Source organism: Cyrtonyx montezumae, unplaced genomic scaffold, assembly GCF_038088225.1.
Source record: "Cyrtonyx montezumae isolate F1298 unplaced genomic scaffold, pur_monq_1.0 scaffold_18, whole genome shotgun sequence".
NCBI classification, from domain to species: Eukaryota; Metazoa; Chordata; class Aves; order Galliformes; family Odontophoridae; genus Cyrtonyx; species Cyrtonyx montezumae.
The window spans coordinates 15,304,070-15,445,209 of NW_027071914.1; the positions used below are offsets into that span (position 1 = coordinate 15,304,070).

General features: G+C 48.9%; 4 protein-coding genes across 11 annotated transcripts in view; 3 read left to right on the top strand and 1 right to left on the bottom strand.

Annotated features, from left to right (window-relative positions):
- Positions 1-4,733: 4,733 nt before the first annotated feature.
- Positions 4,734-12,345, top strand: SKP1 (S-phase kinase associated protein 1). Its single transcript, XM_065734890.1, has 6 exons — positions 4,734-4,773; positions 7,017-7,113; positions 9,094-9,167; positions 10,235-10,378; positions 11,021-11,161; positions 11,948-12,345. The coding sequence occupies exons 2-6, from the start codon at positions 7,017-7,019 to the stop codon at positions 11,981-11,983; spliced, it is 492 nt and encodes a 163-aa protein (XP_065590962.1). The 5' UTR covers positions 4,734-4,773; the 3' UTR covers positions 11,984-12,345.
- A 5,153-nt stretch (positions 12,346-17,498) lies between these two features.
- On the bottom strand, positions 17,499-68,297 carry TCF7 (transcription factor 7). Of its 6 annotated transcripts, XM_065734881.1 has the most exons (12): positions 68,103-68,297; positions 67,937-68,003; positions 67,551-67,657; positions 29,418-29,550; positions 28,118-28,208; positions 26,087-26,173; positions 24,372-24,482; positions 24,098-24,260; positions 23,640-23,747; positions 21,255-21,303; positions 19,951-20,023; positions 17,499-17,799 (listed from the first exon to the last, which is right to left on the bottom strand). In XM_065734881.1, exons 1-12 carry the CDS (start codon positions 68,295-68,297, stop codon positions 17,499-17,501), a joined length of 1,485 nt encoding a protein of 494 aa, XP_065590953.1. The 6 variants fall into 6 exon arrangements, with proteins under 6 accessions (XP_065590953.1, XP_065590950.1, XP_065590949.1 ...); XM_065734878.1 differs by lacking the exon at positions 19,951-20,023 and having other exon boundaries at positions 17,623-17,799; XM_065734877.1 differs by lacking the exon at positions 19,951-20,023 and having other exon boundaries at positions 17,623-17,799; positions 28,118-28,205; positions 67,551-67,660.
- A 58,084-nt stretch (positions 68,298-126,381) lies between these two features.
- On the top strand, positions 126,382-135,347 carry VDAC1 (voltage dependent anion channel 1). Of its 2 annotated transcripts, XM_065734885.1 has the most exons (8): positions 126,382-126,451; positions 127,010-127,059; positions 127,663-127,815; positions 127,905-127,957; positions 129,745-129,972; positions 132,926-133,076; positions 133,547-133,604; positions 134,380-135,347. In XM_065734885.1, the coding sequence occupies exons 1-8, from the start codon at positions 126,385-126,387 to the stop codon at positions 134,469-134,471; spliced, it is 852 nt and encodes a 283-aa protein (XP_065590957.1). In that variant the 5' UTR covers positions 126,382-126,384; the 3' UTR covers positions 134,472-135,347. The 2 variants fall into 2 exon arrangements, with proteins under 2 accessions (XP_065590957.1, XP_065590958.1); XM_065734886.1 differs by lacking the exons at positions 126,382-126,451; positions 127,010-127,059; positions 127,905-127,957 and having other exon boundaries at positions 127,742-127,815.
- Positions 135,348-135,933: 586 nt separating this feature from the next.
- The window catches only part of CUNH5orf15 (chromosome unknown C5orf15 homolog), a 5,758-nt gene continuing 551 nt past the window's right edge, over positions 135,934-141,140 (top strand). Inside the window, exons 1-3 of one of the 2 annotated variants that reach the window (XM_065734842.1) lie at positions 135,934-136,054; positions 138,937-139,535; positions 140,110-141,140. The exon at positions 140,110-141,140 is cut by the window's right edge and continues 551 nt beyond it. In XM_065734842.1, coding sequence (XP_065590914.1) covers positions 135,955-136,054; positions 138,937-139,535; positions 140,110-140,241 — 831 coding nt within the window. In that variant the 5' untranslated portion in view covers positions 135,934-135,954 and the 3' untranslated portion in view covers positions 140,242-141,140. Of the gene's footprint in view, positions 136,055-138,751; positions 139,536-140,109 lie in introns of those variants that run through there. The other variant, XR_010622104.1, reaches the window with a different exon arrangement.

Genomic DNA, 141,140 nt, shown 5'->3' on the forward strand with positions numbered 1-141,140 from the left:
CGATGGGTGTTCATCCTGTTAGCTCGCCATCCAACTGTGAAGATGTCAGGACTTTGCTTTGCAGTGTCAGTGGTTTCACATCGGCACCAGCTCATTTCTGCATTGCCACCTTTGCTGTGTGAGTGATGGAAGAGGTTGGAGGGTGACCTGAGGTGAGCATCTCTGCTGCAAACCGAAGGGTGGGTGCTGCTGCTGAGAACCAGCAATGCTGCAAACGCATGCCTCATTCTGTAAGGTGGTATAAACTGAACAAAGCATTTGTTACTTGGTCCTCTTACTGACTTCTGTATCTGTATTTCTCACCAGATTGCCCCTAAGTGTGACATTTCCCTTAAAAAAAAAAACACCACACATAGAAACTGTCTGAGTTGGGATGATACATTTAAATATGAAGAGCTGAGCTGTCAAATAGGACTCTATTTTTTAAGCCAGTAATCTCATGCTTGATGGAAAGGTTTTAGCCTGTCTTCCTGCTGCCTACGGCTCTCACGTGGTTTGAGACCACCAGCACCACTGCTTTATTGTTAAGACCTTGTCAAAGCCCTTCTTCATTGTAGCTGCCAGTGTAAGTTCTCCTGGGGAAAGGGGGAGGCTCTGCTGCTCATTCTGTGCCTGACCCACTTTGCAGTTGGCTTTGCTTGTGCTGTGCCACTGCCTTTGTCCTGGGGAAGCGGGATGCTGCCTGGCACTGCCTGGGATGTGGGTGAGGAGGTTCATTGGCTCTGGAGGCTGCTCTGGCTTCTCTCTTTCAAACATAAAATTCTGTGTTCTTGAGCTTTGCTCAGTGTTAGCTCAGCCATCGGTGCTTCGTGGGACTGTCACTTTTCCACCACATTCTCTTTCTAAAATGTTTCGAATTAGCCTGGCTTGTGAAATGCAGTATGTTTATTCCCATGGACTTTGAAACCTTAAAGCCTCTGCTTTTTATTGCCCGTGGCATCAGTATCTGCCTAGAATCTGCCTTTTGGACTTTGGACAGCTGCAAGGCTTTGTAACAGCATCGTGTAGCCACAGAACTGGGGCTGGGGGCACTTCTGGCACCAGCTGTTCCAGCAGGGCCACCAGAGCTGCTGCCTGGCACTGTGTCCCACTGAGTTTGGAGGCTCAGCACCTCTCTGGGTACCTGTGCCCATGCTTCATCACCCACACAGTAAAGAAAAATCCTGTAAAGCCAATTTAGTTTACTTCAATATCACAGTATGTGCTCAAAGATCTTCACCGTTTCACAAGCAGCTGCTTGAAGTCACTCTCATTCTGTTCTTGCTCTGACAGCCCCGTGTTCCTTACACGCCAGCAGGTGCAGCGTGGCAGTGTGGTCCCACTTCTGTGCCACGGGGTGGAATCAGGCAGCTTTCTGCTAACCATGCCACAGATGGAGAGCTGCCACCCAGCAGCATCCCTATGCAGAAACAGGGACTCCAGGATTGGAGTGGTCCCAATTATTTCTGTGGATGCCAGCACAAAAGCTGTACAAAAGCTGGTATTTGTAAGTAGGTGGACTGCAGATGAGGTTAGGAAGAGGATGCAACAAATATGCTTGAGGTAGGTTTGCTTCTATTTTGAATAACTTTTCCCTTATCTTTCATCTTTTATGCTGTCTCAGATCCTTGTAGTTAGGCAAGGAGAGGAGAAACAGAAGCTGGTGTTTGCCTGAGATGATGTGGATTCACCCAAACTGCAGCCTGCCTCCCTTGGTTCCTACACACTGCCTTGCCTTACTGGGACCCAACTTGCACAGAAAGCACCATCCTAAGGATGCTTCTGTTACACAGGTTATGATGAAGCAGAGAAATAACACCAATTTCTCTGGAATTTAGTGGAGATAAGAATTTTCTTCCTTTCCTGCTGCACTGTTGTGAGACTGCTTTAAATAATGTTGGCACAAGCACAAGCAGCTCAGCAGTATTTTTCCAGCATCTGCATCAGACAAAAAAAAAAAGTGCTTGCTTGCTCTCAAAAACATTCCCAACCTATTGCATTCCTTGAAGAAAAAAAAAAAAAGAAAACAGCACTTTAGTGAGTCTGCCTGCCTGGATGTGCAGATCAGCTTTCAGCCAGGCTCAGTGGTCACACCTTGCCTCCCAGCAGTGGCTCTGTGCAGGAGCAGCTGTGGTCTGCTGCAGTACAGTCCTTGCAGGCTCGCCTTCCCTTCAATCAGCAAATCCAAACTGAGTCCTGTGACGTTTCCCAGCTTGTCGTTGGTGCAGCAGAGCTGAGGGCCTTCAAGCCTGCTTCACCCTGGGCTTTGATAACCCCATGTAACACTTGTAGTAAAAAAAAAATATTTTTATATCATGTTATCTCCATAATCTCTAAATTGCCACCATCACCAACAACGAATGAACGTGGAGTGTGAAGTGTCTGGATTTTTTGGGGGGGAGAAGGAGAGGGGGCATAGACAGGAGAATGTGTTTATTTTCAGCTAAACAGATCAAATAGCTGCAAGCAGTCCAAGGTTCTGGAGCAATCCAGTGCTGTGTCCAGGCTGCTCTCTGCTGCTGTGTCGGGGAGCTGCTCTCTGTTGCTAATGCCACGTTCAGAGTGGAGCTCCCTTCCCCCCGCAGCGGTGCACTGCTCAGCTGGCTTCTGCCCACAGCCCAGTGATGCTGCAAGAATGTAGGTCAGAGCTCTTCTGGATCTGATAGGTATTAAATTAAGCTTGTGCTGATCTTGGTTGCTCCAATCAGTTTGTGCATTTTCTATAGTGTTAAGCTTCCCCCTTCCTCTGAATTCTCATTGGTAAAAGGTCCTTAATTGTAATTTATCTATGACTGATACGCAGTACAATTACCTCTACAACTCTATTTAGGTTCAGGATTGTTTGCGTTGGAACGATTACGTGTGCACCCAACAATTGAGACTGGTCTCTACTTTCATTTGTCTTGTTCTTCACTTTAGTGAAGGATGAGTCTTCTGCATTGCCAATACTGACTGCCTTGCAGGACTCTGACTGTCACCAGCAGTGGCTTTTTCATGACAGAGACAGCAAAAATCATTCAGACTAGCTTTGAGAGATTCCCTACGTGCTATGTAGGGCACAGTGGGAGGTGGCCTTCACGTGATGACATCCTGTCTGTGACAGTTGTCTGCCACCTCGTACACTGTGGTGTTTTTGTCACTTTAACTTTCCCAGACTTCTAATTCAACAAATACATTCAAAATCCACTACCAACTCCATTTTCTCAGTGGCACCTTCAGCAAGTTGCATCAAGATTAATCCCCTTGAATTATAAACCAAGCACAGATCACATTTAGGAGGGGAACTTTGCCTTCTGCCTGTTTCTAGGTTTTATAAACCTGCCTTGTGTGGAGAGCAGACCCCTCCCCTTCCACTGACTTTGATTTGCAGGCTGAGGGAACCTGTGCTTACTGATCAGAGACCTTGGTCTTGGGCAGCGTCAGGAAAAAGTATTTCAGATTTGCAGATGTTTTCTGCAGACCACTTTTTGTCACCATCTGGTACCCTAAATCAAGGAGTAAATATTTATTTAATATTTAAATAATAAAAATGGAAAATTTAAAGAAAATAAAGGCAGTGGTGTTTCTTTTAATGCACTGAAAGTCATTATCAACAGCGGAACCGTGAGAGAGACTTCAGAGGGAAGAGGTGAATGCCACGAGGAATAATTTGGGGTACGTATGCATGTAAAGCCTCTGCATATGTAGACCTGTATTATATATACAGGATTATTAGGTCCTAAAGAACTGAGGACACCAGCTTACCTGGACACTACGAGCAGCATCCCCAGGGAACACGGCAGTGCTGATGTGCTGTGTATAAGCAGCACTGCCACCTCCAGCTGTGCACTCAGCGGCTCTGCAGCGTTTTTGGAGCTGTGTGTCCCATGCACAGCAGCTAAGACCGGGAGACACAAGGGGAGATCGTTCAAGCACGGTTAACTCATCTCCAGATCAGTTTCCCAGGCCTGAGCGGGCTGCTGCCACCTTCAAGCACGCAGCAACTAGCGAGCTGCTCCGCACCCCGAAACTGAGAAACCATGCCCTCAGCGCAGCCGTTCACCTCCACCGCTGCTCTGCAAAGTCCGAGAAACCCATTTACACGACCATAAACACGACCAACGCAGCGTGGCTTCATCCCGAGCTGCGTGGCTGACAACGCGCTGGGGGCAGCCCACCTCCGCTCCCACAGCACAGCACAGCGGTGTGCCCGCGCTCCTTGCCGCCTGCTGCACCTCGAGGCCTTCTATCTCCGTGGCTGCAGCAGCCTGCAGGGCGCTGCCGCCTGCTAACCGGGCTGTGCAGACGCGCCGCTTCGCTAAAGACACGCGCAGCGATGGCGGATGAAGCGAGCTGCCGCAGCGCGGAACAGCGACGCGGCGCCCGGAGCGCGCTGCCCCCCCCCCGCCCCGCCCCGCCGCTAGGGGGCGCCGCAGGCGTTGTCCCGAGCGCCGCTCCCCCGCCCTTTCTGACTCTCGCGGGGCGGCCCCGTCACTGCCTGAATACAACCGAGGGCTTCCATCCGATTTCCCCGCCGCGCTGCCGCTCCGTTTCCCTCCTTCCCTATCCCAGTGCATGCGGCACGGGGCTCTTCGTATCACAGCTGCACTCGGCGCGGTTTGGAGGAGAGAAGCGGAGCGCTTTGTTCAGGCGCTCTAGGGGGCAGCACGGCGGTTACGACGCAGCGAGAGGAGGAATCCTTCTCCCCTCCCCCCACGCCCCGCCCCCCTCATAAAGCCGCCGCCGCAGTCGGTCCCCGCGCGCCGCCGCTGCCAGGTTCCGTGAGCGCCCTACGGACGTCGGCTGCGCCTCGCGGTGAGGCCTCCGAGGGCGGGAGGGGGTGAGGGTGAGCGGGAAGCGGCGCCCGAGGGCTGAGCGGTGGGACCGGGCCCGGCTGCGGGCACCTGAAGGGGGAGCGGGACGCGGATCCGCGGGGGCGGGGGGGGGGAGGGGAACCGTGAGGGGGAATCGTCGCTCCCGCTCGGGAGGTGGGGGGCGGAGCGGTGCCCGTGGGCTGCGGAGCTGGACCGGGCCCTGAGGGGCCCTGAGCCGCCTTTCCCCCGCCCCACAGCTGTGCTGGCCCGGAGGGAGCTTTGCCGCTGTTTCCCTGCGGCCTACCCGCGTGTGGGGCTCTGTTACAGCTAAAACGGATTAAAACCTAACCGGTAACGATATCTGAGCGCGTAGTGCGCTGCTCTGCTGCGGGCAGTAGTTGAGCTAACCTGTTTGCACCTGGTTGAGGCTCCTATCGAGCAGGTAGAGGCGGAGGCAGGTGCGGGTGATGCAGCCCGGAAGCAGGCAGGCTGCATCCCCAGCTCTGCCGTGCGGCGTTATGTAATCCCAGGCGCAGGCAGGGGGTTGGGAGCTGCCGTATGGAGCTGGGCTTGTGCTCCACTGCTTTCAGCCCCGTGTTGCAACAACAGATGCGTTAAATGCAAAATGTATGCCTTGATATCCCTTCCCCTCCCCCCTTTCAGGACATGTTCAAGATGCAGTGTGGGATTATGCTTTAATCCTCGCTTGATTTTTTGTGGGTGTGTATATCTTTGGAACGGCCAGGACTGTGTTCCTCCAAAACTCCAATCCTAATTAGAAGCAGCACTGTCATATAGGGTTACACTGCTGTGTGAACATTAACTAGCTGCTTGCTCTGCCAAATGGAAATTAAAGCAATGAGGACTTCGGGCTGCTGCGAGCTGCTTAATGACATACTCTGGCTGGCCTTCGTTGGCTTTGGTTTGTTGCAGTGCTGTCAGGCTCAGCCATACTGATGAGCTGTGGAAAGCATTTGGGAAAGGACAATGTATGTCTGCTCCAAGAGGTGCAGCTGGTTCAGTTTTGGCATTTCAGGTATTACTGCAAGGAGTCAGTGTGGTTAGGTGATAAACTTGGCTGGGGAAGTACGTCTGGAAATGGAGTGAAGTGAAATTAAAATGAAATGAATTTGAAATTTGTTGTCTCTTGTGTTGTCTCCTATAAAACAACTTGCAGGCTGCATTTACAATGTGTGCTGTAGGTATTTTCAGGCAGTTATCTTGAGAGGAAAAGAAAATGTTGCAGTGGTCTGCTGCTGAGGAATGTTTTGAGTGGTATAGGAGCGCACCCTATGAGTTTGAGAACATTTTTGCAGTCAGGTTTGTTGTGTCTTTCAGGTCCCTTTAAGTATCTCTGCAGAGCTCAGGCACAGCTTTAGGCAGAAGCTGTAACCTGGTAGCTACTGTAACAAGTTTTACTTCTGGCTCTGAGTTAAGTGTATGAGAAGTTGTTCTGTAAATGTTATTTATTGATGACATCTTCAGAGGCTGCTGCTTGCATTGCAGGCCTTATCAGTGTTTGGGAAACTTAGAAAAAATCCTTAGTCATCGTTCTCCTTCCGAATGTTAAGAAGTGCTGATGTAACTTCCTACTCTGCAGGAGCAGTGTTAAGTGCTGATAGTGTTCCTTGCCGTGGTGTACTGCTTTTTCAGGCTCTTCAGAATGCAAAGTGCTTTCTGAAGGGGGAATTTGATCCTGAGTTATGTGGTCTGTTTGACTCTGTGGAGTGAGGGAGGGTTGGACAGGAGCACATCTGCAGGTTCCTTCTGTCTTAGGTTTTATTGTTCTGTTCCAGGTGCTATCATTTGAAAACTCCTTTTGGGATTTGCCCTCAGTCAGGGTTAAAATGAGCAGTGGTTGAGTTTGAAGGCAGACTGTGTTTTGGAGTTGTTGTTGAAGGGCTATTTCAAGAGGAAGATAGCTCTAGTGTTGTACTGTGTTTAAGAACAAATCAATTGATCAGTAAATAATGCTTTTGTTTATTTTATTTTTCTTTCAACTTAAGGGAAAAATTATGGGTTCCTTCTATTTTAAATGGTTGGTGGGTGTATTTGTGTCAATCCTTCTTAAGCATCGGGATTAATGATCTCAGGACTGTTGATCCAAGCAGCAAATAATTGAAGTGCGTTCTAAGTGACACAGGGCTGTCAGAATCAATATAAAATTGAAGGTTTAGCTTTGAATCAGCTAAACTTATAAAATCTGTTGAATATTGTGTGAAAATAACTGTCCTTTTCTTATAGATGCCTTCAATTAAACTCCAGAGTTCAGATGGAGAGATTTTTGAAGTTGACGTTGAAATTGCAAAGCAGTCTGTGACCATTAAGACCATGCTGGAAGGTAAGTGTGAAGCTGAGTTGGCAGTGCGTTCAGGAATGCTCTTGGACAGGATTTGTGACCGAAGGAGACAAGCTGGTACTGTGCTGCAAAGAGATGACTTGGTATCTCATGTCAGAACAGCTGGAACAATTGCTAGTGTGACTCAGTGTTTGGGGTAAATATGTTCTCTCAAACCTTGAACTGCTGTCCTCTTTTTGAAAGCAGTTCCCAGAAGGCTTGGGAAATACAAATCCCCCACTGCTTTGCCTACAGCTTTCTTCAGTTTCCTAGAAGTTAGGCAAAGTTTAGTTTCAGTGGACACTTTTAGTATATATTAAAAGCTATTTTTTTCCTTCAATTATGCAAGTGGAATTCACTGGGACTTCACTGGCACAGGCTGCCCAGGGGAGCTGTGAGTCTCCTTCTCTGGAGATATTCAAGACCCACCTGGATGCCTGCCTGTGTGACCTGGTGTAGGGAGCCTGCCTTGGCAGGGGGGCTGGGCTCCATGATCTCTTGAGGTCCCTTCCAAACCCTCTTTTTCTGTGTTTCTATGGTTGAAGTCGTTGCTTTGTGACTGTCTTTCCTTAAATGGAGGAGAACATAAGCTCGTGCAGTGAATGGAGAGTTGAAGGGAGTTCTGTATTGTGAATTTACACAGTTAAATTATTTGATAACTACTCGGTTCTGATCTCCTGCTGACGAATTTGAAACAAAAGAGCTCGTGGTGGGGGAGGGGAGTTGCCAGATGGCTGGGACACGGAGCGAACTGTGTCAGATCTGTCTGGTGCAGATCCTCATTGTTTACTGTTTTCTCTCTGGTTTGGAGGTCTATTCACAAATTAACTTAGAAAATATCTTCTTGCAGATGTAGTTAAAATGAAGTCCTTGGCTGCAAGTCATTGGCTGGTTGTGCCTCCTCATGTGTAAGACAGTAACAGAAATAAGGTTGAAATACACCAACCATTGGACTGCTTTAGCTCTGCTGATGAGATGCTTTCAAACACGATGAGCAACATGAGCAGGAAGCATAGAGATCAGTGGGAACACGTTAGGGAACGTAACTCCTCTGTTTCTCATGCACAGGCTGTGTCACTGGCAGTGTTTAGTGACATGCAGGTATTGATGAAAATTGCCCACGGTGGTGGTACTGTACGCTGCCCCCCCAGCTGGTCTCCTGCTGACCTGACTGAGATATCCAGTCTGCTAACAGCACAGAGAGGAGGTGTTCTGCTCTGCAGGTGTTTAAGCACTGGCACTTAATGCACACTGCTTTGTCTGATGGAATGAAGGGGAGGAGGTTAAAAGTGGAGTTGCATCAGGCATCATGAAACCACCAATGAAGTATTGATTTTCTGCTAACAGATGAAACTGCAGTTTTGGAGGGGTGGGGATGAGCTGAGCAGAGCTGACTGATGAGGGGGTGGAACTTGAGTTACTTCTCTGTGCCAGCAGCTTTGGACAGACCACTTGATGACTTCTTACACTGATATCTATTTCTGTGGTCAGAGTATGCATTTGGAGTTTCTGCTAATTGGTACCATATGCAGTACTCCTTCATCTCAGTACTTTGGCTTCAGAAACTCTGAATTTAGCTATTCCAAGAAAATAGCACTAACTGATACCCAACTAATGAAAGCAGTTGCATTCCCTGAATACAACACCTGGTAATCACTCAGCATTCTGGGAACAGAACACATTTATATCACATTCTGCTGTGACAAGTAACTGACTTAATAGCTAGCTCATGCTTGAAGTATATCAGCATCTCTTTGGAGGCAGCATTATTAAGCTCCTTAGCTTACAGTTAGTGGAACCCAGCATGCAGAATGCAGCAGTGCCTCTGCAGAACCACTCTGAAGCTTCTGCCTTAATTTAGAGATCATTTGCAATGTGTCCATTCAGCCTCAGTGTTGTCAGAGTAGTGGAGAATGAGTGAAGCAGCTCAGTGTGGAGAACAAAGCTTTTGTGCTGCTTGCTGAGTCATCTTTCTGTTGGTAGACTTGGGAATGGATGATGAAGGCGACGATGACCCGGTCCCTCTTCCAAATGTGAATGCAGCTATTTTAAAAAAGGTAAGGTACTGAGAGGTGGTTGTGCTGTGTATCATAATGAAGTAAGGAATTAACGCTGGAGTTAAATATTGGTGTTAAAACATTTTTCATGTGTTAGCTGCAAGCGTAGCACCATAATGAGGTGCACGAGCATGGGTCATCTGAGAACTGGGGTGAGGCTGACAGCTCGTGGCTGAAGAGTTATGGGAGTGACCTAGAATGGCAGCTGGAGGCTGGGCAGGGTTCCTGGGGCATAGGGGTGGTGCTGGACATCTGCTCACTAGCATCTTGTGGTTTTAAAGCACTGATTGTAACTGGGCTTTGTAGTGGAAAATGTAGCTGTATCTTGAGTTTTTTATTTTATTTTTTTGCTCTGAAGTAGAAGACTTCAGGCCAAAATAAATGCTGCCATGTGCTGGGGTAAGTACTGGGTTAGGAATTATTTCCTAGTGAAGGCCTACATAAATAGGTTCAGACTTTGAGATCTTTTGGGTTGGCAGAATGGAACAGTGTTTTACTTATAGTGGATGCTACTTCTAATTATCTAGCTGATGAGATGGGTTTTTGTTTGTTAACAAACAAACCAACCAATAAAGCAGTTCTGTCTTGGAAACATGCAGGCTTTTGCCACGTGAACTTTGTACTGTGGTGACCTTGTCCTGTTGGTAGCTATTCAGTACTTCACTCTTCCCTTACGTGGTATTCAGCTTAGTAAGAATTGCTCTTCAAACAGTTCCAGCTCCTCAGAATCTAGAGAAAGAAAAATGTAGAAAGAAAGAGAGGTTTGTTTCTTCTGTGTGGTTCCTGTGTGTGGTAGCACAGCATTTATTGTTAACTTTTAACAGCTAGGCTCCTGAGTATTTAACTGGCTAACTGCTGTCTTGGTTGAGCTTCTTGAAGACTGTTGTGTTCCAGGATTGGGGATTAACTCTTCTAAGAGGAAAATAGAAGATGATGAAACATGTTCATGTGATTCTGATATCAATCCAGAGGGAAAAGTACTCTTCTTGTAAAATTAAGTTATGTTACAGCTGGGGCCTAATGGCAAAGTCACTTGGGTAAAAGTTTAATATCAAAACTATAATTAGGTGATTCAGTGGTGCACCCATCACAAAGATGATCCACCTCCTCCTGAGGATGATGAGAACAAAGAGAAAAGAACGGATGACATCCCTGTGTGGGATCAAGAATTTCTGAAAGTAGACCAAGGAACACTTTTTGAACTCATCCTGGTAAGTGTGTTCAGAAGCATAAAGGCTGTGCCTGCACAGTGACCTGTGTGTATGCTTTACAGATAAGTCTTGATGCTTCTTGATTAACTTAGTGGAGGGAATGTGGGTTGGGCAGCTAGCTCCAGCAGTGGCTGTTGGGTGAAACTGGTGAATGGCAGATGCTTGTTAACATCGTGCACAACTTCTGCTTGCTCATCTGTCACTTCCTATACTTGTCTGTGGCCCTGCAGTTGACTTTTTTCACTCTTGGAGCTTTTGAGTCTTGGCTGAGGGCTCATTACTTTAAATGGAGTTTTAGAGATTGCATAAATATACATTAAGAAAGAAAAAAGCTAGATGGGAGCCTTGTGTGCTGCTTGGCCTGGCAGCTCCTGTCTTAGCCAGCTGACAGCACTGAAGTGCTTTACGATCTCAGATGCATGCAAGGTTCTGAAAGCCTTGTATAAAAGAAGGGGATGGGTCTTTCATGGTAGAAGTGGCTCCTGATTGTCAAGTAATCTTCAGGTAGTTAATTCAGGGCTCTAGCTAGAAGCTTCTTTGCAGTTACAGCAATTCTGCAGTGCTGGAAGCAAGCCTTTAGTAGTACATCTACAGAGGCAGAAAATGGATCTGGAAGCTTTAAATTTGGAAACTGTTTTACAGGCTGCAAATTACTTGGACATCAAAGGTTTGCTTGATGTCACATGCAAGACAGTTGCAAACATGATCAAGGGGAAAACTCCAGAAGAAATTCGCAAGACATTCAATATTAAGAATGACTTCACTGAAGAGGAGGAAGCACAGGTACTTGATCTGGGTTTAATTACAATTTAGCTGTTTTTCTGCTGAATTAACACGTGATGCTTCATAATTTTGTAATGACTGATGCAGCTGACTTGTTATTTACAAAAAACTTAAACTAATGCATTATCTACTCACAATTGGATTGCTACTACCAGAATTTTCAGTGTCTAGTGCTGGCAGCCCGTTGCTTGAAAGAAGGTCAGAAAAGCAAGTTGACTTCCAAGCTTAAAGGTGGTAAGGAAAAATGTAGGATTGCTTTTAACAGCCTTGGGTGGCTGTTTTGGAGCTGTAGTAACAGTGCTGGTGTATTTCTGCTTGTGGCTAGAAGGCTGAGATGCTCAGATTACTGACTTTAATTTGTAAATTCATTGGTCTTATGACTTGGACAAAAAGTGGAGCCCAAAAAAGCTGGGAAGGATCAGACCCGAGCGGCTTTGTTTAAATTTGTATTTAACAAATGAGTGAATTTAATGAAGGCAATGAATTGTGTGCATCAGTGTATCTTCAGTTGCTCTGTTGTGAAACAGGCAGTTTAGGTTTAAGCCAGTCCACTAGTTTCAGTTGCTGAAACAGTGCAGTTCTCATACAGACATCTGATGAAAACTTCCTTAGTTTATAGGGATGAAAGGTAAATTTGGGAGTCTTTGCAATTGTGCACTGTGCAGGAGGGGAAGCTGTTCCCAAGCTAATGCCTTTCTGTAGTAAGGAATCCTGAGTGCTTATGGGGGTTTACCTCGAGCTCCTGAAGCTTTCTGCACCACTTCACCAGTTACCGTGTCCTTTCAGGTACGTAAGGAGAACCAGTGGTGTGAAGAGAAGTGAAGCATTGTGCCTGACCCTTGAACACTGTAAGGATTGTTCCAAATACTAGTTGCACTGCTCTGTTCATAATTGTTAATATTAGACAAATGCAGCAGCAAATGAAGTTGTGTTAGCAGGATATTGTTCCCTTTGCATGTGTAGTGGTTTTTTTGAGTATAGATTGAAACCTGCATTTTTACTAGTGTATTGGGGTGTCTTTTTACTTTACTCTGCAGCGAATAAAACTGAAGTAAGTGTGGATTCTGTATGGAAAGTAGCACTTAAGGTTGTCATTTTCATTATCCTTTTTTAACTGTTCCAAGTCCAGTTACAATCTTCAGCATTGACTCCACCATTGTAAATAAAACCACCTCTTCTTTCTTCCTCAGGAAGAACAGAACACTTATTTACAGGGTATTGATGGCTTCAGAAGGGGAAGTTGAATATGTCTTGGGGAGCTACATAAGGTTTAAAAAAAAAAGTTGCATTCCTTACAAAAACATTGTGGGAAAATTGATGTTACTTAAAGCTGTCTAACTTCAGTGATGGTTCTTGTTCTGCATTTGAAAAGTAAATCTGTCCACTTTCTTGTCCTGTTGGCCTTGCCAGATAGGCCTAGTGTAAGATGTGATCCAGAGCTCAGCAAGCTTCTGGCAGCAAACTTGGCACCCTCCAGCCACGTCTTGAAGACCTGCCCCTAGCTGGTAGCAGATGAGTGCGTGTTGCTTTGTGCACAGGACAGATGTTTTTATACTTTCTTTTGCTAAAAGTGGAATCCAGGATTGACCAAAAATGACTGACATTACCAAAGTTAATATTATTGACCTGTGCATGCCGTTAGTGGCTGGGTTCTTTTAGGCAATTTTAAACTACCCTTGTGACGTAGCTCTTTAAAACATGGTTTTCCTGTATCCATGGGAGATCTTTTTGCCTATGTATGTGATACTTCTGCTTGTAGAGACTTAATTATTGCATACAAAGCTAATGCAATATCGAGCTTGACTTCTTTGGACAAAGCCACTTGCAACTAGTTAAACAGTAACTGGTTTCCTGATTTTTATTTTAATTTTTTTTTACTGTTCCCTTATAGGGAGTAGGGGGTGGTTTTGTGGTAGATCTTTGAGGTGTGCTCTTAGCTTGTATTGCATTCCATTCTCTGTATAAATCTTAGAGTAGAATGAACCTTAATAAACATACTTATCTCACTTTAAATACCAGTGTTTCACTTTTGAATTAATAAAGGGCTTTTAAACTTCTATTTACAAACGGTTCTAATTGTAACTAGGCAGCTGACACTTCTTACTGTGTGCAAGAGTAATAGTACTGAGGGAGTGGTTAACTGAAACAAAACCTTTTCATTGATTTTTGAATGACTAGAATGCAGGCTACTGGTCAGGCACAGCCAGCAGCTCCTCAGATTAAGCCTGAAGCTAAATCCAGATGGATTCCTTGTTTTGCTCACCAGCTTTTAGGTAATCTTGCTTTGATGTGACCATTAATGAAAGCATTGATGACTTGTTCTGAAGCAGCACTCAGATCCATGCTTTGGAGGCAGCTGCTGGTCACATATGCTTATTCATAAGGCTGCTGGGCCTGCCTCTGTGTGCTGACAGCATTGGCAGTGGGTGCAGAATGCCCCGGTGTTACCGACTGGGACGTTCAAAGCCTGCCAAGCATCCTGCATTGTGAGCAGTGCAGCTCTGTGAAGGACCACTAGTGAAAAGCTGCTGCTGGCAGTTCTTGTGGCTCAGTGTTCAGCTTCCCCCGGATCCTTAGAAGAATCAAATCCATCTCTGTGCATGAAGTTAGTGTTCAGGATACACTGGTTTCATCCTTGAAGGGACAGTCCTAATGGAGGGGCTGCAGTTGTGCTTGGTGGTAAAGTCTGAGTGCTTGTGGTGCAGTGAGCAGCAGCTGCTGCCTCGTGGTGCCTCCCTGTACTGCAGGGTGAGGAGACAGAGGTGGTTTGTGTTCCTGGTAGCCTTGCTTCCACACTGTTTGCATACAGCACTTGTGGTAAGAATTGCTAGCTCTTAGAACAGCTTGCTCAGGAAATAACCCTCTGTGGTCAAATGCTTGAATGGGGGAGTGAATGGCTTTGGCTTCTGCCCCAGAGCTGTGCCAGTTGGCTGCTGGTGTGGCTGGCCTCAAACTGGTGCTGCGTGGCAGCACGGTGTAGTATGCAGAAGGGCTCAGGGCACTGTGCAGCTGTGACGGGTTTTGATCTCAGTAGCCTCATTCATCATGGGGCCGTGCAACTTTCCCTGGTTGATATTCCCCTGTAGTAGTGGCTCAGGCTTCATCCTCATTCTGTAGCTGCCCAACCTGTGTGTCAGTGCAAGGAAACCTGTTTGAGCCTCTGATGGTGCAAGCTGTACCGAGGGAGGCTCTGCACGAGCGTGCTGAGGGGTAGCTTGGGTACACTGCATCAGCTGCACAGGTTTTCCTCTTCAGCTGAACCTCCAGCTGTGTCCCTCAGTTCCTCACAGCCCCACGGTGTCCAGTTTCCCATTGCTGGACTTGGTGTTAATGATCAACTTGTGTGCTGCTGCGTAAATGCTCCTTCCCCAAATCAGGGCCTAATGAGGGAGTGCTCTTCTTGGCTGAGGTGCTGAAGCAGTGGGCAGGGGGTGAGGAAGGAGTTCGTCAGCAGTGATCACTTCATGGGGAAGGAGGAGCTTTTCCTTCCTTTATCACTTCAGCCCCACGGAGTGAAGGCCTCTGGGAATGGTGCTAGAATATTTAGACACAGGACAGCTGTTTCAGTTCTAAGCAATAATGCATCGACGCCTTGACAGGATAACAGCTCCCAGTGGCCTGTTCTGAAGAGCCAGTCTGGCAATTACTTTATTTATAAAGCTATAAACATATTTTGAACATAAAAGCCAAAAAATACAAACTCGGTGAAGTAAAAAAATTACAACAGATGATGGATATTGGACAAATGAAAGTACGGCTGCAAAACATTTATCCCTGCTACATACATACAGTGGTTTTACTTGGTTTAATGAAGTGGTATTTCCATGACTTCTACATTCAAACTGCTTTCAGGAATTCAGATCTGAATTTCACGAGAAGTTGAAATAGCTGTGAAAACTAAAACAGAAAATGTTTTTTGCGGTCAGAACCTTAAGGGCCGTGGTTTGTTCTGGTGGAGAAGTGCATTAACGCACAGAAGAAACACTTCACACTGTTTCTAAAGACCTTTGTTTGGCACTGCTAGAGGTAACTCTGCGTTGGCAGGGTTAGCTGTGGGCTGTGTATCTGGAGCTGGTCAGCTCGCTGTCCTGGCTCGGGGGTGGGCAGCTCACAGCTCTCTGGTGTTCTGGGAGAGCAAATGTGTTTTCTCAGTGCCACCAGCGCGGCCGTGTGGGTGTTGTGGTGCTCTGCCACACGTGTGCTGTGTTGGTGTGAGAGCTGCTGAGCAGCACTGCTCAGGGGGAAGGTTTCACCAAGGAGGTGGTGCAGGGTTAGGGTGGAGTCAGTGATGAGAGGAGGCTGTGACGCAGAGGGCCCTGCCCAGGGCAGAGCGTGGAGGGGCTCTGAGAGGCCTCGAAACAGGCCGAGGGAGATCCTGACGAGCTCTGAAATGAATGCCAGCTCTTTAGTGCGGCCCTTGGTCACAACGTGCAGGTTAATACTGGTCAGGACTTCCATTTCCTCTGGTGTTATTCAGACACGTCTGGTTTTAATTTACAGCAGTCTTTGCTGCTGAGTTACACCTCATCCAGCCACGAAACACCGACCTGGTGCTCCCTTCTGCCAACCTCGCCCCCCGAGGGCACAGCTGCTCGGCTGTGGCCTTTACAGCAGCTGTCATCGCACGGCACCGTCCATCAGAGGGCGTCAGTGAGGAGTGGCGAGCTGAGCCAGCTTTGCTTAAGGCTGATGTAGAAATGAGTGTACAGCTTAAGGAGGGCGTACCGTGCTGACCTCGTGCTGGACCCGGAGCCCTCTGAGGGCAGCTTGGGCTGGCAGGTGCTCACTGCTGCTCCGAGGGCTCAGGCAGCTCAGGTCTGTGCACGGAGCTTTCCAGCAGTGCTGAAGTTGCACAGAAGAGGAATAAAGCAATAGGTTTAGGGCTTCTAAGCTAGAACGAGTTAACAACCTACACTACTCTAAGCAAAAGTACCTTAACCACGGGGGTGAACCCGAAGATGCTCTACGGACTGATCAGAGGTCCTTTTTTGTTTTTAATTTTCAATCTTTGATGCGTGAACTTGTTTTAAAAAGTTGAGTCCAATGTAAAAAGTCAGAGCTGTTGTTTTAAGAACAAAAAAAAAATACAAAAATATTTTTTTTTTTACATTATAAAGGTCATCTGAAATTTCTCACGGTTCCGCAGTAATATCACCACGCAGTTTGTGCTCTGTACTCAAAAACCTATTTGGTAAAGTAGGAAAAAATCGAGCCCTCTCTGCCTCAGTTGGGCGCTGCTTCTCCCTTCAGCAGTGTAAAAGCAGGGGACCCTGGGCAGTGGGTGGAGCAGGTGCTGCTCCGTGGGACGGTGTGAGCGTGGGGCGGACGGGGGCATCGCTCGGGGTCTGCATCAGCTTAAGGAATGAGAACCCGTCCACAGGTGAGAACAGAAATGAAATAGCAGAACGTGGTGGGTATGGTCAGGCTGGAGAGAAAGCCTCAGCACTGCGAGGGGATCTCTGAGAGGAAGCAAGAGTGGCTCCTTCAACGAGCTGGACAGCACCAGCAGGAGGCGGCTCTGGTCCTACAGAGGGGAGGTGCGGCTGTGCAGCTCAGCTCCTGCCTGCGGCCCCATGGGTCCTGGGTGCCCCGGTGGGGCTGTAAGAAGTACAGCAGCTCTGGCTGAGTGCTGCGGGGCTTTCTGAGGCCTTCCCCAGCCCGACTGCGTGGGAATGGAGTCCGTGTCTGCACCGACCGGAGCTCGGCAGGGGCAGCGCCGCGTGGGGAGCGCTCCCGGGCTGTGCCGTGCAGCACTGGGTTCGGTGTGACTGCAAACGGTGCCTTCCTGCCCTCAGACAAGAAGTTAAAAAGTACATCTCACGTGTTTAAATATCCCTCGGTCAGGGCTCAGCTCGGAAAGCTGGCGTCGCTACGTTTCAGACACAAGGGCTCTCACAGAGGGCTGTTCAGCTCCGGTGGGACTGCTACAGGAGGACTGCGGCTCAAAGCAGCTCAGGAGGGGCGGGGAAGGCAGCGCCTACACCTAGTGCAGCAAGCTGGGGCTGCGCCGCTGCGTGCCACGCTCACAGGTAATGCAGTGAGAAAGAAAAACCCCAAACGAACAGAAAAGCAGCACAGGGCGGGGGCAAAAGGCGCATTTACTCATCAGCACTTCAACTTAGGGCAAGTCTTTAAAAATCGCTTCGCTATCTTTCACCACCACCCCCCCCCAAAAAAAAAAAAGAAAGAAAACAAGAATGAATGGAGTTTTCCAGCATCCTCTGATGGTTGCGTTGCCTAACTCTGCAGGTTTCGCAGTGAAACAGGGAATGGGGACGGGGCTGTGGTCCTTCTCAGAGGGACAGCAGAGTGTCTCAGTGAAGGGCTGCGCGTGGGGCTACGTCCCCGTGGACACTGCACCGCACGACGTGGGCTCCGTGGGCACGGGGGAGCACCTGGTGCTGGGTCTGGAGGAGCGGGCAGAGGCCGAGATGTGAGCGGAGGTGGGGGAGGGGTCGGTGTGTTCGCTGTGCGTGGAGTCTGCGGGGGCTGCAAGCTGGTCGGAAGGGAAAGCAGAGGGTACGCATTGGAGTGCATCCAGGGGAGAGGGAGGGGAGTCTATAGCACTTCCATCGGAAGAAACTGGGCTGGCACAGCGTCCTTCTCCTTGTAAGTACCGAATGCACTTCTTTTTCCTCCTAGGAACAGTGAAGAGAGTTATCTGTAAATGAAGGGTGAGTTCACAGTCACTCACGGGACGCAGTGCGGGCGCTGTAACGCGCGGCATTGTCAGCGTCCTCCCGCGCTCAGCCCCAATGCGGAGCGCGTCTGCCCGCGGCACGCTGCCCGGCCCGGCCCGCGGCTCTCGGGCTGCGATCCGTCCCCCCAGAAGCTGAGACGGAGCTCAGAGGGCGGCACAGACACGCGGGGTGCAGCAGCAGACAGCATCCCGCTGCAAGGGGCGTCTCGCATCCCTCCCATCTCGTGCTCTGCATCCCCCGAGCAGCTCGGGGAGGCTCCGAACCGCTCGCAGATGTCACCCAGCAGTGCTGAGGGAGCAGTTCCCTGCTCGGGGCGCCGGTAACGACAGCACAGCTCCAGCAGCCAAAAACCAACGCCTTCCTGCTCAGCTCCCCGAGGAGAACAGATAAATGGAGGACCCGCTCCTGAGGCACACGCCTCTCTTTGATGTGAGTAATGAAAAATGCACCGTGCTGGAACATGCCTTGTCACCCAGTACTGAATGTGGCTTTGCACTGGATGTGAACAAGAGAAATGCCATTGCTGCTGTCAGTGGCATCGTTCGCTGGGGTGACCCAGTGAATGCTGTGAAACACGACAGCGCTGCTGAAAGCACAGAGCACTACGTGGGCTGCGGCCAAAGCCCAGGACGAGCTGTGCTCCCTACACACAACTCACGAGTCTCCATGCCCTCCCTGTAGGATGGCAGAATCCTATCCATCGATTCACTGACTTGCAGTTTGATTTCAAATGATGGAGAAGCAGCAGATCTGATACTAAAGCCTGCATGGCTCCTATACAGCTCCGAGGATGTATCCCTGTCCTTTAGGAACTGCAGCACCCTGCAGCGTTTTGTCCCAGTTAAGGGTGAAACCTCCAGCCAGGAGCACCCGTTTTTCACCAGTTACTGTCCTCCTGTGGAGTGGGAACCTCGGGTGGGAGCTGCTCTCCACGTGTGTCAGCGCCCACTGCAGAAGCCCTTGAGTGGCAGCAGTACATTAGTGCAGGCAGTCGCAGAAAAGATGCGGCTAAGGAGTGTTTGAGAGGCAAAAGTTAAATAAAAAAGCATGCTAAGGTCTGCAAACTCAGCAGGCCGTGTTAACTGGAAGCAGTGCAGAGGGTTAGCGCTGAAGCTGAACTAGGAGAGTCCAAATGAAGTCACAGATTCGGAATTGTTTGGGTTGGAAGGGGCCTTTAAGGCCATTCAGCCCCCATCCCTGCAGTGAGGGGACACCCACAGTGCTCAGAGCCCCCCAGCCCGACCTGCGCAGCCTGCAGGGATGGGGACCCCTCCCTTTACTGTACAACAAAACCAAACCACGTTTTTCTTGCATCCAATCTAAATCTGCACTGCTTTAGTCTGAATCCATTCCCCCTCATCCTACCAAGTGGGAGCAGAGCTGCAGGATGGCCTGGACCTGCTGTCCCTCGGCCATCGGGACGTGTCTGAGCTAACCTGACACAGTAAGGCATTCCCAGAGAGGAGGATGCAGCGTGGGTGCTGCCAGCCAGCACCAGAGGTGCAGGGAGGGGCGGTGAGGTGTTCCGTGCTAAACCTTGCTCATGCCTGGGGCACCACGATCTGCCGGGTCTGGGAGGCAGCGGTCCTCGCTCAGCCCACATCAGCCATGAGCACAGGGCTCAGTGACCCAGCACTGCTGGGAATCTGCTCCGGGATTCACATCTGGATGGGCTCAGTGACTCCCCTGGCTTCAAGCTGCAATAAGCACATTCATTGTGGGGTCATGCCCTGGGAGCCTGAGGTGTGGGACGTCTGCAATCCAGCTCACCGGTTGGGGTTTTCCCACCCCGTGCTGGGTGCTGCAAACCAACGGGGTGCATCTCAAAATAAACAGCCTCAGGAAAATTAGGGAAGACCTTCACTGCCCACAACCGCCCCTGGAGGGGTGTTTGTAAACGGGAGAAAAGCCCCACAGCACTGTCACAGAGGTGGACCTGGAAATCAGCTCTGAACACCACGGATGCTCAGGGACCACTGTGGGTGTGCAGAGAGAGCCCCGCAGGAGCGTCCCTGGGGTGGGGAGGAGCAGAGAGCAGAGCCAGACCCACAGCCCAGAACCCCACGGGGTGGAGATGCTGATACACACCTGCACGGGCCGCACCAGTCCGTTTGTTGGTTGAGGCCAAAGCGAGCTCTGCATTTCTTAGGAGAGGCAGGATCTGAACACAGAAGCATGCGTGGCGGAGAATGGGCAAGGCAGAGGCACAAAGAGGAGGAGGAGCAGGAGGAAGAAAAGAGGCAACATCATTTCAGCCGCTTAACACACCACTAACAGACTACAATCCCAAGTTTTGTTTCTGCAACACAATGGTGGTGGCACCATTTCTCCTGTAAAAAAAGTGATTGTTAGGAAAAAAAAATATAAAAACCAGTGATTGCAGTGGGGGGAGGGGGGTTGGGAAGCAGCACCCAGCTCGGCTGCAGGACGCACGGGCACTACCAGGGAATTCACATCTTTTTGTGACACCTCTACGCTCCTTAAGGCTGGGAAAGCTGGCAGGTGACAGAGCTGCTGCCTGCAGCACTCCTTACCTGCACCCTGCAGTGCCCAACCATGTGCCAGCGAGCAGGAGAGAAGAGAGGAAACGTTGCAGAAGCACTGGAAAGCGGAGGTGGCAGCACAGAGAGCAGCCCCAGCTGCATGGCTCTGCCCCAAACAGAAGGGTTTGCCTTCAGACACATGCTGCTTTTCCAACCCTATTGCAGCACTGGAGAAGGGCACCTTCCTGCCTGGGCTCTCCTGGCCCACCAGCCAGCAGCAGCGGGTGCTGCTGGGCACCATCAAGCAGTACTCCCATCCACAGGGGGTGGAATCAGTATTTTTCTGTCACACTCATGAGCTGTATGTCTGTATGGATACCTCAACATCCTAGGCACTGAATGCCACCAACAGCATTATAACTAAACGGAAGCCATCACTGGGTCACATTTTTGGAACTGCTTTTTATGGACAACTCAAATTGGGCATCCTACAACGATTAATGAGATCAGCAGAGCTGCAGAGCTCCTCTGTGTGCCCGTGTCATCACAGCAATGCCAGCAGCACAGCCAGGGATGGTCCCAGGTCACAGTGAAGGGATGGCCGGGGCAGTCTGCAGGGGGAACTCACCTGGATGCTCTGCCCCATTACTCAAACACAAGCAGATAAGCACTTGCCAATATCTCATCTTTTCAGTTTCCATGAGCTACTCGCATTCTAATTCAAGCTATCTATGAGAAACCTCACAGAAATGCTGATTTTCTGTCTCAAGAAATGCATATTTCATTGGAGAATAAAGGAAAACGTGGCAAAATGTGGTAGAACACAACAACTGCGTGGGATCATCCACTCTGCACAAAACCAAAGTGACTGCCACCGAGGGCCGTGTGGCTCAGCACCGCAGGGTTTACCTGAGTTGGAGTCCTGCTGCTTTTCCCGTGTCCGTCTCTTCTTTTTCCCCTAGGAAAGCCAAGGAAAAGCCCATCAGTGCTCCCAGGGCTGGGGATGGATGAGGCCTTGGGCACAGCTGCTGTAGCCTGGGCAGGGCCGGCCTGGGCTCACACAGCCAGGGAAGTCCCAAAGCCACCACCAGGGTGAGCGTCCCCACATCCAGCACCGCAGGCATTAGGGCTCATCCAAGAGATCTGCACATCTGCGGGAGCTCAGAGTTGGAGCCACATCTCTGCTTCACCCCACTGCCTCCTCAGCTTTCCTCCCCCAGCTGAGGCCCCCATTTATACTGCAGCCTGCCTAAGAAGTTGCAGGAGAGAGCTGCAATGGATGCAGTTGCACACCGGCTCCCCCTTGCAGGACATTGGTCTGAACATCACCCGGCTCTCCCACTGTTCAAAGCACTGCAGGAGGTTCCACCTCAGAACTGTGATCCCCACTGCGTGTCATCACCAGGAGGAGCACCCTGATGTCACGTGGGAAAGCTTCACAAATCCCTGGGCACTTTTACAAGATACCCATCTCTCTACCCCCAGATTTCCCTCCCCAGTGACCTCAGGAAGGAGAGTACAGAGGGGCTGGGGCAAATCTGGCCGACGTGGGGAGCACAGCTCACAGGACTCCTCTGCCCTCTGTCTTTTGGTGTGACTTCTTGTGGTTTGAGTGAAGGTGGAAAGCTCTGCTCTGCGGTGAGCATTTCTTCGGTGTGGGAGCGACTCTATTTCCTGCCTAATCACCGAGTCACGTGCGGAGGAGGTGACCTACATTCCTCCTCTTCCTCCTCACCAGGGCTCCAGAGAGAACAGCAGCTCCTGCAGTGACCACGACTCGGAGCAGCTGCTCGTGAGTGCTGGAGCGAGAGCTGCTGTGCTCCGAGCCTGGGTGCTACTGGCTGGGAAGGGAGAACTCCTGGTGCTTCCCAAGAGGAGAGAGGCAGGAGGGATGGGATTTCCATGGAGGATGTACTTGGCTTGGAGGATGCCCAGCTCTCAGCACTGCTGCTTCCCTCCAGGGATGTCCAGAGGAGCATCCTTGGGTGCTGCCCCGGATTCTCCATGGGCATCCCAGGTCTCAGCCAGCTCCAATCCAGTAAAACTGCACGTGGCAGCCGAGCTCCCAGCAATTTACTTATTGCTAATCATCATGCCTACATAAGGACATTACTGATTGTGATTTCTGTCTATTTGAGGACGTCTTGAAGGATTCAGGGCTTTCTGAACAGTGCTTGAAGGAGAGCTCCAAGCACAGATCCAAGACAGAGGATGTGGCTGAGAGGGAACTCAAGGAGCCCTGGAAGGAACAGCAGAGCCCAGCGACGAGCAGACATCCGACAGCCTCCTGCACCCTGCCTCAGGTCTCCAACGAGCGCATTAGGCAGGGCTGTTTGCATGTGAGATCAAAACAGTTGAGAAAGCCACTAGGAAAGGCTGCATCCCATGCTTCTGCAGCACTGGAAGCTTGCTTATCGCTTTGCTGTTCAACTATTAACATAGCAAAGAGGAAATGAATTCTCTTCACCCTGACTTTTCAGTGCTCCACTGGTGAGCCCTGCACCTCGAAACGGGATGTGGCACGGAGAACACACCTCGCTGTGCTGTCCCTCTCTGCCTGCTATGGGAACTTTCCTTTTTCTCCCCTTTTGAATCTGGATTTTTAACATTCCCAACAGCATCCTTACTTGGGAATCAGCCTCTCCAAGGAGCTGTGGCCAGCTCGCAAACTGGCAGAGCAAGCAGTGCTGCTGTCTGCATTTGCTCCAGCTCCATTTGAATACTTTGAACGTGGTGTGCTTGGTTTCCTTATGCTCAGTGGGACCAACGTCCAGCAGGACAGGCGGTGGCTTGGTGACCGTCACCCTGCAGGGCAGCACAGGGACCCCAGGGCTGGGGCACAGCATCACTGCTGGGGGATGCAGCCCTACGTGGGGTCCCAGAGCTGACTGAGGCTGAGCTCAGCCCTCATCTCATGCAAAGCAGCTTCTCTTCTCCTGTTTTGCATTTTTAAACCTTGTTTTCCACGATTATTATGCTCCTGTCCACAGATGGAGCTTTCCAAACATCATTCATATCGCTTAAAAGCTCTCTTTTTCTGCTTCTGTTTCCTTGGGCACTAAGCAACAAAACCCTGCACACGACCAGAGTTACATCATCGTGCCACAGATGTGCCGTGAGGAGCAGCCGAAGCGGTGTTCAAACCAATGCCAAAATGCTTATAACTACACAAACCATCCCCTCCCGAGCAGCATTACCAGGGACAACCAGCACCCATTTCTTCCCCCCCCTCCCACCCCCCCATGGGTCATTTTGGGGCCACGTGTTTGGGGTGCAAGCTGCAGCAGCACTCACGTAGTTGTCCCTCGCGGACCAGCCGGGGTAGAGCTGCATGTGGAGCTGCCGTTCCTTGCGTGCCAGCTCGTAGTACTTGGCCTGCTCCTCCCGGGACAGCGCATGCCACTGCGGGGACAAGCACAGTGCTGAGCTCACTGCCCTGCTCTGCCACGGGGACACTGCACTGCAGGCTGTGCAGGGAGAGCATCCCAGTGCAGGTGCAGGGGATGGGGACGGCGTGCTGCAGCTGCTACAGGTCTTGTAGGGCACCCTGCAGCCACGGCATTGCTGCTGGGGTGCAAGATTTCCCTTTTCTCCCACTTTTGGGGCTCCCTGCCCGCTGCTCACAGCCTGAGGATGAGCAGTGCCTCCAAAAAACCCAAGATCTCAAGCTCTCCCCAGCTCCCCTCATGTCCGGAGGTGTCTGCACATCCCCCCCATCCTCAAGGCCCCCAGGGACCCCCTCCTGCCCTTACCCTCCTTCCCAGGATCTGGTTGATGGCCGCGCTCTCCTTCAGCGTGCATTCAGCAATGACCTTTGCCCGCATCTCTTTCATATACAACATGAAAGCATTCAGGGGCTTCTTGATAGTGGGCTTCTTGGCTTCCTTCTCTCTCTTTGGTTCTGGCTGAGGTTTCCTTGGTGGGGACAAAAGGAGCAGTCAATGCCAGAGCCACTCAGTGTCGCTCAGCATCAGCCAAGGCACACCGTGGCAATAGCACGGATCAGGAGCCCTGACCCGAACTCACATGTTGCGGTCGTAGTGCTCCATCTCCTGCTTGCCAGAGTGGGGCACGATGGCGGGGTGCGGGATGCCGGTGGTGTGCATGCCAGAGCCCAGCATCAGCGGGTGAGTGAACCTGCAATGGAGACGGGGTGAGCTGCACTCGTGGGGCAGTGGGTGCTGGGGGCCGTCCCTTGGTGGCTGTCCGGAGTGGCGGAAGCAGATGGCAAAGCAGAGGGCACAGAAAGCAGAACCAGGGCAGAACGGACCCAGGGGGGCTGCGTAGGACGGGAGTGGGGTTTTGGCATCAGTTTGTTTGTTCCCAGCTCTGCCACGGTGCTGCTCCCCGGTGCCCTGCCAGCAGGGCCCAGATCAAGGGCACTTTCAACCTGCGTTTCAGACACTCAGATCTCTGTTGTTGCAATATCTTATTAGCGCTGTAGGAAGAAAACAACAAACTCAACCCAACGTTTGGATTTGAGAGATTAGGACCACCCCACAGAAAAAGCATAAGTCTGAACATGAACTAACTGTAACTCTAGGAGGTGCACCTTGCCCGAGCAATGCTCTCCACCAACACAGGATGAGATCATCAGAGGTCTCGCTGCCTTTCAGGCCTCATTAGCTCCCTGGAGCTGCCAAGGGTAAAGCCAGAGCCGCCAGCTCTGCCAGGCTTGCCACGCTCTGACTGCAGCTCGAGAGGGCAGAATTGCCCATGGGAGGTGAACTGCTCGTTAGATATGCTGGCACAGAAAGAAAAGCTGTTTAATTTAATCCACCAGCACAGTCTGATCCTTATCTGGCCAGGTGTACTGCCTGTCTGCAGCAGCACTGCAAAACCCAGCCCCATGGGAGCAGGAACCCCTGTGCCACAGCTGGGGGCTGGGGGGCCCCAAAGGGAACCGTCAGCACATCCCTGCCCTGCGCCTTTGGGGCTGCAAGAAGTGGTGCCCTGAGAACGAGGTGGGCTGGCAGCACCCTCCTGCCCCTCTGCACAGATGGAGGTCTGCGTGGATGAGGGTCTGCATGGACAGAGGGCTTGCTCTCTCGTGGGAAGCCTTTGCTAACTTCAGGACAACACGAAGCAGAAGCAAAGCTGGTGCGGGAGCAGCTGGAGCAGGGGCACAGTGCTGCCCTGCCCACCAGCACACCCCGAGGTACCAGGCTCCGAGATTCCCAGCTATGGGGATGTGTTCTGCTCCCTGGGACGTCAGTGGGGCTGGGGTACACGTAACCACAAAGCAGACAAACTACGGAGAACAGAGCAGCAGAGATGCAGACGGTGCAGGATTGCTGCTCAGGGCTGGCGATGCTGCAGGAGCACAAAGCAGCCCCCGACCCCACGAGGGGCTGGAGCAGGCACAGGGCAGCACGGGGCAGGCACGGGCCGTGTGTCAGCTGCAGACCTCAGGCTCGTTTGGATGTGATGCCAGCAACCTGTCCTGCTTCTAAGGCTGAACCCGAGGAAAATGCACCGCTCTGCGCAAAACAAAACTCAGCGGTGCATCCAACACCACGGTCAGAGACAAGGGGCTTCACCCCTTTTTCCAGTGCTGTGCTGAAGGCAGAGCTCTCTGGCTTTGCTTTTTTGACCTGTGCTGATGACAGCCCAGTCGCTGGGCATCCTCCCTGGCCGCTCACTGCTCCTGGAGGCATCCGGGCACTGCCCCGACTCGCTGGGCTGCAAGCTGCTCCCGCACACACTGCAAGCTGCGGGCGCTCCTGGCCCCACATACTCACCTGGAGAAAGAAGCCCCAGCAGAAAGCGCTGACGAATACGGCTGTCTAAATCCACATGACGGGAGCGGATAGACAGACTGGCTCTGCCTGGGATCAGGAAGAAAGAGTCTATCAAGTACCCACAGCTGCGTGGCTGTTTCCTAAAGACCCCCTTCGCTAGCGGGGCTTGCAGCAGTGGGGTGCCGGAGGGGGCACTGTGGGGTTTGAGGTTTGCTCAGGGATCCACACCTGACCGCCCTCCGCCCCTGCCCTGAGAATCTATCTGGTATTCTGTTACGGTGCTGAACATGGAGGTGGGCACAAGAGATCAGAGATACTGCTATTGCACAGAAGAAATGGCTTGAAAAATAAGAAAACACTGTTTGGCCCAAAAGCTGAAGGCTGCTCAGTGCCTGTCTGCTGGCCCTGGGGGGATGCAGCTCCTCCGCCCCACACTGCCCACAGAAGTTTGCCTCTTGTTTGCAAACACACCCAAAGCCAGGTCCTGAGCTTCTTTTTAAAGTTGTTCTGTAGTGGGAACCGGGCACGCACCAAACCCGGAGCTGGGAATTGTTTTGGAGATAGTCAAATAAACCTGAAGGAAGTTCCTGGTTGCTCTCAGCACGGGAAAGCCCCCACGTTTTCATATGGAGATGGCTCCAACACACCTCGGTTTGCTCTGTCGGGCTGCCAGGAGATGCTCCCAGCCCAAAACCGCACGTGGAAACCCAGACGCCTGGGGAGGGCGAGACGGGATGGCCAAAGCCCAAAGCACTGAACCCCAAAGAGCAGCTGCACCGATGCTGCTCTGCTGCGACACACAGCACTGCCCTACAAATGGCACCAGCTCCTTCCAGCCCCAAGAACCCAAAGCCTCCAGGTACCACGGGCTGTGTTGTAACCACGGCCCCAATGCATCGCACAGGGGCTTTGTGGGGTTTCTGCTCTGCAAAGATGATGCCCCAGTGGTGGGAGTGGTGCTTGGAAAATGGAGTGATGTATGGGGCAGAGCAGCTTGCCCGCATCCCACTGTCCCCAGCAGACTGTCACCGGGCTACTGTCCCCGCTGGGAGCAAAGGAGAAGCTGCTGGCTGTGTGTGCTTCCCTCCTGTCCCCATCTCAGCCCTGGCTCTGAGCACTTTGGGGCTCTCTCCATGAATGTTGGGCAGGCAAAAGGGGAAAAGCTCTTCCAAACAGCACACGAGGGCGTGCTGCTCCACCAGGCTGGCTGCCCTGTGCTGCTTCCCAGCACGCCTGCTGCAGGGCGCCGGGCACAGCGCGTGCTGCCAGAGAGCAGCTCCTGCTGCAGCTGCCATGTCCTCAGCACCCGACCCTGTGGGGACACGGGCTCCTGCCTCACCCTGGCCACGTGCATGCTTCCTACAGCACACTCATGGCAGTGCCTGCTCCTCCTGAGGATGAATCACATCGTGTGAGGCGTTAAGTCATCGCCCGAGAGGAGCACATTTAGCACAGAAAGCAAAATGCCATCTCTTTGAAGCTGAGCTCTGTATCAGAAGCCTCAGCCTCTGTTTCCTTGTGGTTAAATGACTGGAATGCAAACTCCATAAGCCAACCAAAAAGCAAAAAAATAATATTTCACTTTGTGTTTGCACGTCTGGCAGTTTGGCAACACGCGTTCACACCTGGACGTCTCCAGAACCATAGGATCATTCAGGTTGGAAAAGACCTCTCGGATCCCCAAACCCAACCCCACCCCACCCACCGTGCCCCTAGGTGCCACGGCTCTGGGACACCTCCAGGACGGTGACTCCCCCGTCAGCACCTGATCGCTCTTCCAAAGAAACGGTTCCTGACATCCAACCTGATGTCCCCATGGCACCCTCCATCACCAGCTGCACGGAGCTGCCCGCTCTGTGCCCATGCAGGAGGAGGCAGCACCACCCCAGTTGCACACAGAGCCATAGCACAGCCTCCCTGCGACCTCACAATCCCCCACCCCACTCGGAGCGAAGCCCCACCCCATTGCTCAGCACGTGGAGGGGATGCAGTGGGGGTCTCAGAGCCGACCCCACGCGTCCCTGCACTCACCATCCCATGGAGGGCGTGATCTGGCCGACCCCAGCCGGGGGGAGCGGGTAGAAGCCGGGGATGTCAGAGGTCTGGGAAGGCCGGTGCACTGCTGGGAGAAGGGAGGAGGAGTGAGATGGAGGCAGTGCTGACATGAGCCCTCCCAGCCCCATCTGCTCCTGTGGGCAGTGGGGAATGCACATGGAAATGCAATGCTGTTTCCACAGCCCACAGCCCATCGAGCCCAGAAGCAACCAGTGGGGATGCTCCACTGGGGCTCCTCTGTTGGCGGATGCTCCAGCAGCATCACCACCAGCTCACCCAGCCCAGGAGAAGCAGGAATGCTTCACAGTTCGGTGTTTTTGCTCTCTGCCCTGCTCTGGGGGCATTCACTGCATGGGTGAGGAGCTGCAGCAGAGTGCAGACCCGGAGATCTGGGATATTCTCAGGATTTAGGAATAACATCACTGGATTTCAAATATCTCAGGAGGTGCTCACTGAAGTTGATATATAACTGAACCAAAGGGAAGATGTGACAGTGTGAGAATTTACCCACAGCAGCGCTCGGTTGGGTGGCCCAGTGAGAAACAAAGCCCAAACCTGCAGACCTCTCCCACCTGTGGGATCTCTGGCTCCTCTAACCTGGAAACCTGCACGCTGCCTTTCCAGGTGCTGAAATCTGCAGCTTGCTGAGCAAATTGCTAATAGATGAGTTTATGGCACTGGGATGTCAGACCCAGCAGCACTGTGGGCTCTGCTGAGCTCCACACCCCTCCAAGACACACTGACCCATTGCTGTGAACATGCTCAGTCCCACCTGAAACCCAGACCAGCTCTCTGCAAACATCTGAGGGATTCAAACAGATCTGCAGGGATTCTGCTGTGCTGACAGCAGGCTGAGCAAGGTCTGATTTCACTCTCAGCCTGCAGCCCACAAGGAGAGGTGGTGGGGGATGAGTTCCCATGTGCACAGCTCGGGTTTGACCTACATGTGCTGTACTTCCCTCTGCAGCCCCACCGGGGTTGGCGCGTGCCGGACACGCACAGGTCCACCCAGCACTCAGACACCGATCCTATTTAGTCAAAATATTTCCTGTTTCAAGCATTTCTTTTCTCAAAATGACAACCTGGCAGCACTTTGGGTATGAGTCAAAGGAAAGATGACTTTCCATTTTCTGGCTGACTCTCACACATCACCCCGCAGGCTCTGCTCCGGCTCTCGGCTCGCGTGGCTGCTGTGGCCGAACTCCCACTGCGGTGTCAGCCCTGCCCGAGCAGTGCCCGGCACTCTGCTCCCCAAAACAGAGGGATTTGGGGTTACCTTGCTTCTGGCTGATGTCGGCAGGCAGGTGGGGCGAGTGGGAACCGTGGCTGAAGTGGTCGTTGCTGTAGGGGATGAGTGGGGTGAGCGGGTGCACTCCATGGGACGGCTGCACGACGGGAACTTTGTTGGACTGCAAAGAGAAGGGAGGAGGGGGCTCAGGGCTGGGCTGTGCTGCTGGAAGGAGGGCTGCAGCAGCCACTGCCCTTCTCTGCTTCGACACATCCTGCAAGAAATGCCCCACATGAAGCAGCAACAACAGCTGTCGGTGATGGCAGATCAGCCCGAATAACACAAAGCTGTCAAAGTCCAGAAGAATTGTTATTTTTTCTCTAATTCATTTCCAGTATCATTTATCCCCAGATGAATGCTGACAGCATGTTACCCAGTGCACTGCTCCTGTTATCTGCTGCCCACACACACACACACACACACACACAGTCCCTTGTGCTGCTTTGGTTGAAGCCGGACTTTCACATCCTGCACATTCACTCTGAGAGTTGTGCTCGGGGCTTTGCAGCACCGTATGCACACACCTGTGCACACACTTGTGTGCAAAGCCATGCATGTATCCATGCACACACCCACGTGTATGTCCACGTACATGTGTCTGGGCACACACCCATGGGCACACTTATCCATGCACACCTCTATGCACACATCTGTGCACACACCTGTACACACAGCTGTGCCCATGTGTGCACCCTGCCCTGCTCCCTGCATGCCCAGCTTCACCCAGGATTGCCTTTAAACCCACACTGCCTTCCCCCCTGTGCCATGGCAGTAACATTTGTCCCAGATAACTCCAAAAGGAGAACCAGGAGTGGCAGAACTGCAATGGGGGGAGACAAGAGTTGGCTGGCAGCTGCTTGGCTCAGCTGTTGTCCCATTGGGGCACCTCCAGAGCACCGCCACTGCTTTCTGACAGCTCATCTCAGACCTCTGGGTTGATTCACTGCTCCCTTTCACTTGGGTCATGATTTTGCTCAGACAGAGCAGCGTGAAGCCCCGCAAGCTCCAAGGAGGAACCCTGCAATGGGAAGGATGGGGATGCTGTCCTCCATTTGACTTTGCTTGTGCATATGAAAATCAAGAGGCTGCAGGTTTGGAGGTATTCAAGAATAGGTGAGAAACCAAACTCCTGATGTGAACCAGGTGCATGTTCTCTATGTGTGCCGGGACACAGCAGGGACCGTGCCCCCTCCCAGCTCAAGACACCTGGTCCTGAGGTGCCACCATGTCCCTATGGTACCACCAGGACCCAGTGCCCCAGCTCCCCACGCACCCAGCACCGTGCAGCCATGGAGCTGCTGCCCACTGCCCTGGTGGGATGCTGAACACGAAGAGGAAAGGCTGTGAGGAGGAAGCTCCCACCTGGCAGCAGAAAAGCAGTTTCAGTATCTGATGAGCAAGGAGACAATGCAGCTGTGCTAATTGTTAAGGGACTAATTGCTGGCAAGGCAAAATGAGGAGACCTCACCATTCACACACAGATGTCTGATTGTGATGGAGGCTCGAGGTGAGTGGAGGAACTCACTTCTGGCTGAGCAGAACTATGCCAAATTCATCTTTTTTTTTTAATGAAATGCAGCTTTTTCATTAGACAAATGGTGGTACATTGTAATCAGAAGTTTTCTGGAAAGCACCTCATGGCAGCAGGTGTTTTGACTCATTGTTGAAGATGGAGATATCTCACCACAGCACACCAAGAGCAAGCACTCTGCTGCCTTGCAAGAGCTCCAAGTTCGGAGCTAATCCCAGAAAAATGCAGCAGAGATCAAATGGGAAATGGTTTCCGACCAGAAGAGGGGAGATTTAGAAGATGTTTGTTACACTGAGGGTGGTGAGGCACTGGCACAGGCTGCACGGAGAGGGGTAGGTCCCCATCCCTGCAGACAGCACAGGTCAGGCTGTGGGGCTCTGAGCATTGAGCTGTGGGTGTCCCTGCTCACTGTGGGGAGTGGGACCACGTGGCCTTTAGAGGTCCTTTCCAACCCAAACCAAGCTGTGATTGTATGACTGTATGGTTAAAACCCAGAATTAGTGTGAAATGGTCAAAACTAAGAAATGTTGTGGGCTAAAATATCAAGAATATTGGGTTTGGCTGTGAAAATATTAGAAAAAATACAGAGATGGTTTTCTGCTTGGATTAGTTTAGGAGAAGAAAAGGATTTTTTAAGAAAGAAGTGATGGGTAAAGCACTCCTTACTACAGCTGCAAGCATTCCAGCACCCAGCCAGTGCTGCTCCAGGGTCACCACTGGGTGAGATTTGGAGTTAATTTTGGGGTAGAAGATCAGAACTCAGAAATCAGAACTAAACCAAAGCAGTGCGACCCCAATGCCCCCCACCACGTGGTGCCCAAGGAGTGAAGAGCTCTGGATGGACTTTGGTGGTCTCCCACTGAGCAGGCAAGTCTCACAGGGAACCCCACAGGCATGGGGAACCCTTACACAAAGGGGACCTGAGAGACAAGGGAGACTGTGGACCCCATGCACAGCGGGGCCTCTTAAGAGACCCAATGTAACGAGGGGACCCATGCACACAGGGGACCACATATACACAAGGCGCCCTATGCACACAGTGTGCACAGGGGACGTTGTTCATACTGGGGTCCCCATACACTTTGGGAGCTGTGGGAGGGGGCAGCCCTGTAACCCCCCCGCAGTGCCCCCTCACCCAGCTGGCAGTGCAGACCCGACCCCGCAGCGCAGCACCCGGAGCACTGTGGTTTGCAGCGCCGGTGGGGAGCGGAGCCACAGCGGGGCCAGATCACTCCCAGCACTTTCAAACAGTCCCACACTGCTGGCCCCAAAAAGAGTGAAATGACAAAGCTGTGCGGCGTGGGGCGGGCAGGAGGGGGTGCACCGGGGTCTGGGCATCCCCAGCTGTGTGCATCAGCACCAGGAAACCGCTCGCAGCAAAGCGTCAGGGGGAGCAGCCAGGAGTCAGCCCCGTGCGCTGCCCTCAACGTCACTTCTCAGAGAGAGAGATGAGTCTACACGTCGGCTACGAAAAACAAAACCTACGGAGCTCGCTGCTGCTGATTCAATGAGGAATTCATTCCTTTTCTCTGCAGAATTAGTCACTGTGCCGCAGAGACAGAGGTGGCAGGGCAGGCTGCTGCGAGCCAGCATCGCTGCGGGAGCTGCTCTGTACCAGCTATGCCTCCTGCTCCCTATCCAAACATCCACTCAAATCAGCAAACAGGGGCCGGGAGCATCCTGCAGGGTGGCATCATTGATGGGGGACTCAGGGTTGCACTTTGGGGATGAGACCTGGAGAGCTCTGCAAAGCTTCAGGGCACCTCTGCATCCTGAGCAAACCTCCCACTTTGGGGCAATGTGAATAAACCTAACGCAGCCCCTGCTTCCCTGCAGGGCCACACCAGCACGTGCTGCAATGAAACCTCAACACCTCTGCACGCGCCGGGCCCAGCAGCAGCTGCTCCTTTCCCCTCACAGTGCTGTTTCTCTTTTCTCACTTTTGCTGCAGACACATTGCCTTGCCACTGCTGCAGTAGAAAGGAAGAAGGGAAAGTTAGAGCCACCCACGTCGGCACTGCCCTCACCCCACAGCAGCTCCGGAGTCAGCAGGGCCACACTGCCCCGTGGGGATGGGCACTCATGGGAGCTGCCCCGACCCCATCCCCATCTCATGGCACACACAGCATCACAGAACCATGGGGGCAGGAGGGGACCTCTGCACAGCCCCCAGTCCAACCCCCACTTGAGAGTCCCTGGGCTCTCCCCAGCAGTTCCCATCTGCCTGGAGCTGGGGAGCCCCGCTCTGTGTGCAGTGCTCCAGACGTGCCCTTCCCAGGACAGAGCAGAGGGGAGGAGACCCTCCCTCACCCGCTGGCCATGCTCTGTGCTATGCACCCCAGGGCACCATCGGCCTTCTTGGTCACCAGGGCACACTGCTGGCTCATGGTCAACCACTGGTGAACTGGTCAACAGTTGGCCACCAGGACAGCAGGTCATTCTCCAGCAGCTCAGCCCCCGGTCTGTACTGCTGCTTGCAGTCACTCCTTGCCCTGCATGGCCCATGGAGGGGAGCATCCATTTGATTCCTTCAAAGCCATTAATTCTGCACGCAAATAGCAACAAAGGAGCTCAGTGCAGAAGGACAAACAGAGGGAAATAACTTCAATAATTTCAGAAGCCTCAGTGACTTGCTTGTTGCAGATCTGGGATGTGGCCTGGTGCTGCTGGCACGAGAGCCTCGTGCTCCCCAGAATCACTGCAGATGCTCAGCACCAGGTCCTGCAGCTGCTGCTGCTGTTGGCTTTAAGTGGCAAGGTTTATTGTTTTTAAGTTCAGCCCTGTGGGGGAAATGGCTGAGCTTTACACCGTTTACGGGCACAGGAAGAGCCGTTTCGCTTCTCAAGTATTTATCTTCTAAGAGAAAGATGTAGGTGGTTCTTCACGACAAAAAATAAAGGCATGGAAAAATAGAATTAAAAGTGCTCTTGGGGTGACAGAGGGCATACAGCTCTGCCCCAAACCAGAGAAATCCCCCGAAAAAACAAACGTGTGGCATCGCTGCCTGAGGATGCCACCCCATGTGGGAGGGGACACCTCTGCCCAGAGCTGGTCCCCACTCCCAACCCCTCCAGCCCTGGGACACGGCCCCACAGGGCCCCATTGTGCTGCTCCCCGCAGCGGTTCTGCGGAGGGGGCCGGGTGCTGCAGGGCCGGTGTTACTGATAACCTGCCATGGCTGCAGAGCCCAGGGCACGGCCGTGACCCCGTGCTGATACCATCTGACCTCCTTTAGCTTCTCGAAGGTGAGCAGTCGCATCAATACCCAGAATTAATCAGGACAATGTCCAAGGGGGGTGAGGGAGGGGTGTGCAGCACAACCACATGTGACAAACCATGGGCAAAACCCGGACCCAAAGGCGTCCGTGGGCTGCAGTGGTGCCCAAAATGGGGCCAGATGGGGGCACCCCCAGTAGGGGGATGCATGGCCCCGAGTGCCAGCCATGCAGCAGCCGTGCCCTGGGCTCTCCCGCAGGGCTGCAGCTGTGTGGCTCTTTGCTTCCTTTCCATTTCAAGGCAAAAACAAAAACATCTACTTGAAAGAGGGGAATTAAGAGATGAAAACAAAACACACACACACACACACAAAAAAAAACTCGGATGTGATTGAAGGCGTTTCAATTCCCCCAAGATCAGAGGGCTGAAACCTGCCCCTCCGTGCTGAGAGTGGCTGTGCTGCTGTCACCACACTGCCCAGCTCCTCGTGCTGGGTGCTGTGCTGCTGGGCTGTTGTGTTGCACGCTGTTGTGCTACGCTGTGTTGTGCAGAGCTGCACTGCATTAAGCTATATGCTGTGTTATGCTCTATGTTATGTTGGAGCTTATGTGAGATTGTATGTCGTTGCTTTCTGTGATGCTATGCTAATGTATGTTATGCTACGTGATGCTGTATGTTAAATGTTATGCTGTGCTATGTTCCGCCATGTGATGCTACGTCATGTTCAATGTTATGCTCTCTCATGTTATGTATATTACATCGTATGTATACGTTACATGCTAGAGCATCACGTGATGTTATGTGTGCATGCCAGACAGAAGGAATTCGTCCCCCTAACGCTTAATGCCCCTTCTCCCTCTGACAGCCACCAAGCGTTACTGTGCAGGGCGAAGCAAACATTTTAATTCCAACGTGGCATTTATCTTCCAGTCAGATTCTGGACAGCCCCCGACCCACGCCAGAGCACGCTCCCCCGTTTGGGTCCTTCTCTGATCTCTTCATGTGCACGGCTGCGTTAAAACCTGGGCTTGGTGGATTTGCATATAATTAGGCAGCAGGGGAAATTAATAGGGAATTGAATGGGTTTTTCCTCTGCCCAGCTGATGTTTGTATGAGATTAAAAAGAAGTGATTTTTTTTAATTACTGCAAAGAGGTATTAAATATTATTTAACCTCTTTTTGTTGGGGGGGAGGGAAGCAGACAGAGGGAAGAAACAAACTTATCCGTATGGTAATGAGTGCCTCCTATCGTGGGAAGCAAATATCACTGTAATTAGGATTAAAAAGGAATCCTAATTAATCTTGTCTTGCCACTTGACTCCTGGAAGTTCCTTAACTGTTACCTCCAATGAAACGGAGACCGGGGAGCAGCTCATCCCCCAGGCTGCCTGGCCAGGGCTGGTGGGATGTGGCCCCACCAGGCTCAGTTTCAGCAGTGCACTGCAGTATGGGGCAGGGACACAGGAGGACACCCCCACCCTGTGCCTGGCTGCTGCTCTGCACAGACTGCCATGGGTGGAACGGAGCCGTGCACAGCCCGGCTCGGCCGTCAGCTCTCGTCACAGCCTGTTTTTCAGGTACTGAGATGCTCAGACCATTGCATCAGATTTTACTACGTGAGTGGATGCTCATGTGATTATTTCCATCTCTGGGTCTCCAGCATGGAAACCAGACTTTGGACTTCAGACCCTGGCTGAAGGTCTTCTGCTCAGTTTTGGCTCTGTGGCCACATGCAGCACGAGGTGACGCCATCAGCCAGCACTGCCACCAGACCAGCAGTGAGACACAGCAAACTGCAGCTCCTCCCCGTGTGGTGCTAAGCAATAAAGCACAAAGGAATGCTGCTGCAGCCAGGACGGTGTCCCAGCCTACTTCCATCACCTCCAGGATGAGCTTGGCTACAGCTCGACGTGAATGGCAGCCTGGGATAGCACGGTCAGGACAGGGAGCAAAGAGGTTCACTCTGAAAGCAGAGCCCAGCACTGGGTCGCGCTTCACGCCAGCGATCAAACGCTCACGAGGCGGCAGCGATCAAAGGCTTCGCGCCGAAAAAATGAGAGAGTCACAATTTCATATGGTTTTGATGAGAAAAATAATGGATGAAACTTCGCTCTTTCAACTTGGTTTTGCTTTGAGTTTGGGCTCCGGCTGCTTCCGAAAGGCGATGGGCGCACACCCGCGAGACACGAGGACGTGGAGCTCACCATGGGTCCGTCTGCTTCGGGGTTGGGAATTTCATGCAACACCATTTATTTTCATCTCGAAACACAACTTGTGGGAACCACAGCTCTTGGCAGGACGCAGTTTCACCCAAGCACAATGGTCTGGGTCCTGTTCTGTGTCTGCTGCTGCCACAAGGCATGAGTTTCTGGCAGAGACCCTCCCCGAGCTGGCCCCTGACCCACACAGCTGCCCAACGCAGCCATTCTGCAGCACAGCCCTCATGCTTCACTCCCTTGCAACGTCCTCTGCCTCATTACGATAATTGACAGCACTATTTGCTGAATGATGAAACCGAGGTTACACAGAGGATCATTACACTACAAAACACAGCTGCCACACCTCTGTGCACGCAGCCTCCGCATGCCTACAGCGCAATATCGCACTGCAGGAATGACCCAGGTCCTGGCAGGATGTCTGCGTGTCCCACATCTGCTTTTTGGCAGCTGGGAATGAAAAACTGCTGCTGCTGCTGCTGCAGGGACCCACGCACAGAGGTGTCCTCTCTTAGGACACCGCACTGTCTGACCTAACCCTGCACTACTCATGACCATGTCTGATTGAAGCACTGCTCCGTGGCTTCAGGATTTATGCTTTTCCCCGTAAAGTCTGCAATTCAGAAATAAACTCGTCTAACCCACAGTCACCACCTAAGCTGCTGAGAACACAAACAGTAAAAACTGTGCAGATTCAGCAGAACAGCAGCAAGATATTGAAGCACACAGGGCACTTCTCTACCGCAATCCTCATCAGAGACAGTGAGAGCTTTTCCACTGCTCAGTCTCACTGAGGGTTGTGCACTTCTGAGCGCAGAGGGGGGATGTGGAGTGGCTGTTAGGAGGACAAGTTGGGGCTGGTACTGCTGCCCAGAGCTGTGCTGCCCCAGCCCTGCAGGTCCCCACAGCCGTGGATGGGCCCTGGGCAGCCCGAGCTGGGGCAGCCAGCCATGCAGGGAGGGGCCGGGGCTCTGAGGTCCCTTCCAGCCCAACCGTGCTGTGATCCTCCGGGTCTGTGATCTTTAAGGACCCTTCCATCTCAAGCCACTCTATGATTCTTTCCAGCACTGGCAGACTTTCATTCAGGGCAAACAGGGAAAACAGCCTATGCTAGTGGCCTGTCTGTCAGCAGGTACTTCACCTGCAGCATCCTGTGCATGAACTCACAGCACTTTCAATTGGGCACTCCGGGTCCACAGCGAGGTGTGGGGCAGACACACAGCCTCTAGATGGAGCAGAGCACAGCTCCGGAGCGGCAGACGACAGGAGAACCACAACCACATCTGCCACGCGCTGCAGTGTGCAGGCCCTCACTTATGTCAGCAGCCCACTCACTGCCGGACCCACGCACATGTTGGCACAGCTGTTGGGGTGCAGGATACGTCCCACTTCCACGCATCCCCCGGGGCTTCCCACGAGAGCAGTGCTCGCTGTGCCTGTATCTCTGCATCCATCTCACTGCCCCCGTGCAACTGTCCTGCATTCACAGCGGGCTGTGCTCAGCCCAAGGATTTAACAGGGACAGTGTTTCTAACTGAGAGGTGCCTGCTAGGGCGGAGCCCTCTTACCTCCTGCATCTGAGCAGGCTCACTGCTGCTGTGATGCTCACAAAGCACACTGTAAGCACTCTATAACTCCCAATACACCACATGATGTTATGATGCGGAATATCAGTAATACAACAAAAATCATAAAACCATAACATGCTCACAGAAGGGCATTTTGTGTAAATAATGACCTAGTTTACACATTTTGCATTAACAAAAACCCCAACTATTCCTTAATATATAGACACTATACATATAAATTTTATACTTCTTTGCAAAATGTTTACCAAAATATGCCTAAAACATTTCTGCACATTTCCATGGTACAGCAGAATCATTCAGGTTGGAAAAGACCTCTCAGACCACCAAAGCCAGCCCCACCCCTCCCACCGTGCCTGCTGACCCCATTCCAGGGGGCAGCCCCACAGAAGGCCTCCATGGCCCACGGTCCCACCTGTGCCTGTGCAGTCCTGGGGCAGAAGGGCTGTGCCCTGCTCACACGTGCAGCAGGTCTGGGGATGCAGGTGGAGGGCAGCTGTGCCATAAGACCGAATGATCACACAGGCATCACTGCCATCGGCAGGCTGGGGATGAGGAGCTCAATGAAGGAGGGCAGCCTGGCCCTGGGATCAGACCTATCGGACACAATCCCCCCGCCTCCTCCTTTTTTTAATAGATATATAAAGTATTAATATTTTAAATTACTATAATTTGTGCTTGGGACTAATGAATCATAATTATTCAGCCAAAAACAAATTGTAGTCTGGGATTTAATCCCTCCTATCTACTCTATCTACTGCAACCAGCTCCCGGTGATGGCAGAGCACAGCCATCAGATCACCAGGACCGATGCTCTGCTCTCCTCTCCCGTGGGTGCTCTCGGGATCCCCGCAGTGCTCTCACACGGTGCCCCAGGGCTGACTGCCATGACATCTGGCAGCTGCAAACCTTCTCAGGTGTTTGCTGCTCGCCATAAGCGCCGTGAGCTGCGGTTCGGGTTTGGTTTTTTTTCCACATCAGCAGAACGGAGCTGATGTGAAAAGGAGCGATGCGTTTGGGAGGAGCTGAGCGGGGCCGGCACTGCCTGCAGACAGCCCCCGTGCCACAGGTCTCAAAGGAAGGGGCGGGTTTTGCCGCAATGGAAGACGCTGTGTAATTATGGGATGGCAGCAGATTCAGGGTAGGGAAATGCAATTCCAGCAGCAGGGAATGACAACCTCTGCTCTGTGCATGGGTGGCAAAGGGTCGATGGCCGCATGCAGTGACCAGGCCGGGGCTGTGCCGGACCCCCAGCCCTCGGAGCAGAACACCCTTTGCCTTTTTCTCACTGTGGGAAAAAATTCCCAAGGAGACCAAGAACAGTCCATGGACTTCCAGCTCATTGCGAGGAGCGGGATGATGGGTGGGATGGGGCGGGGGGCTCGGGGGCACCGAGGGGGTTCCACATTTCACAGGGTACTAAAAGAAACTGCCTGCGAACTCGGCACCTCCGAAGGCACCCATTTGTAAAATGGGAAGAAACAGAAATAAAATAATTAAGCAACGCAAATGGCAGCCAACAGACTGCTCACCTAGCATTTTCCCACCTCAGGCAGGAGCTCTGATTAATGCTAATTAGCTTATCTTCACATTAGATCCTGATGATTCATCACTTACTACCCTAGGAATTATGACGCACTGGGGAGAGATATATTTGTAGATTCCATGGGTGTATGCCATGTCTGGAACACTTAAATGATTTTGGCAAGAAAAGGGACCAACCACAAGCCCAGCTAATCAAACCAGCGTTTCTCAACCTACACCTTCCAGTAGTTACAAAAAAGATGCAGAGTGAAGACAAGACGAAGGCACTGAAGATGAATTTATCAGCTCATCAGTGGTGTACAATCTCTCCAGAACAAAGGGCCCTACGGGCACCCTGCCAGCAGCCTGTGGCTGCTCCTCGTTTGCATATAAATTTAAAAAGAATTTTAATCAGTGTTAAATGCACATGATTATTTTTTATTTATAGCTGAAAGTAGGTGTACACGGCGCTTTATAAAACACAGAGAAAGAAAGAGCACCTTTGGGAGCCTGAGTGGGAACGGATGGGAGAAGCTGTGAGTGCGGAGCAATGGGACTTGGCTCTGCAGCTCAGCGGCCGTGGGGCAGCAGGGATGGGAGGGTGCTATGTGACGTCGGGTTGGGAGGATGTTCTTCCAGCTGTGCCTCCCTCCAGATGTGCAGGGATGGCTGCTCCCCTGCTCGCCTGGCTCTGGAAAGGCAGAGCAGCGTTTCCCCACGGAGCATTGCTCAGGGGCTGTGACTCGGGGACATTCAGGTCTGGGTGGGCCGTGCCTCACGTGGCTTTGTGTTCAGCTGCATGCAAACAGCCTGGAGCTGCTCGTGTTCTTCTGATAGGTTTTGAACTGCTGATTACATAAATCCCAAAGCTCCTTTTTATATGTAAAACAGGAGTAGCTGTCATACCCAGATTTCTCAAGCGTTTGTCACTGAGCTGCAAAGAGGGAGAGGTCACCTCCTGTGCTCCCCACACCTGGCAGCTGCCTGCACCCAACACAGGCTGAGGAGAAAGCTGCCTTCTGCTCTGAAGACTCAGCTATCATTCAAAAGCAATGAGGAGTCATGATACAGAAGAGATCAAAGAGTTATCTGCGAGCTCTAGAGCTATTATTGGATACTGCACCTCCTCACTCAAAACACTTTTTACCTCTGCTGGAATTCAGAAGAATTTCCTCAGAAACAGATCTCTGCTCCAGTGCTGAGCTGCAACCCATCAAAGCACCTCATTTACAGAAGGTTAATTAAGGAAACTGTTCTAGCTCAGTCATCTCATGGTGACATCAGATACGCTTCCCTGAAGCCTGTTTTTTTCCAAGGAAGACTTTTGTCAGACCATGCAGCTACAGTACCAGTTGTTGCCTTATCCCCGTGATGGAAGCCCAGGCAATGTGGGCAGGACCCACTGCTTGGGAAAGCTTCCTCAGTGCCCACAGCACTTTGCCTTTTGTCCTGCCTCGTGGTGAAACCCTAAACTTGGAGAATCCTACACCCAACCAACATTTTTCCATATATCAAATCTATCAGTGTGTATCCTTCAGGCCCTGCCGAATTCATTCCTTGTTCTTGGCCACCTCTGTTTGCCATCTCGAAACTTGTTCCAGCCCTAACTCTGGCTCTAAGCCCCTCCAGGAGCCCTGGCCACACCTCACTCCAAACCCAGGACCCTAATGACTCCAGATGTTGCTGTAGGCAGTCTGAACAAAGCTCATGTCCTTATGGCTTGGCTGACTGTTTCGGATAAGGTTAGTATCTGACAAGGAGGGGGTGATGGTTTTGGGATTGGAGTAGGTGCTGGAGTTGTAATTCAGGTGCACTCAGGATAAAATTGTGTCACTGGAAGATTCAGTAGAGGCTCATGCGAAAAAAAAGGGGAGAGAACATGGAGCTCTCCGAGCTCATTTTCTCCTGAGACAGGTGATGGCAAAGGGTGCTGTCCCAGAGGGGAGATTGCACCAAAACTGAAAGCTCATGTTGGGTGAAACTGTGACTCCTTTGAAAACTGGGGTCACTGGGAGCCCAGGAGCAGTGAAAGGGCTGAGGCTGGAGTTTGATTTCAGCAGGTTATATGGCAGAACATGCTGCTGCATTGGGAGCCAACATTCATCTCACATTAATGATTATCTGGGAACAGGGAGATGTTCCTAGAGCCGGGCTGACACTGCTTGTAGGAGCAGCGCTTGAGCCACGAGAAGCCCATGGGACTGTGGTACAGGGGAGGTCACTGAAGATACCTGCCAGCTGCTGTGTGCCTCGGGACCACACTTCTACCCATGGATAACAGTGACTAAGGCTCAAGGCAGCACACGAAGCTCAGAGGGAAAGAGCCAACTAAACAGCATATCTCAGGAATGCAAGAGCAGCAGAGAGCAACTGGGCTTCTCCCAGCCAAAGCTTAATCCTAAAATACTTCCCTCCTACATGGAGTCTCCAAGCAGCCCCAGTCCCAGTGCTCTGTCCTGGTCCCCACCACATCCTCAGCTGTAGCTGTGCTCAGTCTGTCTGTAGGACAAACCTTAAACCAAACACGTGTCTTATCCTAACTCAGAAACTGATTTCCCATTTTTAATAAATTGTACATTCGAGGAAAATCCTCCCAAAATTGCTGCCTGGTGAAAAGTCATGCCCTGGTTCTCCAAGAGCAGCTGATGCTCTGCATTCAGCTCACTGTGGGTCTCCACACCAATGAAGAACACAGAGCAAACGAGAATGAGAAAGTACATTGAAATCCATTTCCTCCAGGGCAGACCGACTGACCTGTGAAACCCACATATGTGTTACAGACTGTAAACCTCAACACTGAAGGAGGAATCAAAAGTAAAAGCAGCTCTATATGTCTAAGGCAATTCTCACACCCATCCCATTAATGAATAATAATAAATGCATCCAAGCATCCTCTCCATAGGGTATGTACTGGGAGATGTCTTTTTTTGTTTGTTTCCAGTACCAGAGTGGAAAGTTTCCATTTCAAATTATTTATCCCCAATATACTGGACCGTGCTCTTTCCCTGCTTTTATGAGAATCAGCAGTTTCACAAATAATGACACCACTGAGATTTGCATCCTGCCCTTCCTCACAGACAAAAGTCACTGGGAAGCAGACAGGGTTGCGAGGCAGAAGGACTCCTCCCCCTGTCTGCAGTTTGGGGTTTGCTCCCTGGATGCCGACCCTCTGCAGATGTGGGGCACAGCAGCAGCAGACCAGGTGAGATGTCACCAGGAGGGAACAAGCTTCCTCCTGGCTCTCGTAGCTCCCCCAGAGAGCCACCTCTGCCTCTCGCTGGGAATACACAGCCATCCGCATGCTGAAAAGCATGAAAACTTTTATGCCTGTCTTCTGGGAAAGGTGAATAAAGACTTGAACTTGCCTGCAAAGCTCTATGGAGGCTAAAACTACCCATTTATGTCTGCACAGAGCATGGTTAAGGCAATTTCCCCAGGGGTGTTGCTCCCCTCCCATCAACTCTTGCCCTACAAACCCAGCTCCTCGGCTGGGGCTCGGTGCCATGTGCCCACAGGGTGCAGCCCAGGCACCACTTGGGGGAGCACAGCCTTCTCCCCACCAGCACAGCTGCTCCACAGGCAGAAAAGGCAAGAGGAAATCACCCTGACGGAGCTCTTGGGTGTGCGTTTATCTGCATCTGTCCATGAGTGCACGGGGAAGTTAATTTTAGTTTCACATTCTGCCCTGCGCGGGCTGTGCGGTCCTCTCTGCCTGCACTGTGTGTGTAGCACAGTTCGGCTGAAAAACACCAACTCTGTATTTTCCATGGTAAACCACAAGGGGTTTAAATTCACATCACTGTATTTGCAAACAAGCAACTTCTGCATACACAGAATCCTGTTTCATTTGAAACCCTCACCCCCGAAGTGTCTTACGTTAAGAGCGCGTTCAGAAAAAGGAAAGTTAAACTCTTGACCACAAGCACAAAACCTCACGCTGGCCCCTGCATCCTGTGTGCCATTAGCCAAATAGGAGCCGTGTTTTGATTTCCATGCCACGCTGTCTTTCTGGTCTGTCTGGGGCTGCTCTGGGCTGCATTTGGAGCAGCAGCATTGGCCCATCCTTCCCTCCCTCCCTGCGCATCCCCGTGATGTGGCACAAACCCGTGCACAGAGCTTGGAACGGTTGCCCTCTGGGACCACAAGTTCATTTGTTCTGTTCTGTCCCTATGCACACTCTCCACTTCATTTTTCCCTCTCGTTCTCCACCCAGCCTGCAGCACGAGGCCGCTCAGGGCAGGTGTTTCAGGGCCCAGATCCTCATTCCACACCGCTGCTGTGTCCCCGTGCCATGGGAGCCTTTCCTTTGCTCATGGACTAAAGAACTGAAAGCAAAAGCAGAGCTCTGAAAACGCTTCCTACCATACAGACACCTCATTATCTCACTCCTTCCTTAGCAGGTGCTTTAAAGAGAAACATTTGACTGAGAGAAAAGAAGATTAATCCATTTGTGAATGCCCAGATCCTTCTATTAGCACTCGCTGCCCATCTTTTCTTCAGCAAGTTGCAGCACTGAAGCTGGCTTGCCTACATTCTTTGTAGGTAATGTAATTCTCATGTAAAGAGTCTGTGGCATCACACGTCACTTGTTACCTCCCTTCCACAAAGAGCAGCAAAGGCAGAAGGTGGAGAACTTGACTTTATAAAGTCTGATTTGCTCTGCGTGGCGCAGCAGAGCCTTGGCTTATCATGACAAACAACGTGAAAAAAAGTGCCAAATCATCAGAATTCCTTCTCCCAGCATCGGCAGCACCCGGGACTCAGGGATGGGATGCAAGCACTCCCCATGAGTAATGAGCATCAACCCCGCGAGTCAGGCATTACTCACACGCAGAGCCAGGAGCACAGGCTTGGAACAGGAACATGGCAAGAGATCTCACATATACCTCTGCTCACGTTGTTGTTGAGATGGTTTGCTAGGCTGCAAAGCAAAGTGCTCTGCACTTCGGCCATGGGTTGGGTGACCCAACAGATGCTGGGAGCTCCAGAACTGCGGCTGGCCCCAGCAGAGCTCACCCTGCTGTGCTTCCAGCTGCTTGCACCCATCCGCTTTGCCAGGGAAAACCCAGAGCTCTGGGCACCGTTTGCTGATGGGAGCAGGAGTGCAAGGACTGATCTCTGGCAGCTCAGCATGTATTGCAATCAGTTTTACAAAACACATCACGGTAGCAACGTTTTGCTCCTGTTCTCCTCCCTCCTGATCTGGTGCTCGTGGAACGTGTCATGTCTTAACCAAACACAGCATGGTGCCAGGTGAGTCACCCCAAATAGCTCGTCGTGTCATACAGCCAGACTGGCCAACCCTACAGCTGCATGTGGAAGGCGTGAAGCTCCGCAAGGAGACAGGGAGACTGAAACAGCTGACATAAAACCATCCTTCCCATGCAGATGTAGGAAAGTGCCACGCACACAGCGGGACCCCAAGGCAGTGCTGTCCTTTGGCACTGACCTCATGTGCTGACCTTGGTGCTGTGGCTGCTGCTGACACCGGCTTCATTCCCTGTTTCGTAAGCACCCCCACGTGCTGCATCCTCCCTCCACGAGTCATCCACCTGCTGTCACCGCAGCAGGAATGGGAAAGTGGAGGAGCTGGGGAGGATGGAGCTCAGCCCCAGGTGATGTGGGGGAAGGATGCTATGGGGGAACAGCTCTCTGCTCCAGGAAGAGGCAGGAGCTGAGACCCAAACTGCCCCCTCACTTGTATCTGACACCAAGGGCTGGGGAAATCCAGCATCACCAGAATTCTGGGGAAAGCTGGAGGACAAGAAAGGCACTCTGCCTCCATTCCAGTCTCTAAAACCTTAGAGGTCTCTCTGCCTGTGGAATATCAATGGGATAATACGGAGTGGTTTGTGGGATTGGGATAATTTTCTGTAGAGGTATTTTGAATGAGCAGGATCACCACCGCCTGGCAACAACGTGAATTGAAGCTGTAGCTGAAGCTCTCTTTGGCTTCAGGAGAGGTTAAAAGGAGATGCATTTACTGCTACTTGCCAGAAGAAAGCAGTTAACTTCTTTTTTCTTCATTCAGGCAGATGAGCCCAAATAAATGGCACACAAACAAAAAACCCATACTGGGTTCCGTGGTTCTCAGCTTGTGATTTCATGATGCAATTCTAAGACTGAAATTAAATGGCTGCTTTTTTTTATGGTTACTCATGCAACCTCCCTCTGAGATCTGAATTTCAAGCTGGGTCAAGCTCTCTCCTTCCTCCACACACTCACAATTCTAAGGAATATATAGGTCAAATTCTACACAGTCATTCCTGCAAAGCTATTATTCCAAATTATATGTCAATTACGTATGTCGAATTTAGCAACTCTTCCTTTTAAATGCAAGCTTGCTTGAGGACTTTAAAACTCTTGGTATCTGCAGTGAAATATGTTGCCTCACAGCTGTGGTCCTGGATCAGACAGGAGCAGCCAAGTACAGAAGTTGTGTTCATCAAGGAGCTGTGCAGCAGCTCCTGAAATCAATTTCCAATGGTCCACCGATGGAAAGTCTCAGCACCACGGCAATGGTCGTACCAAGAGGAGGACAGAGAACTGAATGGATGGGAAAAGTAACCATGTCTGCAACTGAGACAAAAGCTGCTCATCTAGAGCTTCTCATACCTTTAGTAATAACCTTTACCAACGGAAAAGATCTGTACAGAGAGGAAAATTATGTCCATGCATAGCTCAGGTGGAGCTGGGGAGGCTGGATTACAGTTGGGATCTAAAGAAAACATTAAAGAATCATACTCCTTGTTTTGCATAGGACAGTGCACTTAAACAAGCACCTAAAGCACAGAAATAAGCATAATTCATTTTCTTTCACCTAATTTGGTCATATGCAAAGAGATGGATGGCATTACCCACACGGAAACGAAAAATCTAAGAGCTCAAGCACAGCCCATGAGCTGAACAATTCAATGAAAAAATCCAAGCACAATGAGATGAAGATGAAAGAGAATTTCTGCATGATGCCTTCTGGAGCCTTTGTTCAGCCCTGACTGGCACTGCATACTGGTTGGTCAGCTCCGACGGTCAGACACGAGCTGTTACCAGCTCTGAGGTTTGCCTTCGTGGACAAAAGATTTTGGATGTGAGGGTTAATTGATCAGAGGTAACTCTTTTTTTCACTGAAGCACAATTCTGACAAAAAGAAACCAGCGACTGCTCAAACAGGAGAAAACCCAACTATCTGAAATGTGGACAGTCACACTGGGAGGCCAAGGCCTCCGATTTTCTAAAGCAGCTTTCCCTCAGCTCGGTGGCATAATTGGTCTGCATTTAGAGCCCAAGCAGATTGCAGGCTCCTGGGGAAGCTGGAGAGCACAGCTCGAGCGCTGCCAGCTCCCAGACCACATGAATGACGCGCTCACATTTTCAAATTCAAAACATCCAAGAAAAATTACCCCCTTGGATACCATGGAGGTCCTAAAATGGCTTCAGGATGTGGATTTAGCTTTGCTTCCCTGCCTGCTGCTGAAATGCCCCCCATGGGCCATGCCTGGTGCCAGCTCAGTGAGGGCACGTCTCAGGCGCATTATCCCTCACAGCTCAGGTTGTGCTGCATCTATCTGAGGAAGAGGTGCTGGCCATGTGAGCAACAGCACACTTTGTGAGCAAATTTAGCAAAGAAAAGGAAGTTTGGCTGGCTTTGAGGTAAAGTCAGTTAAAGTGATGGTGTAGCAATGAGGTAAAACAACCGAGGACATGCAGTCCGCATAATCCTAATCTCTGCTGAATCAACTGCACTGAAGGAGGCTGATAAAAAAGGGGACACTTCACTCTGTACAACTTACATATTTTGAGTCCAGATACCATGATAATGTTGCAGCCCACAGTGAGCTGATCTGTGGGAATAGCCTTCATCTTATCCTAAATGCTTTTACAGTGTGGATACATAGGTGTGCTCAAGACAGGCATACGAGTGGCTGCTATTGAAACTGAACAGGGTTTAGGCAGCAGAGGCCTCAATATCCAACCAACAAAGCTCTCTATGTATCAAGACAAAAAACATTTGCTAAGTCCTTGATCTTGTATGCATAAGCCCAGCGCTTACAAATGCATCCAAATATTTTTATGCACAAATTGTCAGGCTGATTTCAACAAAGCCATCCACACATGGGAAATCATCGCTGTGTGTAAGGCTCAGACCTGAGAGTGCTCACACATGGGAAATCATTTCCCTGTGTGAGCACTCTCAGGTCTGAGCCTTACACACAGCGAAGGCTTTAGGAATGATGCCCATGGAAAAGGCTGTAACCATCAGATGGGGAACAAAAGACATCTGAGCATTCGATCTCCACCGTAAATCTTTAATGTCCACACAAATCTGACAAGATCTGAGTTTTAATATCTAATCTGTAGGTTGTTCTGCATGGAACAGCAGCCTCTTGCCATGGACTTCAGCCACTGTCAGTGCAAACCTCTCCTGGAGGCAGACTGTGTGGTGTAAGCCACAGCTTGCATCAAAAGCTTATACCAGACAGCCCATGTTCGTTAGTTAGGAAAAGAATTACAGAACTGAATAAGGATTAAGCCAATAAAATATGTGGACATTAAGCAGCCATCTTCAGTGCTTTATCTAAAATCCTGCAGTGTTTTTAAAGAATGGGACCCTTTGTGCTGAGCATGCTAGCAGAGGTATGGAAAGGAGTAAAAAGTTGTAAATACAGACTGTATAATACAATTACCCTTCCCAGCACAAAACTGCAGGCTGGAAAACAGCTAGAGATGAACTTCCCATGAGTTTGCAGATGAGCACATCCTATCTGGAAGTAAGGTTCATGGGAATTTGAGGACACAGCTCTTTTCTGTGAATAACATCTCAAGCAACAGGAATAACCAAGAAGTAGAGTGGGAGAGCAAAACTGGGTAAGGAAAACTAGAGGAAAACAAGGAGTCCCAGGATAATGAAAGCTTCATGGCTTCCCCAGCTGCTGTCATGCCCAGATGTTCACATCCCACCCCACCTACGAACGTACATGTACAAGGATGCCATATTCCTGTTTCAAAACTAAATAAAACAGGTTACCCTGCAGAAAAGAGATCATTCTTGCCACTAATACACTTTGAGGGTTTAGGATGCAGCACTCTCAACTTCTGCCTTTACTCGTCATTTTGTGTGATAGCAGCAGACCCAAATCTTTCCTGATAAGATAAAGCACTGCTGGGCACTGCTTGTATTGAAGGCAAACTGTAAATGCAAGGCTATAATTTATTTATGTACATTAGAAACTAGCTAATTTGCACTAGTGACTAGATACCCCACTGGAGGTTTTCATATTTTATGAATCAGTGAGCAAGCTAATGAACAAACAATTAAGGAGCAAAGAAAGAAATGTACTTTGTTAGTTACTTTTAGTGAGCTCTAATAGTACATTATATTAGTGAATACACTTTGTTAAAGAGAGGCAGTCTAGACAGTAACTCACATGGTGTGCTCAGGTAGTTCAGAAAGCAGCACGCAGCAATGAGAAGTGGTGTGGGGCTGCCTGGCTCTGCTAGGCCAAGCTGCACAGGGGGAGGGCTGACTGGGAGCTCAGAGTGGGTAGGAGAGCCAATGGCTGGGATGGAGATGTGCTGCCTTGAGATGCTGGTGTGCATGGAGAGGACAATGCGTTTGGGGAGGTGGAGGTGCCAGTTGCTGCTGGGGGATGTGGTAGCAGAAGACGGATGGGGAGCTCATGGCACGCCCACCCTGCGTGCACCTTCAGCACAGCCTGGTGGGCACACTGCAGCGGGCTTTGCATGAGACAGGGCAGCTGGCCACGGGGCAGCCCCAAAACCCTGACCCCATTACACAGCTCTGGCTTCCCAGATGTCCCCTCCAGCCCCACAACCCCACAGCTGCAGCTCACGCTCTCTTTTTAGGGCGGCTGTAAAGCTGGTAAACACTTGGACTAGTCTGACAAAACATTCAAGCAGGAGGAAATGGGGTGTGTGCAGAAATACTCCATTATATATTGTAATGGCAGACATTAATTCAACGTTAATAATACTTTGCACTTTTCAATCACATATTCTAAACCCCTTTAGATAGGTGGGGAAGCATTTGGATGATGATTACTGGGCAGAGCCCAAAGGTGTATTCTTCCCTTAGGCGCGAGGAGATGAAGTGACTTGTCAGAGTGGCAGTGCTGGGAAGAAATCTACATCTCCACATTTCCAGACCTACATTCCCATCTAGTTGCCAGAAAGAGGAGTTAATTTAAATATTACCGTTTGCTGACCTACTTACAACTACCATCAAAACTTGGAAGTAGTGATCAAGTATTCTCCCCTCCATGCTGGGGCTTTTTTAGGATAACACTATCTTTGAAGTACGCCTTTCAGCCGCATTAAACAGACGGATCATTATTATTTGCTCCACTTTCTTAACGAGTCCCTGTTTGCTGCGATTCAGCACCGCAGAGTTTGGATGGAGTCGAGCTCAGCTGCACAGCCCTGCAAAGCAGCTCCCCAGCTCTGCAGCTGCTGGTGCTAGGTGTGTGTGGCTGTGGTCACACCGTGCCCGGCGAGCGGGCAGCACCTGTGCAGAGAGATCACAGAGTCTGGGACAGTGCATCTGCTCCTGTTTGTCCTCTTCCCCTTGGTTTTCTTTCTGAACAGCCCTCTCTTCCTTCAGCCAGCCCATCTTCAGCACTTCTTGGGCCACTTTGTCACCTTTTACAGTCAGCCTTCCTCCGCATCACAAAAACCCCAAACCCTTTCCTGCTTGCACACAGAGCTACAGGCACAGCTGAATGTCAACAACCACAGCATGCAGCTCAAAACGCTCCCGTGCACTTCCCAGCATGCAGCATCCCCTGGGCACAGCCCTCCTCTGCAGGTTCTCAGTGTCAGGGTTACTCTGCTCCGATACTGGGATGGGAAATGGAGGCTTCAACCCCGTGGCCCAGGCTTAAAAGCTGATAGGGAACATGGGAAGAGAGCAGAGGAAACGGTCAGCGCCATGCCTGGCTCTGCGGGCTGAGCAGTGCCCCCCAAGTAGGTCATATCCTGCCGAGGGGAAATCACGGCCGCCGGACCCAGCGCGTGGCCGAGCAGCCCCAGAATGCCTCAGTCGTGCTGACCACACACTGTGTGCACCCCTGCACCCCACAGCCCTGCGTCCCCACATCCCGCAGCTAGCTCCTGCCCGCAGCAGGATGGAGCCCCCCCCCCAAGCCCCCATCACCCTCCCGAGCCCGTCCGTGTCCCGGCAGCCGTTACCCATCCCCGGCCTCGCGGTAACCTCCCTCCACGCAAACTGTTTACAGCCCTTTACCGAGGTGCGCCAGGTGTGGATGCGGTTAGCAGCTTGGCGCCTGTTTACCTCCCCCCCCCCGTTGTGCATCACACCGTCACACACTGTATGGCAGCATCAGATAACGGCGGCACCTCAGCCCTGCACGCCCGGCTCACACGGGGGACGCGGTCCACGCGCAGCCCTCGCAGCAAACCGCACGCCGGCGATCTGCCTGATCTCATTTCTTTCTGCCGAAGTAAATGACACTGTATTTTTTTTTGTTGTTGTTGTTGTTCCTTTTTCTTTACCCTTTTCAAAGCAATGACAGGATGTTGTTGAAGGAAAAGATGAGCTTTCATAAGCTATTATTATTAGCACATGCGCACCTCGCCGCCGCTTTGATCTTACTGTAGGTTCGTGTTTATTCCCCCCGAACTCAACCCCGATGTCTGTTCTGATAGAGATCACCAATAATTAAAGTGGGATTTGTCAGCCGGAGCTGCGGGGTAACTGCAGGGGGACTGCAGAACACACGATGGCTTTCCCGGAGCCTCTCGGCTGTGACGAGGTGTTTGCTGTGCTGCGGAAGGGTGGTAATGTGTACTGAATAAGCAGCCTTTGATATTCTGCATGTGAGTTAGAGCGTGTTCAGGTTTTGTTTGCGGCGGAACTGCACTTGTCCCATTGTTTTCTGAGCAGAAAAAAAAAATGGGGGTAAAAAAAAAAAAAAAAAGCAATGTTTGGAAAAGAAAAAAAAATAAGCTGCTCTAAAAACGGTGTCGGTTTGATTTCAGGCAGTCAGTGACCAAAGTGAGTTTCTATATGCTATTATCTATGGTTTTTAAAGCCCCTGCTGGCAGCCGGAGCCTGCCCCGAGCAGCAGTGCCAGCCCCAAGCTGCCCCTCTGCTGCCTTTGCAGGAATTGTTTGTTGAGTTTCAGCCCATCACACGTCTGCAAACCCACTGAAGGTGGTGGGATTCACAGTCAACACTCAGGGCACTGCGTGCCCATGGGGCATGGAGAGAAAGGGTGGCAATCAGGCGCAAGCAAGGGGCTGTCCAGCAGGCAAATATGACTGCACCCTAAACGATGGGTACTCTCCCAGTCTGAGAGCCTCCAGCACCCAGCAGTGTTCATGTGGACTTAGTGCTGGGCTACACAGCACTGCACACCTTCAGCTCTGTGAAGACTGCAGAGGAAGCTGAATATATCCCATTTCTTAAGGCAGATGGAAGGAATGGGCTAAGGGGAAAAATCTAAGAGGAGTAGGATAGGCGACTGTATCAGCTGGAGAAGAGATACTTTTAGTCTGCTTTCAAAGCTGAGCTATGTCACAATACAGCAACGGGCCACAAGGGCAACGTGTGGGGATGGGAGCTCCAACGGCTGAAGGGGAATTTGTCCATCCATCCTTCCCTGCAATTGCTGCTGAGCCCCAGTGAGTGCTGCAGGTCTGGAGGTGACACGCAGCACACCCCAAAACCAGGGGCTGTTTGGGCGCTGGCAGCAGCAGGCTGAAACGAGCCGTGTGAAGAGCTGTCCGTCAGGCAGCAAAAGATGCTCCTGGTGAATGCTTTTGTTAACACTCCGAGCTTGCTCAACAACAAACAGAGCGAAAAACGCCATCAAGGGAACACAAAAAGTTCTGGAGAAAGCCAAGGAGAAGGCAAAGTTTGCAGAAACAGGAACGGCCGCGATCGCAGGAGGCAGCGGCAGCCAGCTCTGCTGAGCGACGTTTCCACCCGTGTCCTGCCAGCAGTGCCATTACTGGATTATCAGGGAGGATTAAGCCTTTAGCCAATTACCCTGACTGGTAAATTGTAGATTGTCTAGACTTCTTCATGTTCAACAACACACATAATGTTTTCCCTTTATCGTTACGCCATCGGCCCGCTCCTGCGGGACGCATCCTGCGTGGTGCAGGTGAGCCCTGCCTGCAGCTCGGCGTGGCCCTGTGCGCAGACAGATTTATTTCAGACAGGATTCTCATAAATTCAGAACGACTTCCAACTTTCCTGACTAGGAGATCAAAGAGGCGAGCATTTGCTTCGTGCCATCTGCAGAGCTGCTCGACAGGGCCACGCAGTCTGGGTGGGGGGGGGAGGAGAAGGGAAAAAAGAAAGTCTTGGAGATTATGCCCTCAAAAACAAGCACGAATGCCACCCTCACATTAAAAAGCTCTGGTTGGCAGTAACAATTAATTTCTTAACTGAAACCCGCCCAACTGTGTCCAAGTGTTTTAATTTGCCTATTGCTACAATATGCAAGGGAGCTGGCAGTAATGGATTTGCAATTAAAACGAAAACTGGCAAAGAAATCGCAAAGCTGGCAAAAGAGCTAATCTGCAAGCCATGATCACAAGATTACAAAGTGTTTATGCACATGCTAATTACCCGTGCACATAGCTGGGAATGACTTACAGGAGAGAAGCCTGGCTTTGCGTGATCTCAGCTCCTGGATCCGGCCAGCCTGGCCGGCACTGCGCCTGCTTCCCACAGCTCCCACTGCCACCAGAGCTGTCCTGGTGCACGCTCATGGAAGCTGAGAGGGGGACAAGGGATGGGGGGGCCTGGAGGCCTCGCTGCCACCCAGCTGCTGGTACTGCCAAGAGCCTTCACATGGTCCGCAACTGGAGTACGGAGCCCGTAAGTGTGCAGTGAGCCCCATGTGCAATACATTTACACCTGGTTATCCACCACCCTTGATGTCATCCTGCTGTCTCCTGGCTCTAGAAATAGTTATTCCCACCGGTCCTTGGAGAGCAGCGGGTCTCAGTGCCCCCAGCCTGGCACTGGATGCTGCAACAATGAGGGTAAATGTGCACGCGATGCTGTGAGTGCTGAAGCAACTAGCTGCAAAAGGACAGGCTGGGAAGGGGAGGAAAAGGATGCAAAAGTGATCAAACATCCATGCAATTAGCTAATAACAGAATGTGACAGTGGTCAGGGGCACCGTGACGAGCAATTTGGAACCACAGGAGAGAATCTCAAGGAGAAAAGTGTGGCAGACTTGTCCCAGAATAAAAGGCTGCTGGGAAAACTGAGTTTCTTTAATATATAGGATTAAGGATTGCCAGTATCCTCAGGGAGGAAATGCAAATGGGGTTCAGACCATTTTTTCCATAAAAATTAGGAAGGAGAAAGAATAGACTTTGAAGTTCAACATGTTAGTAAATGAAAGCAACAGCAAAGGAGACACAAAGAGAAAGCAAGCCCCGGACGCCTAGAATTATGTCTTAAACACTTGATACTGAAAGACAGAACCTGAGGTGATGAGGAGGCTTCCCTCCATGCTATGCACAGATCCCAAAAAATCTGCAGATTAGAAACTGCCTGAGAAAAAAAAGTATTGCACAACAAAGGTAGGATGGAGTGCAGCATTCAAATGGGATTCTTCGGGCCTTATTCAGGCATCCCAGGATGACAAGGCTGTGCACGGATGGATGCTTTTGCATGAGCAAAGAAATGATCCGATGGTCGGACTAGCTGATCTCAGTGGTCTTTTCCAACCTTAATGATTCTATGATTGACTCTGATTCCTGGAGGTGCCCTTTGCTCTGGGAAATGATGGCTGGAGCCAGTGAGGAAGGAGGAGGCAGCGAATGGACATCAGACACTCAATGGAGACATTTCAAGACATCTGCAGGCTTGCTGCATTGAAGGGACTGGTCATTCCTAACTGATAGGCTCATGGAAGTCCAGGCTGCAGAGCAGAAGTGCACTGCAAGGATGCACAGGAATATTCATAGCTGGCAGAGGGATGAACTATCTTTGTGGTGACATCCTGCAGGTATCAACGGCTCGGTACTGGTAGCCAGAGGAGGAGAAGGGCAATTTGTGTTTGGCTGATGATCGCTGCAGTCTGTGTACTTGTGTAAAGCAATTACAGAGTGAGCTTAGCCCATCATTACTGGTGGCTACGGAATGCCATGTGTCAGGAAATGGCATCTGATCATCACCAATGCAGAGAAGTGTTCTGGATGCAATTAGTGCTATAGAAAGGGTGATTCAAGGGAGAAGCGCTCTGAACCTGGGCTTGGAGATGGATTTATCCATCCCTACCTGCAACACACTGCCAAGCAGCTAATGGTAAATCCAGTTATTGAGGGCGGCTGGGTGAAATTCAGTAGTTTGTGACACAGAGATCACACACGATGATAAAAGAGAAGGTGATATAACGTTGGTTCCTTCAGACCATAATCTCAATGGCACTACAGCTTTTCCCTGTTCCAAGTGAGATATGAGGACTATAAGAACTTAAAAAATGTAACAGAATCACAAACTTCTGTCATAAATGCATTTGAGAGATTTTTTTTCCTAATGTGCACAGGTTGGGTATGCTGCTGTACACTTGCTAACCAGAATCTAGACTCCAGAAGCTGCTGCTGGGGTCTGCTGCTCCGCCTTGCTCGAGGAGAGACCCACATACAGCTGCTGCCTATTTAAAGTCATCTACAAACCAGTTTAATAAAAGCTGACTGCATCTGCTTCCATGTTATTAGTTCTGCCCCAAAACTCTGTTCCTGGCAACACAATGTTCCACGCTAATGAGCCAAATCTTCCCCTCCCATGGCAGCACTCCTAAACCTCCACACCATTCAGTTCACAAAGTTACCACCCTGTTTTTCCCTCGGGGGAGGGAAGGATTGCAGCTGCAGAGGGGGTTCTTCAAATAATATGAAGGCCGGAGATCTGTGGGAAAATCTGCTCTCAGACAAATAGCACTTGGGGGCATCTGCAGAGAGAACCAGCCCCTCTTTGCTTCTGTCTGGGTCCCACGTCCTTCTGGCAGCAACGTTTTATATGAACCACGCTGCCATTAATCCCCTGCCAGTTCATACACCCTACCATCCTCTGTGGGCAGACAGCACAGAGTGGGAGATAATGCTGCAGGGAAGTGGTATTTATTTCAGCTGGATTTTGTGGCTTCATGGGAGAGTTTCTACTTGGGGCAGTTATTTCTCGCTCACTCCTCCTGCAAGGAGGAGGGACCTGGTGCAGGCGAAGCAGCCTGTTCTCAGCTCCTTTTCCCGTGAATTTTCACCCATTTTTGCCACTTCCCTCCACGCAGCACCGAGCTCAACAGCAATGAGAGGTTATCATCCCATCTGCAGCACCCCGTGATGCTTCTCGGATTAAAGCGGAATCAGATAACTGAAACTCGCTGCTACACTTTTCTTTAACAACCGATAACGATGGCAAGCCGGGCTGGAGCTCCACTGCCCCACAGGGCAGTGCCCACAGCCTTGGCCTCGGGAAGGATCAGCCCAGCAGAGCCTGGGGGCTGTCCTGCTCATCACTGAGGGCTGTGTTAGCAGCAGGCTGCACCCCCTCCTTCTCAGGGTCCCCGTGCTCCTAGCAGCTGGGTTTTGGTTCCAAACCTCTCTGTGCCGCATGTGACATCTGCCTGGAAAAGATTTCATTCGCTTCTGACTTTGCCTCCAGCCATTCACTGACAAACTGGCAGCCAACGACTGTTAACAAATGATTTCCTAGAGATTACAGTTGAAGGCGAAAAGGTTCCAAGATAAATAGACTCATTCCTCATGACAGGGAATGTGAATTATGCATCCAGGGGTTTGGTGCATGTGTCCAAGACGTACGCGGTGCGATCCTGGAGGTTGTACTCATCAGCACATGGCTGTGGGTGAATAGGGAATGGCATTTTGCTTCGCAGTGTGTGCGTTCGGGACGACGCGTCGCACCATCCAACCACTGCTCCCACCCAACCAATGTCACCCCAAGAAATTAATGCTTAGGCTGAAAAAACGGTTTGTTTTTGAAGCGAGAGGACGTGCCGATCACCTTGGAGGAGCTGTGGTTTCAGGGTCACCCACGACTTGCTAAAAGATTATGAAATCAGATTTTGTTTAATATCTGAAAGCTAATGGTCTCACGAGCAGCACAGCTTGCTTTTGGCTGGTCTTCCTCTGATCCCTTTTTAACACCTCCCACTGCAGCAGCCTCTGCTGGAGCTGGGGACAATTATTCTGTACGGACGTGGCCTTCCCTGCAGTGCTCTGCAAAGCTCACTTGCACATGAAACAGAAACGCTCCAAAACACTCCTGGGGGAAACTGAGTCCCAGACAGACGAGCTGCTGGTGGACCTGGAGCAGAAGCTGCGATAGAACAGCACTTCCTCCAATGCATCCCTGCACGCAGGTACAAGACTATCCAGTTCCTCTGCTGTAAAACTTGGTAGCATGCCTCACTTCTCTGATTTTGAGAACATCCTGTGTTAACACACAAACAACTGGCGCTACTGATGTCTGTGCAGTTGGCTATTTACATGGCACCTGGTGCTCTCCGGTAACAGGATCGCTGGGCTCCGTATCAAACAAACTGTGGGGCACAGGCAGGGAGGCAGCTCCCACCCACAGTAGCAGTGCACCCGCCGGGGGAGACACAGATTTAAACAGAAGTAATAATTGGCCCACAGTGATGCTTTTGGAAGCGGGCGCTCATCTTTCCCAGACTCACACTCCCAGCCTGCCTCATCCCTCAGCACGCATTTCCACTCAGATCCGTATGCGGTATCAGTAGGAGTAACATAGTACTCGTTAGAAAAAACATGATTTTTGCAGAGCTGAAATACCTGTGTGTAGTTATACACCACTTTCAGTTAGTGCCAATAACCAAACGTCTGGCACTGATGATGGAAGGTAACTTGCTGTCCACTGGAGTGAAGAAATCAAGTTTTCTTTAGAGCATTTTCATTCAAGTGCTGCTGAGAACCCGAGAGCTGCAGCCCAGCAGTGCACGTTTACCGTCTTACCTGACTTCTGCTCCTAGCAGGAAAAGCCCGGACCCCATCTGAGCATCAGAAAACCTATCAGATGTAACCCTGGTTTCAGCCATCCAAGTCAGTTACAGGAAACAGACTTAGGACCCAGGCATGACGTTAACTTGAAGGAAGAACTCTTCAAAGCTTGCGGGTGCTCTTTCCAAATGTATCTGTTGCATTACACAGAGCGTGTACACCAACACGCGAGCCAACATTTCTTATCATTTAGTTGGAAAGGCACTGATTGTATTTAGAACTGAATGCATTCATTCCGTGATGTCTGGAAGAATTACCATCTCTCTCTTGTAGAGGTGTTCCCACATCCATCTGGTTTCAGGGAGCTAAGCAACAGCAAACACATTCTCTACTACATCTGAACCTTCAGAGTTACCAACAGCCTGCAAGAATTCAATGGATGGATATAAAACCTCAAGAGAAAGCTGCCAATAAGGAACAAGAACTGCCCTCTGCACTAAAGCAACCTGTAGTACGGCTGCACCTCTCACAGTGAAGCACTCTGAGTTGCATTTCCTGAAGAGTTTTTGCCCCATTAGAACCACGGTTACATCTGATTTATATGAGATTTCAGCCTTAATGACTTTCATGCCAGCTATTTTTGGAGCAATGTAATTTTCTTTAACACCCTATTATTTCATTTGAGATCATCAAAGATTTTACTCCGATTGCAAAAGCAAACTGATTTTGAAGAAACAAACTGTTTCCAGTCAGCCTTAGAGGACCTATGCGCTTAAAACCTTGGACAGACCCAAGCCCCAACCTTCAAACATTTGGATGCCTGAAGACACGTGGCTCCGGCATCCCCATCTCTGCTTATAGAAGAAGAATGCAAACAGAGATCAGCACTGAAGACTCCACCAGTTTTCGGTAAAGCTGTCCCTATAGCAATGATTTCAAACAAATAACAGGCCAAAAACAAAGCACGGTAGCAACGAAATAAAATCTGACGAGCTCTTCAAAAAGATCTTGAGTGATATCAGCTGGCACGGCTCTGTTGTCTATCCCAGAGCTACGGCAGCGAACAGCAGCCAGGGCTTTGCTGCAAACACACCAAAGGCAGCAGGCTATACCCTTTCATTCTTCAAAACCAAAGCCAAATCCTGATTGCTGGGATGAGGAAGAAATTTTTGTTGTGGATATATTACTGCATAATTACTGCAGATCTCACTTACTTTCTTTCGAATACTACAGCAGATACAAAGGCTGGGCAGATGTGCCCTCCCCATGGTACTATCTAATCCTCTAAGTTTACGTTGTGACAGAGTATTGAACATCAGGGACACATGTGTCTGTCAGAGGAAAAAGAAAATAACCCATGGATAAGATGGGGAAATAAAACCGACACCATCAACCGCTGCTGAACTGACAGCAAGGAAGGACTTCCACGCCAAAATAAAAACCAATAATAAAACCAGGTTTAGAAATGTAGGGCTACGATCAAAAAGGAACACCGCTGGGTAAGGAACTATTCATGGGACCAGAACATGGAAAATTCCACAGAGCACAAACGTTGCTAAGAATATGCAGAAGTCAAAGCTTACTGTGGGTGTGCATGCATTGAGATGTCAACACAACTATTTCACGATCACCGAAATTGCTACTAGCCTGCATCCTCTCTGAATGGCTATTTTTAGGAGCCAGCCTTTCATGTGGTATAACGATGTGGATTTTACAAGAGCATTTATAATGTGTTTCATATGGCGCACAGACCTGGAGAAATTGCTTTGTATCAGAGAAAGTTAAACAGAAAGGTTCGGGGTCGTTTTTCTCTTTTCACTCCTTATTCTGTATTACTGCTTCTGTTCCGGATTTGAGATTAATATGCATAATTGTACTTTCTCCTACGGGACAGCACGGGCTGCCCGATATGGCACGGAAACAAGAGCACGGCACGACGTGCTCCCGCGAGCATCACCTGCATGCCCCAAGCCCCCATCACCTCACACGGTCGGATTTCAAAGCCCGCAGTGCCACGCTGGGTGAGTTACAGCAGGAAGTCAGAGTTCAAAGAGCAGCCCTCGGCCCGGGTTATGCTGCTGTCAGGGGCTGCGTGCCGTCTCCCACGCTGGAATCAGCCTTTCTTCTTTAAGGGCAAAGTCACTCAAAGCATAATTTTTAGAGGAAGAAAACTCCTTGCTGCCTGTCCCAGCTCCCATGGCAGAGCAATGTGCAGCAGGGTGCACCGTGACACCACAGCACTGGCCCGGCCACGCTAGGACCTGCACCTTTCTCGTGGAAGATTTACAAGGGTTTATGTCCATAGAGGGTCTGTTTTTCCCCACGGTGTCATCTCTTCACACATTCCACATTTCTGATCCCTTCTAAGCTCTTATTTGGAAAGACTATCACCCAAACAATCGTTCTGTCAGTGTGTTTATAAATCCACCCCTGTGCTGAGACAGGCAATCCCAGGCCTTGGTGCTCTGGAAGTCCCAGCAGAGGAGAACCCCAGCGTACACCCATGCATAATACTCCTCAGAGCAAACCACGGCAGAAAACCAATTCAACATATGGCACAAAAGTGGAACTACTTTTAAAGAAGTCTTTTTTGGTCAGTCCAGATTACTACATAGTCCTACAAGACAGATGTGTACTTTGTATATAGCTCCAAATCCTCAATGGAACAAAGGAGACACTGTTGAGACTTCTTTCTATTTTTCTTTCTTTTTTTTTTTGCCTATCATTTAATCGAATGTAAAGCTCTCATAACCACAGGGAAAAAGCGCCCCAGATTCTAACATCCAGCTCTGCTTTGGTTTTGAAAACTTCCCACAGCATTGTTGTGCTTATTGTTTTGTGTAACAAAATACTAACTCCGGGACCCCACAAAACACAATGAAGCAGATTCCTGCAGCTGCAGCAGAGCTGTGGTGAGCAGCAGAGGGGACAGGATGGCAGCAGGAAGCCACGGCAGCACCTTCCATCCAAGCCATGGGATGCAACAGGTGGGCACTGCTCTGTCAGGTGTGTTTTGCTCACCTTCCTCATCCTCAGCCCTGATCTCACTCGGCAAAGGCAGAACAGGAGTTCATAAGTTTGGGGAGGGTCTTGATTTATAAACACCCAAGGGCAAACATTAGTGAAAAAGGACAGAGGATGGAGCAGCAGTATGTCACTGTGCACGGAGGTACCCACGAAGGAGAGAGCTGTTTTCCAAGATCATATGGAGGTGACCAAGAAAAAGATTCTGCTGTAATCAAGACACAGAGGCACATGGTGTTGCAATCACTTCCTCCGAGAAGCCAAGCAGGTGGGTTTGAGCCAGCAGCATGTGCTGAAGTGGCAACCCCAGGGCGAGGATGGGGCCCACGGCTTACGTGAGCAGAGGGCTCAGTGCAGCCGGGCTGGGCCAAGGCTGTCTCCTCACCCACACCACGAGGTGCCTGGGAGCTGGCCAGAGCCTTGCCAGGCTGCCAGACAGCCAGCGATGGGCACAAGGCTGTCCCTGAATCAGCCAGATTAAAACAGAACTAGGAAACGAGCAGCTCTGCCTCCTGTTACCAACCCTGTGAGTCACCTAGTCCTCCCAAACCTTCGCTCCAGCCTCCAGACACAGAGATTAACGAGTGAGTATCATGTTGTGTGTATTTTTAAAGAGATCTTTGGAAGAACAGCACATGAAAGAGTCTGTGTGGGGGTACTGACACCTCCCGGCTTGGCAGCACTATGGGGTTTTGTCAGGCTGAGGAGTCCTCCCTGCTTCAGCAGCTCTGCAGAGTCCAGGAAGCAGCATGAACCTGCTCTCCTCTTTCTATGCCCTCCACCCACTGTGGGTGAATGAGGTAAGAGCACAGATGCATCAGGCTGGGAGAGATGCTGATGCTAGCTATCTCTCAGCATAGACAGCAGTGAGCTGGAGTGAGAAAGGCATGGGAAAATGAGGAAAAGCAGCAGCAACTGGAAAGACATATGTTACACGATGGATGCAGGCAGAGCCTGGAATTGAGCAAAGCGTTGAAGGGTTGGGACGGGAGAGAGCTCTGTGCTGGGCAGTGAGATGGTCCCTGAGGATCTGCATCAGAATTCCCAACACAGGGATTTTAGCAGCTGAAGAGTAGCATGTGCTGGATGGCTATTGCTCCTCCAAGCCTGCTCTGTCCAGCACAGCCTCCCCACTACAGGGGCTGCACAGAGCCAGGTCCTCCCTCTACCTTCCCATGGTAAATGAGTGAGGGGGGGGGGGGGTCTAAGGCCAAGCCATACAAAATGAACACTGAATTCATTCTCCCTGTATCACTCAGATCCAAAGGGCAGACAAGGCAGTGTGGGTGTGAAATTAATGTAAAGCATAGATGTTCCCTCAAAACTGTTGGTATTTCTCAGTGTTTGACTGTGATCTGCTGATGGCTGCCACGGCACGCACACAGACACCGTCCGGAGCAGATCGCAATCTTAGGTGTGCAGCTCACAACACCTCTACCCCGAAACCTGCTGCGCCTGCAGATCACGCTGCAGATAGAGGGATACAATCCGAGATTGGGATCTGACCCTTCACAGATGATCTGCGAGAGCAGCCCGAGTCATCCCTACAGACCTCACCACATCTCACCCAGCCACGGAAGTGCCCATGTGGTTACTCAGACGGGAACCTCAGAACAGCAAATGCCGGCAAAGCCGAATGCGTGGATTTGTCAGGGTTTCCACCCAAACGCAGGAACGGAGTGGTACCTACAGATTTATTGCAGAAAGCTGGCTGTGAGATCTGTGACACATCCTCTGCTTCCCACAGCTGCCTGCTTCCCTCCCCGTTCACTCCGTTAGAGCTCGGGATGCCAGGCTGAGCAGCTCTGCTTTCATCTCGGACACGCCGCGTGCCACTAACCCCCAAATCACTTTGTTCTTCCCAGTTAAAGTTTCAAAAACATTAATCATTAACATGGATGAGCCTTGGGAGCTCGGGTTTATGCTCTGTTCTGCTTTCCTCTCCCAATTCTCAACCGGTTGAGCTGAGAACATCTCGTGAACTGCAACAGTTGGGAGCTCACAGGAGCAGTGCCCTCACGGTGCGCAGTGCTGGAGCAGCTCCCCACCAGCAGCCACCCAGCTCTGCTCCTGGGAAGGAATGGGAGCAGACACTGTTGGGCCGACTAAAATCACGTGCATGCTTATTCACAGGCAAGGATTTACATAAAACTCGCTTTTGTTTCCCTGTGACATTTTTCCTCTTTCTCTTTTTCGTTCCAAACAACTTTAAAAATAAGGTTATATTAGACCACACAACGCGCAGCGCTGTATCATGTCACTGCTTCTTAGGCAGAACTCTCTAATTTATTTCAAAGGGAAGTTCTGCTTCAAAATTGAGGGTGTGATATGAACTCAGAAATTAACGCAAGAATTTTCCTTGGGGGGAACCAAGGCTGAATCAGACATGCAATAGATGACCTCGGAAGCCCTGTACCTCAGTACATCCACCTATCCAACAGTACACTTTAACATAAAATATTATTTTCACCATTATCCTGTCTCAAGCTAGGTAGAAGAGCTGGAAAAAGTGGATTTGCTTTGGTCAGGAAGGAACAAAATATTCATGTGTCTGTCTGCTAAAATACCCATCCATCATCAGCTGCTGCGCTCCTAATGCTTTCTGCCAGGATTAAAACCACTCACAGAGACAGGGCACTGTCCTGGGGAGGTCCCACAGCACAAGTCCTGCTACCAGGGAGCCTGCCTGAGTGCTGGCAGTGCTCTCCCATTGCAGCAGGCACTGCTGGTACTGCACAGAGCAGCAGCCTCTGCAACTGAGGCACAGCACCTGGAGAGGGATGCATCCCTCGCAGGGACAAACCCCGACTGAGTGGAAAATGGGAACTTGTGCTACTGGTTTCAGTGGGATTAGAACACCATGTAGGAAAAAAAGAACACCAAACCATTGCTCATACAGTACAAGCAAGGATAGAAAGACCTCTATAAAGAAGTAGCTGAGCTGCAGATTTCTTTCATGGAATGTGAAGAGGAGAACAGACTTCCACCAAAGGATGGAGCAGACCTGGGGAAGGGGCTACAGCAACAGCAGCCATGTCACAGAGCTCAATTCATGCTCCTCCAGCTCCTGTCCAGTATAGGGTAGCATTAAAGCTTCGCCCCTGGGACCGATCCTCTCCTTCTAACCACTGAAGGAGACTTTCAGCTCTGTGCTTTTTGACCTCATGATACACATTTGGGACCTATGGCCCCGGGCCTGCAGTAGCTGCTCTTTGATCTTGCCCTGCCCAAGGGGACATTTCAAACCCACTGAATGGGAATCAAACTCGAGGAGCTGGGCAGACCTTGGGAACATCTGCATTATTTCCTAGGCCTGCCATCTCATGTGGGGGCTGTAAGCGTGCAGAAGGTGCCACCACCCTTCTGCTCCTATGTCAGCTCCAGTTAGAGAGCATAACAGCTAAGAGAGTTATTTTCCAAAGAAATAGACACTTTTGGTCCCATGTTTCTCCCACCAGAACAGGATGCAGCCCAGTGCCTCAGCTTCCCACACAGAACATTTACACCCCGCCATCCCACGCCTCACCGGTGCCTGAGCACAAGAGGGATGCAGTGAAGGTGGAGGACAGAGCCCCATCCATCCACGCTCCCCACAACCGGGGCTGCCCCAGTGCACAGAGCAGAGCCCTGGGCACGGCATGGGGCCACGCAGCCCCCACCTCACAAACCCATGAACAGGAGGAACTTATAAGCACTCCTAACATTTAACTACCACATGGTACAAGATGTAACAATGTTCAGAAAACCCCCTCGGGTCTCAACTCAATTATACAACTGTAGCAAGAAAAATATTTTAATCTGATCAAAGTGTTAACATGTTTGACCATGTCTGACCTCTAATGTTTGTAACCACCTAAAAGGCTGATGTTCTTACCAGGGATGTACCTTAATTTGATTTAAAGTCATTTGTACTATTTAAAAAAGGATATAGTTTTATGATTTTGTATTTCGTTTAGAAAAACAGTTCCTCAGTGCAATGATATTCTTTGGAAGTTTCTTGCAGATTTCTAACCTGAAAATCCCACATATCCCTGGCAAACACTGAACTTTTTCAAGGGTCAGGAGAGTGAAAGCAGCCTCATGCCACACACACGTGACAGCTGAGAGCCGAGTGAGGAACGGTTCCTTTGGTGCCTTGAAAGACATCAGGATTTGCTTTGTGTTCATAGTCTGTGCTGAGATGCTCCAGACCCACTGCACCCAGAGCAACCTGTGGCTATTTATGCTCCCAGAAGGCAGGAAACCTGAGCTCCAGCTGCTCCATCCCAGCTCCAGCAGCCCTGCTGCCTTCCCTTCTCTCTTTGCCATCTCTGTGGCTGCTGATGGATACCTGTGTGTGCTCAGAATGGCACCCATCTGGCTGAGCTGCCCCAAAAAGCAGTCTGTGTTGGCAGCCCGCTGCCTGCCAAGCTGGATGCCATTGCAGGCTGGCTCTGGCCACATCCTGCATGAGGCAGGGGCCCAGCACATCAGCTGGCCTCACGTTGCTGCTGATGTCAGGTACTCAGACACGCTCAACCCATCACTCAGGAGCGACAGCAACACGTGTAAATAACACCAGTAGGTTTGTTTTGATAGAAGATACAGTTTGGGTTGCGGAGATGGAGGGAGCCCAGCAGGATGCAGGGGGGAGCACCACCAGGGCAGGGCCACCTTGAGCAAAACAAAACCAAACCCATGCTACCAAGCAACTAAAACTGCAGAAAAGCTATCAGCACTACAGCAATGCTGGCAACTCTCTGGGGCAGCTCCAGCACCACTCACAGCACCCAGAGCACTGCAGCAATAACGGGGCTTGCTGGTGCAGGGCTGGGTGGGAGCTCAGCTCACAGCCTCAGGGCTGAGTGCCCTCTGCCCTTCTGCATGGTGTTTGTCAAGTAGCTAAGTGCAAAACCTCGGTATCTTGCAAAAGCACCCACCTGGGTTCACGTTTTTCATTCTTGTTTTTGAGGACTCTGAAATTAATCCTAACTGCAAACAACTGTTTCCAGGAAGCCCCATTAACCAAAAATACCAACCATCAAACGCACGCATGACTGCAATCCATAATCCCATCCACTCATACAACCTTCCCTCCAACTCACACTAAAACATTCATTAAATGAGCTTCTGTGGATGGTTCATGTCTGAGATCTCTGGTCACAGATCTGACCTCCTCAATCACTGAAGCAGCCCCAGCTCGCGTTCTGTGCAATGTACACAGCAGCAATGTGTGTGAGAGCAGTACAGAATATAGCACTGATAAGGTGTGCAATGTCCACGCAAACAAGAAAAAATGGCTTGGAAATATACACTGGAAGAATTACTGTGCCAACACAAAAAAACAAAGGAACGACCAGCCTTGAGAAATGGGAAGATCTGTCCCCCTAATCTCTAGTATTGCATTTTTAGCACAAACATCAAATTGGCTTTTTAAGCCAAGGGACATACAAAACACTGCAGGATCCCAACAGACCCAAGCAAAGCTCACTGAGGCCATAGGTGACTTTGGTGGCTCTCAGGGAAGCGTTCCCTCTCTGCTGCTCATTTCTCCCCGTGAGTTCTGCACAGCCCATTTCCATCGATCTGTTGCTCCGACAGTAACCTCCTAGGTTTTACATTCTCAAGGGGAATGGCAATTCACAAACCACAATCTACTTTTCAGCTTAATTGCTAATAAAAAGGCTGTTGCACTTTTTAAGATTAAAAGAAATCTCCCACTACAATGAATAGGCTAATGCAACTTTCAGCTTGCACAGATTCTACACCAAAGAGCAAATAAAATGCATTTCAATGAGACAAATGCCATATAATATATTCCAACTCATCAGAAGAGTGGCTCCGTATTTCAGAGGGGTGAAGGGGACACCTGGTTCCCAGAAGAAGGGACATGAGGTGGAGAAGGATGGAAGAGCTGCTTATTCTGAGAGCAGCGAGGCCATGTCTTGCCAACACCTTTTCGTGCTGTAAGCTGAAGGTGACTGCAAAACATAGAGATCCTCCAAACCCACCACTGGCCTCAGCAGGAGCTGCACTGCCCGTGTCAGTGGGGCAATTCTGGGGTACAACTATTAGAGGGACCCACCTCCTCCTGGCTCACCAGCGAGCAGGCTGGGGTGGGAGCACACTGCACTGATTGCCAGCAGCAGTATTTTATCACACTTCAACTCCAGGATTGTTTCCTATGCCACAATCCATCCATTTCTCAAAACACCAGTTTGAAACCCCTACCCCTCCAGCAAACCAAGTGCTTACACTGAGGAAGGCATTCTATGCTCTTTTAAGCCTTATTCCTTCGTAGCTTTAAAACTAAAATACACCGAACAATGCTCGGTTCTCATCAGCCAACAGCAAACACAGAATAACATCTGAAATGAACGTGGTGAAGCTGGCTCCCCTGGAAGGACATGAGCACAGCCTCCATCCGTGCAACGTCGGGAAACTCTGAAGTTCTGATGGAGATGGCGATGGGTGAAGCACAGAAGTCTTCAGTTCAATTATTCGTATAGCAAAACTTATCGTAGGCATTAAATGATACAGAGATGATAAAGGTAATTTGACTTAAGAGGGAAAAACTTTATGGGAAGACTGGAAGAGCCCTCCAGACTATTTCTGAAAAACCTCCATCGCCATTTCAGAGCCTGGGATCCTCTTTCCGGGCCATCATCCAGCACAGAGGCCCAGCCAGCAGCAGGCCCAGGCTGCCCATCTCACAAGCAGATATGTCAAACTGAAGCAGAGCCACGGGACACAGTCCCGGACACCAACACCAGAAGCTGCTCACCTCTAGACCCAGATAAAGGAAGGGGCATTTTCACATTAGAGCTTAGGTCTGACTGCCAGCAGTGCCAAGGTGAGCCTAGAGAATGGAATCTGTGAAGAAACACCCCTTGAGAAGCAGCACTTGCTGCCGAGCAGTACTCCCTCTTCCACAGAGCAACACCGGGCATTTTAGACCCAATCTGTCAGAAAACAAGCACACACAGGTGCACACACCATACCTGCAGCACAGCTGGGCTGTGAGAGGCCACCAAAGGTCTCAGTAAAGAGAGGAGGCACTCACCAGAGGTGACATAGATCCGTTTGGCAGATAGGGGTCTGAGAGCATGAGGAAGGGGTAGCCAGAGTACGCGGATCCTTTATACATCCCCGGGTCCTGGTGCTTCATACCTGCTAAAAATCAGAGGTCCCCATCACAATTTGCCTTACGGCAAGTGGCTGTTCTGCCTGCTGGGGGTGGGGGGACAGAGGGACGGAAGAGGTGATGGTGCATTTGGGAGCCTTTTGGCTGTGTAATACCAAAGGGGCAAATTGCAAAGGTGTTAGGGTCCCGGGGGGGAGCGTGAGCCTGTGCCGGGGGTGAGGAGTCCGGGACCAGCAAGCAGGGTGTGTGTGTGTGGGGGGTGGTAGGGGGGGCTGGGGACAGCCACGAACATCGCAGCCACTAACCATCGTCCATGTGGTCCGGGAGCTTCTCCTGATAAACCCTGTGCGGATCCTGCACGCGGCGGATGGCCTGGATGGGAGGAGAGAGAGAACGGCAGAGCGGGGGGTGGCGGGGGCGGGGGGCGCGGGGGCCGTGAGGGGCGGCCCGGCCCGGCCCGGCTCGGCTCACCTCAGGGTCCGCGGCGGCGGCGGGACTGCCGCTGCCCTCGGACTCGTTCACCAGCGAGGACTTGAGGTCGGCCAGGTCGCGCTCGGTGAAAGCGTTCTCGGGGATCTTCTCCTCCTGCTCGCCCTCGTCCTTGAAGGCCAGCATCTCGTCGGTGGCCCCCAGGTCGTCCCCGCCGCCGCTGCCCAGCTGCGGCATGTTCCTCCCGCCGCGCCGCGCGCAACTTTCCCGCAGTATTGTTCTCCCCGCTCGGCTCGAGCCCTCCTCGCGTCTGTTTGCTCGATGGTGGCTTCTTCTGTTTTTTCTTTTTCCAACCCCCCCTTCCTCCTTTCCCTCAATTATTTCGCCTTTGAAAAAAAAAAATTTTTTTTTGCTCCAAGTTTTCCTTTCTAAACTTTTCTCTTTTTGCCCCTCTCTAAATTGTAACTTTCAAACTTTTTCTCTTCTTAAAAATAATAATAATAATAATAATAACCTACCCCCTACCTCGGAATTCCCTTCCGACTCTCCCTAAAAAAAAAAAAATAACAACAACAACAAAAAAAATCCCCTTCCTTAAATCCTTTCCTCCCTCCCCGGCAGCTGGCGGGGGCTCGGCAGGCTGCAGCCGGGCAGGCGTCGCGGGATGCCGCGCTCGGCGGTGCCCCCCCCCACCCGGTGCCGCCCCCCCCCCCCCGCCCGCCCGAGCCCCGCAAAGTTTCTCCGGGAGCAGCGGGCGCCGGCGGCAGCCAGAGGCACGGAGCGCCCGGTGCCTGTGTGCGAGCACGGCGGCGCGGCGACCAAGGGCTGCCGACATCAAAGCGGCCGCCGGGTGATTGGCAGCGCCGGGGAGGGGCCGGGGGCGGGCGCGCACACGCACACACCCGCGCGCACATGCACCCGCTCGCGTGCGCGCGGCCGAGCTTGCACCCCGCGAGCGCCGTCGGAGCGGGGTGTCTGCCTTAAAGGGGCAGCGGGAGGGGAGAGCGGGGTGTGCGGAGATGCTGCGGTGCGGGGATCTGCTGTGCCGGGCTCTGCTGTGCCGCGGCATGGCATGGCACGCGTGGCAGGGTGCAGCACAGCATTGCTTAACATGGTACAGCATGGTGTGCCATTGCATGGCAGAGTACAGCACTGCATGGCACTGCATGGCATGGTGCAACACTGCACAGCATTGCATGGCATGGTGTGCCGCAGCCCGGCATGGCATTGCATGGGGTAGAATGGCCGTGATGTGGCACAGCACGGCATTGCATGGCATGGTACAGCACAGCATCACATTGCATTGCATGGCATGGTGCAGCACAGCATCACATTGCGTTGCATGGCATGGTGCAGCACAGCATCACATTGCATTGCATGGCATGGTGCAGCACAGCATCACATTGCGTTGCATGGCATGGTGCAGCACAGCATCACATTGCGTTGCATGGCATGGTGCAGCACAGCATCACATTGCATTGCATGGCATGGTGCAGCACAGCATCACATTGCGTTGCATGGCATGGTGCAGCACAGCATCACATTGCATTGCATGGCATGGTGCAGCACAGCATCACATTGCATTGCATGGCATGGTGCAGCACAGCATCACATTGCGTTGCATGGCATGGTGCAGCACAGCATCACATTGCGTTGCATGGCATGGTGCAGCACAGCATCACATTGCGTTGCATGGCATGGTGCAGCACAGCATCACATTGCGTTGCATGGCATGGTGCAGCACAGCATCACATTGCGTTGCATGGCATGGTGCAGCACAGCATCACATTGCATTGCATGGGGCAGAATGGCCATGCCATGGCACAGCACAGCTTTTGCATGGCACAACTTGGCATAGCATGGCCCCACTTGGCGTGGCTATGGGCACAGTGAAGCTGTGGAAGTTCATTTGCATGCACACCTGTGTGCACCCTCTCATCTGCACACATCTTTGTACCCAGCTCTGGCACAGCACAGCATGGCATGGTATGGCACAGCGTGGCATGGCATGGCTGGTGTGACACAGCAAACTGTACATGTGTGTACATGCTAACAGCACACGCTCTTGCATGCACATCTGCATGCACTGCTCTGCACATGCAGCTGCACACGCATCCACGTACACACATCTCTGCACTCAAACACACCTAGCTCAGCATGCACTCTTCTGCGTGCACACATCACCAGCACACAGCTCCCGCGCTGCTCACACTAGAGGTGCGTGTGTGCCTACACACCAACACACACGTGTGGACTCATGGAGTTTCCTGAGTTGGAAGGGACCCCCAGGGCTCATCGACTCCTGGCTCCCCGTCAGCACGCACTGCACGGGTCTGACACACAGCAGCACTTGCACACCCACACACACCTCTGCGCACATCCCTGCACACACCCAAGGCACAGCCGCACGGGGCAGCACACACTCGCACTGCGCACAGATGTGCTGGCACAGATCGGAGGGCAGAAGTCTGTGCACACATCTGAAGGCACGCAGCGATGGCACTTCGTGCAGGCGGGGCACAAGCACTGTGCCGTGCACTGCTCTGCAGCCCCCAGCCCCGGCTGCGACGCCGGGTCACAGAAAATGCTCGGTCCCGAGTAGCCCCGAGGGTCGGGAAACCCGAGATGAACATCGTCGCGACCAATGTGAGGACAGCAGACACTTCGGTGTCGGCGTCGGAGTTTTTTTCTTAAGCAGTTCCCATGGAAAAGGAAACTCCCCATCTCTCCTGATCGCGTACGACAGGTCCTGTGCATGTCTCCGGTAGCTTGAAAAAACACACCGATATTTATTTTCCTTAATTAAGATTGCATAAGATAGCCCTGGGTCCTGGAGACTTTTCTACAGACTGTAATGACGCCATGTAAATTGTTTTTTATGACCCAATATACTACATATTGTCGCATTCAGCCCTTGAATAGGAAGCTAAAAATCTCGGTCCCTATTTTTCTTGTTAATTAGGGTATTATTACTATGGATATAATCTCATTACTTTTTGGGGAGGAGAAGAACTAGTCGGAGCCACTTTGAGAAGTGCTGAATGTATTTCAATGAAGCAAAATCCGTCTTTCTGCTAATTGCTGCTCTTTGCGTGCTGCTCTTATTTCGGGGGCTGAAGGAGACAGGACGTGGGTGGAAAGGGGGGGACACCGCGTGCATTTCTGCTTCCCCACCCCATAGGAAACTCCGATCAACTTGCATCCTTTTAAACATCACTAAAAAATAGCCATAAATAAGCTGCAGCCACTCGGAGCGATAATCATTTGAATGAAATATTTGCTGCTTTCAGATTTTTTAATTTTTTTTTTTTCCTTTTCAGACGATCCTCTTGTTTTGCATGTGAAAAAAATCGTCTGAGATTTACAGCCCTCCCAAACGGAGATAAAGCCTTGGCAATGAGTTGGAAACCTGTTGTAATCTGTGATCCAGGAAACAAAGAGCCTCATTAATGCAGAGACTTTGGTGAGCCTTTGATGTTAGCTAGCATAGCATTCACTCTCGGTTCCATTTGCATTTAAACATTCATAAAAACATCATCTCTGCTTCCTTTGCCTTAAGCAATTTAGGAGTAAAGTATAGCTTCTATTTAAAGAAACCCACTGTGGTGAGGCTCAGAATACAAATATCACATAATCTTCAAGCAGAGCAAATATTTTATCCTACATTTCTGGTGGGCACGTTTAATAATGTTAAATTTAAGACCCAAAATAAAAGATCCATCTTATTTTCATTAACCTTACACCGCACATTCGAGGGAAAAGAGAAAAGGGACCCAGTTCATCCTAAATATGCTCCATGCCAATTTGGGGAAGGAAGGGAATGCAGAGGATTTGACATCACTCACAGGAGCTGGATTTTTACAGGCGGGGTGCCTCCAGCAAGGTGCCCAAATCTCTGTTTAGACACACAGCAATGGAAATTTTCAAACAACTTTTTATGGGGTTTATTTTTATTTTTTATCGTGTGCAATACTGAACCGTGGAATCGTCATCCTGGGCTTAGAATGGAGTAAAAAAACCACCAAAAAACAGCAACAATAAAAAGAGAGATTTTGTAAAAAAACTAAAGTGAAAATAAAAGTAAAACACTAAAAAAATCAGCACATGCCCAATGCATGGGGACTTCCTCCATGAAAGGCTGCAGACATCACCCTGACAGGGTGGGGAATTGGAGGCATGGCTCTGGAAATAAGGGCTTGCCCACCACCGTGCTCTGAGGAGTGTCATTCAGCAGTGGGACGGGGTGAAATACAGCCGAGGCAGGCTGACGTGGTGCTGGGAATCCCCAGCCCCGGTGTCCACACCGCTGTCCCGTTATCACAGCAGCACCAGTGGTCCCACATCCCATCGGGAGCTCCTTCTGTCCTGGCAGCGAACGCGAGGGAAGCTCTGGGTTGGGTGTCTGCTCAGCCAGACGGCGTTTTAAGCGTTCTAAGTGAGTTTCCTTTCCGATGAATATCCAAAACTGGAATGGAAAACACTTAAAAACAACTTTACCTTGGATAAAATATTTCTGGAGCTGGATCAAAGGAAAACAGAATGCCTGGCTCGCTTGTCAGATCCTATCTGCAGTGAACTTCAAGGTTTGAGTTGTATTATTTACATGGAAAAGGTCCCAAGAAACCAATTTGGCACTAAGTATCTTCATTACGTTTTTTCGCTTGTATGGGTGATTAAATCAATCTAGGGATCCTATTTTAATTTTTTTTTTCTGAAAGGTGCAGCCATCTGTGAACTGAGGAGCTTTTCTGATGTCATCTCTGTGCCTCAGACACTCATTCTTTGCTTTTTTAATAAGGAGACATTTAAAGCAAGGGTGGATATCTGCTCTTACTAGTAGAGCTTCTAACTGTCTTCCCCATAAGTGTGCAGAACTAAAGGCATGTAACAACCTTCTAGAACGTTTTAATTGGGACACCTATGGATAACTGTGATCCACACTCACCTATGGCCGAGTCCATTTGTCTGTCAGTGCATCTGTTCCCTGTCCTGCTCTTGTCAGCATGCAGAGAGGCAATGTGTGGCTTCACTGTGTGCGTTACATTAAGTGAAGTCTCCTCCAAAGCCAATGTAGATGGTGCTGCTGGCTCCTCTTAGGGCAGGGTTTCACTTTCTGCTCATTAAAACGGGCTTCAGACACAAGCACTAGGATTTATTTAATTTAGCTTGTTTTCTCAGGTTCTCATTCATTTAACAGAGGCAGTTTGGATTAGTTTCCACATTACTCTCTCTGGACACACTTCACCCTCTCCTACAACCCTGTTTAGTGCAAGGACCACATCTACCACTGCCAGGCTGAACATCCCCATCTGCCTTCCTATCTTGTTGCATCTGGAGCCAATACATTTCCCTGATACATGTCTACATGCTTCAAACTATGCTTTGATTCAAGAACAGATTTATCAGCGTGTTCTTCGTAGCCAATTAATCAGTTCTGCACTAACAGAGGAACCTTCTAAATATTTACCATTCTTCTGGAGGAACATGTGTGCGGGTGCCCCGTAAGGACAGGCTGATTGATAGATTGGCAGCGTGGATTTTTCTGGTGAGACAGAAAAGCTCCCGCGTGTGCTCCAGCAGGGAGCTCCTGGAGGACGGGCTGCTACCAGCTGAACTAATCCTGGCAAGTGACCAGCGTAAATCAGGCCACTAAAAGCTCTGTTTTGCCCAAAGGGGTTTACACTGGTATAATTACCTTGGCGTAGTCATAGCAGGAATATTTCCTTAGTCTAGACAAGCTCTAATGGGTAAAATAGATTTATCGTTTGCAACTGAAACATCTCGACCCAGTGAAGGCAGCACAAAGCCTCGCTGCCTTCCTTGCACTTTGCCACCCCTTGCTGCCGTGCTGGGTGCAGGCAGGATCCGATCTGGAGCCCGTCCGGTTGCAGGTCTATGATAGAACAAGAGGAAAGGCAATCACTCATACATTTTGCTTGTTTCGCTCTGCCCATTGTAATCCTGCACGACCCTAAGTATTTGTTTGACTTCATGCATGTTCATGCTGAACACCCCCGAAGAGTTCACTGTCAGCTGCCGAAAGATGGTTTTAAAAATACCAGCAGAATGCTGACTTCTTTCCGTCATGATATTTAGGTCACTTTCCAATGTGTACATGCTTTTCTGGAAACATTTCTGGCTGCTGGGGCTGGAGACCCCATTCACCCTTGGGAGGCAAACAGCAGAGGCCCTGCAGCTGGCAGGCTGGGAATTCTAGTGAAAGAGGGTAAGCTTTCTAACAAGGCTTTGTTGGTTATCAAATGCCAGCCTCTGAAGTCCAGCTTGGAGACTGTGATCTTCAGACACCTCCATTCATGCTCAGCGCAATGTGGTGCAGGACACTGTCAAATCTCATCAGCACAGTTCTTGGTTTTCTCTGTTAGAAGATCCCCTGTTTCAATATTGCCAGGACATGAGATTGTCTCTTCAGGCAGTTTTCACTTAAAAAGTCTTTTCTTTGCTCCTCATACAAGCAGCACTTCAGGCTCTTAAAGGCCTTTGAAGACTCACCTGTTTTTCACTCTGTTTTCTTCACCTTGTGCTTTTAGATCTGGACCAACCAGCTGGCATCGTGCTTAATATTCCCCATACTTTCACTGCTAGGTTCTCAGGCACTTGCCCAATGCTGAGAGATTTGAGTTTCACACAGGAAGGAGCATGTTTATTTGTTTACACAAACACTTTTCCAGGGCTGCATCCTGTGGTCATACAACCGTCCAAGCAGCTCCAATGAGTCATCTCTCTAAATTAAAAGGATCCATGAAGATGGATTTGTAGAATCATGCTCACTGCTTCCACGACTGCTTTCTCGTAAACCATAGGGAAAAGCATGCTGATTTTAAGGGCTATAAAGCTTTATTTTCACCGTTAGAAAGTGCCACTTTCCTTTTCTTCCCTCTGATGCTGTCCTTTATGTTCCAACACAATCCTCCCGCACCCATGGAAGCCCCCCCTTGCTGTACACCGCGACAATTCACATGAGGTACACTTTGTCCTGGGATTCCTGTTTGTACATGGGATGGAACAAAGTACAGGAGAAATCCAAATATTGTCCTTTGGGCTCCGGTGCTGGCTGGAGCATCCCACCTGTGCTGATCTTTGTCAGGGGGCTCTCATCCAGAGGCAGCCTCCAATCACTTCCCTTACTGTACATCTTCCATTGAAGATGAGACAATTTCATGCATAGATGCTCCTCAACTCACTTCTGTCTCAGTTGGCCCATTTATAGGAGATAGCCCTGTTGTTCTGAGGGCACTAACCAGAATCGTTTCCAAAGAATTAGTTAGACAGACCTAACCATGGCTCACTGCTGACAACAGGCTGGGCTGGAGCAATGAACTGCTGAACTGAGTGGCAGAGAGTGACCTGATAGTTTGGCTTGAGTTGTCAGGATCTGGGACATTTGAATAGAAAAATGCTGTCTCTGGGTGCTCAAGAGAGCAGTGAGAGGAGCAAGACTCAAAGCAAGGGCTGCTTCACTGGGAAAGAGGTAGCAGCAGGGACTGGTGCTGCTGGGAAAAGGGGAGTTTGGGATGATTACGACAACCTTGGCTGCAGCTCTTTCTGTGATCCCCACATTAACACATCAAACTCCTGCAGAACAGAGCTGGAGGCCTTGGCAGTCTCCTGCCTCACGCAAACGTCCATTTGAGTCACACGGCAGGAAACCTGCCCTGGTTCTCTGCAGTTTGATCACCCCCTTTCCAGAGCCTGAGCTATGCAGAAAGGGTGAAAGAAATGGAAACAGCTGGTAGGACGTGAGGCTAAAAGGAAATTGTCAGGATGAGGGAGGTGAGATAGGTGGGCAGGTCAGAAGCCAAAGGAAAATGATTCCAGCGATCTAAGAGACACCCATACCATTTGGGACACACAGACCACTTAGGATGCGGTTCTCCCAGCGCCATTCCAGGCCCATAGCAAAAATGAAGCAGGGAAAAGAACATGGGACATTCTGAATTTACAAATGCTCCCACCAAAATTATTGAGAGGAGGAAAGGACTTTTTACAGCTCTGAATTGCGCTGTTAATGGAAGCTGAGCGCTTCATTTACAAGTTGGGGGACATTTTTGTTTGTTTTGAGATTGTTAGTTATTTCATATCTTCACTGATTACTCTTGAGACACACTGTCAGCAAACCAGGGCGAGCCTGCCAGCTCCACGCTTCTCTGTATTTCAAACTGAAAAATGAAGAAAGAGTGAAGAAAAGGTGGATGCTCAGGGCACCGTGTAAGCCATCCCCCTTCTCCTTGCCGTTTTTCTCCTGCCAACTGCTCCATATCACTTTCCCTCATTCAAATGTACATGGGGGTTTTGTGCAAGTACAGCATGGCTGCTGCTTCCTCGTCTCTGCACTTCTGAAGGGGCTGTAAAGCAACCAGATTAAAGCAGCATTAAAAGCCATGCTACAAATCCTACCATATTAAGCAAGACAGTCCTCAGAGTTGTTTTGGGCTCGCAGAACAGAAGGGGTGCCTTTGAGTTGAACTACATGTTTCAACAGTATGTTGTTCTGAAAAGTGTTGTATATGTGCCGACATCCGCTGCTGGCATGTGTACAGACTGAAGCTTGCCAGCTCCTCCTAATCTGGAAAGAGGAGACATGCGGTGTTAAGTACATGTGTCATCACTAGTCATTCCCCCCAACCCCCAGTTTTATCATTTGGTTGCGCAACGCATTTGAACCAAGTCAGCCCATTTCGTTCAGATGAACTCTGGCCAAATAACTGTACTGGGGCTGACTTCAGGGAGTTAAGAGGAGTTGCTGGAGTAGCTCTTCCATAAGTAAATGCAAACGCTTTTGTGCTCATTGTTCTGCTCCTCAGACAAAGGCCTTCTGGTAGGGCTGCAGTTGGAGGGAGAGCCCCTAAGAAAACAAACTCACCACGCGGCTGATTACATCATACCACTTCTGACTCTCATCATGGTAAATCTGACAGGCAAAACAGGGCCAGGCCTCAGCAGGGCTTACAAAGGGGACTCCAAGGAAACCCATGCTGCAAGGGATGGTAGGGTGACTCAGGAGGTGACATGGGATCTTCTTAGTCAGGACTGACGTGAGGTTCCAGCACAACGTTAGCACACCCAAGCTGGAAGGATTTTAGACTGAGAGCCCAGCTACTTATGCCGGTAGAGGCCCTGAGAAAATGTGGTGCTCATACAGATCCCCACATCTTGCTCAAAATGCAGCTATACTGATTGTATCTTCCCACTGTTACTGCTTTGGAAGGAATACATTGCCTCCTGTAAGGCTGCGGCTGTGGTCTGCCTCACAGTCCTGAAGCATGACTGCAGCAGGCTGTGACTCCCCTGTAATAGGGATGCTAACACCTGTGCAATGACAGCATCAGCTGCAGAATACTTGGGCGGGAGGCTCAGTGCTTACTATTTCAGCTTGCGGTGACTGAATTGCTTGTGGCATGTGAGCTTCGCCCAGCTAGAACAAGCTGAATGTGCCTATGGGGCTGCAGGTGCACCCTAGGGGTTCTGGGCTGACTGGTGCATCTGTCTGTGCTCTGCTTGTGCTGTGTGTGGACCCTGGGACAATGCAGGAGCAGCAGACGATGCATATCTGAAGACTTTGGAGCAGTGGGAGGAGTGCAGCGGCACGAGGCACTGTGGTACCAAGCAGAAGTTTTGGTGACCAGAGAAGAAACAGAATTTCGAAGGACAAGAGAAAAAAAAAAAAACAACACATAAAAATATGATCATCCATTTTAAAGGCTAAAAGTGAGTTATGTTATGAGATACTTTCATCTCAGCATAGGTTAGCATTCCTCAGCTTATTATATTTGTATATAAATATTTTTCTTGAAGTGAAGTCAGCCTAATTGGAAGTAGGAAATATTCTATGTCACTTTTTTAATACTGTAATATATTTCCCCTAGTTAATCATTTCTATTTCTAAATATAAATTTCCTTTCCTTTTCTTTCAAGTCCCTTAAAATGAGGGGGCCTGCTTTCCTCTTTGACCTTCTCTAACAAGCAGACCCTTGAGATGCAGCGTTTCCAGAAAGCAAGCTGTAGGAACAACAGATGGATTTAGTAAATTACAGCTTGCAGATGAGTTGTATGAGATGTAAGTTTGGGACGAAGACTTAAAATAGACAGAGATGTTCTGTGCTGCAGCTTGTTCCTTGCTGTCAAAGGCTGCCTGCAGAATGTGTGACCTGGGTGATGTTAGCTTTCTGCACGGATTGATTGGGAGAAGCGGTTCCACCCCAAATAACCAGCTCCCTGGGTCTCTGTCTGCAATCTCACTCAGACAGAAGACTGTGTCCTCTAGGTATGTTTCAGTATTTTGCATTTCTTTTATTTGCTGAAACCATTCTGTCAGACTACTTACACTGATCAGCAGATCCTAAAACCTGTTTGTGGTTTCCCAGGGATTTCATAGACAAATTAGTGCATGTGTATTTGCAGGACAGGTGACTCCTAGATGTTAAAACTGTAGTTTATAGTCAAAGTGCCTTTCTTGCTTATCTCAAGATTATTGTTACATTTGCCTATATTCCAGTGTGATAATCCTTTCTGAGATTAACAACTCATTTCTCAAAAGCATGGTCTTGGTCCTGCAGACCTTGCTGACAAGCAAATCTTTCTGAGCTCATGGACTGCAGGAATGGATATTCATCTCAATATGTTTCCTCAGTGTGATTTAAGTGTTGCTCTGAGGTCTGAAACTCCATAATGCGCTTGATATGGAGTAGCAGCAGTAAGTTGTCATTGTGATCAAACACAAATTTTCTGTAGGGGAGCATAAATCATTTGCATGGGTGTGATGAATGCTCAAAGGGAATTTGATAAATTGCATGTTGAGCACTGGGAAATTTTCTCAAAAGGATCCACGTTGCTCTTTGCAGTTTCAGAAACTTAGCATTGAAAAGAGCCTGTCACTGGCCCTGGTTATTGTGTAGTACTATTAAGTCTTCTGAAATGTATGCATTCAGGATATCGTGGCAAACTACAGGAGACCTGGTGGGCTCATGACTTTTTTTTTTAAGCATAAATAAGGATGTCTATCTCGTTCACGTGAAGGTAAACGGACTTTTCAGTGTGTTCCTATGCTGTCTGAGTTCACAGTTCTTGAAGCCACTGGAATGCGACCGGTCTTGTGACAAACTTCAGTGAGCCTCTGTATCAGGATTTTGCCTGGAACCAACGCTCTTCAGTTTGGGACTTGCAGGATTCGTTTCTGCCTTAGCTAAACTATGATTTCCTTTTGGAAGGAAAAGATGCAAATGTTGAAGGTGAGGATGGTAATAACATTGACCTTGTTAATAGTTGGAATGTGCATAATGCTCTCAGATCTGTTTTCTGCTTGACCTGTGAATGCAGAAGGCAGTATTGCAGCTGTGGGTTGCTACTGCCCACTGTGCTGTGCCCCCATCTTAGCATGCTGCTCAGCTCCCATCCCTACACGTCCTGGCTTCCATACAGAGGAAACCGGAGCACATGGGATAAGGGTGTGCATGCAGATCTCCTGCAGCAGAGGCAGTGCGGGGCAAGGGTGTGTAGCCAAGGACAAAGATTGCAGGGTGTACTGCAGGGAGCATCTGCCCAGCAGTGCAGATACTGCCCCTAGGGAACCCTCCTTTAGAAGTGTCTGGTGCTGTAAGTGCTCTTCTTGCAGAGCAGGTCTCAGTGCAACAGCTCTCAGTGTGCTGGCAGCATCCAGTGGCCAGACTATGAATATAATGCTTATGCTTGGTAATGGTGTTAAAGACTCTGCAAAATTTTCCCATAACAGATCCAGACACGACTGCTTCTATGAGGAATGCTTAGAGAATGCAAACTTAATGTTTAACTGCACTAAAACACCAACTCCAGCCTGTATCTGTGAGCTTCTTCTGAGGCCGTCAGTGTGAGTGAAAATATCATCTCTTTGTCTTCTTAATTTCCCCCTTTTGAAGAGGATCATCCCACAACCGTTATCTGCACAGTAGGTTTCTCTGCATTCCTAGGGCTGCTCACATGTGAAAAGGCTGCAGCAATACACAGGGACTGAAATAGTTTTTCCATGATGTGATCTGTCGCTGTTCTAAGGTTTGCAGCTCCATAGTATGGGGACTGGCTGCGGACTGTCAGAGTTGCTGTAATACACGGAGTACTTTCCACTCACAGCAAGGCTGCCTAACGGTTTCAGACCTGAAGCATCCAGCTGAAACTCTGCAGATGAAGGAAGCAGAATGTAATTACTCCTGCTGGAGTCTGGCCAGGTTTCCAAGGTTAACACCTTTTATCTTGACATCGAATCTTTAATGACCACATGTGGCAAAGACGTTTGTTTAACATCTCGTTTGGGAACATAGCAGATCCAGCATTACCGTGCCCCTTTTTTTAGTCCTGCAGCATCGGTCTCTATGAAAATGGCTTTCAAAGACTCCATTATTATTTCGTGGACAACCACGTTTCCTCTGGAGATTCCAAACAAATGTAACTGGGACCTATTGGTTGGATTTCTCTCTTTTTCCAAATGATCTGGTCCTCTGTCCTTCTTCACAAGTTAATGGCAAGCACTGCAATTTACTTTATTTCCAAGGTGCCAAATAAAATAATTAGAGAAGTAAGCGTTGTGATTTTGGAGAGATAAGCCAGAAAACGAAGGGGAGCGATGACAGTATGCTCTCACAGTGCCAATTAAAACACTGCTGAGGAGATTCAGCACAACTTCCTGAAGAACCAAGTAGACTGGAGAGTCAGAGGAATTCTCTCAAATAGAAGAACCATAAAAAACTCCTTTCTGCTGCTGAGCATATGGCATGTGGAAGTACTCTGCAGCTTATACTCCTGCCTGTGACTTCCTTGAGCAGTGCATGCAATTTAGAAAGTGGATGGAACAACCTGAACCATCCTTAAAGAAGATGGTGGTGGTATCTGAGGTGGTCCATTTGAAGCAAAGAGTCACTGGTTGCATTTAGCTGTTCACTGGTCTTGTTTAGGACCTAACAATGACTTCTCTGTATGACCACCTAACATCCTAAAGTTGCTACTCTTTTAAGAAATAAATAAGCAACTATCCCTTAAACAACCAACCAACCAAGATGTGCTCAGTTTGTTTCTAAGCTTTTCTTACACTACTGATACTGGAAAACAAAGCATAGCAAAAACGGATTTCTTTTAATACCACAACATTTTCTGTGCTTAACGTGAATCTGTATGGGTTCTGTGCGATATCTCTTTGTTCACATGAGGTAGCATCTGGAGTGCAGTGAAATCCTGACTTGTGAACTGAAGCAAGGCTAAATCGGGACTCAATTCTCCCCTTTGGCAGGCCGTTCTGATTTGCTCTGCCCCTGTTTAATTTTTCTCTGAACTTGATCTGTGACAATCCTTCTGTGTGGACATAGAACAGGAGTTCGGTGTGGTGTGCAGTGCAGGAAGGGAAGGCCTTGTGTCGTGTGCAGGTCTTGCTGGCAACTCCAGTAACTTTACAGTCGTGGCGGTGCATTTTGCAGCAAGATATGATGTTGTTTAGCAAAACGTGACCACAGTGGCTTTCAAAGTCTAAATACAGAGGTGAAAGGAAAGGACACTGGAGCATCCAGGGCAGCGTAAGTGATGATTACATGGATTTGACCATTTTGAACTGGCGTTGAGATCATCTTGTCTATTAAAATGGAAAATCTGCTCTGAGACACTTCTCCTTCTGTCGTGCCAGTTGTGGCTGTTTTATATGTGGCCTAGAGTGGTCACAGCCATGAGCTGATGGTTGGACTAGATGATCTTATTGGTCTTTCCAGCATTAATGATTCTCTCCCACCTCCCGGAGATGTGTGCCCCATGCCGCTGCCTTGCAGCGCTGCGTGTGGGGCTGAGGGCAGCAAAATGGCTGCCCTTCCCCTCCAGCCTGCTGCGCACGGCCTGGGGCCCAGGGACAAAATGGCCGACAGCCAGTTGTGCAGGTGGGAGGAAACTGAGACAAAACCAGCCCTGTGCTGATGGTGGCCTGGTTTTTCCAGGCTTCCCAACCCCAGCAAGCTAAATGCAGACAGATGAGGTGTTTCTGGCGGTGTGTGATGCTGTGTGCTGCAGGGCAGCTGCTGCCTGGCCAGGCATGGGGCTGAAGCCCTTACTGGGAGCCCACTGCCTGCTGAGCACCAGCTGTGCCCACAGGGCGGGCGTGCCCTCTGTCCTGCTCGAGGAGAAGGGGATGTGTTGCCCTATTTGTTTTGGAGTTTTTGAAAAGTTTTGTGTTTGTTATTATTATTTTTTTAATCAAATATCTTGATTTTTATTGTCTGTGCGCAGACTAATGTCTTCTGTAAACTCGTGTTGGCAGAGCCAGCAACAGGTTAAATGAAGTGACTAATTGTATTCATTCATCAGCTATTCATTGCAAGAGCAATTACAGTTTCAGTGTTCTGCCCCCAAATGAAGGCCAGATCCTACGGTCATGTATGATATATGTTACCTGTCTCCCTGTTGGCATTCTTTAGTACAGAGGTGGCTGTACCAGAGTCCAGCCCCTTGGAAAAACTATGACTTCAAATCCAGATCAGAATTTTGGCCACCCAGGGTATCCACATTTTGTCTTGATTCCAAACATGAGATGAATGTGATCTAACTTTGTCATTTTATTTGTTCGTAGGTGCTAGGAGGCAGCTAAAATGTCAAGAAACCCTTGCCTGGCTTTTTCTGCTAGGATGAAATTTATCACCAAAGTCAAGTTGCTGTGCAACCCCCGAGGCAGCAGGTTCGTTTAGTGAAGCAGGTGAAGTATTTCTACCTCAAAAATTATTATTTTCCCACATGTAAGATTTAAGAAAAAGATCTTCTCATAGAAAACCTTAGGTTTCCCTTGCTAAGCATACCCAGCCCTTGAAAGAAGCAGTGTCGTGGTTAGAAATAGTTAAATCTGAAATGGTTAAACAATGCATTAACACCTTCACCTGCCTGTTTTAGTGGTAGGACAGGTAAGCTGTCCTGGGAAGAGAGAGGAGTGGGATGATTTTACAAACAAGCAGTTCTCAGGGATTTTGTCACTGTTGTGTGGTTGGAAGTCATACTTAGACTGAACTGCTCGGCAGGGATTCTGATGTCCGCTGGTGGCTGTGCATGCTGTCTGCTAGGATCGAAAGGAGTGTCAGCTTACAGGAGCAGCAGGAGAAATGTGTAGGAAATGATGTCACACCACCGTAGGCACCTCCATTGGTGAGTCCTTATTGCTCTCTCCTCTCTCTTGTGCCAATTCGTGCCACCTTGTTGCAGCATAGAAGCATGGAAAATGCCCACTTCAGTTACACCTGAGAGCTGAAATTCAGATAAAAACCAAGCAAAGAGTGTTTCAATGGGCACTGTTGAATTCTGGACCTGTACCAAAACTCTGTAGTGTTCCTTCATCTTTCCAGTGGGCAGAAAGGAAAGTAAGGCTTTGAAAATCATTGTAGTCTTAAATAGGAAATTTCTCATCTAATCCAAACTTCATAGCTTGATCCTATTTCTGCTACTGCAAGCTACATTTGTGTGTGTGATATCCTGAGATGTACAGTATTCATGCCTAAACCCCTTATCTGCACCTAGTCCACAAAGCAGCTGTAGATGATAGCAAGTGGTTCATAGAGAAAAAAATCAAAGTGAAAATGGTAATCTTAATGCTACTTTGTACTTGGCAGATCTCAAAACACTTCACAAAGTGAAGGTGCCTCATTTTAAATCCTTCGGCAGCCCAGTGTGCTAGTTAAGCAGAGGGAGGAGAAGCATTTGTTTATAACTGAGCTATTAAATGTAGGATTTGTCTTACAAAGTGGCAGTGTTGCTTTTCAAAGCTGGCTGGGAATGGGGAATATATTCAGGTTCTACAACATTTAAAGTGAATGCAAAAATCGCTCCACTTCAATGGGAGAAGGAGAGAGAAAAATGTTCCTGTTCCAGCATCTTCCCTGGTGAGTGTCTTGAGTAGCATCTTCTCAAATAGCACAGACACTGTACCTAGGTTTTGGGTATTCTGGAAGTAATATTTGATGCTAATGGGTAGCAGAGTGATACAAGAAATATGAATCTCCTAACAATTTAATTGCATCCAAAAGCAATGCCATTCTATTACAACATCAAAACTACTTTGCATATATATATATTTCTCTTTGCAATGTGATTTATGAGCAGCAATTAACTCAACCTTTTAACACCACGTGACAGAGGTGTTGCTGGGCCCATTTATGAACTAGGCAAGCTGAGGCACAGGGGTGTCAAATGTTGCTTGTCAGTGATGATACTGCAAAGAGAAGATGAACCCAGGAATCGAATCATAACCTTTGTTCTGCTGTTCCTAGAAGAGAAAGGAGTGCTAAAAGCCACTGGATTTGCTACAAAGTCTGGCAAACTTTATAAACTTATAAATGCTTTTAAATGCAGAGGATTTCTTTAATAAATGGCAAAAGCAGGAATTTTCCGAGGCCAACAGTAACAGATATGAGCACTGCCTTGTGAGCATAGTCCCAAGAGGGTCTGCTCATACACATCCTTCTAGATCAACAAGAGGTGTGCCACATATCAGCTAATTCTGGGGTCAGGATATGGCCAGGTAGAAAGCAAGCTTAGAAGCTAAGGGAGAAGGAGATTCCATGTGGATGGAAGAAGAGAACAATTTAGAAAGATATGCCTGAACCTCTATCTTACAGCACCGTGTACAACACATAACATACCTTATACATTCTTACCTGCAAGTGCATTCACATTAGTAGTGTGGTGAGAATTCCAGAAGACTCACCTTGCTAACTGGTGGGCTACAGACGTGTGACAGCTTGATAAATACGGTGTGGGGACTTGCCACATGTTTAAATCTTGGGAAGGGAAATGCCTTATTCACATCTGAAACTAACAGCTTTGTAGTAGTGGAAATAGCATTTCTCTGTTGAATGGAGGTCTCTGCTGTTTGGCAGATGATTTAATCAGGGGATTTTTTTTTAATAAAAAAGGAAAAGTAGAATACAGATGCGGGTAGTTAAATATAGGAGATCCTATTTCTGTTTTTAGTGTAAATACACTTATTATTTTTAAATCTGACTCATTTGTAAAGATACTCATCTATATATATATGTGTATGTAAGAGTCATGCAGTGAGGATTTTTCAAGTCCTTGTATGAGTGCTTTATAAACTGGTATCAAGATGTTCCACGGTAATGATCTGGGCTACCAGTACAGTTATTGCTGTCACCAATGTACTTGTTGTCTATACTTATTTTCACATGCAGCTATATTCAGATCTGGGAAATATTTTGCCCTTTGCAGGAAAGTACTTAGAATCAGCTAAGCAGGTAATAATTTTGCAGAAAAATTGAAATGCTGTTTTAAAACCCATCCTTAGAACGGGTCAAAACCAAAGGCAAAAGGATAGCTTTTCCAGACCTGGTAATCCAACAGAGTTCGGCAACCCATGGGATTGGATGGTTGGAGATCCTGGCATTGCCCTGGGCACCTGATTCAACACCAAATCCTGCAGACTTGCAGGACAATCCCTATTGTTTGTTTGGTGTGTTTTTTGTTTTTTTTTTAACCTCTGGCTGAAGGTGCAAAGTAAAATAGGTCTGTGGTCCCACTCCCATTAGAACCTGTGAGAGTTTGCTTATGCTGAAGTCACGGACAAAACCCTCAGTGGCTTTAATGGGGGCAGGAACAGACTCAGGGTGAGTTAGTCTCAAGTGTTCAGCTCAAGGCAGAAAGACAGGGGCTCTTTGAAAATGACAACCTGTGGGTTTTGGAGAGGTCATTAACATATTTGTCATGGGGGAAAGAGGGTAAATAAGGAACTTGAAAAGAAAGGCAGATATTAATTACGCTTCAGACAACATAGCTGTGTGCTGATGACATGCTGCAGCTCTCCAGACAACTATAATTTGCAAGTGAGCCCAACGAGTATGAGACTACAACAAGCCAAGCAATTAGTTCCTCCTGAGTTGCAAGAGTGACATCATGTGTGCAAAACATGCCTTCGCCTTCAGCGAACAACACATACTCATTTATTTTTCCTGTAGGGTCACTGCTGTGAGGCCACTAAACCTATCTCTGATGGAAGCTGATCTTCAGAGTCTGAGGGTCCTCAGAGTTCAGAAAAACCTGTATTTGAAGCAGCATCTTTCAGCAAAACCAACTCCTGTATCCAATTTGGTGGCATGCTGCTGCTCTGCAAACTTCTGGTATCTTTTAAGGACCTTCAGTTGTATTTCCAGAGCCTTGAAAATGTATCCCCACTGAAGGGATCTGACCCCAGTCAATGTTTTCTGATCTGGAATTAGTCAGGAAATTGTAGGAAAAAGTGAGGGGTTGCTTTTAGGAGCTCTTCTATGCACAGATTTCTGGAAAAATCATGGAGAAGCAAGTAAGAAATGAAGTAGGGACAAAATAATTGATTTGCAATGTTAACATGTATCTGAGAGATTTCTAGTAGTGTGTGTGGCTTTATAGCTTGGATCACAATGTTTTGTGCCATGTGAATTTATCAAAGAGGTTTTGAGGATCCATCTGATACTCAGGGAGGAATAAATGTTGGCATTGATCTACAGAGACAATTGCATTTATTCTTTAATCATCTATGTGGTCCCACTGGAGCTGAACACCACTCATGTGCAGTAAATTAAGCTGCTGGAGTGCTCTGTAGAATCAAGAGCTGAAAAATCTCGGGAAGATGTTCCTGCTCTTTTGTCTGTTAGAAGTGTGATGCAAATGCTGTGTAGCTTTTGATATTTTTTGCTGGAGTAATGAGAAAAATACAGTGTGAATGGACTTGATGTTAGGAATATGATTCAGTGTGCAAAAAGCTGCTTTGTCTTATGAAGGAAACTGAATAGAAAAGCAACAAAAGCTGCGTCTTGCATCAAGTGGGAGCGAGCTTCGCTATCAGCTGAGTTCCCCACGTGGCTGTACACTTATCCCCATTGCCCTTCCCACACCTTGACAGGGTTTGATGCCTGCGTTGGTTGTTCTCACAAGTTTGCTGCCTTCTCCTCAAGTTGCTGGGGAAGCTTTTCCTCTTAGCAGCAGCCCAGCCAGGCCCATGAAGCTCTGTGCTGCACTTCGTTCTGTAGATCTGAAAGCCCAGGACTCACTTCATGGTATTTGGGTCTCATCACCCACCCCGTGCTTTAAGCAAACAGTGTGTATTGGTTTTGTGTTCGTTTCTAGCTCAAGAGTTTACACAGTCCCCAGAAGCTTCTAAAATTAGATCCTGAGGAAAATAGGACCTGTAGTCTGAAGCCAACAGATTGTCTTAATAGGAGCGGTTATTGCTATTATTAAGAATATTAATAAACTTATGCTAACCAAGGGCAGGAATGACTTGTTGCTGGCCTGTGCCTGGGATTTGTGACGTGTCTTTGTCCCTACAAAGCTGCGGTGAAACACATCGGGGTAAAGGAGTGAAGCTGAAGTTGGCTGTTAAGGAGAAGCCCTGTGGCAGGTAGCAGTGCTCTCGTGTCCCTGCTGACAGACAGCAGTTTGGATATTTCTGCTGCTTGTGACAACTCATGCCAGCACAGGGACAAAGTGAGCGTGGGCAGCATTCAATTCCATGCTCTGCAGTAAAGTTCCTGTTTTGTTCACAGCGCTAGAGGAGGGTGAGCACAGGAGAAAGGCACCAGAAGTGCCATGCAGAGCCCAAAGAGAGGAAAAGAATTCTATGAAAGGGTTTGAACCCTTCAGCTGCAGGGACTTCCCTCCTAACTGAACACTGAGGATCCCTCCATATGAGGCTATTCGGTTCATCTCTTTATCTGTAGCTGCCAGCATGGCCACAGATGTGATAGGGGAAGCCATTGGTTTTGGTGGTGCAGACAAAAGAGGAGCGAGGCGTGTTTGCATGAGCTGTCTGCTTGGCTAACAAGCTCTGCACAGCCTGGAGAGGCAAACCTCCCACAGAGCCCAAATCTGCTTGCTTCGTGGCCCATTCTGGTTGAATTATTCCTCTGGCAATGCACCCCTTGAGCTAAACGTTAATAATGCAAAGCCGATGACAGCCTGGTTTAGGTTTGAAGCGCATGGTTTTGATTAATTTCCTACAATTCAAGAGGAAAATGTGTAAACTTGGTCTTTACTGAGCACAGCAGCGCTCTGCATGTGCGGTTGACCTACTGAAATGGCAGATCCCTTTTGTCAGCCGGACACACGGCTCCTCACACCGGGCAGACAGAGCTGAACAGCACACGTCCTACCAAAAGCTGCTCAGGGGAACCGAGGTTGTGTTAAGAACTAGGCTGGAAATTTTCAACCCCAACAAATACGTGAGCAGAAAGTGCAACCCTTCTCAAAAACACAACAAAACCGCACCTGCTCGCCTTCTGTTCACCTTGCTTTGCTGGCACACCGTACAGAAGTCACCTCTCCTTTCTTCTGTGTGTGCACCCATGCACACAGCCACCAACCTCCCACAGAGCAACAAGAGAGGATCTCCTCGGTGGTTTTAATGAAAATGCAGTTTCGTAGCTCTAATGATCAACAGCTGGGAAAAAGCATGCTTTTCTCCTTCATCATCTCTAGGCTTATTTGAAAGACCTTTGTTTTGTGGCTTTGCTGGGTGACTTTCCTGATGGACTGATTTAAAAGATCATTTAATTTCTTCGAAGGCCATAGTGGTTACCATAGAAATACGTTAGCTGCAAAACAAGGAATAATTAGTTTACGTTTATTCCTTTGTGTCTCCTAATTTCTTCCATTCAGGATTTTTAAGCATATAATTAAAGGGATTATTCAGCTTTGTGATTTACTTCCCCCCCCCCTCCCCATAAATTCATTTAAAGACAAAACTCTGATGTCTGTAGAGCACAAATAATAATGATTACACGTGGTAATGAGTCCAACCTGTTTGTCCACATAGCAGAAAACAATGTGTTTTCTGTCGGAAGCCTGCAATGCTGACTAGTGGTCACTCTCAGCTTCGGCTGTGGCATTCCCAGTTATCTGCCTCATCCTTTGTGGGTGCTCAGCTCATTACCCTTAACAAGACCCTGCTGGGAAACGGCCTTCTCAAAAGTGCTGCAGGACACCCTCTGTGCCATTAATGTGATGGGAAATGCATCACACGGCTCCGGGAGTCTCTAGGGTCAGGTGACAGTTGCTCAGGGATGTGAACTGTTGCAACACTGGGACTTGAGGTGGTTATTTCACAGCACTGCTCTGGCAGGACATGCTGAGTAGGCAAAGCTCTGCTCGGCTGTGGGGAGGGGCTGAGACCTGCAGGGTTCTCCAGGGATGGATTGGGCTTTTGGCAGAATGGCACCTTTCTCCAAACACAGGAATGGGCATCAGATTGTGGCAAACCATCCTAAACCTGAGTCCTCACCTCTGAATTCTGCTATGGAAGAAGGGAATACAGCCAGCACTTCATCGGCAAGTGTGCTCTAACAGTTCTGCTGGACCAAGCCCAGGCGAAACAATAGACTGGTGCCACGTGGCTCTGTTCTGAGCTGGATTCTGAGATGCTCTGGTCCAAACAGAGGGGCTCTGGGATGCAGTCCACTTGCAAATGGATGGCAGTGTACAGCGTTAACAGTTCGGATGTTGCGCTTTCCAGTCTACATCAGCCCATCTCTGTGTACCGTACTCCTTCTTTGATCACAATTTCTTAGCTTCTCGGATACATCTTTTAAAAACCCTACGTTTCACCCGGGCACGAGAGCACTGAAGCCGGTCCCGAGCAGTGTCCTGAAGCACGCTTTCCGCTCTGCTCGCCTGCAACCCCTGCATCCCCCCGCCCAGCACGGCGCTTCGTTTGCGTGAACGTGACCCCGGCGGGGGCTGCGCTGCAGCGCCCCCTGGCGGCCGGAGGCGGAGGCGGCCCCTCCCCGCCCCGCAGCGCTCGGGCCGCACCCCCCCCGCGTCCCACCCGCTCCGCTCTGCCCGCGCCTCCCGGCCCTGTACGAGTCTCGTTCGCCCCTTGCTATTCCCCTCTGATATTCAGGACCTAATTTTCAGTGGGTCTTTTGTGTTTCGCATGTATGCGCTGTGTGCTGTAGCTTCTTGAAGTATCCGTTTCCTATGCTGACTTTTGGTAATAGTACATAATATCCGGGAGTGAATGTTTAGGATGGAGCATCTCGCTTAATGCAGTTCTTGCACAATTATGAGTTGTTTACCTTAAACATTATTCTAAAGACTAATGAGAAAAAAAAAAAAAGTAAAGAAAATTCTGGTTAATAACCTTGGCGAAGCAATTATCCCACTAAGACTCTTTATTGAATCACGTATGCAAAACATAGCGAGTTTTCATAACAGATGTATTTAATCTTGATGCAAGGCTTGGTTTTAACCCCACGTTGTCTTGCAGTTCTGTGCTAGAATAGAAAATTCCGAGCTGGGAGCCTCTGGGATCAGAAAGAAGACTGTGCTGCTGCAGAAGCTCCTTACATCTCATTGCCCAGTGGTAGCTTTGGAAGCTCTCCTACTCCTTGAAGTGAAGGCAGTACAAGAGTACTGCACTGTTTGTGTCACAGATGTGAACTCTGGCAAAAGGAGAACAACCCGGTGGTACACGTTGCTCCAGAGCTTCACTCCGCAGAGGGGAGAGCATGTGGCAGCTCCCTCTGCTCTCTGGCTGCTGTTCATTGTAATGCTGCTGCATGTGCCGGGCTCCTGCTGGTGTGGCAGCAGTGGTCAGATGTCCTGGAGCCTGTGGAGCTGCCTCAGGTTGGCCACGTGGGAGCAGAGACCCCGAGGAAAGGCTTCCTTGGAAGTGAATGTGTTGGACTCTGCTGCACCGCATCCCGTGATGTGGTCAGGTGTAATAGAGCTCTAGATCCTGGAGCTGGCAAAGCATTAGTGGGTCACTCAGTGTCCCCACTTCTCAAAGGTTGAGCCCTTTCCCAAATATTTGTTAGGGTATTATCATGCTTATTTTTGAGTTCTCCACTGAAGGAGTTTCTGCGTATGACCCTTTTGCCGTATTTTTGCCCTAAACTATTTCATATTCTAATTTTCTTTCTTCATTTTCTTTCCCTGTATTGAGCCTAACTTTCTTTTCATTTAGCTGCCTATAATTGCTCCCAGTTATCCATCGCACCCTGAGCACTTCCCTCTTCTCTGAGCTTGTACCTGTCAGATATCCCAAATGGTTTCCTTTGGTCAAAGACATACATATGCAATGCCCTAATCTCCCCTCTGCCATCCATTCCCTCCGGCTCTTCATTATTTTGCTAGCCCTGCTCTGAACTGCTTCCCATTTACTGATATCATTTTGTGACCATGCCTGAGCTGCACACAGTGCCCTGCTGCCCACAGACACAGCCCACAGAGCCCATTGTCCCAGCTCTGCCCCACAGACGGGAGCATGGCATGTCAGATACTGCTCACTGGTAAATACTGACCCAGAATAAATCACCCATGGCTGAAGACAGATAAGTTTTTCCTAATCACTTTAAAGTCCTTTTCTGAAAGACTGAGAGCTGTGCTTGCCTGGCCCTTCTGCAGCAGGAGCTGAGACACAGCTCTAAGTCGTGCAGCTTGCTTTTTAAATGACTGTTTATTTTCCATCGATATCGTCTGCAGAGTGCAGAACACGGTCGGTGCTTTTGCTGTGCATGTCTCATACATGCTGGGATTCTTGCTGTTGTGTTAACAATAAGGAAACGCAGTGCGTGGCTGATGGGGTGTGGTGGCTGTGCCTGTGTTGTTGTTTTAAGGGCTCTTAAGCTCGTCCGGAAAATAAATGGTTAGAGAGTCTGCAAGCAAAGTAGTTTTGGGGTAAAAACATTTTGAGACATGACTTTGGCTTCGTCTCTGATACAACGTTTGGGTTTCTTTCCGTAATGGGCAAGGAAGATTGGAGACATGTATGTTTAGGAGTCTTTTTATAGTAAACGAAATATGTTAATATGTAGAACAGAAAACAACTTTTAAAACCACTAACTGCTGGTAGTAAAGCACGGTGACCACCAAGCATCTCACTGCTGAAAATAGACCACCACCACCGAGTTATGTTTCAAAACACTTTGCCGACCGAGCTTGTTTCTAAGAAGTTAATCTTTACAAGAACAAAAGAAAGGCTTGAACAATAAGTCTGCATGAAATAATGGTGTAAGTAAATAGCAAGAGAGCTAAGGGAGCAAAACTTGAATGAACCTCGTGCACACGGCTTTGAGAACAATGAGGCAGAATGAGGTGTGTGGGCAGACAGTGAGGTTGTGGCCCAGGGTTTGGGATTACAGTGCCTCGCTCCTGCCTGGACCTCTGCTGATTGTGTACCTTTGCCCTGTTTTGAGCAGAATAAGGGAAGGATGGATGTGGAAGGCAGAGACTTTGCTTCACCCAAACACTGTCCTGTGCCTGTCTGGCATTTGTTACTCATCCTTTTGCTGCTTGATGTCTTCCTTTCCTTCGGTGTTTGTATAAAAGCTTATCTCAGCTGTGATCTTCCCTCTAGTGACATGGGCTGGATGTCACATGGGAGGCAGGGATTCTGTCTCCCTTCTTGGACAAAACCTGAATGTTTTACTCAAAGCTCAGCTCTGAAGGTGGTGGGATGGGAGCAGGATTGGAAGCAGGCTGACATGGCACTGACAGACGTCTTAGATCTTTTTTGTTTATTTGTTTCGTTAGGCAAAAAATAAAGAAGAAAACATGAGGTCAATTGTGCCATGGAAATCCTTTTGTGTCACCAGAGCTGCACCCTTCTCACTCAAAATAAGCCAGATCCTGGGTGAATCTGTAGCTCTGGGAGTGAAAAGCAATCAAAGTGGACTCTCTCCCGTTCCCACCAAAGGCTTCTGTCAGCAGAGCAGAATTGCATCATCTCAGTGGAGCTTCTGGGCAAGGTTGGCCACTAACTATTGTTGCGGGTTTAAAAATCCAGAAAGCTGTATCATAACAACATCCGTGGATCTGCAGTTGCACTGTGCTTGGTTAAGTGTTGGCTTTGATCTTCCCAGAGAACCTAACCATAGTCAGCTATTTAATGAGCAGAGGAAGGATTTCTCAGGTCTTCTGGTCCATCCCTGAACCACTACAGGAAAAACGTCCTCTGTTGTTCCAATGAGAAACCTTTACATCTGCTCTTACAAACTTGCCATGATGGGAACTCACATCTCCATGCACACTGTTCCAGGACATCCCTATCACTAGAGAGTTTCCCTGAAGTTTGATTTCCCGAGTCTCTTCAGTCAAAGTTGAAGTCTGTCCCCCTCCATCGCATCACCTGTGCGTTGTGTTTGCACCATCTTGTCTCCAGGTGCACCTGATGGTGCCCATTGGTGCTCACTCCTTTTTTTGTAGTACTGATCACTTGCCTATATTGAACACAATCCATTGTTACTTCTGTTGTAAAGATCATGCTGAACTTTGGTCTTGCCCTTCAGTATACTGGCAGGGGATTCCACGGTCTGCAAAACTGAGGATGTCCTTTCTGCCTGATCATCCCTGATTTTAGGGAAAGCACTGGACAAAACAGAATCCGAGACAGCTTCCTGCAGACCTTCACTTGATGCATTCACTTGATAGTGAGTTGCTGGTGTTCCCCCTCTGGGTGTGACCGGACCCCTGGGAATGGATATCTGCTCTGGCACCCATGAAGATTTACTCAAACCTCATGACATTTATAGAGCTAAAAGTGGCCAAATAGTTCCGTCTGTTCTACCTAAACCTGATGAAATCTGAGATGCTTTAGTGCCTGAATAATTATATTTATTGCCAGTTCAGAATGGGAGTTACTGAAACCCTCTGAGGGCACAAGCACTGCCCTCTTTGGGAATTGGAAACAACCTGAGAGCTGCTGTCTCATGAGATTTCCAGCTCATACAAATGAGCTCCTGTGTGGGTAGGAAGCATTGCAGTAAAGGGATGTGAAGATGAGAAGGGGCAGAGAACTTAACGAACCCAAAGTGTGAGCTGAAGCTCTTTCAGATTGATGGAAAGTCTCTGAGTGGCAGCTCATGGCCATGAGTAGGGCTGCTAAAAAAGCAGGGCAGAGAGAGAAAAAATAAACTTCTTGTTGAAGCAAAAAGATTGTTGAGATAGGAGAGAAAAATGTATTTCTGCAGAAACTTCAAGGGCTGTGGAAAGACATCCTTCCAAAGGCCACATGAAATGCATAGAGAAAGCTCTTTCCTGTTAAGTAATGATAAATTAGGACCCAATAAAGAGAGAGAAGGTGGAACAGTGCTGCAATAATAACGAAGATATAACAAATGTAGAAAAATTAAACCAAGTGAACTTCTGGCTTTCTGAGCCTGCAGGTGGTGCGTGGCAGCCTTCCCATGTGCTCAGGGCTGGGCTCTGAGAATAAGCTTTCTCCTGTCTGTGTCAGGGCTGGTGCTGGGGGAGCTGGGGTCGGCCTCGGTGTGCCTTAGGGACTCAGTGCCATGCGGATTCTTTCTTGTTCTCTTCTTTACAGCTGCATTTTGCAGCCACTGAAATAAAGGTGCTGTGGCATTGCTGGTTTGATGTGCTTCCCTGTGTTTTCCCCGAGCAGACAATCCTGTGCCTCCTGTCTCATGCTGTTAACTGCTATTAGAGGCGATGCTGCTGAGTACCCTTTTGTGGGTCTGCATGTGTACGTGTTTATATGAGAGTCTGAGGGCAGAATCCATCTGTACTTCAACGTTTTAGCAGCAGCAGCATAGCAATCAGAGGAGAATTAGACCTGAGCTGCTGTTCGGTTTCTAGTGCCTGTAGCTTGATTGCTTGTTACAATAATGAGAAATGCAAGTAAGCAACATCACATCAGTACTTGCAATCCCACTTTCTATTGCCGTCATCAAAGGGTTTGGGAAAGTTTGCATTCAGAGTAGATTTTTTTATATATAATACATATATGCATTTGCACAATATTGTCTGGGAAATCCTGCACTGTAGATAGCAGCTTCTGTGTAAGGCCTGTTTTGGGTTTGGACACTTGGTTCAAGACCAGGTGAGAGCCAGGACTGGGAGCAGAAAGTCAAGGTAAGTGCAGAGGGGCCATAGAAGAAGTGTGGCCAGGAGCTGGATCATAGCCAGAAAGCTGAGGGAAAACGGAGCTGTACCACCCAATGTGTGATGGTGATGTGGATTTTAACAAAATAGCTGGGATTGTCCCGACTCCTGAAAAGCACTTAGAGCACACACACGTGGAGGCTTGGAGGTACTCACTCTTTGCAGACGATTCTCGTTCATCTCTGCCTCCTTCAATCTGGGGAAGTGGAAGTTTTGTTCTGGCTAAAAATAGCGGTACCAATAACCACTTACATACTTCTGTTGTGTCGCAAGAACAGAATTATTGCTTTTAGTGTGGATTCCTGGCTACAGAAGAGTAAGTGATGAAATCTGGGTGTAAAATTCCATGGTTATTTCCTAGTGCTGGAGTTCATGGGGTGCTCTAGTGTTTGCCAGCTGTGAGCAGGCTGGTGTAACTGAGGGTGATAAAACTAGGAAGAAAATAGTTGCTAGAGTGACTCCTGAAAAGGCATCAGTAGGAATCCCAGAAACACATTCAAGGTGTTATGAGCAGCCTCTATTGTGGCCAAGAGTAAAATATTGCCAGGGCACAGACCTAGAAAGTGAAAATCAACAAGAGGTTTGATAGGAATAAGAAAATCAATCAACTGAAAAGTGCTTTCTATGACAGAGAAGTAACATTTTGCTTATAAAAAGCAAGGAATTTCACTAATTCCTTTTGCTGCTTTTTGCTTACTAGTATCCTTCCAGCCTGGAATGAAATGAAGGGAGGGGTTGCCATGAAGTCTGTGCTGCTTTCATAGCTCACAGGAACTTTGAAGAGAGGCATTAATAGGGGATCCAGAGCTGGCCTCAGATCTGAGTGTTAACTTTTACTTCTGGTGAATGCAAAATGTTTGTTTAGCTGAAGATAAAACACAACAGTACATTCTATTTGAGGACCAAATGTAGTTACTTTATGCCTGGCTGTATGGCAGATTTGGTCCTGCACTTGGAGATGGTTTCAGGTTTCCAAGAAGTACTGACGAGGTTGGGAAAAGCCTTCAGCTTGCTTGTTGACGTCTGCTTCCCATTCTGCTCTTGCAGAATGGTTTTCTTGTCAACTTACCAAAGTTGTGCTTTTTATCATCTATTACAAAGACCCAAAGTTGTGTTTTTCATCATCAGTTACAAAGACCAAGAAGATGTCAATCACAGTTAAAACCAAACTCCACAGACCATGAGAGAAGGAGAAGCTCTTTAAGCCATCAGACTGCTTTAAGAAAACGGAGTTAGTCAAAGTCATCATCTGGGTTTTATTGGATTTATTTCCCTTCATTAATTTTTAAAGTTTGGTTGCAAAGAAATATATGCTCTTTGGAACTGTGTGACTGTCGGAATGAATATTTAACACACGATTCCCAGAGAGACGGGGATTTGAAACACACAATGTTGTAGTTATTACAAATTAATGAATGTTCTCTTAAATATTTCTGTTTTATATCTTTGCTTCCTTTAAGCCTTGCCAGCAGAGGGGAAAAGAAAGCTTAATAAAAATAAGCAAATTGCTTTTTGGTTTGCTTGGAGTGATTGATTTCCGTGGACAGCTGAACGGCTCTTTCAGCAGTGCTGGGAAACCAGGCATGGGATCTCATGGGATCTCAGGTCCTGCAGCCTGAAGTTGAGTTTGAGCTGCCATAGACCCCTGGGATCACAGGGTCATCGGATGGTTTGGGTTGGAAGGGACCCTTCCAGGTCACCTGGTCACACTCCCTGCCATGAGCACAGGCACCCACAGCTCCATCAGCTGCTCCATCCTGGCCTTGGATGTCTGCACCTCTCCGGGCAGCCTGTGTCAGTGCCTCGCCACCCTTAGCATAAGCAACTTCTGGCTTATATCCAGTCTGAATCTCCCTTCTTTCTTGCCTTAGCTCTGCTCAAGCTCTTCCGTGTTACAACCACCTCGCTTGACAGTTCAGAACTCATTTTTCTGCTACAAACTTTCACGTGCTAATCAAAATATTTGATCAAAGATATTTATTTCACATTTACATATTTGTTTTTACACATTATTTACATATGTGTTTCTGTGCTGGCCAAAGCCAGGAGCCAAAGCACCCCACCTGCCCAGGCCAGGAGCTGTGTGCCTGGCCAGCTGGCACCCATGGATAGCATTCAAACCTTTGTGCTCAAGTTTGAGATACACTCAGAGTTTAGAACAAGGCTACAAATTTTAAAAGTTTCCATTGTTTACTTATCTAATTAAGCATCTATGTCCATATAGGCACATGAACGGCAGGTACAAATCTAGATGTCTATCTTTGTTCCACTGTACGTTTGCCAGTAGGTCTCTATACATAGAAACATAAAACGGCGTATATATCCTGCTGTCTTTTGAAACTTACAGAAAATTACCAACAGTTTCTTTTCTCTAGTTTGCTCAAATGCTTGTGGTTAGGTATTCTGAAAGTATAGAATAAAAAAAAAAAAAAAAGGAGGAGAAAAGAGAAAATTTAGACACTTTGAAAATCTGCTGCTTGGGTAAAAAAATGCTTGTTTTTATTTTTATCTTTTTCTAATAAACCAACACATTTTTATTCTTGACTTCTGCTTGTCCCTTTGTGATGAGATGGGGCCAGGCAGCAGGCAGGGCTGGGGTCACAAATGGTGTGTGGCACCCACTTTAGGAGATTTAGGAGCAGTTTGGTGGCCCTTTGGGTTCTGTGTTGGGCGTTTGCTGCCCGCAGCCTGGCTGTAAGAAACGGAGCTTTTGCTCAGAGCACACAGAGTCCCATTACATCTTATTAACTGTCTCAAAATCCAACGTGTAAAACAAGCTGAAAGTTGAAAAGGGAGAATTTGAATAAGTCTAAGAGGGATATTCCTTGTAATTTTTTATTCAAATAAGAATCAAAACATTTGGTAGCAGCACTTAAGCGTGAAGAGTTAAATAAAGGGGGAAAATTCCTCAGTGAAATCATACCTAATGAACATAATGAGCACAAATCATATTTAATAATTGACTTAATCTGGCTTTCTTATCTCTTGGTTAAATTTGATTCTTTTCCCAAATGTAGGATTTGAATATTAATGGACAAGGAGTGTAAACACACCTGGCCTTATTATTTGCTAAAACGAGACTGAATCAGCGGGGAGCACTTGAAATGGAATAGTTTGCATCGGTGCTCGAAGACTCAAAGGAACAAAGACCCATAATGTGTTGTTTTAAACAGTTTCACTTTGAAAGTTATTCAAAAATTGGCCACAGATTAGCACTCAGTTAAAGGAAAGCCCTCCACGCCGGTGGGTTCCTGGTGCTGCAGCGCCGTACGTGAACAACAACGTTCCCATTTCCAAACATCTTTTTTTCACTGCTGTGTCGCACGCTGAACGAATTCTGTACTCCTTTTCTACTTAGGAATCTACCAGGTTTTCTTACTGTTGATTTTGTTTGTGCTATTTAATGTCCGTTTCTAATGATGTTAGTATGGATTGCTATCAACAAAAAAGGTAGTGGGTGAATTCTGGTATTTTCATATAAATACCGGGGCAGTGGCTTCAGTGGAAGGAAGATCCCTCCTGCTTCTGTCTGTGGTCAGAGCCCCGATTCAGGTGCATCATTAAGTGCAGGCAGTGAGGTAACCACTCAAGACCCAGCAATTTCGGGGGAGTTTCAGGATCAGACTGCTGGGAACATTTAATTAATATTTCAGTGCCAGCTGCCTCAGAGCAACCATCACAATCCAGCTGGGAAAAACGGATCAGCTTTGTGGGGTACCACAATTCTTCACTAAGTTTATAAAAATGAGTGCAGAAAATGGTGAATTTGTCTAAAAGGGTCCCAGCTCTTTCAGAAATGAAGACAAACTCAGCACCCAGTGCTGCAAAGGGATAGTTCTTGGCCAATTCTGCTTTTCCTCCAGCTGGGTGCTCTGTCTGAGCATCAGGAATGGCTCAAGATAATCTTTTGCAGTTGGAGTTAATGTGCTAGTAGTCCAGATCTGAAACCCCAATTACTTAGTGGCAGCAGCTGGCCCTGTTGGAGAGAATAGCTCTTTTCTTGATTGAATGGCTTTACTTTTCACTTTGTTTCCACTGCTTCCATGTCAGCACTTAAAATGACTTTCTGTAAGCACTTGCTCTATTGGAAGAACAATAAACCTAGATAAAATATCAGGGAGCAGGCAGAAATGAGCAGAAATGTGTTTGTAGGGCACGGGGTGGGATGCAGCTCGGCTGGTCTGGCAGTACCTTGGTATGATGGTTCCATGGGAAGGGCCACAGTGCTGATGTCCTCCTGGAGATCTACGTCTGGGCACTGCATCCATGAGCAGAACTACCTCTGGTCTCATGGAGAGCAGCTCATGTGATTCAGTTTGGACCGTGAGAGAGGTGAGGACATAAGATGATAACATGGGACCTGGTCTAGAGGGAGGTGACCCTGCCTATAGCAGGGGGGTTGGAACTAGATGATCTTAGCAGCTCCTTCCAACCCAAATCATTCTGTGATTCTCTCCTTTGATTCTATGGCTGAGGGGTCCGTGCTTTGGAGGAGAGTTTTGTATTGAGCCACAACAGCTCTAAGTTGTAAGAGGAGTCTACAAGCTAGTTTTATCTCCAGATATGACTTTGGTTTAGCAGAGCTCTGGGAGGTCTTGTCTTAGCAGAACTTCTGGAAAAGATGGCTTGCATTAAAGAATACTGAGGGTTAGTTTTGTGTATGCAAATGTTTGGGATCTGCTCCTTGCAGGGAGGGTTTGAGCAGTGCTCTCTGTTCCCTTCTGAGACCTCAGCTGGAGGGACTGGTGCTGCTCTGCTGGTGTGGGATCACAGAATCATAGAATCCTTAGAGTTGGAAGGGACCTGTGAAGGTCATGAAGTCCAACTCACTGCAATGAGCAGGGACAGCACAGCTGGGATGTGCAAAGGGGATGGAAGCAGCTCCCTGGGCTGAGCCTCACCTCCCGAAGGATGGCAGTGCCACCAGCACGGGGCAGCGAGGACAAAGCCGGGCGTCCAGAGCCGCCTCCTCCCGCACCCTGCTGCTTTCACACTGGTCTGTTCGAGCCGTTCTGTTAGTGAGAGTCACAGGGAGGGAAAGTTTTCATCTGAGCATTCACACACACACACACGAATGATCTGGAAAAAATCCCCCGAACTCCTCTCGCCTGCCCCGCGGCGTGAGATGGAAACAGGGGCGGCTGCCGCCTGTACTCGACAACGCTGCGACATGTGATATTTTCGGAGGTATCTCGGGAGCATCTACCACATTTACAGCATGTGAGGCATATCATCTGGAGTCGTTTTGATCTCCCCTAGCCCGTTCACAAACGTGCACATCTCAGAACAGGCCCCGCGCGGTGATAAGCATCTCCGAGTTTCTTCTGCGCAGTATCTGCAAACAATTCAAAGCTGTTCCACACAAACAAATGTGAGAACCCCCTGACCACAGACTGCCTTTAGAGCAGACCAAGATTTGATGTTACTCATATCTTCCAGTACCTGTCAGAGTTCAAACAGGAAACCTGGTTTTTCCTCTCATGTCAACAACTTCTTTTCTGCACCAGTGCCCGCAGCGGGCTCGCACCGAGCGCTGGAAGTCCTGCATTTCTTTGGGACAAACAAGTACTTGCCCTGGTACGTCATTGGTGACATTAACAAGAGCTGAATATGTGGTTTTCTGTGATCCTGTGGGTGCTTCTATAGAAACGGACACACTGGCTTTGAGCAGTCACACAAGAAAGGGATTCATTCATGCAGGATATAGGTAGCACACAGCCGCAGTTTGCTTAGGAAAGGTCAGAAAAAGTGGGTGCTCTTTCTCTCGGCATTGCGATGTTTTGTGCTTATGCAGTAACACCTCCTATCACTTCAGCGTGTTTGTCATTGCTACGAGATCCTGCTGCCAGCTCACATGAAAATATTCACATCACTAATGAAGGTTTCATCTGAGCATCTCGGCTGTTAATTAACCAGCATGACCCCCGACAGCACCTCACACTCAGGCCCGAGATTTGGCCACAGCCACCTGTGTATTTTGGCACTGGTGGGAATGGAAATTAGGAATGATACATATGTCCCCCCCCCAGCAGAGCCCACTTTTTTTCTCTCTTAATGCTAATCAATAAACGCCGTTCAATCTGAGACTCTGGAAATCTCTGCACGCTCCATTTCCATTGCAGTGCTTTAGGAACATTTAACTTAACCTCCCCATGAGTGTAGGAAGTATATAGCAAAAACAATCCTTGACATCAACTAATGTCAGTGACAGAACCACTGACTCCATCAAGAGTTGCGCTGGTCCTGAGGATCGTTTTTCCCATTTGATTTATGGCTGACAGATGCAAAAACCATCTCGAAAGCATCTGCACTGGGGAAAGAACACACGGACATTTCCATGGCTTTCATCTCGCTTTGTTTTATGTGATTATAAAACATACTTTTGTGGCATGCATAATCAAGGGGCAAAACATCTGGCAAAGCCTTGTTGCAGCAAAATGTCTGTATAGTTAAATATGATTGTTGTCTTCTTCATGGGTTTTTCTATAACAACAGCAAACAGCTGCATAACATTATGACTGGTGCTAATGCCGTGAGTGGTACATGCTGAAACGATGCTACAGACCCATGCAAAGAGCAGCACTGGAACAGAGCTGCCCTCTGAACCCCACAGCCCAGCACCATGCTTCGTCTGCTCTTCTGTCATAGGATCATAAAAACATAAAGGTTGGAAAAGACCTCCAAGGTCCCCAGGTCCAACCCCAGCTCACCCCCGCTGTGCCCCTGACCATGTCCCCAAGTGCCACACCTCTATTCCTGCAGGGTTTCTGCCCATTTGATTCTCCTGCAGTTTTTCAGTAGCTCTTCTAGAGCCAAGCATGTTGTTTAAAACCCAACGTTACAAAGACTCCTGGAAAGCTGGCCTAACCTGAGGGTGCTGCTTGCTGTGCTTGCTCTGCTCAGCTGCACATCTGAGAAACTCTTTCCCATTCCTAGTGAGGCTCCGTGATCTTGGTGGTCTTTTCCAGCCTTAATTGTTCTCTGATTCAGTCTCATCTCGGCCTGAAACGCCTGCAGACAGGTGGCAAGGAAGGAATTATTTGCATTCATTGTAAGAAATCTTTCCTTTCTAATTTCCTTTCTAACTCTCAACAGTCTGTGAAACCTCAAGGAAAAACTAAGTACAGATATAAACTAGTGATTTATAAGCCTGATTCAGAAAAGCATCCAGACACGTCCCCTGGGGTACACAGCTAAAACCAAGTGTATGCTGCAAGGTCCCGCTGAATCAGTCAGTACCTGCGGCTCAGATCAGCAGTTTGTAGCAGAAGTGAGCAGTAAAGCACTTCCAAGCTTTCTGTCCCACAGAGCTGCACCGAGGGACTGCAAGCTGGGGGGGCTGGGACCGACACAGTGCAGTGATGTGAGCCCTGCAGCTGTGGCTGGGTCCCTCGCTGCAGTGACACGACGCAGGCTGACACAGGGTGACATGACACGGCGGGCAGCAGCGGCCCAGCCCTGGGAACCAGCTGTGATTACACGGGATTAACTCCTGGTGCTCGATTCCCAAAGGGCTGCGGGCATCGTCATGAAAGCACCGCCAATCCCTCTTATTCAGGGTGTGATAAGTTGCAATTAGGTAAATATAAGTAATTACAGTCAAGTAGTGTTTTAGGGCAAACTGAGCTTTACCCGGTAATTGTAGGCATCTCTATTTTCAGCCTGCACACAGTAGCATGTATTTTCATGGCTGCGAAAGCTTCCTAGTAATTGGATGGTAGATTACTGCTACAGCAGGGACACAACAGAGTTATTGTCTTGCTTTTTCATGGGTTTCATTACAAACAGCAGAATGGACCAGAACTGCCCAGAAAATAAATGGGTTCACCTTGGAGATCAGTGCGTGCGTGAGGAGCATACGCTCCAGCATCCACAGCAGTTGAAATGAACACTTGCCTTTGGATTGATGGAGGGTTTTGAACGACTGGAGCAAGATGATGGAGGATGGAGAATGTTACACCACAGCCAGGGAGCAGGGCACTTGCTGGCCCTTGGGATGTCCAGTGGATGCATTCCCAGACTTTGGGCTCCAGCAGTGTGAGCAGAGCTCAGGAGTTTCATTTCAAACCACACATTTCTATACTATATTTCATATTTTATCTCGCATCCTTGCAGACTGAAATTGCTGGGGTGCAGCCTGACTCCTGCCTGGGTGTCAGATGTCTTCTGGGCTCTGTCGGCCTGGGATGGATTGGATCCGTTTGATGTGGAGAACTGCTCAGTATGCCAATATCCTCTGGTTTGGCTACCTGCAGTGTTTTACAGCACAGAAGGCAGAGAGCGGCTGCTTGTGTTAACCAGGTGCTCTCCAGACCCTGCTCAGGAGCAGCTGCACAGCCTTGGATTGGGGTTTTGGGTTTGGGATAACAAAAGGGGATTTGCTTGGGGGGGAAGGGAGGTGCACAAGTGGCAAATCGCCGACAGCTCTGCTGGATCAGATGTGTTGGGATGGAGCTTTTGTGAGGATGTAAAGCTTCTCCATGCTGTGTCTTCAAGGCTATAACCTCAGCCCGATATGTCAGGACGGGACAAAACCAGTTCTGCTTTCTGCTCCCACACATTTCTGTGCAGCCCCAGCCGAGACGGCTGCGACCTGCCAGGCTTTTGCTGGAGGAGAACGAGCATCTCCAGCTGCTGCGAGCGTTTGGCTGAAACCAAACACGGCCGTCATGTGCCGCAGCGGCAGCGCTCGGGCCAGTGTCAGTCTGCAGAAGCACAAAGAGCTCCTTAACAGCTGAGATGGGAAGATAAGAGCTGCCACGCTATTTAAAGCGGAGCATTAGTGCCTGAATAAAGTCACTTCAGTTTCAGAGCAGGGAGTTTGCCTGGAAAGCCGGGATTTACATTGCACCCCAGGGACCGCAGCACCCTCGCACCCTTTCATATGTCTCCTTCCTTCAAAGCCACACACCTCGCCTGCGGGCTCCTCCTGCATTGCAGCACAGCTCGTCGTTTTGTCGCTTTGTTTGAGGAGTGGTGGTGGCATTCACGAGCTGGGGGCTGGCACCTCGTCCTGTGCCGTGATACCGGGCTGTGCTGCAGGGACAGTGCACGCACTGTGCTTTGTGGGGCTGCTGGGAGCTGTGCCTGGCTGCGGCCCAACCAGCAGCCTGGCTCTGCTGCCGGGCAGGAGTCTGCAAACGCCGTTGATTAGAAAGTGCTGGTGGAGAAAAAAAGGGAGAGGCGAGACTGTGCTGGGAGACATGCAAAAAATGCACAGGAGGCAATAAACAGTGTCATGCAAATCTGCTTTGTGCAGCTCCTTTCTGCTGCAGTAACCTCAGGTGCTGTTTGGGACACACAGGCAAGGAAATGTCTGTTTTTTAAAAAGAGATACTGTTTTAATCAGATAAAAGCCCTTTAATTAGCCTGACGTTTTCCCTCCTGTTTTACAGCCACATCTTTCCATGTGCACGCCAGAAAGTTGGGGAGGTGTGGAAATGGCTGCTGGGCTGGAGCAGGTTCTTGCAATGGAGCCTGGATGGGTCCTCTGCTTGTGGAAAACATTTGTTTGGTGGTCCTGTGCCTTTGCTTTGTCATCATCCTCTGCACATCTGTTTTGGGATGGAATAAATGAGTCCATGCCTGAGAACAGGGTTGTTTACATGATGCAACATTCAAATGATTTTTGATTTTCGTATGTCTGGAAACATAATTGTCATCTCAGTAGCACGGGTTACGATAACGGAGTGCTCCTGGTACTGCAGGTGGATGTGGGCCTGCACTCAGTCGGATGGGTGCAGGGACAAAGCTTTTATTGCTCAGATGACAAAGGGAAATTTGGAGTCCGCTGCAGCACTGAGCGATGGAGCCGATTAGCTGGGAAAGGGGAATTGCACCCCACGCTCCTCCACACAGAGCCCCCAGTGATGGCACTGAGTGTGAATCCTCACAGTGCAGAGCTGGAGCTGCAGCACCCCAACCCAACCCAACCCAACCCAACCCAGCCCCAACCCCTGCATGCTCAGTGCCTCCATGTCGGGCTCAGTAAGATTGGGGGCAATTCACAGAGCTCTGCCCAGGAACCCAAAGGCTGTGACCCCTCCCCGCAGCACTGCCCCAGCTCCCACCCACAGCCCGAGACCCAAAGGTCATCACTGAAGAAACACACCAGCAGAGATCCCCCCTCGAGGCCCCGTGGCCACGCAGGCTGGTGGGGTGCTGCTGGCCTGGGGAGAGAGGGACCGTGCAAATAAATGCAATGTATAATAAAAGTGAAAACTGTCAGAACGGAGTATTTCACACTCACTGTAAAACCGAAACTCGATCTCTTTTTTGTGAAAAAATTCACTGATTTTTTTTTTGTTCCATTCTGAAATGAGTTATTTTCAAATAAAGAGATGAGGCTTTGGTTAGAAATGAGTAATTGTTGTCCCACCTTCCAGCAGAGGGGATTCGCAGTGGGAATACATCTCTTTGCAGTGACATAACCGTGTGTGCATCTGTGTGCCCACTGCCCCGTGAGCCTGGGAAAGCAGGAGGCCACAGCTGGGCAGCAATGTTTGCAGGAGCACCTCGGGGAGCTTGTGAAGGTGTTCAGCATGGAGAAATCCTCTTCTTTCAACACTTTGTGATTCATGGAGGAATGAGGTCCTGTCCTTTCCTTTAAAGTCAGATCCTTCCTCACACTGGAGCTGTGTTTGGATGAGAGAGCACCAGTAAGGGGACAGCCAGCCAAACAGAGCCCTTCTGCTTATCCATCGGTATCTGATCAGAGATGACAAAGGTTGTTAAATGCTGAGAAAAAATTTCTCCTCTGCTATTAATTTACTGAGAAACATGCGTTTTCTCTAATGCATCACTTAGGTGATCAATAAATCCGGATGCTCTTCAAGGTCCCTCCCAACCCAAAGTCACTCTTTGGCTCTGTCTGCTCTCCCGTGTCAGATTCTGACCTCTCAATCGCAGAAGATCGGATCCAACTCATTGTGGCCTTGTGCCGGAGATGGGATTCTGCCCTCGGAGCTGCGTTTCCGTGGGTGCTGTCACCATCTAGTGGCACTCTGCTCCTGGCTCGCAGGTGCAGCATCTGCATTGCTCTCCCCCATAGCCGCTCATTGCTGCCGGGTGTCAGCGGCAGCTTTTACCAATGTGCACGTTAAAAGTCAGCAGGTGTGGGGGCAGCTTTATCAGCCCATGTTTCCCTGCAGCCCCGTTAGGAAGCAGCTGCCTGGCTACTGGAGGAAGGTGCTCCTGGTAAGCTCCTGTGGGAGTCCCTGGGGCTGCGTGGGGTTCTGTCTGAAGCACTGGTTTCAGGTATTTGAGTGCAGAGGACTCTCATGGGTGAGCTCTGTGCTCTCAGATTGTGAGCAGAAGTGTAGGGAGTGGTAACCCACCCCAAGGATCTCTGGTAGTGATCCCATGTTGGGGGGTGTCTAGAGTTCAATAACTCAAGGGAACAAATGCTGTGTCTGTGTCCTGGGTTTCCACTCCTTTGCTGTGTCTGTGGTGCCCTTGGGGGCTTCTGATGACCTCCTGGGGGAAGGGGTGACACATGCATAGAGCTGGAGGGCGGCCCTGCCACACGCTTGGTTTTGCAGGAGCTGTTTCTGTGCAGGAATGCAAGCAATGAACCTTAAATTAAAGCAGCAGTTTCCCTTCTCCAAGGCTGAGGAGCAATGCTGGGCAGGATGAGACTCTCAGGGCTCTGCCTGGTGTCATGGGTTTCTCAGAACGGATTTTCAGCACCCCAGTTCCCACTTGCTTTACATAATAATGCAACTTTGAGGCATTTCTTCCCTGTGTGCAGCTTTGGGTTGAGTTTTCTTTAGTTCTGAGTCACTGGTGGCCCACACCATGTGGAATACCACTGTCAGCTCTGCTGCAAGGCACAGCCTCACCCCACAGCCCAGGACTCGGTGTCCCATGGCCACTGGGTGAGATGCCAGGTCAGCCAGATGCTTGTGGGATGCCAAAGGGAGGATGGAATCCTAGAAGCAGGGAGAAGGGAAAGCAAGTCTGGCTCTTGAACACAGTCAGTATCAGCTGCAGCATCAGCTCCTGCTTCGTACCAGCCTTGGGTGTGTAGCTTGGTTTAGGAGAGACCTTTAAAGCATTAAGATTAATAAATGGAAAAGCTGATGGGCTTCATGCTGTGACTTCTCCCACTGCCAACATCTCTCTGTGCAGCTGAAGGTTTCACTGCAGGAGAAATGTGGGGTCACCTCCCTGGGGGAGAGCACGGTCCCTGCGTGGTGCGGTCGAGGGGCTGATGTGGACTTGCAGCCCCAGATAACGTCTCAGCTGCTGCTCTGAGAGCCGTGTGTGGTTTTTCAGTTTCCTATTTTTAACTTTAAAGATACCTTCCTCTATCCATGTGCCTCTCCAGCCCACAAGTGCCCTGTGAGCGGGGCAGAGAAGGCAAACAAGGAACTGTTCTGAGAAAAATGAAGGTAACCACATCTGAAAAAACAAGAGCATAACCCTCACAAAGAACAGAAAATGAAAATGACTGCTTTTAAACCAATTAAGATGACTTTTTTTGTTGTTTTGTTACTATTAATCTTGGCTGGAGCATGGAGCAATGAATCATTGTGAGATGGCAAACAGATATCTTCCTTCGGACACCTGGTAGCTCCTTCCATGGTAATTTGGTACAAACTACTGTAAGAGTTATGAGTTGGAGTCAACTTTTGAATTAAGCTATGGGAACTCAGCTGCAATTACTCTGTGTTGTATCCTGTGTATGGTGTACAGGGTAGGTGCCTATGGCAGGGAGATGGAACCTGTCCTCTTATTATTATTTCTAATTGTGATTGTTTCTGACCTTTCGTTTTCTGTTTATTGGCATCATTTAGAAGAGGAAATAGGCTGTGTTCAGCACATCCACATTCAGAGTATTACCAATTAAAGTACTTGGCAAGCTCGTGCTGGAGAAAGAGGCAGCAATTGGAGGTCAGTTTCTTTACAGGTCTGTTAAACATCATGGTGTGGAGGGAGAAATCACACTCACAGAGCAGTTGGAATACTCATCTGCACTGGCAACTGTATTCCTAAGTGCCCAATGAGCTCCTGAGCAGCTGGAGCTGCCCACCAGCTGGGCACCCTGCCCCACAAGCTCACCCAGCAAAGGACACTGGAAGCCAAAATGTAATTAAGGTATTGGTGTTTGATCAGGATGCCATGGTCAGCTCTTGCAAGAGGTCATGAGGTCTCCACTAACCACAGGAACCTGGTGTGCATCTCATGGCACACAGAGCAAACCTTCTGTTCGTGTATCTGCACAACACATCAGGCTTTGATGTCTCCATGCCTCATGTAATGGAGCACTGGGAAAATCCACTTGCTCTTTCTGCTGACTTTGTGCAAAAGATTAATTGGACACCTACTCTGATACTTGCTCCCAGGTTCTGATTCTTCCCACTGGTGTGGTTTGTTTGTGGAGGGAGGAACAGCATCTGAAATGTCACCTTCCCCATGAGAAAATCGAAGTGTTAAAATATTTCCTGCAGGTGTTCTGCAGGATCTGTTTCTACATCCTTTAACAGAGGAAGTTTGGGGCTTTGGCTGGGTTTCAGCTCACGTGGTTACCCGGTGCCATGGCCCATCTCTGAACACTGGAGCACGAGGTGCTGGGTTGGGACTTGCACATGGGCTAATGGACACAAACCCATTCATGCAAGTTCTGACAGTGCAGGCCAGACTCATATTTCTTAGATTTTTTGGGTTCCTCCTTTCTCGTTCCCATAATTGTGCTCATTTTCTGTTTAAAAATAATTGGCAGAAGCTTATGATGAGAAAACAAAAATCTGTGAAGGCAAAACCTTTTAATGGAGCTCCTGTATGGAGCTTTGCTGTTGAAAGATGCACTGAGAGGTGCTCTGCTGTGACCTGCCTCCAGCTGGGGGCACAGGGCTGGAGCAGCTGGATTGGCTTAGAGCTGAGCTGGTAACTTCTCACAGATGGTCATGCTCCTTGTTCCTGGGACTCCTCCTGCTTCACTCCTGCTTGTGCCATGAGTTCTATGGTAGCTTTGCTTTGGGGAGCACTGAGGACTGTGTGACAGGAAAGCCTCCATCCCATAACCCCCCTAGAGATAGGAATTCTGTGCCAGCCAAATCCCTGCACGAGGGAGCTGGAAATGCTCTTTTTGGGCTCATCCCAAAGCATGGGATTGAGGCTTGCTGTCTCAGAGGCTGTTCCTGGTGGGTTTATATGCTCAGGTGTGGCATTTCATGGTGGCTTTATGGAGTGAGCTCCCTCTGCATGTCCTTTGTATGAGAGTCCAGAGGATAAAGCTGAATCATTCCTCTGGGGTCCTCTAAAAACTACAGCCAGAATATTAGGGTGAGGCCAGCACAGATAGGCATGGGAATGATGGAAGGAAATCAGGTGGGAAATGAAAACACCCGTTTGCAATGTGGGGGTGGGGCAGTCACAGCTATGTAATGAGCTGATCGAGGGGTCATTGCACATCCCTCAGCAATCAGCGGTGTTTTTGTCAGAGCGAAATTTGATGTTTTTCCAAAGCAAATACCCAAACACCTTTCTGATGGCTTAAGGCAGACTGAAGTGCTGACCTTGTGCTGACTCTGCACAATGGTGCATTTCACTTCAAATGAGCAGAGGGAATTGCTGGAGAGCCCTCATGGCTGGAGACCTCTATTGGGTGAAGAGAGGCATCCAGAGGTTGGACCACTCCTATGGTACAGTTCAGGGCCCTAGAGAGTCTCTACGAGGTGTGAGCACTGGAGGGGATTGTAAAATGTAATGACTGTGAGGTTTCTGCTGACTTTGTTACCAGTACATGAGTAAGGATTATTCAGTGCTGCTATAGAATTCTATAGGATACAAGGGAAGAAAATGCAAGTGAGGCTCTGCGTTTCTGCAGCACTTCAGACAAAACCTTGTCATGGTTTTGCAGCTCTGTCACGTCCTTGTGGTGTGAGGATTTCTTCTACCTGCTGCTCTGGCAGTGTGGAGCTGAGTGGCTGATGCCTGGCTTCATGGGGTCGTTGCTCCTGTCTGCACCCTATGGAGCAGCAGCACGTGGATTTGTTTTCTCCTCTCGCATCTCAAACACTGGAGGCTTTTCAGTGGCCGATGTTGCACAGAGCAATGAATTCTCCCCCCTCCTCCTCCTCCAAGAGCAGAGAAAAGATCATGGGCTGTTTTGTCAGCTCTGGACCCAGCTTTGGGCTGTGGTAGCTTTGACTATGGCTGGCACTGCCCTTGCTCTTTGCAGATACATCAACTGTTGTTTTGTTTATTTATTTTTTAACCATACAAGGAAACAAACTGTTTAGTGAGGGAAGCCAGATGCACGAGGTTATGCTGAAAGACCTACAGCCCCTTTGTGAAGAGCTCCAACCAGAAACCTTGGAAGAGGCACATGAAAACATTTGTGGAATTTGTTCTTGGCAATAAAGGTAAATATGCATTATGCAGATATTCTCTTTTAACTGTGCTGAACCCTTCCTTGCATTTCCAATCAATCTGTGTGGTGTAGGGCTCCAGCATGGCCTCTGTTCCTCATCATCCCACATCCTGCCCTGCTGTGGGGTGCTGACCTGGAGCAAGGCTGGGGACATTCCCTGGGCTTTTATTGACAGAACGGGCAACACGGGGCACAGGAGAAGCAGCTGTGAGAAAGCATGCCTTCAGATGCTGGCAGGAACAGGTATGAGGTATTTCTTGAAATGAGACAGGCCAACACACAAGCTTGCACAAACACCAGTTTCAGCCAGGACAATCCCATTGACCCGGGCAGTCCCTGTGTTCATTACTCAACGCAGCCTGACTGCCATGCACGGTGCCCTCAGCACGTGCTGCAACACGTTGTTCCATGGAATAGATGAGCTCAAGTTCCCTGCGAGCTGCTGAAGCTCTGCTCAACTGAAAAATAAATGCCTTGCTAAAACTGGAAGGAGTCAGAAGATGCCCCGTACCAGCACGGCTCAAGTGTCCTTCATCTTCCTCGATCCGTGTTTTAGCAGTACCAACCACGTGTATACCCCCATTGTAACCTGGGTGCCTTAAAGTTTAATATCCAAAGTTAATGATTAACTCTTCCCTCAGAGTCGTATTTTGACCTCTGTGTAAGCAGTGGTGGCATTAGAGCATGCTGTGGCTCCTGTTGGTTGAGGCATGGCGCTGCCAGCATGGCCCACGGACAGGAGTGGTGGCAGCTGGGACACGGGTAGGGCTGGCTCAGCACGGCTGATGCCATTCTCATGACACACGGGGACCAGCACAATAAATGGGAGAGCCAGAACTTTCCAGGTGAAATGAAATTAAATCATTTGTGCTCGCTTTAATATAGGGATGTATGATATTATCTGTCTACAGCATTAGTCTGTTCTGCTGCCTTTGAAGCTAATAATTGGTATTAGGGTGGTGTGTTGGAGTTTCCTTGTTAGGTATGATTTTGGAATGAATCTTGGTTATCCAGACAAATGGGCATTTTCATGGTATTACCCAATACCACATGATCTTACATATTTCTCATCAGTGGCTGCGTTCAGGTTTGGGCATCGCTGGGGTTTGGGGTTTTTCTTCAGCTAATTAAGAACTGTGAGAAGGGCAGAAACTGTTTGGGGTGTTGGAGAAGAAAGGTTAAGCCAGTAAAATGAGGCAAGCTTGGCTGAGTAGTGCTTAAGGTGCTGTGGTGCTGATGGGGTCCAACATCCGGAGGCCAACATTCATTAGTGCAGCACATGGAGGTGCAGGGGAGAAGCAAAATGCAGCTGAGCTATCCTGCTGTGCCCTTGGAAATGAGATCTTAAGGGCATGTGTTGGTCTCTTGCAAACTACGTTGCTCTGAATCCTGGGGAGATTTGGAAGAGAGCAATCCCACAGCAGCACAAGGGAGGCTGAGGAGCCCGGGTGCTCCTTCCAGGCTTTGGTTCATTGGTTTTGGGTGTAGCTGTTGACTCCATTGCAATGGGCTCATATTAGGTATGAGTTGGGTCTGGTTTGTGCAATGGCTTGGTTTTTTTTTTTTTGTATTGTGAGTTCTTAGATGATGGCCACAAAGGAATTTTAATTAGGAAAGTAAGAAAGGTTTTTCTGGGAGACAGGCAAACCACGATAATTATTGGCAGTGAGAAAGCCAGCAAAGAACAAGTATCAGGGAATGTACGTAGCTCTTATTTAGAGTTACCCAAATTGAGGTTTTAAGGACATCCATGAAAGAATCTCTTCAATGGAAAAGACCTAAATGATGATAATGTCCCCGCATGTTTTATCCAGTGTTCAGCTGTACTTTCAGGCTCTCATGAACACACAGATGAGGCTCAGACAGTGTGACCACAGCAGATACAATCACTGTGAGTGCTGGGATCTCTGGAAGAGCCCACTGGAGGCTGCTGGTCCTGCACCAGTGCCTGTGAGAGCTCCCAGGCTCTGCTGAGGAGACTCAGACACAGGAGATCCCAAGTTACCATACTTCTTTAAAAAGAGTTCTGTAGGAGTTTGTATTTCCAAATGCATCTCTCTTGAACTCAAAAACTGAAAGGTTACAGTAGAGTGATGCTTTTCCTTTTTTTGTTAGGAAATAATGGATAGTATTGCTCCCATCTCCAAGAGCTTGAATGTTAACTAACCTGGAAAGATCACCATCCCTTGTTTGTGTTAAATTAATATGTCCAACCTCACAGGAAAATGCTCTTGGAGTGCTTGCTTGGCTAAATCCAGGCGCCCAGTTCTGTCTGCTGAATGCAGAGCTTACACATTCTCCTCAGAGTCCAAAGGTGATACTGATAAAGCCTGAATTTTCTCCATGGTCAGTTGATGGGACAGGCAGTGTATGTGGGTGAATACTGATGTGAAGCAGGACACCCACACTGGGCAGGAAATGAGGAGTGTGCACATCTACTGCCTTCTTGTGGGAAGAGGTCTTCTGCAGGAATAAGGGCACTGTCAGCTTCTGTGGTGTTATTTCTTTCTGTTTTATGTGAAAATCTCAGCAGAAACCTTTAAGAAGAGATTCTGTCCCTCCCTGTCTGGCTCTGGCTGAGTGTTTGAGCAGTCAAAATGTGCAGAACTTCTCAGGTGTATTCAAAGATCAGACCTCATTTTCTTTGACTCCGTGGCCATGGCTTGCTCCTTGCTAGGGTTACCTCTGTGTATCAGCAAACAGGGCTGCTGCCAAAGGCATCTGCAGGAGCAGAACCCGTGTCTGCAGCTCCTGGGAGAGGATCCCAGCTCTGCACAGCCAGGGCACACAGCTCACACTGTTGCTCAGGGCCAGAAGGCAGTTAGGTGCTGGTCACCTTTGAAAAGCTGCTCTTTAACCTCTTGATCTTCATAATGAAATGGGAGGGGTGGCAGGAACTTGCACTTTCTTATGTGGATTTTGCTAATGAGAACAAATGCTTCTAAAATGCACATGGACTTTCAAGGCCATAGACACTATTAATGCAAAGTGCTTACTTGTAACGGAGTAAACACCACTGGGCCGACCACAATGCTCACTCCAGCAGACTCTTGATTTCTTGAGATTGCACAAGGTTGCTCGAGGTGCCCAGTGCATGTGGGAAGAGGTTCTGAAATGGTGACACTGCATTTTCCTGGTGCCCAGCTGGTGACAAAGGCTGTGGTAGGTGACCTCAGGTGACAGCCCTTGGTGCACCTGGGTGCTCGCTGCCTCTAATGCCCCATGCAGTGCACGTATGACATCTGAGGCTCCCAGCCTGGCTGTTGCAGTATAAGAGGGTTCCAACAACCCTTTGTGAGCTGGCTTGAAGGGAGAAGGGGGTTTGCTACACAGCTAAGGTGTGTTTGGAGATGTTGTGGTCTGAAGGCATGATTGGTTTGTGAGGCTTCTCTGTCATCGCAGACTGTACTCCTCCTGAGCATAGAAAAACAGACAACTCCTTTAAGCAGTGAATTTGAATATACAGAAGCAAAAGGAAGGGTAGGAGGGAGATGAAGGTCAGGTGCTTCAGAAAGGCACTGAGCATGTGCTCAAAGAACCACGAGGTGGGTCTCTGCCAGTGTCAGAAGTAACTGTGTGCAGCTCTGCTGTCCTCGTGGGATTATTTTTTCTTTTTGTTATAGCTGAGGCCATGGAAGAGCTGCAGTAATGCTTTTGGGTTCTGTTTTTGTGCGCTGTTTGAGCAGGTTTTTTACTGGTTGCTCTGATTTCAGGGATACTGGTGGATATTTGTCAGTCCGTGTGGCCAAGGGAGATCTGGAGGGCTGGACAAAATCCACCCCTACATCAGTTTTCTTTCTTTTCAAAGATCCCTTAAATCCTGTGGGACAGCCACAGGCTTCAGCAGAGCAGCAGCTGTAGCTGGGGCTGGAGGACCCCAGTGCTGGTCAGGGAACTCTGCTCAGATGTTACGGACTTGGATGAAGAAATGCACTGAACACCCATCATTAGAATAAATTACACTTGTTTCATCTGACCTTATTTTCTTTTTTGAAAGAAAATAAACAAAAAACCTTTCTTCCTATAAATCTAAAAGCTTTTAACCTCTTTCCTTTAATATGACACTTTCCGAAAATGCTTGCGAGTGACATTTTCTGCGCAATGAGGCTGCCACGTGGTTTATCACTGCAATGCCTTCTTCCACTGCAGCTATTCCACGAGCTCTTTTGAGAAGGGGAAAACCTCGTGCTGATTCTCTTGTGACCTACTTGGCTCAGAGAGGTGCTGAGCAGAGCAGCTCTGCACCTTGGCTGTGATGCTCTGCTGGGTGCGTGGCTTACAGAGTTTTTGGGTGACTCCTGCCAGCCTTTCAACTTCTTGCTTAGCCTGCTGCATGGTGGCTGAGTGTGGGCAGAGGTGTGAAGAGTTGGGGCTGGAGGGGAGGCTGGCAGAGGTGCAGCTCAGTGCTTTGAGCTGGATGGAGGGGGAGATGGGATGGGAACAATGCTTCCTGGTTGCTGAGCTCCTCCAGAAGAGCTCATGTGAGCCAAAGGAACTAAGAGAGAGAGGAAGACCTAAACTAGGTCAAACCTGGCTTCAAAGTGGAACCAAATGTTAACGCTTGGTGTGTGATCTGCCCTGGGAAAGTTTGCAGCCCATTTCTGTTCGGGGTTCAGCTGTAACGTATGTGTGCCACACATGGTCGTGGTGGGACTGCTGCTGCAGAAGAGCTGCAAGAGACTGTGAATGTTGCAGGAAGGCTGCAGCCGTGCTGGTCTCCAAAGCTTGCCTCAGAAGGTGCCTTTTGCACAGTAATATTGGGGGAAAAAAATAACTTGATTCAGTCCTCCTTCTCCCTGGTTCCTGTGCACATTATGGGCTCCAACAAGGGGTGCTCTCCAGCCTGGGAAATGCCATCCATGGCTTTGGGAGTGGGGGATGTGGACTTTGCTCTCTGAGGAATTTCTAACTTGCCATCTCTGGGTTATGTGGTTAAGCTCAGAGCAGGTACAGGGATACCAAGCACGTGTGGGCAGCTGCCAGTGCAGAGCTTGTTGGTCCTAAAATGAGAACAAACCATTTATTTATTTGTGCTTTCATCCAATGAGAACTCACCAAAGGAGAGCTATGAGAATTGATTTCCTCAAGGGATGTAGGAAACTTGGGAGCAAAGTGATAACTCTTGCCCAGAGCATGATATGCTGTTAATTGCCAGGGTGTGTGGCACTGCCCGTAATCGCTGAGGGCTTTGCACATTTTTGTGGCTTATCTTATCTTCCTGCACTTCACAGTTCCAGGGCCAAACCTTCTTCCTGAAGCCTTGAAACTGAATTAAGAAGGGGTGAGACCTGAGAAAGTCTGCTGTTGTTGCAGTATCAGCTGGTCGTCGTGAGTTCTGGCCGTCGTGCTCACATCATCCTGTGGCGTGCTCCGGGGAGGTCTGGCTGTGCCCTTCTTGAGCCATTTGCTGTAACAAAGTCAGATGAAGATTTTTGTCTCTACTGTGACAAAAATCAGGCTTAGACACAGGTGGTGGTGGACCCTGGGGAGGGAACTGCAGCGCTGTCCCCACTGCTGCACTGGGTGCCCTTCTCAGCTGGAGCAGTCTCTGATGGAAAAAGGAAAGGTAGGGACCAAGAGAATGGGGACCACCAGATTTTTCACTGAGAGAGACACCACAGCAGCAGGGATGGAGGGACTATCAAAACATGAATGCAGATGGTGCATTTATGGCTTTCAGGCTGGCACCCGAGGAGCACCTTAATGTCTTGCCAGGAACAGTGCTCTTAATGTTAAAAGAGAAGCTGCGGGCCATGAAAAGTGAGCAAGAAAAAATCAGGGCTTTCAGGGATAAACTTAAACATGAGAGTAGGTGGATAGGGAAATGAGAGATAAAATCTGCAGTTGTTTCAGGGAAAAGGGCAATCATTTGAGGGTTGAAAGTGAGTCGAACCATTCATCTTCTTGGTGAAGGAGCAGGAGATTAAACAGTTCAGGGAAAATCTGGAGATGTATTCCAGCTCCTGGGGAAGGTCCCAACAAACTGCAGCTGCAAGAGGAGCTGGGTGGCATCCCTGACAGCACAGCCTTTGGGTCACTGCAACGTAGCACAGAGATGGATGGTTTGGGGGAAGTGGTGGCTTTGGGGCTAAATTGGACAGGAATGACCAACAGCTGCCCTTAGAGGAGAATGGGGGAGTGGTTTGGGTCTGGTTGTGCCCTCTGTGGGGACATGCAGCCCTCCATGGAGCGTTCTGCTTCTGGTGGGAAAGGGGAGTCAACCCCCTCTCAACAGTGATAGATGAAGCTTTTAAGGTTTGAGAGTGGTAACAGAGAGAGCAAGGATGGGCGAGGTGCCCAAAAAGAGCAGCTCTGGAATTGTCAGATTGCTCTTTGTGCATCTTGTGCTCTGGGTGAGTATTTCTTGAGAAGATGGTGAGCTATAACAATCCTATGTGAGAGTGGTTGTCCTGGGTTGCAAGCAACTCCATAGACTCGTTAGGACACAAATTGGCTGTGCCACAGTTTGAATGAATTTCTGGTGCTGCTGGAGCCCAGTGCCCGTGTCTGACTGACAGAGTGGGTTCACACCCCTCTAACACCCATCCCAAAATGTGTTTGAGGCCACTCTCGTGGCCCTGGTAAGTCCTGCCAGCCCCTTGGTCTGTGTGCGCGCATGCTCTTCCCTTGGATGATGGTCCCAGCGCATCTTTGATTAACATACTTCTGAAAATTGGGTGTTCTTCTCAGATTTCAGCCTTGGTCCTTCCCTTGCTGTTCAGTTTGCAGTTTTGCCCGTGTGTTTCTATGAAGAATATGTCAGATTTGAGCACAAGCCATGTACCATGGGGCAGGGTAGGAGGGGTTGCTGCGAGGGCTGAGCTTTGCTCTGTTGCCATCTGTGTCCACAAACTTCCCTGAGCGTTTCTGATCCTGCAGGGGGAAGCCGCCCTCCGTGAAATATCAGCATCACTAGATGGCACATGTGAGCTGCTCCTGTACTGGCACAGGGCAAACGAGGGAGGGGAGGCTTCTTGACTCCTGTTATTATATGTCCTTCTAACTCTACTTCTTGAGTACAACACATCCAAACCGGCCCTGTAGCCCTGGGAAGTGCCACACTGCTCTGCTGTGTCCTGGGGAGCCTTGGGTCTGTGGTTCTGGTTGACCTCTGCCTTGTTTGTGTGTTTATTGCAGGAATTGCCACAAGTTGCGCCAGGGAAGATTTAGATTAGACCTCAGGAAGCATTTCTTTTCTGAAAGAGTGGTCAGGCACTGGAATGGCCTGCCTAGGGAGGTGGTTGAGGCACCATCCCTAGCGCTGTTCAAGAAGCGTTTAGATGAGGTGCTAAAGGACTTAATTTAGTAGTTGGGTAGAGATAGTGATAGGAGGATGGTTGGACTAGATGATCTTATAGGTCCTTTCCAACCTTATGAACTTATGAACTTATGAACTTATGAATTCCTGTTGCACTCTGCTGTGTATACGTCAGCAGTTGGAGTTTGCCCTCTCTGGGCTTCTGTTCCCCTTCCCACCACAGTTCAGAGCAGGTTCAGGCCTTCCTGGTGCCTCCCAGGCTGTTACGTTATAGATTTGCAGTGGTCCCAGGTCTTACTGGGGGTGTGCACTGAACCTCTCAGAGTAATGGAGCTGCATTTCCACATTGCAACTGCTGTTTCTCAGAGCGGAGTGGAAAACCGCCTTATCCTCGTGCAAGGTGGAGTAGATCAAAAGAGCAGCATTTCTTCCAGCCCAGGAAGCACACATCTTTATGGCAAGCTGGCACGACTGTCCTTCTTGCTGGACTTAAGCCAGGCTGGATGCAGGCAGGAAACCGAATCCCACGGAGGAGCGTGCCTCTGTTTTTGTGTGAGCACAGAACTAAGAAGCTGTGAGTACTCGTGGCTCGAGTCACCCGCTGCTCAACCCTGCCAGCTCCTTCCCACAAGGGCAAGGACTCAGCGGTGCCCTCTGCGGGCACATCACGGCCCTGTCAGACTGCCTGGGCCCGGGGTGAGGGTTGGGAAAGCTGCACGTGCAATGAGCGCTGCAAGGACCATCCACGTGTGTCCTTCTGTGTGGTTTTATCCATCCACTGTGGGATGTGCAATAACTGAATGAATGCTATTTGTTAGCACTAAGAAGGTGAACTTTGCTCTCTTGCTCCAGTAGTAGTTTTCACCATCCCCTTCAGTGCCAGGTTCACCTGGCAACAACAGAATCATTTTGTGACCAGCATCAGAGATACAGGAGGTCTCGTGTTAGGTACTCATTTCTATCCGAAGGATTTTGAGGACCTGCAGGCTGAATGGCATCCTGTTTTATTGGCTGATGAAATGCAGCTCCGTTTAGGGCTGAGGATACACACCTGGAGCTCAGCCACATGCAGGTTTGCTCTCATGTGTGTTGTTCTTATCTGTACAGAAGAACCCTGAAGTGCTAGACTGCATTGTATTAATCATGTTGGTTTGCAGCCCTGTGACCACAAGTGGAAGCCTTATCTGCCAAATTAATACCAATGCTTCCTTTTACAGCAGCTCTTTAAATAGCCTACAAAGAGCATTTGCCTTGTCTCAGGTATTTATCATTTATTTATCTTACATACCAAAGCATTGCTTCCAAGACAAGGTGGTTCTGTAGATCCAGAAAGCACTGTGGCTGTCAGGACTCCTTGCTGCTGTTCTCTGAGATCGAAGGGCCCGGGGGGAGTTTGCTGTTATTGTGGTCCCTTTTTGTTTTCTGGTCTTCCTATCACTTAAGGAAATAAGAAAAGAATGGAGCTGCATTTGACTCAGCCCTGGCTGTTAGTGTAAAACTCACAGCACCATCAGAAGGAGCTGAGGGCACAGTGGGTGCTCTGCCCCGGGTGCTGATCCCAGGGCTCTGTGCACAGCTTACATTTATTCCCCATTCTCACAGCCTGAAATTGCACCCAGAGCAGGGCCACAGCCACACACCCCGGTGATGCAGCACAGAGCTTGGAAATGATCCTGCTGATGGATCTGTAGAACAAAGAGAGGATGGGTTCCAGGTTTTCCACCAAACACAAACTTCTCTGAGTGCTCGAGAGCCAAAGATGGCAAGAAATACGTGGCTGGGTGGTGTATGTGAATGAGTTGGAGTGTAATTGCTCCTGGGATCCATCTGTATGTATTCTGTTATTCCATTTCCATCTGGAAATACAAATTAAGATCCAGCATTACCCAAACCGTGGGCAGCTGAAGTAAAGAGGGAATTGGCATCTAGAGCAAAATGCTCTCAATACCGAAATGCTCTTGTTCTGCTGAAGGAATCCCTTTAATATCCAGAGACGTCACAGAGATTTTTTCCCCTTGAGTGTAATCCCCCGTTTATCCGGCACTCACCAGGACAATTTACAGCTCACAGAGTCCGTGAGGAACAGAGCCCCGCCGAGCAGCAGCTGCCAGCTCCATCGCTCAGCGTTTGCTGCCATCTCCTGGCAGATGCGCGTTGCGGGAAGTGGTTGCCAAGCACGCCGCGTTCCCAAACCTGCCCCTTACAGCCTTTACAGCTCTGCTTCAACGCAGCCTCGGGGGCTTTCCATCGATTGGAAAGTGGATCTGCTCATCCACCCCCCCAAAAAAACCGAAGTGAACTACAGAAACGATTCCCGGATCCCAGCACAGGGCCAAGACATGGGCTGAGCTGAGCCACCCCTGGGCTGTGTTAGGGCCCTGCAGAGCAGCCTTCCCGGGGCCTTGCTTTATGCTGGTATGGCTCCTGAGTGCTGCGTGCTCTGGGTTTGTTTTCCAGCGGATGACTCTGATCTCCTGTGACCCACTGTGTGAATTTCTGGGGCAGTGCTGCTGGGAAAGCAACGGTGTGAGCCACGCGAGCACCTGCCTCTTGATATCTGTTCCTGAGATGTGAAGGAGAAAAAGTAGGCAAGGAATCATTATTAAAAATATTCATTAGAAAAATGGGTGGGATGTGGACTCTTAGAAACGACTTTTTCTGATAACGCCCTCTCGGATGCCGGGGCTAGAAGGGCCCTACCGGGAGAGCCGGCAGCTCCTCGGGCGGGATGCTGCTGCCTATCTGCGGGTGACGCTCAGAGCGGACGGGTTGCGATCTCAGCCCGGCACCGGCCCCTGCTGCGCTCCGATAGCAGCGCGTTGCTGCGCTGTGTCGCTGGGAGGACGTGGGTCGGGACGCGGCTCCAGCTGAGGCCGATTCGCTCCTCCAGGAGGCAGTTGTGACAGGTGCCCGACGCCCTCGTTCACCGGAGCATCTCCACGCCCCGCGTTTTGCCGTGCCCCGGGATGCTCGCTGCCTGCGGGAACGGGAATTCCAGCCGGGGCTGGGGGTCGCGGTACGCAGGCAGCTCGGGGCCGCTGAGTCCTAAAGCCAGCCGGGGTCGCTCGGTACCGCTGCGTCCCGGGGAGGGCACCCGGTGCGGCGGCAGAGCCCGCCCCGTCCCGCCCCCGTCGCCCGTCCCCTCGCCGCCGTCCCCGCCCGCCGTCACGCAGCCGTCACCGCAGAGCCCGGGGAAGCGCCGGGCCGGGGCCGGGACAGGGACACAGACGGGGACCGGGACCGGGAGAGCCGCAGGAGCCCGAGGCGGCACCGGGAGCGGGAGCGCGGCGCACCGTGCTGCCGCCGCGGCGGGGCCAGGTGGGGCCGGGGGGGTCCGGGGTCACCGCGCTGCGTGGTGGGGGAGGGGGGGGGGGAGGGGACCGCCGGTGCCGGCGGCAGCCGGGGGCTGTTCGCCTTTTTGCGCTCCGAGGAGCGACGCACCGGGAATAACTGTTTCCTTACATAATGCTCGGCGCCCTGTTACGAAATCACGGCGCGGCTCCGGGGCCGTGGCAGCCGGGGCCGGGCGTGGCGGAGCCCCCCAGGTCGGGAACCGAGGTGAGATGACACGAGTGGATGGCACGAGGTGTGTCGCGGGGCTCCCGGTGCTGCGCTGCCCGAGCACCGAGCGAAGGTCGGCGGCCGCGCCCGGCACCTGCCGGCTCCGCTCCGCCTGCGTGGGGTCGGGGGGGTGGGGGGGCCCGGTGGCCTCGGGTCACCCCAGGAGCTCCGAGCAGCACAGCCGCGTCCCGCAGGGGGTTGGTTTCTCTTGGGTTTGTTCTCCGAGTTCGGTTCTCGGAGCGGGGGGGAAATGGCCGTCTGGGGACGTGCAGGAGCCGGGTTGCGCTGGGAGCTGTGGGCAGCTGCGGCGGGGAGCTGCCTCCTTTCTGCCTCGTCACAGCCTCGCTGGGAGCAACTCGTGCTGGAGGGGGATGGAGTCCGTCCGTCCGTCCGTCCTTGCTGGGGCGTTTGGTTTAGAAAAGAAAAAAGAAAGAAATTTCCGAAAGGGAAGCAGAGCTGACTCATCCTTCCTTCCTGACCTGAGCTCGCTGGGGAATGCTCGTGGCGATGCCGGCTGACACAGAGCGGTGCGGTGGGGATCAGCAGCACTCGGAGGTTTTTGTTCAGTGCAGGGGATGCTGTAGCGTTCAGGATGGATATCAGGAGAAATTTCTTCTCTGAAAGAGCAGTGGTGGGTGGGCACGGGCTGCCCAGGGGAGTGGGGGAGTCACTGTCCCCGGAGGTGCTCCAGAACGTGGGGATGTGACACTTGGGGACGGGGTGGGGTTGGATTTGATGATCTTTTCAACTGTAGTGATTCAGTGATTCATCTGCCTCAGGGAATTTAATCAATGCAATCTGGGCAGAGTTCCTTCCAAAAAGGCCTTACGAAGGCAGCCTGCAATACTCCGTGAAGGCTGACACACACACACAGCCTGCACCGCGTCTGGGGCTGCGTGAGTGGGAGGTGATGACATGGTGTGTGGGGCATCGCTGGCATTGCCATGGCAGCGGGAGCGATGTCCCCTGGTCCCTGTGAGATGCGGTCAGGGAGCAGCACCTCACCTGCATGTGCTGCAGAGCCCACGTTGCTCTTCTTTGTTGCTGGAGGGGCAGGGTGTCAAAACGCGCTGGGAGGAGAGGTGTTGTTTTAATTACTTAACCCTATTGATGGACAGGAGGTTTCACTGCAGAGGGGCAGGGCACCGAGGCCGTGTCCCTGAGCATGCTGGAGCCGTGCCCCGGGAGGGCCCTGTCCCTGCTGGGAGTGACAGAGGCACTGCTCCTTTCCTTGTCTGCAGACAGCTGAATGGAGCAGAGAGATACTGTCAGTTTTTAACTCAAAGCACAGCATCCACGCTTCTTCCTTCTTGCACTTTCAATGCATGCAGCAGCTACAACAGGCTGCAGCATCCCCAGCTTTGTTAAACTGATCTTTATGTGTGATAGCTTAATTAGGGGCTTCAATACAACGTTGTTCATAATTTATACCCATGCAATTAAGAGCAGACTCTTTCTTTCTTTAATTCTGTAAATATTAGTTCAGACTCAATCACAGTATCTACGTTTGCTTTCAAGCTGTTTATTTCCCTTCTGCTCCAGCGTTCGTTGTGCTACAGATTCATGGCACAAATCCATCCTTAAAAACGAGATCTGCTTTGTGATGTGCACAGACAGAGAGCGAAGCTGCAGTGGGAAGCTGTGGTCCTGCAGGTGCTGTAGATCATCACAAGGACGCTGCACGTTTTCACTGATAGCTGCATGAATGAAACTGCAGAGCTGTGAATTTCGAGCCGTGATGGTCTGTGGATGGCACGGCAAAAGTTGGGGCAAAAAATGTTGTTGCGTATTCTGTTCTGTAGTGCAGCGTGTTTACAAGCTTCGGGCTTCCCCAAAAACTTGTGACTGTGCCTAATGTGGCGTGAGACCCAATACCTGGATAATTTGTGGCTTAGTTTTATTTTTAAGTCTCTGCAGAATTGGGATTTGGAGCAGTCTGCTGCCATGGCTGGAAGAGCTTTGAGATCTGGGAGGGTAAAACCAAACTGCAGAGCCACTGCCGGCCCCAGCGCTCAGCCCGGCCCTGGCAGGGCAGGGAGCAGTGCTCTGAGGGTGCACTGACCAGAGCGGGTTATCCCTGATGCTCCATGTGGGAATGACAGCATTCATGAGCCTAGGGACGTGCTTAAGAACAGCTTCATACCAAGGGATCATTTTTCCTTCTGCAAAGGAGAGAGATTGGAAACACATCGGATTTTTTGGTCTTGAGGCAGAAGACCCTCACGTGGTTGTTTTCCAGGCAGCATGGCTGGTGTCACAGCCTGACGCTCATCCTCCCAGCCCACGTGTTGGGGCGATGTGTCCCTTGGCATCTGCTGCGTGCCAGAGCTGCAGTGCTCACCCTCACGGCCACATGGAGCAGCAGCATTGAGGCCTGTGGTTATCAATCAAATGCTGCACAGGTTCATTAGGAAAAACATGACTAGAGTAGGGTTCAATCCAGCGTTTTGATTTTCTTAGCCTCAGATCTGATAGGCTCCCATTGTCTTCTTGGAAACTCCATCCATGATGTTCTGATCTTAAATTTTGGAGAGCTCCTTCTCCTCGTGTAGATTTCACGTCGTTGATAGCTCTGTGCAGGGAAGCATCAACTAAGAGAGTAACTGATCACAGAGGTGGGCTTGCATTTGCAAAGGGCGTGCTGGGGACATGTTGGGGCTGAGTTTCGGTTCACCCCCTAGAGCCACCCAGTGAAACTTTGCCATCTGTGACACTGGAAAGTATTTACATTCAGCGTGCTGGGCTGCTTTGCATTCAGTGAAATCTTTGCTGGGCTGTGGATGCCTCAGTCACGATTTTCACAGCAGTATTACCCGCTCAAGAAAATAAAAAGTCATTTTACCACTTGAACATATAGTACGTAATCTCCTTGGTCTGCTTTGTGCTGCAGCTGATGTACATAGTCACTGTGAAATATTTGCACAATTGGAGAAGGATGAAAGCAATGAATTCATTTCACTCCTACCCTAATCTGAGTTAATGTGCTGAGATCCTACTGGTGAAAAGCAAGGGCACTTGGCCACGGCCATGCCTTGATCCTTTAAGAGTTTGAATCCCCGCTAAGCATGCTTGTCTTACAACCTGCACTGGCACAGGATGTGATCAGTTCTGTTTTCCATCTGTTGAACAAGAAGCTTCAATTAGCCCGTGCAAACAGAAATGATTATCTTTGCTCTTGCTGACGACAACGTTAACTGCCACATGCATATTTCATCATGTCTTCCACACTCAGCAATTTTACGTGCCTTGATCTGTGTGTTTTACCTGATTTGCCTTACAACGGGGAGGGATTTGGCTTCCAGTATTGTCCCTTAATTATAGTAATTGCCTAAGTGGAGATCTCAGCATCTCATGCTGTCCCGTGGCAGCCTGACCTGGCCTGTCCACCTGGCGAGCGCGAACGCTCTGCTGAGAGCAGCCCAAATGTACAAGGATCTGAGTTCAAGAAAATGTTTTGATTTTTATGAAGTGACTCAAAGGGGCTGCTGAGAAAACATGTCCTGTGGGTGCCAAGATGCAGCTGGCAGAGCAGTGGGATCTAATTTTCAAATGGAGGGATTTTAGCACTTTGAATTTTTGATGATGCTGAATGGAAATACTCATCAGAGGGTTCTCCTGAGACCCGGCTGCTCTGGCTGGGAGGATGCATTCCTGGGCCTCAGTGCCCCATCCCTCCATACCCTGAGCTGCAGTGCTGTGAGTGCCCCCTGGGCTCGGCCCCAGGCTGCGGTCTCTGGCACACGGTGCTCTGCTCTTGGGGACTTCAGTGAGGAGCAGAGGATCTGCTCAGAGAAGTCTGTTAGTACTTGTTTTTTTCACTGGCTGATTTTTGTGTTTGCAGAACCACATCTCATCCACAGTTGAAGTGGTTTCTCATGTAGAGAGCGGTGCTTACGAACTTTAAATCCCAGTGCTGCCCAGGGAGGGTTGGGTGGGCAGGCCCCCACCCTGGAGATGCTCCAGAGCCGTGGGGGTGTGGCACTGGGGGGCATGGTGGGGTGGGTTGGGGTTGGACTCGGTCGTCTTGGAAGTCTTTCCTGCCCCTAACAGCTCTGTGACTCCGTGCAGGTGGTGTCCCCAGCTGGTGCTGCATCACCCCATGCTCCCCTCCTTCAGTGCATTCTGTGAAGATCGTTAGCTTTGATTCAGCCACCAGATCCAGTTCGTTCCCTCTAGGATAGGGATTCCTCACTTGCTCAACAGCAGCATCCTGCTTTAACAGGCAGCAGCTTGCTGGGCCGAGCAGCTGCTCAAAGGAACGCCTGTCTGCAGCTCGTGGGGTGCTACCTGCCCAAAGAGGCTGCAGGCTTTGGGTCAGGGCTGTGTCCCTGGTGCTCACAGCCTGCTGCTCTGCTTGTGGCTGAAAGGAAGAGTTTCCTGCTCAGGTTGGCTGGCTCTGCACACATGGCTCATCTCCTTTGCTTCTGACAAGGAAGCTTTGTGTAGAAAGGAGGTGTACACCACTTCAGATCACTTGACTTTGCTTCCTTAGAACAAAAGAATGTGCCCAGACAAGAAAGTGGATTTGGTTGGTTGGTTTGTTCCCCTTGGGATCATTCATGGCATCCCTTCAGTCCTCGTTTTGCTCAGCAAGTTTGCTTTTCCCCCACAAAAACACTTCCAGGTCAATGACTAAGGAGAAATGGCATCCATTAACAGCAGTCCCAGGGTCAGAGAGAAGGGAAGGTGAAGAACGGCCGTTCGTGGGTTTTGCTAGCATTACTGTTAGCTGTTTGCTGCTGTCAGTTAGGAGGGATGGGAGGTACAGCTGCTATGTGTGTGTGCTGGTTACGTTTCCTGAGCAGATGACCTTGGGCTTCTGATTCTTTGCATCAGAATGCAAAGATCAGTTGCAAGGAGGAGGAGAAATGTTTCCTAGAAGTTGTTCTTTTAAAAAACAAAATTTGCCATTCATGCAGCTCTGCTGATCAGGGTACACATTTAACCCTTTGAAAAGACACAGACAACTTATCTGTGTGGGGTGTTTAAGTGCATTTCTTCTGCAGCCTGTTTCTCATCCTCGCCGGTAAATGCATGTGAATCACTCAGCGAAAGCGCAAACTCAGATCTCAGTATTTGCTGTAGCTGCTTTATTCAGGCTGTATTTATTTGATGGATTGCAGATAGAAAATGAAACTGTCTGAAACAGGAATTTGGCTTTAGTTGCTTTTTGCTTGAATGCATTAAATAAACAGCTTTCTGAACACTGTAACCTTCCCCTGTTTTTTCTTCCCCCGCAGACAATGGCTGTTCCACCTGCTTATGCTGACCTGGGCAAGCCTGCCAGAGATGTGTTCACCAAAGGATATGGTAAACAAAGCCAAAATAGGTTTTGTCTTTCACTGGATACCCAATCCTTGGAACTGTGACCATTATGTTGCTTTTCTCTGATAAATATTCCAGTAATTTCCATTAGAATCCAGAGGTTCCTGTGTCCTAGCTCCACCCTGCCATGACTGCTTGCAAAGGGAGGGTGACTTTATTCTCACACCAAAATCGTCGTGTTCCCCATAGGTCTGTTTGTTTTGAAAGCAAACAGTGCTGTATGTTGGCTGCTTCCATCCATCATGAACAGGACTGCGGGCGTCAGTAATTTCCTAGTGAAAACACTGCTGTTCAGTTTGAAGGAAGACATTCTTACCTAGGCTGGCCCTGGTGCTGTCGTGGGGCAGCAGGAGGGGCGCGGGCAGTAAGCTGTGTAAGCTGCTGCTTTGAAACCCGGGGTTCAGTAGCTGACCCCTGGTGTGGTTTTTGTTTTTATTTTGTTTTAATAGTTCACAGCAGATGCGGAGGGAAGCTTTGAGGAACAGATCAGCAATGCTTCACAAATTTACCTGTATTTAATTCCCACTTTCCTTCGTCTTCCAGGTTTTGGGCTAATAAAACTTGATTTGAAAACAAGATCTGAGAATGGACTGGTGAGTGTGGGCAGGCTCTGAAATCCCAAACATGGCAGTGTTCCTATGTTTGCCCTATATTCCTTTCTAAAAATAGTAGTATGTATCCCTTACTCTCCCCATATCAGCTTTCAGATACATTACAGCCCTGCAAGTTACTGTGCCTTTACGGTGCAGTTCTGTGCAGAGCTTGGAGCAGGCACTGCAGGGATGTGCTGCGTGCTGTTCTTTGCACACACTGCTCACATACAATACACATACAATGTGAGCACGGGTTGGAGCCGACCTTTAGCACATCTCTGTGAGCTGTCTGCAGGGTTTGTGCCAGTTCCCACGTGCAGCTTGCGTGCTGAGCTCACAGACTGGCTGCTCGTGTTGTGTTATGTGATGGTGAGAATCATCTCTCTGCCCCAGGTCCTTCAGCAGCAGTGCTCCTTCTCCCTGACACTGACGTCTGTGTGGGCATGTTGATGTGAATGAGTTGCAAACATGTTCTTAAGTCTTTTGAGAACGCTGCAGTTGTGAATACTGTCCCAAATTAGTGACTGCTAATTCTACAAGGATCAGTAATTACATGAGTGCAGAATACAGAGTGGCATACAGAATTTTCTTCCTCCTCTTCAGGAATTTACGAGCTCGGGTTCAGCAAACTCCGAAACGAGCAAAGTCAGCGGCAGCTTGGAAACCAAATACAGATGGGTGGAATACGGGCTGATGTTCACAGAGAAGTGGAACACTGACAACACACTAGGCACCGAGATCACTCTTGAAGACCAGGTAACTCGTGGCTTAAAAGGTACACTTCCAGATTCACCTGTGACAGTGTCTGATTATAAATCCAACCAGTGAATCTCTTTTCTGTTCAGCTTGCACGTGGCCTGAAGCTGACTTTTGACTCCTCCTTCTCACCTAACACTGGGTAAGATGTTAGTAAGCTTCAGAGACACACATGCACAAAAAGCTTTTCTTGTTCTGCTGTAGTTTTCCAAAGTATTGTCTTCTTTACTCCTTCTGTTGTCCTAAGACATCGAGGCATTTAATAACCTGCCTAGGCACAATGAGATTTTGTGTATTTGATTTAACTCTTGAAATTAAGTCGCTCTCTAAACCTAACTGGTACCAAACAATTTGAAATATGGTGACTTGGAAATGACAGTCAAAATCAGAAGGAAAGGATTTCTTTCTGCCCCTGTTGCTTACTTGTGGCCATGTCAGAAAATGAGTACTTAGTTCCTGCCTGAATAAAAATGCCAGACAAGTCAGCTGCAATGCAAAGCTTAACAAGCTCCACAAGGCAGTTGGCTGTGGCTCTAATAGGTCGACGCAGTAATTGGGCTCTTTTCCCAAGCTGAATTTGTCATTTTGTTCCTGCTGGCCGCAGAGTGCCGTGGTGCCGGACCCTGCGATTGGATGCCATGGCTATATGGGCCACAGGGATTAAGCAGCAGCTGTAGGGCTGTATGCTGGTTTATTTTTTTTTTCCTCTTCTTGATTATCTTTTTGCAATCAGTGCTGCCACTGAGCCAGCGTGGTCTGCTCTGAGCTGCTCAGAGCAGCACTCTGCAGTGGTTGTAGTCCCAGTGGAGGCTTCATCCTGCCTGAAATGTCACATTCCCCGCTGTTAACGGCCCGCAGCCCATTCCTAGCTCTGAATTAACTGGGCATTTTTACATATGTTAACCAGAACAGTCTCCAGTTTTTGCTGATAATTATTTCTTCGCTTTTGCAGAACTTGCAGGCAAGCTAATGCTAGTATTTCTGGGGACTCCTGCTCTGTGTAAAGTCACGAGTCAGAAATAATAATAATGATAGGGAGCAGTCTCTGTACAGGTCTGGTACAGCATGTCCTGCAGATCTTCTCTTTCTGCTGGCTGCAGTGGGTGGTTGATTAGCCATTTCAAATCACCCTGACGTTTCGGTGAATGATTTGGTCAAAGACAGAAGATACGTGTAAGAGAAAAAGAAAAACAAACAGCGAAACAGCCTTAAAGAAGAGTGGCTGAACATTACTCCTGCAGAGTGAGGATCAGCTCTGTTGTAAGCAGTCCTAAGGACACACGAGCAAGCACTGTCCTGGCCAATAGTCTAAAAGAGGGAAGTGACTCGGGAAGGTTTATTTCTGCAGTTAACCTTTCTGATGGCTGTAACCATGCATATTGCACCATGAGGAGGAAAGGAGTGTCACAGCCACTGAAGCAGCCTGCTTCCTTAGCAGCTGAGACCTTCCCCTGGGAAGCTGGAGGCGAAAAATGGTTTGCTGTTATCTATCAGAACAGATGAAATTACCCAGTAACTGGGATTGCCTAAAAACTGTTTGTCTGGGAAAAAAAGGTGAACTGCTTTTGTCTGTGGCAAACCTGTGAACTGTTAGTTTCCATTATTCTCTTGTCACTACCAAACCTCTGAAAAATCAGATGGTTTGTGGTGAGGATTTGCGCTCGTGCCTGGAGCCCGGCACACGGTGCTGCTGCTCAGCCAAACGCAGCCCAGAAGGGCGTAGAAAAGCACCGCACTGCATGAGATTGCATATACTTATCTGTGGATGGATTAACTTCTCACAGCTGTGAAATTTAAGAAGGTGTTGTATCACGTGGCTCTCCAGGTATGTGTACTGTGTCTTCAAGATCTACTACACGGAGTTAAAGTGACTGATTTGATTGAATTGCCACCTGGTCAAAGATGTGAGATTCTTTCTTTTCTGTTTAGGAAAAAGAGTGCTAAAGTTAAGACAGGATACAAAAGGGAACACATCAACATGGGCTGCGACATGGATTTTGATATCGCCGGTCCTTCAATACGTGGAGCCCTGGTGCTTGGCTACGAGGGCTGGTTGGCAGGTTACCAAATGACCTTTGAGACAGCAAAGTCTAGAGTAACCCAGAGCAATTTTGCTGTCGGCTATAAGACTGATGAGTTCCAGCTTCACACTAACGTGTAAGTATTGGAGGATGGGCATTAAAAAGAATTTAAGAGGATTTTTGATACTCCCAGAACAGGGATGGGGCAGAGTTTCAGAGCTGGAAAAGAGGGAGAGGTGGCTCTGATGTTGCTTCTTCATTTGGGACAGAAGCTGAGTTTTAAAGCTGCATTAGCTTTCTTTTGAATTATGTGGGTGCACCCATAGTCCATCCTTCTGACACGCAATGACTTCTGAAATCTATTAGTGAGATCACAGAAGTGGGGTTCAAAAATATTGTTTGTGAATGTTGAAGTAAAAGCAGTGTCTTACTTTTGCACACGTAAAAATTGAACGAACTGTAGTAGTTTGATCTGTGTAAGGAAGAGTTAATTGGAGGATGACAGTAACAGACAAAAGGGAACCAGCAGAGGAGATGTGGACTGGTTTAGTTTAGAGACTGGAAGGGATATGGTTGAAAGGTTCACTTTAGTATTGTAACTCCTACTGACCTATATACACGGGCATCTGTGTTTTCTGAATGTGCGTGCAGAGAGGAAGCAGGATTACATTCCTTGAAAACTTAATTGCTGTGTCTCTTGTTCCTCTTAAAAAAGCAACCAGTGTCTGTAGTGAGACTTTTTTTTTTTTAAGGTTAGGCAATCCCTACTCCACCCCCTTTACCACTCCCTTGGGTAACTGCATATTTTGCATGTAGCAGAGCTGTTGCAGGCTGTTCCCATTTCAGAGCTGACCAACCGCTCTGCTTTCCTGGAGCTGCTGCTTCAAAGGCTTTCTGTTCTGTCTCATGCTGTTATGCAGAGATCTGGTTTAGGAAGCTGCCTTGCAGAACAATTGAACCTTCATAGCCCAGGCTGCGTGTTTGAAGGATTGCCAGAGCACAAAAATGTGGGCAGGAAACTTTCATCAGGGCAGTACGAGGTGTCCCCCTCCACTCAGCAGTTAGGAGCTGTTCCTTCCAGCATAACGGCTTTCAACTTCGTTACACTGTAGTAGTTCAGAACACTGTATTATTGACTTTTGCTATAAAACGCAGTAATTACTTTTGACTAAAGCAACAGCAGGAAATAACATCAGAGCGTTATTGTGGTCTGAGCCCCTGCTGCTGTTCCTCGGGTCCCCAAGGGTCTGTTTCTTGGGTCACTGTTACTATGAGTGGATGATGTCCCCTGGGACGCCGTGTTTGCTTGTTTAGCATTCATCCCCTACCAACTGACAGGCAAGACGTAAATGTGCGATATGAACAGAAATCTAATTGCTGATATTAACAGATGAGCTAGGTGCTTTTGGCACGTTTGGACACTGAAGTGTGTAAAATCCAGGAAACAGCTGGATTTGGAATTTGCATGGCTGGCGTGCTGGGTCATTATATCTAGACAGTTCAGTGTTTCAAAGGATGCTGTGGCATGGGAGATGAATGAGCGAGGTGGGGCTTGAAGCATTGTCCTCTGTTCTGCCTGCTTCACAGAGCAGCCAGGGACCTGAGCAAGCTGCTTTCCTTAATGGTGCCTTAATATCTGCATTTCCATAGGGGGATAATGTTTTTGATCTGTGTATGAAAATTGTTATTATTAGAATTAAAATTAAAATTAAAAGGAGCTTTGATATATATATTTTTAATAACTTTTAAATAACGTAATAATACGTGATAACTACAGGGAGGCAGGGCTGGATAATTTCTAGTTTTAAATATGATTTTCCTCGCTTTTTGAGCTTAGCTCAGACCGCCCCCCCCTAATGTTGCAGGTCAAGACAGAGCTGTATGGGAACCTTGCACAAAATCTGCCTGTGTAACCAGCTCTCCTCAGTCCTTTTTAATTCCTCCTTTTCTTGAGAGCCAAGCACATGCAGTTATATGTGAGCTTCAGTCTTATCTGAAGTAAGTATTGTAGCCTTTTTCTGGAAGAATTGCTCTGACAGTTTAAAAAGCTGCTGCTATTGCTTGAACTTTTAAATAGGCATTTCACTGTGCAACTGTTATGAACTAATGTACGTTGTGCCAAAGAGGTAAAAGTGGAAAGATTGTAAAGCTGCCTTTTAAAATCACTATGGCTAGCTATTGTCTAATAATTGGAGCCCATTTATTCCGTAATTTAGAAATAATAATAGGTATTTATCTGCAAAGATCTTCTTGTGGTGTAAAGCCCGTTCTGTGCAATGAATCTGTATCCTCTTTTAAGAAACTGAGTTAAAATGGAAGTTCAGATGCTCGCTGGTTCTGGAAGGACTGCAGCGCTTATACAAATGGTTTGTTCCTGCTTTTATGATCTGGTTTTGCACTCCATTTACCTCCTTTTGTTCCCTGCGTGTCCCTGGTGTAAGCAGTAACTGGAAGTTCTGCTGCTGGGTAGCCAGACTGGGGGCTGTCATCGTTCCACGGTTGGCTACAGCTCTCTGCAAACCCAAATGAGTTTCATTTCAGTTTCAAATCCAGAGACTTCTATAATGCAGATATACCACGAAGGCCATCGAGTGTGGCGTTCATTTGCAAGAGCTGATAGACTCGGAAATGAAATTGGCATCTTCACTTGTGATGCAGTTCATCTGTGTCTGGTGAACGCACGCTGACGAGGCACTGCGATGGGGCACTGCCCCTTCTGGGCACTGGGAAGGTGCACGTCTGGGAAGATAATTATTTCATGGTGAATAACACAAGTCTTCTCTACAAAGACTCTTTTCTACAGAGCAGGGAAAACGGGAAGCTGTCATCATTCGTTTATTTTTGATAGTTTGCCATGTTGTTTTTTTTTCTTCACGCATTGCTTGTTGAAATATGGGAACCTGCAATGAATTTAAGCAGGTAGAAATGACTTCATAACCAATCTGGCCAAAATGTTAGTTGTTACAGAGAGATAAAATGAGGTGCAAGTGGATGTTCTGCAGATAGAGATCTAACTGAAAACAAACAAACAAACAAAAGATGATTGCTTTGGGATACAGTTTAAAACCAGACTACTGCGTTCCTTCCAGGAATGATGGAACAGAATTTGGAGGCTCCATTTACCAGAAGGTGAACGACAAACTGGAAACTGCTGTGAACCTTGCTTGGACAGCTGGTAACAGCAACACTCGCTTCGGAATAGCAGCCAAGTATCAGATCGACCCAGATGCCTCTTTTTCTGTGAGTGCTATACACGGGCATTTATAAGCATTTGAAAGTAGCTTCTTGTCGTAGAAATATGAAGCAACTTTCCATCAGTGAGTAAAGGAGTTCTGAGGCAATTCCACGGGATGTGCCAATTCGATTGGCACGCGCCTCTGTATGTTTCCCTTTTGGCCCCATGAGAGCACAATTATTGGATTTCCCTTGAAACTGATACAGAAAGTTTTATCATATTTATTGGGCACTGTGCTGAGAATTTTTTCAGTCAGTGCTTTTGGAAAAATTACAAACTTGGTCAACAAAAGCATAATTTACAGTGACTGCAGATGTGGACTATAGATTTTTTTCAGATTTTGGATTTAAGTTATGGCAAAAATTAACTCTAGTTTATTTTTGTGTGTGTGATTTAAAACATGAAATTATTGACGCAGGAAGGATTTTGAAGAAAGATAACAAATTATTTACACGTGGTATTTTTCTCCATTAAGGCTAAAGTGAACAACTCCAGTCTGATCGGACTAGGATACACTCAGACTTTAAAGCCAGGTAAGTCTGCGCAGAAGAAATTCAGAGATCAGTAAATAGTATTTCAGCCTTGAAATAGCTGAGAGGTTTTTTGCAACAGAATGTGGTTGGTTTTGTAACACTGCAGTTCCACGTGGCAGTCCAGTGGTGAACTTTTCCACAGTCTGCTCTGTTAGTTCAGGATGTCTGCTGGAACCAGAATTGCTACACCAACAACCACTGACCATCAGATGCTATTTTGTTGTTGTTGTTGTTGACACCGAGTCCCATCACTGAGTTTCTTTGATTGAAAATGTGATGTTCTGAAGGCCTGCTGCTCTGGGAAGAAGGCAGTCTTACAGTTGCCCAAGTGGTTTTAATGTAGTCTAAAAAATCTGCTGCCAGAATCCCAAGCTGGTTGATAGAAGATACTAGGGCTGACGTGGCTCAGGGCTTTTCATCCTGGTGTTTTAAAGAGGTGTAGAAAGGTGAGTATGTGTCAAGGTCCCAGTTTTTCATTATACCTCAATCTAAAATTAGGCCACCAGCAGTGAGATCATTGAGAGCTTTACTTACTTAGAGCGATAAAAAGTAAAATCTATCTCTGTGGTTTGTTTTACCCTAACTTTGAGAATTCGGAAAGATTTAACATTTGCAGATTGTGTGAAAAAGTTCAGGCCTTTCATGGCTAGATGCCAGATTACATTAATGCAGCCACTCGGTAAATTACAGCAGCAACACAGATGCTGCAGTTACTGGATGTAAAGCCCATTCCAAGTTTTAACAGTTGTCTTTTCTCTCACCTCTCTACTTGCAGGTATCAAGCTGACACTGTCAGCTTTGTTGGATGGCAAGAATGTCAATGCAGGTGGTCACAAACTTGGTCTAGGATTGGAATTTGAAGCATAAAAAGAGATTCTACAATCGTTAATTTGAAAATACAGCATAGCTACCTTCAGAATATAGTGTACCTTTCAATGTTGTATGTCTGGGATGCAAGTAATGCTAAGTATCAGTCCTGCTAGTCCTGGTTAAAGACAGCTAAGCTTTAAAACGATGTTTCAGAAATGGAGACAAAAAGCATTCTAAAAAATCTGAATTCCAGGCTTTTATTTTTTTTTCTTTTTGGAATGTTGTTGCCCATCTTATCTGTCAGCTGCCATGTGATAGCAAACAGGAAGGTATTGCTGCTTTACTAACGTACTGACTGCACGAGGAATGTGTTAGCGTGGCACAAGAACTGGTACGTCACGAATCGCAGACCACTGTTGTACTGTTAATTCTTTATGCAAAATGTTCTGACACTTAAGGCCTCAATTCACTGTGGAATGTGCAAACTTGCCTGAAAAAAAGGGATTTTTTCTTCTTTTTTTTTCTTTTCTGATGGATGTTTCACACATGTCTCATTTGGTTACTTTACACCTACAGCTGTCTCCAGAGCGCTTTAGGTTGTCTACTTTGTGTAAGTGTTGTTGAGAAGGTTTGATGTGACTCAGCCAATACTCCTTGTCCTGTGCTGTGGTTCCTTTCCCTTGCACTGAATGGAAAGCTTGTAAGGCAGGGCGGCGATCAGGGACGAGTGTTTGTAACTGCAATCACATAGTTGCATCACTGAATTCAAAATGGACTTTTGTTTTATTACCACTTTTTTTTTAGCAGCTAAATGGGTACGTTTTTAGAGTCTTCCATTTTGTGTGGAACTAGACCCCAAAACGCTGTACTTGACACTACTAAAACTGGGTACAACAAAACCAAACCCGACTTGAATAAAATACTGAAATGTCACCTTTTACTTTTGTGTATTAACTGTGAAGATAATCTTGTATTAATTTTGGGATCTGCAAGGAGGATGGCAACATTTTAGTAGGTTTTTTTTTTTTTTTTTTTCTGTAGCACAGGTGAAAGAACTTAGAAAATACATGAATTAAAAACCAGGAAGATCACCCCGATCTACAGAATAGGAGAGGATGAATGAACACTGTTTATTTTCCGTGTGCAACAGCCTGAGTTCTTCAGGGATAGCCACAAGTTACAGAGGGTGTCGTGAAAATGCCTCTTGAACTTGTCAACGCTTGGGGCATCAGCCGCCATGGCTGTCACTGGGGATAACGGTGAACAGCTGTTTCCCTCACATTAAAGCCCATAAACCCAGTGAGCGGTCCTGCGGGCAGCGCTTAGCACACACAAGCCGCGCTGAGGGAAGGACCGCCATGCTTTCAGCCGGGGCCGGGCGCGTTCCCGCCTCCCTGGGCTCTGAGACGGCAGCGGGCCCGCGCTCCCCAGAGCGCATGCGCTTCGCCCTGTCTTCCGGCGCGCAGGCCTTCCTTCCTGCGCATGCGCGCCGCCGTCGGGGGGCGGTGCCGTCGCCACGTCTGTGGGAGTGCCCGACAAGATGGCGGCGTCCGGCTCTGGGCGCGGTGCGGCGGGCAGCGCGCTCCGCTTCGTCCTTCTGTGCGGATGGGCCCTGGCGGCCCGCGGCCTGCAGGCCTCCGGTGAGCTCGGGCAGGGAGTGGGTGCACCCGGGCCGCGGTTGGTTGTGTTGTTTCAGCCTAAAAGCGGGCCTGGCCGGGAGCGGGGCCCCGCGCCGCGCTGTGCTCCTTCTGTTGTTGTTGCTTGCCTGAGTTTTGTTTCGCGGTTCGTCTGCTCGGGGTGTGAGGCTGTGTTGTACTCTGTGCCTGTTAGCCCGGCTCTGTGCCTGCTTCCTGCGCTCTCCTTGCTGTTCTTCATGCATGGCTCGCTCCTAAAGTTGTGCCTCCAGTTTATGTCCACGGAAATGGCCACAGGTACAAGGGGCACAGTAATACTGTTTGATAGAAGATATTCTCAGCCAGGAAACGCAGTTCTTCACAGCAGTCACCACCATTAGCCGTGCATTTTTGCCACTAACGAACAAAGGCCTGCATATGATGCTGACACAAACCTGCAGCACTGGGGATGAATGCTGCTGCTGCTGCTGGGATGCACTGCTCGGCCCTCACTGTGCTCACATCCTCTCGTTGGGCTCCAGAAACATTCAGGTGTCAGTGAACATCTATGGGTGGGGAGATTCAACCTTTACAGCCCTACCACCACCATCTGCCTCTGATGTCTTGGGCTGACCTCATAAAACAGGAGGTGTGACCTTTGGAGCAGCACTCAAAGCTTGTATTGTCTGCTGTTGATTCTTAGTTAAGTCTCTTGAACCCCAAGGCCAGCTCTACCAATGGGAAGTATGTGTTTCAAAGGTGGTGAATGACTGTTTTAGGTGGGCTGCTGCCTGGGCAGCGAAGAGAATATTTCAAGGACAGAACAGAGCTGCTTTGCAGCTGCAGTTCTTTTCCTGCCCCAGTTCTGCAGTCAGAGTCCCTGCAGCTGCTCTGCCTGCCTGATGGGTGGGGAGTCACGGAGGAGGCAGCTCTGGGTGTGGAGCAGAAAACTGTAGGAAGCAAAGTTTTTAATGCCAGAAGTCACCTTGCTTTCTAGAAAGTAAATTTCCCCGGAAGTGAGTTTTAATTTTTTATCCTGACAGATATTTTTACAAGCAGTGCTTGCTAGTTCATCTGCCATCGCACTTAAGTGTGAATATCTGTTTCTGAAGATGAGGCATCTCTGGAGGCCAGACACCATGTCTAATGCCATCGGACAGCGTTGTGTAACTGCAAACAGTGCAACCACCGATTATGATGCCAAATAGTTTTGAGTAGATACCATCAGTCAGTACTGGTTTCGATGCTAAGTTTGCCACTCCTGTTAAAGCATCAGAACTTTTCATGAGTAAGAGTTGTGTAAGTTATTCCTTCTCTCATATTTGATAAGAATAGGTGTAGGAGATAAAGCAGTGTTCCTTGCATTGCTGATCAGGATGTATTTATAATTTGATGCAAGTGACCTTCCAAAGAACTAACCAAACTAGGCTCTGACATCACAGACCAGGTTGTTAGGTGTTACTAGGCAGCTGTTGAGATGTCCTTCCCATGGGAAAGGCAGAAAGAATCTGTATCTGCTTCCCTCCTGCTGCTTTTGGATGAGCACTTAGATGAGAACTGTTTATGAACTGTTCTCTTTATTTCCCTATCTAATGAAAGAAACAGCTTTTGGTGAGAGAGAGAGAGAGACATTCATCAGAATTACTTAGTTCAAAAACCGGAGTGGAGTATTTGTAGAGAGAGATTCTTGTTCCTTTTCTGAATGAGAGACAGTAGTAATAACTAAATAATTTGTGTGCAGTATATTTTTGTGCCTCTGGGAAGTTTTAAATTGAGTAAAGAAATAACACTGACTTGTCTGTTAAAAGCCAACTAGCTATACATGTGAGACTTACCCACAGCTGCCTTTCCTGCTATTTATCTCCACGTGTGCAATTAGCTGGCTTGATTCCTGAGAGGAGATAAGAGTTCCCTAAGCTCATCCTCTACAAGAACTGAACAGTTAATGTTGAAATTCTAGTTTGGACTAATAATTTCTTCAGCAATGACAGGTGTTTTAAATGTAAAGCAGCTGATCTGAAGCTTAAGCAGAGGGAAGCCATCATGTCTTGTTCTCGTGGGTTGAGTGAGCCTTCTCTGTTCTATGTTTGATTAAAGTGTAATTCATGCTAGAAAAAGGTACCATGCAAACAAGAAGTGTTGTAACTGATCCTCTGTAATTATATGTGTTACATGAATAACATGATTCAGTATCCCCTGAATAATATTTTACTTGTGAGGAAATTGACACAAGCAGTTGGCTTGGTGTTTCATTTCTAGAATCTGTAACTTTCTGGTGAGCCAGGGAGCACCTTGGGAGCTTAATGGAGGTATTGTGACTTTTATTTAGAAATAAAGTTTGACTTGCCAAAAATACAAGGCGAGTATGGTTCTCTTATTAAGAGGCCTATTGAAATTCTAAAATGTGTTCTTCGTTTTTAAGGTGCCTCCTTGATTTGAATCAGGGCCTTCATAAGTTGCCACTTTTTAATTCTAAAAAAATAATAAACGAATAGGAAAGAGCAAAGTGTTTGGGTTTACAGTGTGTTACTTCCTGATTCAAACCTTCCTGGTGATGAGTGACTGTGCTTCTAGGGAAAACAGTGACCAAGTGATCAGCTTTGTACGAATCTATGAGGGGAGTGAAGAGATGTCTCTGACCTTCTAAGTGTGGGAAATGAGCTCGCTGAATTTGGCACACGTGTCTAGTGAGCAGGTCCTCTCAAGTTATAGTTCTTGTCTCACTTCAGACTTCTCTGTTGCTGAAGTCAGGGGTTGTGTATTTCTGCATATGAATTGGAAAAGGTTTGTGGTATGAAATATGTCCTGCCTGTCTTTAAGATTTCTGGCCTGTGCAGGCAAGCATTTCTGTTTATAGCTGAAGTTTGTGCCTTGTGCTTAATATTGCCTGTGTCTCATCCCTTTCTCAGATTCTGCGAGGACAGAGATGGTTCAAAATATTTCTTCTGGAAATGAGAATGAAACACTAAGCAGCTCCCAGAATTTGACAGACAACTGGCAGAGTATAACCCCAACAAAAAAAGAGACAAGCCCAACAACAGCTAAAATCAGTTCTGTGACCGTAGGAAAACCATCCACGGCAAAAGATGATTCTCCACCGTATGTTGTTTCTCATGTGGTGACTGCTAGTCCTGCTTCACAGGTGGATGTTGATGCTTCTGAAGATACTAAAATTGAGGAAGAGGATCTTCTAACAGATTTGAAAGACGCACTGAACAGCTCACCACCCATAGAAAAAGAAATGATGGATTCAGATGGAGATGACTATGATACTTTTGAAATGACATCAAATTCCAGGTACAACCCAGACCTCCTCGAAATGCCAGAAGATGATGACTCCGAGGCCATTAATAATTACAACGAGGAGATCAAGTCACTGGATGAAAAGATAAAATATGTTTCTGTCTCAGGGTTGGAAGAAGAAGAAGACAGCCATTTCTTTTTTCATCTGGTTGTAGTTGCCTTCTTAGTAGCTGTTGTTTATGTCACCTATCACAATAAGAGGAAGGTAAGCGCGCTTTGAAAGGTTGAGAGAAATGACCTTAGGATTGAGAACAAAGCTGTGATGCCTTCTGAACTTCTAGCTTTTTGGAAAATGAAATCTAATGTGCGGATCATTGCTGTCATTTTTATCTGTATAATGAAAATGAATTTGAATTGTGCATTTAGACTGGGAAGTGAAATGATAGCAGTGATAATCAGTTCATGTTGAACACTGGTTGTGCGTATTACTGAGTTCCAGGCATGAGAGCTGAGCAAAGTAGTGTGAAGGTGATTTTGGTATTGCACAGGATTATGAACAGTATATACACCACCACCGATGTCACACAGATATCTGTACTGAAGGAATTATGGGCTGAGTGCTGTGTTTTTGCAAAACTGCAACTGAGTTTGTCAGCAGGTGACTTGATGGCAAGGATGCTGGGTAAATGTCTGACTACTAGTGCTGTGTTCTATAGCAGCAGTAATATTGTTGCCAGGACAGTCGGGTAGTGCTGTGGTATGAATACAGTTGTTAAGCTGGCTACCAAATCAAAATGCTTCTCCGTAGCACGATGTGAATGGGCTTCTTTTTCTTTCAGATCTTCTTATTGGTCCAGAGCCGAAGATGGAGGGATGGCCTGTGCTCCAGAACAGTGGAATACCATCGTTTAGATCAAAACGTTAATGAAGCAATGCCTTCTCTGAAGATAACTAATGACTACGTATTTTGAAAGCACTGTGATTAGAGTTTGCTGAACTTATCACTCTTTGCCTGCCTAGTCATGTAATGATATTCAGGTATTCTAAACATGCCACTTGTACTGAAGTGAGAGGTAGTCTCTTTGACCTGGATGTCTTTGAGATTAAACCTCATGCAGGATCAAGGGCACGCCGCGTCTGTTTGCTACTTTGGTCAGAACTTAGAGCAGCTATAAAGATACAGTTTAATAATTAGTGCTGTTTCCATTCGTTAAGCTTCTTCATTTCTGTCTGGAGCAGTCTTAATACCAATCCAAAGAAAATAAAAAGCATAAAATGCTTTAGGTCTACTAAATTAACGAGTTTGTCAACACTAAATCAAATTTATATCTCTTTGCTAATCACTTACATGGCTCATAAATCTTGCTGTATTGCAAACTTAAAATATAATTGCTTTTTCCCGTGCTCAAATTCTGATGCTGCAGATCTTTCATCTTGTCTTTTTTGGTTCTGTTTTTGCTTTGCATAACTTGGTCCTATTCTAGGCTGAAAAGCTAGCATGGCAGCTTCATAATTTCTGTATGTGTTCATGCAGCAAATGATTTAAAAATAATTATGTAGAAAGCGTTTTATTCCAGAAATTACATACTGCCCGTTTCTCAGTATGTTTGTGATCTATCAGAAGGTGTGCAGCTTCTTGACTGTCTCCCTTTTTTTTTCCCAAATGATATTTAGGACTATTCCATTTCTTTTGGAATTAATGAATGGAAAACAAGCCTTGTTGAATCAACCTAACTGAAGCAGAGGTAGTTGACAGGCTTCCAATGCAGCAAAGCTTTCTGTTGAATTCTAAGTACGTTGGGAGAAAGGTTTGGTCTGTTAGGAATAGGAGTGGCCTGAGAGAGTAAGAATACTTAATTTTGTTGTTATT

Bases quoted from the DNA above. Each gene is read 5' to 3' on its own strand.
- SKP1 (XM_065734890.1), top strand. From the start codon at position 7,017: ATGCCTTCAATTAAACTCCAGAGTTCAGATGGAGAGATTTTTGAAGTT. The intron at 10,379-11,020 runs GTAAGTGTGTTC...ACTGTTTTACAG, and splicing joins CACTTTTTGAACTCATCCTG to GCTGCAAATTACTTGGACAT. The intron at 11,162-11,947 runs GTACTTGATCTG...GTGTCCTTTCAG, and splicing joins CTGAAGAGGAGGAAGCACAG to GTACGTAAGGAGAACCAGTG.
- TCF7 (XM_065734881.1), bottom strand. From the start codon at position 68,297: ATGCCGCAGCTGGGCAGCGGCGGCGGGGACGACCTGGGGGCCACCGAC. The intron at 29,551-67,550 runs GTGAGTGCCTCC...TTCTCTTTGCAG, and splicing joins ACGGATCTATGTCACCTCTG to TCCAACAAAGTTCCCGTCGT. The intron at 23,748-24,097 runs GTAAGGGCAGGA...TTGTCCCCGCAG, and splicing joins ACCAGATCCTGGGAAGGAGG to TGGCATGCGCTGTCCCGGGA.
- VDAC1 (XM_065734885.1), top strand. From the start codon at position 126,385: ATGGCTGTTCCACCTGCTTATGCTGACCTGGGCAAGCCTGCCAGAGAT. The intron at 127,958-129,744 runs GTAAGATGTTAG...TTTTCTGTTTAG, and splicing joins TCCTTCTCACCTAACACTGG to GAAAAAGAGTGCTAAAGTTA. The intron at 129,973-132,925 runs GTAAGTATTGGA...CGTTCCTTCCAG, and splicing joins TTCCAGCTTCACACTAACGT to GAATGATGGAACAGAATTTG.